We start from the raw sequence: 140,645 nt of genomic DNA, 5'->3' as shown, positions 1-140,645 counted from the left end.
TGGCTCTTGGTCTCTAGTGGCTCTTGGTTTCTAGCTGGGCCAGCGCATCCCCCAGCTCTCTCACTGAGCGCTCACAACCCCGGGGCTCTCAGCAGGACCGGCTCTAGGCACCAGCAAAGCAGCGTGGCAGGTTTCCAGGGGCGGCGTTCCGGCCACCCTTTTCTGGGGGTCAGTTGCGCTCTCGGAGCTGCGCCATTTAGACGGGGCGAGGGCGCTGCACCCCCGGCCGCAGCGGGAAGGGGAAGCCCCAGCCCCGGGATGCTGAGCTGCCAGGGCCCCGCCGCTACCTGGCAGGTCCTGCCGGGGAGCCGGGGCTGCGCTGCCTTGTGCCACCCCTTATATCGGGGCTTCTCTGTGCGGCCGGGCGGGGGAGGGAGGAAAGCCCCTGCTGCCGCTGGGAGAAGGTGACGTCGCTCCCTCCACTTCCCGCACCGCCTGCGAGCCCCAGGCCCACCTGAGCTTGGGGCGGCAAAACCTAGAGCCGGCCCTGGCTCTCAGTAGCTGCTGTGGGCACTGGGCAGCCCGTGGGCCCTGGAGGGACGGGGGTGGGAGGAGAGACTGCCCTGTCCACAGCAGGTCCCCCTGACAGGGTGCTGGTCTGTGTCCCCGCAGTGCCCCCCTCCAGCCCCGAGTGCTCCAGCGAGGGGAGTGGGGAGGAAGGGGGGGACATCCGCCTGTCCTGTGCTGTGCGGGAAGGCGTGCCTGCCCCCACCTTCAGCTGGGAGAAGATCCCCCCCGACAAGCAGCCCCTGGTGATGAGCTACACAGGTACTGGGAACAGTGTGGTGTGGGGGAGGGGTGCAGCATGGAGTGGGGCCTGGGTCTTATTATCAGGGACCCACCCCGAGTGTGCGAGCCGCACCTGTACCCGTGCCATGGGTCGCGTGCCACACTGCCTACGTCGTGCACACAGGGCAAAGTGGCATGCACCGTGTAGCACCTGCCACAAGACAGGCAGAGTGTGCCAGATGCCATGTGACCGGCATCCTATGGCAGAAGAAGCCAGTGGGGAGTGGGAGGGGGGTGTCTAGTGGCTGGACCCACAGAGAGGAGGAGTCTTGTCCCGCCACCGGCTGGGCAGCCATCCCCTTTAGCCCATGTCCTTGGCCCCCCAAGAAGCTGGGTTCTATCCCCGGCTCCCCGGCTGACGCTCTCTCGTTTGCCCCCTCGCTCTCCGGCTGGCGGGGCAGAGGCGCGCCGGGCCCTGCTGACCCTGCAGAACCTGACGGCCGCCACCACGGGCCTGTACCGCTGCACGGCCTCCAACGCGCTGGGCTCCAGCTCCTGCACCCTCCAGCTGCGCGTGCGCCTGGGTGAGTCAAGGCCGGCGGGGCGGGGACTGGATCCCACTCATCAAACGCTGGGCACTGATTGGACACTCAGCAGTGCCGGGGCCCAGTTGGAGAGCTTGATCCAAATGAGCCCTCTGATTGGCTACCCGGACACCAAACTGGTCCCAGCTGTGAATCCAGCCCAAGTGCTCCGGCCATGGCCTGCTGGAGACAGCTGCCCGCCGTCCCTGGCGTAGGGCCCCCCGTCCCTGGCGTAGGGCCCCCCGTCCCTGGCGTAAGGCCCACCGTCCCTGGCGTAGGGCCCCCCGTCCCTGGCGTAGGGCCCCGCGTCCCTGGCGTAGGGCCCTTCCCTGGTTCACTAAACCTGGATCAGATCGGAGCAGCTTGCATTTGAGGCTGAAGCTCCAAGAGGGGAGATGCTTGCACCCAAAGCCAGCATCTCTGTGCCTCTAAATCCCTGTGGCTAACGGCCAGGCCTGGTGGGAAAGGATCCGTGGGAAGGTTTCTCTGTCGGAAAGGGCTGATCTGTTGACAGAAAAATGCGTCAATTTTGATTCTATTTCATTCTGGGAAATGAAATGATGCAAATGTGGAGACGGCCAAGGCGCTCCAAGTTGGCCCTTTCTGGACGGGAACATCTTGACTTTTCATTTCGAAGCCACATTCCGTTTCAGGATTTCTTTCCTTGTACAGTAGTGGGGGGAAAGGAAACCTTTTTAAGTAACAAAATTGTTAGGAAACATTTTGATCAACCCAATGGCGTCTTTATTCCGGAATTTTATTGCCTGGGAAATGTTGAAATTGTTCATTTTCGTTCTGCGCTGGAAATTTTTTTCCAAACTTGCGGAAAATCCGATTCCCACCCATCTCTGCTGACAAATCCAGCACTGGGGCTGTCTGCTTTGGCCGGTCCAGCTCCTCTGCACCCCCTGCTACCACGATCCGCCTTCCCTGCCACCTGACCATCGGGGCAGCAATTGGCCGCCGAGCCGCTGGTGACCTCTTGTTGGTGTATTTCAGTCCCACAGGGCACTCTGGGCATCGCGGCAGGCATCACCATCACCCTGACCATGGGGCTGGTGCTGCTGGCTCTCCTAGCCCTGGTGCTCTGGTTGCACCACCAGAGTGTGCGGAAGTGGCCGGAGGAGGAAGTGGAGGATTCGTACAATGAGATCAGGTGAGCTCAGAGGATGGGTGGGGGGAATGAGAATGAGAGGAGGGGTGAAAAGAAGGAAAGAGGAAAGCAGAGCAAAGCGGGGGGGAGGGGGAGGTGTGCGCTCCACTCCAACAGGGGCACGTCGCTGCTTGATCTCCAGGGGTTCAGAGGTCTTGGAAAAGGGCGGGGGCAATATGGATGCTCTTCGAGAGACGAGGGATTAGACTGAGCCCCGCTACGGCTCCTCTTCAGCACCAGCCGGGTTCGGGGTACTTCCCCTTGCGCCTCATCTATTACAATGGCTGCTGTGCACTGCTCCAGAGGTGGCTGCGTTTCAGTGCTGGGTAAAGTGATTCTCGATGTAGGGCCTAAGTCACATTTACACTAGGGCCCCTACACCCCACTCTAGCATCATAAAAAGGCCCCCGTTACCCCGAGTAAATGAGAATTGGGCCCCTAGGGGGACAGTCTCAGAAGAGCTCAGAAACGTGGGGGGCTGAGCTCTTGAAAGTCTGGCTCCACTGTGGTCGTAACATCCTTTAGCGCCGTGCAGGAGGCAGTGGCAATAGGTTCGGGGTGCTGGAGCCGTATCGGCTACCCAGAGGGATCGAAATTCACACGTCAAGCTCCAAAAATCCCAAGATTGTCTGAAAAAAACATGCGCTTTTATAACAAATGTGTGGTTCTTTTCCTCCTGATTCCTGAGCCATTAGAGGGCACATTTCCCAGCTTTTCCTTGAAACCAGCCCTTTTTGTAAAACAAAAGCCCAGAGTGTCCCGACCACAGGACTTCCCGGGAAACACCAAAGAGCTGAGAGTCCTTTCCACGCTCAGTCTGTGTATTACCATGGACAGCGAAAAAGAAATCGCACCAGAGCCTCTGTACTGCCCATCCCTGCTGGGAGTGCCTGGGAGAGTCAGTCATCTGGATTTTCATTTAAACAACAGCCTGGCAGCTAGGCAGGAGTCCAGGAAGGAGCCTGCTCTGGGGAGCCAGGACTCCTGGGTTCCCACCGGCTAGTGCAGGGGTTCTCACAACGCACTTTTTGGTGGCTTCAGAGTGTGGCCACCAACGCTTGCTGGTGACTGCTCTGACAAACCATCTCTCTGTCCCTGCCTCCCACGGCCCTTCAGCGAGAGCCGGCCCCGGGGAAGATGAGTCCCAGGCTTTCCATGCCCCGGCCAGACGGGAGCGGGGGAGCTTCCCAGGGGAACGCCCTGGCGACTGAAGGCCGCAGCCGCCTCCGCTGCCAAGGGCTGCCTCCAGCACCGCGCACGCTGGTCCCACCTGTCTCCGGAGGCGCTGCCTGGAGCCCCCCAGGAGCTGTGTGGTGCACGGTGCCAGTCCCTGCCACCTGCCCTTGGCAACGGCTCTTCCGGAGCAACCGCTGGGGGCTGCAGGGGAGGGCTTTGCTCCCCGTCAATCTCCACCCATGCTTTGGAGGCTGTCGTGGCTGCAAAAACCTCCACTGGTGGCCGCATTTGAGAAACGCTGAGCTAGTGACTCTCGGCAAGTCAGTTTCCCCACCTTTTGCCTCAGTTTCCCCTTCAGTACAACGGGTGTGACAATCCTGTCCCAGTGGCCTGTCCTGCTATGGTGTGTGTCTGTGAAGGGCTGTGTGCATGCTTGTGAATACACGCACACACACACTGTGATTACACCTCACGGTGGGAGAGCTCCCCAGGTGGAATCTCTGGGGCAAAAGCAGCTTTTATCCAGTGTTTAAAGTCTTTGCTTTCCCCTTCTGTGGAAGGCTGGCCAGGATCAGCCTGGATCTGGGATTTCAGTGTGTTGCCTGACTTTGTGCTGAACTGTTTGCAAAGTGGCTTGGCTGAGACATGCACTTGGGACAGGAATAGCAAATAACAAACAGGGGTAAAGCAAACGATATGGGCCGGATGCAGGATTCCGGGAGGCGGGGGAGCGTGTCTCCAGCCTGTACCATGCAGGAGGTCAGACAAGATGGTCAGAGTTGGGCCTTCTCTGGCCTTAACATCTATGGCTCAGTTACCTCCCTGCTGCTGTTTGCAGCCTCTGCCCTGTGTTGCCAAGTGAGGCTCATGACGTGTTTTTCTTAAAGCCCCAGCAGCCGGAGTCCTGTGATTTTTAGGGAACACTGCTCAGCTTTCATTGGGGCAAAAAAGTAAATTTCTGGCATGGAGAAAAGCTGGAAAATGTGACCCCGAATGGCTCAAAATCTATGAACAAAACCTGATGCAGATGATTTAAAAAAAATTGTATTATTATCATTACTTATTAGGTGTATTCCGGTAGCACCTGGGATCCCCAGTCCTGGACCAGGCCCCTTCGGTGTCAGGTGCTGAACAAACACAGAACAAAAATACGGCCCCCTTCCCCAAGGAGCTTCTAATCTCCCTGCAGATTGGGGTGTTAATTGGGGGTGTGAACCGGGCAGGAGGGGAGTGAGCACAAAGGGGCTTGCTTGAGAAATCTCACCGGTTTGAAGCAGCTGTGATTTTTTTGGGGGAAGAGGGGATGTGATTTTGGCACACGTGGGGGGTGCCAACGCTGCTGATTCAGGGATCGCTGCGGGAGGTGCTCTGGTTGGTGTGAGCCAGGACTCGGATGGCGTCACGCTGGGGCTGTCTAGCCTTGGCAGCATGACTCTGAAGCGAAGGAGGGGCAAGGTGCTGCACAGGGCGCTGGCGGGTGGCGGGCGATTCTCATCCACGCGCCTCCAGGAGCTTACCCCCAGCAAGTCCCTGACTTGCTCCTTGAAAGACGTGATAGAGCTGGGGGAGGGACGTCCAGGGATGAGAGCCTATCCTGGGTGGGGGTGATGGTCAGTCCAGGTTTGATTAGCAGGGGTCCTAGGGCGGATGGCGTTTAACAGGCCACAACACTGCACAGCTGTTTAGGCCAGGAAGTGAGGCAGATGTGTCCAGGCCGCTGAAAAGCAGGGGGAATTCGGGCACAGTGCCCACACTGAACCCCTTACAGCACAGCACCTGCACCCTCAGCACAGCGCCCCCTACTGAGCCCCACCTGCCCCCTGCAGCACAGCACCCCTCACCCTGCCCCCTACAGCACAGCGCCCCTACTGCCCCCTGCCCCCCTCCAGTCCCTTGTTTTCCCTTCCCAGTCACTGGGCCCCGCTGGTTATAGGCTGCCGTCATGCCCAGGGCAGAGGCTGATGCTGCTGAGCACAATGTCTCCCCAGAGTCGACAGCCTCTCACCGAGGCATCTGCTTGTGGCCAAGACCCTCTCCAGCGACATCCCCATGGCCAACCAGGCTGCAAAGCCCCTCTGGATCTTCACCAGCTCCACCCCCAGCACCACCTATGCTAACTGCCAGCGTGGGCTGGGCGAGGGGAGTCAGACAGCGCCGCCCAGGGGGCTGCGACAGCCAGCATGGGCAGTGCCCCACGGCAGGAGGAGGAGCAGTCACTCCGAGGAGTCCCTGCCAGACAGCCAGTCGGAGGAGCCCGCCTGGCACCCTTCGTGCCACCGAGAGCCAGCTCCAGCCAAGGCGTTTCCCCCCAAGCACCCTGGATTCCTGGTCTAGGGGCAGCAGGTCCAATGAGCACAGAAATTGCTGGAGGGAGGAGGCAATTCCAGCAGCCAGGTCTCCCTGGGCAGGCACATGCCTTTGTGCACATGCAGCAGCCTTGGGCCAAGCTGCTCCCACCTGCCTGGCTCCAGTGGGTGCTCTGGACAGCCCCACCCTGCCATCAACCCCCCCCCCCCCCAAGCCAGTCCCGTGTCTCTCGGCACTCAGCCCCCAGGCCCTTTCCCTTGGGCAAAGCCCCCACGCTGGATAGCCCCACTCTGGGGAGGCAGCCGGCCAGCCCCGCAGCCCAGGGGCCAGTCAGGTGGCAGCCCTGGAGGCCTCTGCCTAGCACCCAGGTCACATAGAGGCTGGGCAGAGGCAGGATTAGCTTCCCTGTGCTGCTCCCCGCACAGCTTCAGGAGCCCTCCCCAATCTGGCCAGGCTGGTGCCCCTCCGCAAAGCCTGCTGCCGATGCCAGATCGGATGGGAGCAGTGACCTCGCCTGGCCTGCACCGTGGCATCCTTGCCAGGCCCCTGGGTCAGTGCCCTGGCCACAGCTCAGCCCCCCAGTCTGCCGAGCAGCATCCCCTACTGCTGAGGGGCCCTGTGGACAGGCTTGAATGCCCCAAGGCCTGGCGGGCTAGGGAAGGGGACGAGCTGTTTGGGTTCGGAGCATCCCCTGCCTCGGGCTCGCAGTTATTCATGGGTAAAGGCTGGAGATGCTCAGGTGATTCAGGGCTGAACTAAGCCCCTTAGAGGGGACAGATTCTGCCAGGGCCAGGGTCAGCACCACCTGGAAACCTGCCCCTTTGAGGGGGCTCAAGCTGGGCCCCTTACATCACAGGTCATTTCTGAAGATCTTACCCTGAGCATCCCCACTTCCAGTGTAGCCCCCATGCCTGGGCCCTAGGCAGGGGGCAGGAAGCATGAAACCACAGAAGAAGAAAAAGAGAGGTGTCTGCTCATGGGGCAAGGGAGAGAACAGAGGCAGCTGGGGAAAGGGCAGGGGATCCCTAACATTCAGGGGGGTTGAGGGTCTGAAGGATGTTTTTTATTCCCCTCCCCACCCCGCCGCCCCAAGGATGAGCCAGGACCGGACACTGGCTACTGTTGCATCCTTGGCTGCTGCATGGCTCCCATGCAGGGGCTGGGGAGATCTGTCCACACTAAGAGCCCGAGTGTTTCCGTAGTTAAAGGGCCCAGCCCACTTCTGGTACCCAAGTCAGCAACGCACGGAGCCTGCCTGCACGGCAACTACCCCCCCCCTTGGCGGTTGGGTGGCAGAGACAGGCGCCTCACTGTGCACTGACGCCGTCACTCCCCCCGCGCCTACCCCGGCGTCACAGGCACGGGTAAGGTCCCATCTAACCGTAAACCAGAACTGGGCATTAACCTCACCACAGCAGCAGCAGGCCCCAAGCTTGCCAACCCATGGGCACATGCCCAGAGCCACCAGCTGCCTGCAGGACAGCCCATGGCCCCCAAGGCAGATTCAACAAGCAACATTGAGCCCACTCCTCCCCCTCAGAAGGGCTGTGGGAAAGTCACACCTCCAGAACTCCAGTGTAAACGGGCCACTCTGCACCCTTCCCCTTGGACGCTCCGGGGATTAGCGACTCCACCAATGCTCAGGGGATCCAGCCCAGCCCCCTGGTGTTTTTCATTCTAGCCCCTGCAACCCAAATGTCACCCCCCAAAAGAGGGGCTCTTCCCCCTCCCCTCACACTGCATAGCTCATATCCAGCACCCCCTCTTCAGGAGTTATGGGACATCCTCTTGTGAGCCTTTAGGTGGCAGGAGGGAATCAGGTCCTACAGGGGGAACCCTGCTAGGGGCAGTTCTGGGGCTTGTGCACTGCAGATTAGTGATCACAGTGACCTTCTCCCCCCCCCCCCCAGGTGAGCTGGCCCTGTGTTTCAGTAGCCCAGCCCTGGGGGCTGGAGAGGGTAGCAGCAGGGTTCCCTGCCCCCTCTCCCGCCCACCCCTTCCAGAGCTGGATTGGGGGGTCCCTGCCAGTGAAATAAAAGCAGCATCACATGGAAAAACAAATCACTATTTTTATTTATTCTGCTTTTTAAATTCAGAGAATTAAAAAAAGTCAGAGGCCAGCAGAGCCAGGCAGTGCCAGCCATGGAAGGGGGGTGGAGGGGCAGGGCAGAGCCCTGCTGGGGTAGGTGCTGCCCATGGTACAACGCCATCCGCCTCCCCCACAGTGAAAGGGCCAGTGGCTTGGCTGACAGTGCCCGCAGGGAAGGCCAGCTGGAGACAGGCTACCGCGCTCCAGGCAGGAGGGCCAGGGCACGCCAGAGGAAGAGCAGTGTTTCCCCAGTGCTGGGAGCTGCCCTCCATGGCACATGCTCGGACAGGCCAGGCTGGGGGTGGTGAGGGCGCCAGGGAGGAGCACGTGGGTGGGGGCGGGGCTCCGGGAGAAGCGGCCCTCTCCCTGTAGGAGCAGGCGGGGGAGCTGAGCGGGGCTGGGGAGAGGAAAGGGTGAAATGGGACAAAGAGCGTATGTCAGTGTCAGCTCCAGGGGTGACGAGGACGTGACAGCACACGGGAGGGGCTGATGGGTGGACGTGCTACCGTGCAAGCCTGAGACGGTGTGCACATGCGCGGGAGGGCTACCAAGGGGAGACGTAGCAGGGGGCGAACACAAGCATGCGTGGCATCGTGCCTGGGCGCAAGCCCTGCCTGGCTGCCCACAAGCGGGGGCCACGCCGAGAGCAGAACACCAGTTCGTTCCACTACAGCAATGAAAATACTTTTACAGAGACAGCATCAGCTTCTTTATTCAAACCAGCTCCGCCGGGGAGGGAGGCAGCAGGCCGAGTCTCTGGCCCAGGCTGGGTGGGAGCTCTAGGGGGAGGCAGGGCAGGCTGAGGCTCTGGGCCAGGCTCCAGGGGAGCTCTGAGGGGAGGCACGAGCGCTGGTTTCGGCCCCAGGACGCTGACGCTGCTGCTTTCGGGTCTGTACAGCAAGAGTGAGGCGCTGTAGGTCAGGAGCATCAGCAGGCGAGAGCTGCTTCCTGCGGGCAGTCGTGACTGGGGGGGTCCCTCCTCGCCTTGTGCCTTGGCAGACCCCGAGGCCTGGGGTTCAGCCGCTCCCCCCACGCCCCTCGCCAGTCAGTGGGTGTCATTCTTGATGATGATCTCCACCCCGTGCTGACGCAGCTGCGCCCGCAGGATCAGGTTCTTGTTCTTGAGATCTTCCACCTGGAAGGGGAGAGGAGGTCAGGCTGGGGATCTGCCCTGGGGTGGGCGCTGCCTCCTCAAACAGGGCTGGAAGTGCCTTCCCCAACCCACCCCCTACAGCTGTCCCGGGCGCATGGGGTACAGGAACAATGCTGGGCTGGCTAGCCTGGCACAGCCTCTTCCTCTGCTGTCCTGGGCCTCAGGCTGAACATACCCTGCCGCTGGGCAGTCTGGGCTGCAGGTGGAGTCCAGTCCCTGTGGCCCATTCAAGTCCTTGGAGCTGCCAGGCAAGGAGGCCAATGACCAGCAGATTCAACAGGATCAGGGCAAAGTCACCTGCTCCTTGGCCATGATACACCAGGCAGGTGGCCGCTGCTCCCAGCCCCCCTCCAGCTGGGCTGCATTGGATCCGTGGCCGAAAGGGGATGGCTGCCCACAGCACCGGCGGGGCAGCGACCAGCAGCACCCCGTGCTCACCTGCTGCCGCAGGACGTCATTGTCCATCTGCAGCTGGTCGAGGCCCTGCAGCTCCTCGGAAAGGCGGTGGTTGCTCTGCCGCAGCTCCTGGATGTAGTCACAGGCTTTGGAGAGGATCCCTCCCTTACTCTGCAGAACAGAGACACAGCTGGGAAGGGACGTGGGCCAGACCAGCAGGACACCGTCACCGGGGCTGGCCTTGGCCCCTGCTAAGCTGGGGTTTCCTCACCCCTTTAACCAGTGCAAGGCCCTGTGTGGATGCTCCCATTCTCCCCTTGCAGCTTTGCTTAATCCAATCAGCAAGGGGTTTAAACTAAACTGAGATAAGCGTTTACACTGGAGCATGCACCGGTTCAGCTAAAGTGGCGCAAGTCTGTGTGCGCGCGGCCTCAGAAACCTCCTCGCTGCATCTGCCCCTTGCCAGCCCCACTGGCCAGGAGCCCAGCTCTCAGTGACAATCACCCCACACAGGGATTTGCTTCGGTCCAAACTCAGGAGCAGACAGGAGGGTTTCTGCACAATTCACCCTTTGGAGGAGGCTTCTTCACAAGTTCTAAGCACGCAGGAAGGGGGCTGCACTCGAGCAGGACCATGGCCACGCTAGGCTGCAGGCTTGGCAGGGGACGGGGCTGCACAGAAACGTTTGCCTCCCAGCTACAGTTAGGTTGTAAACTGGTTTCATCACAGCAACGCAGCCCCATGTGGATGCAATGAATATGATTTACCCCGCACCCCAAGTGAGCTAGCGCTGCTAGGAATCAAGTGACACTAGACTGACAGGAGCCGGGCTGGACTGAATCCAGAGTGTCAGGGGAGGGATCTGCACCTGTTGAAGTCTATTAGCTTCTCAGCCCTTAGTTAATCTGCTACAGCGGGTGCGTAGGCCGGGCTGGATTCATTGATCCCGATTCCCTGTCACCTGGTCCCTTGTGCAGTCGCTTACAACAGCGCAAAGTGAGTGTTGCACACAAGGGGCAAGGGCCTGTCCCTACGCGGGAGGCGCTGAGGGCAGAGCTACACACCAGCCTTTGGCGCACTTCGTGAGCACAAAGGAGCCCCTTGAGCACACAAACCACCACCTGGGAAGGGGGAGTGGTGGAGGTGGGGCGATGCTGTGGGAGGGGCATGAAATGGTCTTGCTAGGTAGCCCCGAGCCCAGCACTGTGGTGGGGGAGGGGAGTTACTTCCATACACTGGGACCCAGAATCCTCCTCCCTCCATCACTCCAGAGCCATCTGGGGCTTAGAGCAATTCTCCTTGCTCTTCAGCTGCGCGTCTCTCTCTCGCTCGCCCTTTCCGCCCAGCCACATGCTCGGCATGAACATCACCCTCTGCAAAGCACTGCCCAGCCGTCTGCGAATGCCACTGGGCATGGACCTTCCTGCCCTTGTGCAGGGAGAGCGAGGCAGCGACGTTGCGTTTCCTGGCCCAGGGCCATGTCTGCCTACTTCAGGGACAAGAGTCAGTTGCTGCTTCTTACCCCAGCCAGCCTGGCGAAGGGGGAGGGAGCTGGAGGGGTTGGGGGGCTGACCCCTCCCTGTAAGCCCAGCAGGGGCCAGCCTGGCCATGGGGGAGGGAGCTGGAGGGGCAATCCCCGCCCTGTCAGCCCAGCAGAGGCAGCCTGGTGAAGGGGAGGGAGTTGGAGGGGTTTCTGCTGACAGCAGTGAAACAGTGACTGTGACCTTCATAGCCGACATCATTAGGGTTCAGTGTTAACATCCCATAGGGATGAACAGGGCAGTTGATGGCCCTGGCACCAGCAGTTCCCTCTAAGAAAAGCTTCTTTGCAAGCTTGAGGACTCGAGATTTCAGAGCTGTTTTTCAATGAATCAGGCTCCAGAGCACAATTCTGCGCCATCAGCACAGAAAATTGGAGGGACATGAGCATCTGCATAACATCTGAGAGCACCGGGGTTTGTCAGTCTGAGGCAGATTTCAGCCAATGACCTACCGGTAAAAGACCTCTTCATAGCATCCCCCAACCACCTGCTCAGGTCAGGGGAACTATTGGAAGCACCTGGTTCTAAAGAGAGGGGCTGAATTCGACACTGGCATAGGGAAATGCAGGCAATGCAGTTTGGCCCCCTTATGCCGGCCCCTGGACTGTGACCAATTCTTCCGGGGGGGGCTCCCTTACCTGCCCTGACTTGGTGTTCTCCATGGAGCAGTCTGGGATGATCTTGGAGAGCTGCACAATCCAGTTGTTGATCTTGTCCCTTCGTCGGCGCTCCACTGGGGTGGGGAAAGAGGGGATGGAATTTCAGGAAGGTTCCCGGTCTCTGGGACTGCAGATAGCTACCCTAATCTAAGCCCAGGTTTTCCTAGAGAGAGCTGTGCCCTGAGGGCTGAACGCGACCCTCCTTGACAGATATCTCTACACCCACCCTTGTCATGGCTGGAGGTGGGATCCTGCGAGGAGAGAGAAAATGGAAATGGGAGTACGGGGGAGAAAAGGGTCTGGTGGGGGCTGGATTGCAGAGGGGAAGGGTGGAGAAGGTAGGATGGGGGCTGGAGATGGGACCCCAGGCTCGTTGGGGTGACACTGCTAATTAGGCTCATTAGGACAAAGAGCCCAGTGAGTGGGGCAGGAACCCTTTCCCTTGCTGGGATCTTTCCATGTCTGGTGCAGTGGGAACAAAGCCCCCTGCCTGGGGAGCAGGCACAGCTGCTTTGTGGTGCTGGGAGAACACGGTCATTGGAAACCCGGAGCTGAGGTTAAGCTTAAGGACCCAACCCTTTGACAAACGCGCAACGCACAGGCCAGGCACCCAAATCACCTTAACTCTGCTCCTGATGCCCTTAGGCTGGGGGAGGAACCTGATGCACCATGTCTGTCTAGAAGAGTGGTTCTCAACCTATTTACCATGTGTTATGTGAGCCGAACCCAATACTACCTGAGGATGTCACGTGGGCCGCAGCTGCGTGCTGATGGGCCACACGCGGCCCACGGGCTGCAGGTTGAGAACCACTGGTCTAGAACATGCCGTGCCACGTCCCTGAAGGCAGACATTGGAGTCCTTTACCTGGGATCGCAAACGCTGCCCTTCGTACAGCCTTACGCTGTGTCCGGAGAGCCAAGGGAGAGGCTGATGAGACCTGAAGGGCCCCAGCCCCTGCTCTTCGCTAGAATGTCCTGCGCTGCCAGTTACAAGCCCCCTGGGCCCATCTTGGGGCAGGAAGGCACTACCTCGGGAAGGGACGCCAGCACGACAGCAGAGAGCCTTCTTTATTGCTGTAGTACCCACAAGGGCAGCGGCTCATCCAGATGTCCTCCGAAAGGCCTTACGCTGAAAGGTGCTAGGGATGGGACGAGGACAGAAGCGTGGCCACATTTAAGATGCCCACAGCTGTAGCCTGAGCATCTTCAAACCCTTGCTCCCAAAGTACCATCTTACAGGGAGCCTGCAGAGGTGGAGAACATACAGGGTTTTCAGGGTCAGCCCTACATCGGAGGGGAACTACAAAGGGATGGCTGGAGGCAGAGTTAAGGCCTGTTTGGGTGCCCTACCTGTGCACTTCCAGATTTCCTGGGCTGATAACTACAGCGCTCCCACTGATAGGTGCTTTCCATCTTAACAGAGCTTTTCCATCTGGGTGGGAACAGATAAAGAGTTAACCAAGGGAAACCGCTCCTTACATCTACTTCTAAAGGCAAGGTTCCCCTCAGATCTAAAGCTGCCATCAATGGAGGATGCCCCAAACCTTCCCACCCCCCAGGGCCTCTGCCCCTACCTTCATTGTGTTGTGCTCGGCGTTTCTCATCCCGAGTCGTCCGAGGAGCTTCCGACTTCCTGAAAAGCAAGCAACCCCACCAGACAGTGTAACGCAGAGGCTCAGCACTGAACAACGAGCCCCATGTCACATCTCAAAGCGCCTTCCTCAGGGCGGAGGCAACATCAGCCCTGTTTTACAGGGTGGGAAACTGAGCCAGGGAGTAGTGTAACAATACACAAACAGTAAGTCAGCGGGACAGCCAGGAACAGAACTGGGAAATCCCGACTCCCAGCCCCATGGAACAGCCCACAGCTGCTCCCTATAGCTGGGGATCAGAACAAAGACTCCCACTCTCCCCACAAATGGGAGACATAAGAAAGAAGGCTACTAGGGAAGGGGGAGGAAAGCGGGGTCAGAAGCCGCGCATGGGGCTGGACAAACACTCACGGAGAGTAGGGGTGATTCCTGGGTGCGATAGATCTCTGAGCTCCGCCCTGCAGAACTTCCTGGGGTGACATCATCACAAAGAACTGCCCTGAACAATTGGAAACACAAGAGATGGGATCACAAGGGGAACGTTCCCACAAGATAAGAGAAAAATCCGCATGCATGGGGCGAGGGAGCGCCGCTGACCCATCTCTGGGGTGACCACACTGGCTTCATGCGCTGCCAGCATATCTGGACACAGGAGGGAAATGCATCTGCAGCACTTGCTCTGGATGCAACAAACAGGGCTTGAACCTCTGGGTTTAGGGGACGCTCAATTTGTGGCCTGCTTTTGGGAGGTATCAAGCAGCCACAGCTCCCAGAAGTCAGTGGGAGCCAGCAATCCTCAGTACCTCTGAGGCTACAGATTTGTAAGGGGCAGGATTTAGGTCTAGGAACAACAGGGGACGAACGGAGCCAAATCGAATCAGCATTGAGGTGTCTTCTCTGAATTTAAACAGCCCCATTACTGGGAACAGCTTTGGGGAGAAGCAGACAGTGAAACTGAGAGGAAGCAAAAGGCAAACTGACCAGTTTACAATCAACATCCCAGCATAAAGCAAGCGAAGCCCTACTGGGGCAGAGTGACCCCGCTCTGGTGTTCTCTGTGCTGGTGTTAAGGGGAGGAGGTCCCAGCTCTTCAAGGCAGCCTCTAAGGCTGAGCAGCCCTGCAAGCTGGGGAGTCAAAGTTCACGCCACGCCAAGGAAGCCCATCGGCGTGGTCAGGGCAAAAGTCCGCACCGCCAGCATCAAGAACCCCACAGCTAACCCACGCCGGAGCAGGCTGCACAAGTCACGGGAGACAGGCCCCAAGAACGCAGGCTGGGTGTCCCAGCCCCGAAGTCATCCAACCTGTACCAGTGGGTGTGGCCTGCCCCAGGAGGGCCTCTGAGTTCTGGGTGGTCACCACCGCGGTGGCTGTGGTCCCCGCACCAGAGGAGGTGCTGGTGTCTGCCACGGCTGTCGTGGGGAAGTACGTGTAGTGGGTCTCCGTGGCTGTAGCTTCTGTCTCAACAGCATCTTCGCTGGTAAATGCACCCTGGATAACAGCCTGCAGCAGAGAGGAGCAAAGGAGAGCGAGATCTAGAGCAGAGGTTCCCAAACTGTAGGGAGTGGGTCCCCAGGGGGCATGATGGGGTTATCAGGTAGGTGCAGGACCCAATGGGATCACACTACAGGGCTGGTGTAAGGTGGGGGCTCTGTCTGGCCGGGGAAGCAGGCATGGCTCTGTGTGGGCGATCTGAGCTGTCCAGTTAGGCTCCCTGCCTGTCTCACTGCCACAGCCCCCAATAGGCAGTTCCCTTCCTCTACCGGGGAGGCCGGTGGGGACTCTGAGTGGGGAGCAGAAGTCTGCACCCCAGAAGTACTGACCCCCAAGCCAGACACAACCTCCTCCCGACCCCAGCCCTTCAGCACAGCCCTAGGTACAGAGCCCTGCGTGCTGCCCCTGCCAACAGAGCCCCGCCATCCCTCCTTCACTGTGGCCCCAGGGCACAGAGCCCCACGCGCTGCCCCTGCTGACAGATCCTCTCCCCTGCCAGTCCCAGGGCTTCCTGCGCCCCCGACTCCTCCCACTGGACGCAAACAGGGTCGTGCTGAAGGACTGGGGTCTGGAGGGGAGCAGTTCCCACTGTGAGCAGCCTTCAACTTCCCCTCCTGAGCCCAGCCCTTCAGCACGACCCCTCCGCTTCCCCTGCGTAGTGGGGAAGTGAGATGGGTAGAAAGCTGGGTCCTGGCAGCTGAGACCCCCCTGACCACTGCAGGGAGTGGGCGGCTGTGAGGGGTGCGCACATGGGACATGAATTTCCAAAAAGGGAAATTCAGAAACAAACCATTGGGAACTTCTAATGTAGAGCGACCCCTCCACCAGAACCCGTTTCGCACAGCTCAGTGGACAGACAGCGCTGCGGACCGTAGTCATCTATACGCTTGCAGAACGGATAAGGCTGGGGCAGGGCCAGGGCTGGTGTCCTGGCCCCCAAGGGATCCTCCTGCCCTGGAGGGATTCCTGCTGGAAGGGAGAGTTTGGGCTATATGGCCCAATCGGTGCCACAAAGAGCTGGGCCAAGAGCCGGGCCAAGAGCCACAAATGGGATTGTGACCACTCCCTCCGAGAATGACTTGGGGTAACACTGACCTGGGCCAGACTGGAGCTGGGAGCTGCGGAGTGAAAGGCTCCATGTCCCATGCCCTGCCCCCCAAACCACCCCAGCCCCCAACACTGGTTAGCCATCTGCTGCCAGGGTCTCTGGCCTGAACAGGGGAGTTATCAAGGCCTGGGATAGACGTGATGAGCCCCGAGCGAGCTGCTGTACAGGCCTCGGTGCATTGGCACCTCCCCAGCCTGCCAGGCACCTGCGACGCTATCTCCTCCTGTCGCCACGGCGGCTCCTTCCCAGTGCCACTCACCTGGGCCATGGACTGTGCTGCAGGATAGCCGCTAATGGCGCCGGTGCCCTCCGTCTGCCCATCCAGCTGCCCCTCAGCCACCTGTATCACCCTGTACATCACCTAGGGGAGAAAGCCAAGAGGCTGTTCGCGGCCTGGGTCTCACTGTCCGGGATGGAGAAAAGGCAGCCCTAGGACCTCCCCCGTCTCCCCCGCCCTGCAGCGACACAGACAAGAGAGCAGGGCAAAGGGAAAGCCCTGATTACCGCATGTGTGCGCACACTGGCCAGAACACGCCTGTGCCCCGCTCACCCTGGCTGCGCTATGAACACGCAAGCGGCCACCTACTGCTGAACCTGTCCGCTGGCCTCAAAGCCCTCCTGCCCCGGGGTCTCAGGTCCCTTTGTAAGGCAATGGGAACAGAGAACAAGGATGGCAGGCTGGGGGCGACGGCCAAAGCCCCAGAGCCCTGCAGCAGCATTACAGCACTTAACCAGAACACACCCCCTGCCCGCAGGGATGGTCCCTACTCAATCCCACTGCTGCCCAGCCCGAGTCTCTGCCAATACACTCCATGCCCAGTGCCAATCCGGCCATCAGTCTATCCCGGGGTTCGACCCAGCAACTCCAGTGCCACGCGAGGCTGTTCACAGCCCAACCTCGCAGATGGTGGTAGAAGCCTAGATGCCACTAAGCCAGCATGGGCAGCTGTCCCCATCCTCATCTTGGGACGGGGTTTGTTTCTACGCCTGGCCATGACCAGTTGGTGGCTACCTCGTTTGCACAGATCATTAACCAGGTCACCCCGGGCCCATAGTAGGTGCTTGTAGACTGCAGCCAGACTCCCTAGTGACCTCAGACAGGGCCTCAGACTTCCTTACAGTGCCAACCAGGTCTGGCCAGGGAGACAGTCTCACGCATACCTGCCCTCCCATTCATGGCCATGCAGAGCCACTCCCTGCCCCTAACACCAGGGGCAATGCACGACATGGCAGGGTGTATCATGCTCTTTTATCTGCCTTTCATGCAGAGGTGGGGAGCGCTCACAGCTCCTGACAACGTCCAGAGGAACGGCAGAGGCTCAGCACAGAGCATCAGGCCAGGGACATTTAGCTTTTCTGGAACTCTGCATTGTAGCCCTCGCTGCTCCTCTCTTTCCCCTGCCCATGCGTCTATTGCCTGGTCCCCTCTTCCCACCCCCTAACTGCACTGGTGGTTACCCAGGCACCTTGGACATCCCAGAATCAGGAGGCACAATTCCCCCCACTTGGTGCACTGTCCCTCCTAGAGGTGCAGCAATCTGGCCCAGAGCAGATGCAAACAAGCCTGGCCTAGCTAGACTGGAGACTAGGTTCTTGTGTACTTGGGTTTGCTCACAGAGCTGCAAGCTTTCCATGCCGGCTGGCATACACCAGCATAGGGCCAAGGAGTAAACATGAGGATCCCAAAGTCCGTGTTTCATTTCCTCATCCTGCACCCGCCCCAGCAGGGCATTTCCAGGTCTAGGAAGAGTCACCCCCACCCAGCCTGAGCGTGTCTCCCCCCAGGAGATAAAGGAGGGGGAGCTATTCGCAAGAAGGAGGCTGGAGACAGCTGCTGCTGCAGGGAGACCGTGCAGGCGTACCTGAGTCCCGCCATTCTCTGTGCGAAAGACATACTTGATGTTGGGGTCGGAGAAAGTGGCCGCCGACTGGATGCTGGCAATGGCAACGCTGGTGGGGTCTTCGCCTGTCGCCACTGCACCTTCAGGAAAGAAAACAGAGGTGCACATGCCAGGGAAGAAATCGTCAGGCAGCAGCCACGGAAGGTTCCCCACCCCCAATGCCCTGTCCTCGCCAGAGAGTTCCCAGCTTCTATGACAGGTCCTGATCTGCTGAGGTCAACAGCTTAGCAAGATACAAGCAGGACCAGCCATTTCTCCGGAGATCAAGAGTGAGCAGCATTTATGCTAACAACAATTCTGGAAGGACATTAAACCTCATGCTTCAGTCTCTATTAGAGACCTAATGTGGGGGGCAGATTATCCCACCTCTGCTACAGCCAGGTTCCTACATCTGAAGCAGCTGGTACTGGTCTCTGTCACAGACCAGGCTGGCACTCCTAGGGGACCGATGGGTTCTAGCTGTGAGAGTAATTCCACCAGGATCTGCAACCTCCCCTCCCCAGCCATCTGAAATCACTTCACCCAGCCCGCCAGACAGCTGTCAGATGGCAGGGAGATCCCAGCACCTCCAACCTGAGCTGCACTGGAAATGGTGACACAGCATCACCAATTCCCTGGGAACCCCACCCTGGGCCTCGACAGTGAGAACAACAGTGCCGAACTGTGGCATTTTCCTAGGCAGAGCTTTGGCTGCAGAATGCCATGGGGAAAATCTCCCAAGGCTGGGGATGGAGGTCGCCCCTCACCTTCCTGGATCTGCACAGTGCCCTCTTCAGTCTCAGCCGCTTTCTGCTGTCTGCAAAGGGAACAAGCCACCAGTGAGGACAGAACACAACAAGGCTTCCACGGTGGCAGCTGGTGACATGGGGTCAGTAACACAGGGCGCTCTGAAAAGCGGAGCCCCAAGTGCAACGTGATTAGCCGGAGGGGGAATAGACTTGGGGAAGAAGTCAATGACCATCTTTTCTGTTCCACATCTGGGTCAGCTACAGTGAAAGTTACTTTTTTTTTACTGTTTGTGTTTTTACATCAAAAATTCAGGTCTCGTCTGCCCAGAAGACTTTCTTGGATGTGTCTACACCGCAATCAGGAGGCGTGACTGCAGCATCTTAACCACGCTAGCACTGGAGCTGCATGACTAGTGGCTACGCTGTTGTCTGTAGCCAGTTTGCTGGATCCAAGCAACCTCAGGTATGTCTACACATGCTGTCCCGATTGCAATGCAGACATACCCTCACAGAGAGCTCACCAACTGAGCCAAAAGAGTGAAAGTTGAGCCATTGAGAGGGGAAGGGATCTGGAGACCACCTGTTCACAGCTCTGTAGTTGTTATTGCTTATTGCAGGTCCGTGGCAGAGTAACGTCTGGATAAAGACACATCTGTCTCTCCAGTACTTACCCCTTCATCTCTTTGCTCTGTTATGCATCAGAAGAGCAGGTCTTGGAGTCTCCCTTGTGCCTCTCACTTCACAGCCTCGTTTTCCAAACCCTGGGGGAAGGAGGAACACAGATTCTCAAAGGCAGGGGCCACACAGTGAGGACTGACAGAACTCCCTCTCTACCCCACACTCCTCCTCCAGTCAAGAGCCTTTAGCTGCCTGGCAATCTCTACTCTTGGGTGCCCCACACAGAACTGCTCGCCTTTCCTTTTTAGCCTTCTCGCTGCCTCCTCTGAGTGGAGATATTGAACAATCCTTCGACTGCTCAGCCTCACAAGCTGGCACCATTTTAGACTCTCATCTCCTTCTCCCCGGGTATGTCCACACTGCAAAGTTGTCGACAAAACTTGTGTCTTTCAGGGGTACTTAAAAAAGCCCCCTCACGAAAGACAAAAGACGCAAATGGCAGTGTCAACGCGGCTTTATTGACAGGAGCACTCTCCTGCCGACACAGCTAACGCCGCTCGCGGGGCTGGAGGTATTTTGTCAGCAAAAGTACTGACAAAGAGCGTTTACACATGCTGACTTTTAGCAACAAGGCTGTGTTGATACATCCTTGTCGCTAAAAGCTGCGTGGTGTAGACAAGCCTCCTACCCATATCCAGCTTCTTACTGCACCCAGTCACTTCTCCCTTGACACTGCTGCAGTCTCTCCCAGTCTGGCTTAAAGTAACCTCCTCTCCTCCGCCAGCCTATTCATAGATTTAAGGGTCATTATCATCATTTTGTCTGGCATCCTGTATAACTCCAGCCAGAGAACGTCACATGGCGCTTTCTGCATCCAGCCCAGTATCTTGGCTTTCCTTAGAAAGACATCCAGTCTTGACTTTCAGATGATGGAAAACCCATCACATCCCCAGGACGTTGTTCAAAAGGTTAATTCCCCTCACTGGTAAAAACATGCACCTTATTTCTAGTCTGAATGGGTCTAGCTTAAACTTCCAGCCATTGGCACCTGGTTCTGCCTTTGCCTGCTAAATCCAAGAGCTCTCTACTCTCAGATCTCTTCTTCCTGCATAGATACATATAGACCAGTGGTTCCCAAACATTTTCATGCCACAGCCCTCTTTGGGATCACCTCTAGCAATGCGATCTCCAGGCTGGGCCCAGGGGTTGACAGCGAGCCTACCAGGGGTGCCCCCCAGAAGTTTCTCTCATAATACACTGATGGGGGAGGCAGGAAGAAGGCCAAGTCTTAACCGCAAGAGGGGGAGACCCTAAGGGGGGTTGGGTGCTGGAGTGGCTAGCTGAGCTGAAAGAGGCATTAGGGGTGTTTGGGAGTGTAGGGAAAAGGACTTGTTGGGGTCAGGGAGAAGGGGGTAGTTGCCTGTATTGGCCAGGCTCGGGGAGAGGCACTGATACCAGGTGCAGGCAGCGCTGAGGTGGACGGAGCGTGCATACTCATGCCACAGGCAGCTGCTCAGCCTGTCCCAGTACCAGAGGCGCCTGCCTGGCCCAGACAGTGCCAGGTACCAGTAGCTGCTGGGGGAGAAGGCACAGGGGATCTATGCATTGTCCCTGTCACATGGTGCTGATTCTCCTAGCCCGGCCCTCTACTCCTGCCCCATGCTGGAACACTGGGATGGGTTCCCCCTGCCAGAGGATCTCACCAAAATGACTTCGAGGAGTTACCCGTTGAGCCTCCCCCAAGGGCATTGGTGCCTCTCCCCAAGCATGGCCAACACAATGGTACCCACCACGCGTGATGCGTGTACGGATGTGGGCACCACACAACGCCACGAAGGTCTGGCACAGCCACCCCTCCGTAGATTTTCAGTGTCTCACCACCACCCCTGGTATCCTTTGGGTCACAACCCACAGTTTGGGAACCCCTAAGAGACTAATCAAGTAGCCACTCAACCTTCTCTTTGATAATCTGAATAGATGGAGCTGCTTAACTTTCACTGTAAAGCAGGTTTGCCAGGCCTTGGATTATTCTTGTAACTCATTTCCGACCTCCCATCAATTTTCAACCTCCAGGTCTGGTGTCCACACTTTAAAAAGAACCCACTATTCCTGAAATAGTCTCAATAATGCCACAGACAAAGTTACCACCACCTGCCCAATCCTTCCCAACATTCCCCTGCTTGTACAACCAAGAGGCACATTAGCGCTCTTTGCCACAGCATCATGCTGGAAGCTCATTTTTCTTGGTTTCCACCAGGATCCACAGGCCCTTTTCAGCGCCTCTGCTTTCCAGAATACATCCCCCAAATGTAGGTAAGCATGACCTGAGTTCTTTGTTCCTAGATGTAGGACCTTCCATTGGGCTGTGTTAAAATACATGATCTTTGCACTCAGTTTACCAAGCAATCCACGTGGCTCTGTGTACGTGACATGTTATTGATTGCCACTCCATCAACGTGTATGCCATCTGCAAACTTGATCAGCGATGATTTTATATTTCCTTCTAGAGTGTTGACAAAAATAAGAGGCTGTGCTGGGCTAAGACCCAATCCTGCAGGGTGCCACTAGGAACCAGCCTCATCTGATAATTCCCCATTAACAAGTACATTTTGAGATCTATCAGTTACAAGCTTTCACCCCCTTTACCACGCGCTACTTTTATCTTGTATGGAGCTCAGTACCAAATGATGTATGTGTCCAGTGCTCCATGGTAAAACCATCTTCTCCTCCTGCCTCCTCGAATCCCCTTGAATGGCTTTTACTGTGTCAGCCTTCTCCTCCACTCGGTGACCCTGCACCCTCTCACCCTCCACACACCTCCACTCGGTGACCCTGCACCCTCTCACCCTCCACACACCTCCACTCATTTCCTTCTGCTCTGCCTCCTTCTCCTCCTCTTGGTTTTACACCTTCTGTGCTGCCCCTTTGCTTAGGGCAGCTTTCCCTCTGCCATGACTCCTTCCTGCTCACATTGTCCCAGACCCAAAGTGTTCTTCCTGCCAGAGACAGGACCCTGTTGTGTGCTCTGAGCAACACCACAGACAATTAGAGCTATCTAGTAATAAGGTTTCTGTTACACCCGAAGGAGACACCTTTGGGGGCCTAGATCATTAGCAGTAACCCCATCACCTGCCTTACTTCTATTTTATCCTCATCACTCACTGTTCAGCCAAGGATCTTCAAGTGCCTTACAGACAAAAGTCTCCCTGCACCGCACAAAAGAAGCAGTTCCATTCTCTGCTACAGCTGCCTTCTGTTCTCACACCCGCCACCAGCCCCCCAATCAATCCAGGATCCTCCTCCTTGTTTTTAACACCCTCTGTGGACTTGCTCCATCTCACTTCCTGGACCATGTCTCTCCGCTGCCACTCCACTGTTGATCTGACTCGGGCCGCCTCTGCCACCAGGAGCGAGAGTGCCTTCCCCTCTGCAGCACCTGTCTCTCTCCACCTCACTGACTTCTCAGCTTGTTTCAAATCTCAGCTGAAACCATCTCAGCAGAGGCTTCCAAAGCTGCCTCAGGGATTTGGATGGCCCTTAGTCCCCACTAAAATTAACAGCACAACTTTGTCCCCTCTATGGCCCCCCACTATCTTTTTGTGCGACTATAATTATTCAGCAGAACCTGCTTCCACTGCACTCAGGGTAGGCCCTCTGGGGATCAGGCAGCCGAATAAAAGCCCCCGTTTGTTTCAGCACATACTGATTCTGGGATAGCCAATCTCGGCTTGAAGTGAACTGAAGTAACACCATAAGGAGATCTCACTGCATCTAGCTGTGAGAAAGCCCTTGGAATACACATAAATACACCTCGCCTCCCCACAGCCTTCACCTCGCCATGCTAACACACGCAGAAGCTACAAACGGCCTTGGCTTCATTAGGAAGCTACCACAAGTTAGGAACACACCTTATTTCCAAGTGAAGACATGCCCCAAATGCCCTGCTCTGAGCACCAGAGAATACTGCCTCCTTTTACAGTCTGCTCTCAATTCTGCAGGCTCCCCGTCTCCACAGAGAAATTGGAGCAGTAACTCAAGCGTCCCCTCTGCTCCTCATCCACCCAGCTCCCTGGCGCGTCTCTTTAGAGCTCTGTTTCTCTTCTCCTCCTATTCAAGTGTTTTAGTTGGCAGCTGCCTGGGCTGCTGTTTATTTTAGGCTTCTTGCTTCCATGTTGCATAACAGGGATCACCCTTGCTCAGTGTACTCTGCACATGAATCATTCATTAACATGCCACTAACCAGGGAAATGATTGATTTTACCCTCCAGCTGGCTGACTCCGGAGTCTCACGGTTTGTTGTAAGGGCTGTTGGGTTCCCAGCCCCAGCCTTGGAGAGAGGATTTTAATATTGAGGGGCGGGGTGCATGACCAGCTTTTGGACAGTGCTGGGGAAGGGAGATGAACCGACTCGCTGGATGCCAAACCCCTCTGGTTTAGCAGTAGGAAGGTGACAGCATGGACGGCAGTTGTTCCAGCTTCCTCTCCAAGTCCCTGGAAGAAGCAGCTGTAGTTGATTAAAGAGGGGCCATCTCCATGACACCATTCATTGCTTGGCCCTTCAGCTGAGATAGCCAACAGGGGGCCGATAACATCAAATGGGACAACGTCTGCGACGAGGACACGAATCCCACTCGAAAACAGGCTGAGACTCAGCATCCCCGTCAGCAGAGGTGCAGGGCTGACTGGTGACTAGAGCACCAGCCTAGGTCGTGGGAGAACTGGATTTAAGTCCCTGCTCTGCCACAGATTTGCTGTGACACCTTAGGAAAATCACTTAGCTGATCTGTGCTTCCGTTTCCCATTGGTACAACAAGGATAATAGCACTGCCCTGCCTCACTGGGGGATTGTGAGGATAAATTGTGAAATGCCCAGATACTAGAGTATTGGGGGCCAGATATGTCCCTTAGACAGAGGATGTGCCACACAGTCATTAGATGGAAAGAACTTAAGAGGGTAAAGATTGATTTAGCTTAAGTTGTCAAGGGGTTGATGCAAGCTAAAAATCAATCAAATCAAATTGAGAGCGTCCCCTCAGAGTTCTGTACCAGTTCACTACATCAATTCAAAACCAAGTACTAAGTGAAACCACGACGCTTTGTGTTTAATCCCTATCGTTGTGAGGTCAGAGTTTATCCCAACACCCTGAGCCAGTTTAGCGTCTTGAAGACAAGGATCAATTTGGCCCCTTATGTTACTGCTGCCCCTACCACAAGCAGCAAATGCTGGTTCCAAGGCTGTAACAGAAACCAGACAAAGAAATGTCCCTAAACCTCTCAAATAAGATCACTACAATGGGAATGCTCACCCCAGCATGCAGATGCTCACTCTAGGTTTACACTGTTCAACTGTCAGGGGACAGGGACAGGCCATATTTTTTCCCCAAACTGAGGTACTGTAAAAATAAACTGTGAAGGATTTGGAGCTGCCCTGTGATAATTGATGAATACTGTATGTTGGTCCGGTTATTGGGGTGTTTACTTGACTTTGGGCTGGTCTACACTGGGAACTTACATCAGCATAGCTACGTCTCTCAGGAGTGTGAAAAATCCACAGACCCTGAAAGATGTAGGCCTGGTCTACACTACCTGGTTAGGTAGGCGTAAGCTGCCTTACGTCATCCTAGCTACGGAAGTGCCTTTACTTCAATTTGGCTCCTGCCGATGTAAATGCCTCTCTGTGCTGATTTAGTAACACCACATCCCCAAGCAGCGTGGAGTCATGGTCAATGTGTCAACACAGTATCAGTGTGGACATTGGACTGCTTCCAATCGACTGGTACTAGCTTTCAGGAGCCATTTCACAATGCCCTACACTGACAGTACAATCGATACAAGCGCTCTTGGTTAGGACACACACTGCTGACACAAGAAGCGAAGTGGGCACACACACAAGTGATCTAAAACCAGCGGTGGCTCGATGCTGATGTAAATTAGGTGGACAGAATTTTGTAGTGTAGACATATCAGTACTATGACGACCAAGCCACTGGTGCACAGTCCACTAGGTTGATGGAAGAATTCTTTTGTTGACCTAGCTACTGCATCTTAGAGAGGTGGATTAACTAGAGCGATGAGAGAATGCCTCTTGTCATTGTAGTGAGCACTGAAGTGCTGCAGCTGTGTCACCGTAGCGTTTTAAATGTAGACATACCCTTACCTTGCTGGCCTTAAAGAAAAAACACTAATATCCGGAGACGTGCTCAAGAGATGGCAACGCTGTTAGGAGGTCAGAGCAGATGACCTAGTGCTTCCTTATGACCTTAAATTACATGAAATGTTTCCAGGAAACATTTATAATAATCCCCTGAAAACATTTCATCCCACAACATCAATATGCCCCTGGGATGCTGGCAAGCCAAACCTTGAAAATGCAGTTAACTAGAATCAGAAATTAAACTGACTAGTTCAAGTGAATTGTCCAAGCTGGGTGGGAAAGGCAGTAAGTTAACTACAAGCAAAAGGGAATGGAAAGGCAATACTGCATTTTAAAAATTCCACTTTAATAATCTAAGGTGTTATCAGTGAGAAGTTTGCAGATAGAGGCAAAAGGCAGCTTCCCTTTAAGGAACGGATCTAACAAAACCATTGGCTTGTCCTGTTTCTGTGTTCTCTCTCTGGTGATATTTTGGAATGATCTTCCACAGCTGGAAGAAGGAAGTATGAGCAAGCGAACTAACGTATCTGACAAGAAGTTTTTTTCTTTAGCCAACTCACTGAACAGGAAATAAATGACCATTAAAGTGAAAAGCTGGAGCATATTTTGTAAATAGACATTTTACTGAAGAAGAGGACGCTCCTGTAGTGTTAAGCCTTATTTTTTTTCTAATGCTATTGAGGCAATTTAAGGGATAGACCCAGAAAAGAGACTGATGTGGCACTTTGTTTTAACTCTCAAAGATCCCTGATGAAAGGAGCCTCCTGGATCTCTAGCTACAAGACATCCATACTGTATATGGATTCCTGCTGAACATGGATTCCTTCCAGCTCTTACACCCATAATAAAGACAAGGCTTGAAAAAGGCACCAGTCATCTAGTAGTCCGAGAAAACCTACTAGCCCAGAGGCCAACATAAGAGAGGGGATGGCACTGGCAAGATCCACAGGTGATACCTGTGGATGGGTCCAGCACTTCTACCTACCATAGGCAATAGATAGGCCTGCGGGCGGGGCTGAACTCCGTGCTAGGCATTATAGGCCCAGCTTTCGCTCAGAGAACGTTCCCAGTTCTTTCAGACACAGGAAAAGATTGAAAACCTGACCAAAGCATAAGTGATGCCTGCCTGAGTCTGCAGACTCCCTGGAATAAGAGCCAAGAGGGGTGAACTGTCCCATTCATCTTAACTGCAAAACCCTTGACATCACAGAGAAAGACAGAGCCCCACGTGAAGCGTGCCTAGGGTCCCAGGCTGGGCAGCAGACAAAGTCAGGACCCCAGATTCTAGTGCCAGCTCTGCTATTCTCTGGCTGTGTGACCTTGGGACAGTTATTACATGAGAACGGCCAGACCGAGTCAGACCAAAGGCCCACCTACCCCAGTGTCCCGTCTTCCGACGGCGACCAATGCCAGGTGCCTCAGAGGGAATGAACGGAGCAGGTAATCACCAAGTGAGCCATCCTGTCACCCATTCCCAGCTTCTGGCAAACAGAGGCTGCTAGGAACACCTGGCTAATTGCCACTGATGGACCTATTCTCCAGAAACGTATCTAGTTCTTTTTATAACCTTGCCATAGCCTTGGCCTTCACAATAGCCTCTGGCTTCAGTGGCCCCATCTGTAAAATGGGGACGACTGCACTCACAGCTGTAAAGCCCCTTGGGATTTAGGAATGAAAAGCGCGGTATAAATCAAATGCTACGTGTGCTGGCATTGCTACCAGCTTTTTGTGCCACCTCCAGCTAGGACCACAATGTGTGATATACTTGCAGTCCTGCTTTCCAGGGGAAACAGAAGGAAGGTGCTCTCTTCTTCCCTCCTCCTGCCCCCGAGATTCATGACTATGTGGGGTAGCAGGAGAAGGTAGCTCTAGCCCTACCCCAGCCACTGCAAGAGGATGGAGGTCTCTGCTACAGTACCCCTACCCAGCATCTTTTTGGAGCCCCCCTTTCCTGTATGCCAGCTCTAGTGCTACTTCTGCTCATAACTTTTCCAAGCGGCAGATGTGACAACACAACTCTTGTCTGCGGCTACCACAGGGCTTGGCCAACTGCGTGAAGAGCGACCAGTCCCATTAATTTCGCTCCAATACTGCTTGGGCAGGCTACAAGCTGCGACAAGGACAAGCTGCAAACCCAGGCCAACACGACTGCTGAGGATTTCCTCTGCAGCCAGGACCAAAATCATTCAATAAATTAAACATAACAAAATCATGAGCTCAAGAATTCTACAGAAGTCGATGCCTTTAGCCTCTCTCACCACCCTGCTCTCCAGGGAAAGCTGCTAACTCACCACCAGCAAGCAGACTTTGCCAAGCCCCAGACACAGATTATCGTTATTAATTATTGTTTGTACTATTGTAGCACCACATTTTAATATACCGAGGTGTTATGAGTAGGAAGTTTGCAGTTAGAGGTTAATAAATGGTTTGGTAACTAGACACTATCATTTAAGGAAGAGACCAATCTATCAAACAATTGATAGCCCCTCAAATAAAGACTCTGCAGAAGATCCAACTCTCAAAACCGTATTCGCTCTGCAGCCTAACAGGAGTGAAAACTCATTGCTACCAAGCCAGTGGACATGGCTCAGCGATGCAGAGTGGTAGAGAAAGGGTGTGATCTTTTTTAAATTCACTTTTCCATCTTCCTTTCCTCATCTCTCTCTCCCCCCCTCACAAAGAAAAAAAAACCCCAACATTTAAAAAATAATCTTTACCTTATTTTGTTATTTACATTTTTTTAAACAAAGCTGAAGTTACAGAGTCAACTTCAAGGATCACACAGAAACATAAGTTTGTCAGCAAAATCATTTCAGAAGCGAAAACAAAATCTTAAACTTCTGACCCCTCACCTTCTGTTTCCTTCAATCATCTCTCCCCACTTGGACACTGGATGACAGCTTCACTTTCACATTCTTGATAGTGCAAGGCTTGGGGTTCAAACAGGACAGGGGAACATCTATTTACCTTTGAACAAATGTTTGCATTCGAACTTTTTTCAAAACACTTGAAGGCATTTCTCTTGGGCCCAGGCTTTTTTTTTTTAAAGTTATGGGCCAAGTTTAACATAGCAGCTGTTTTGTTCCAACAGCAACAACTTAAATGCATGCAGAAGCTAATCTCACCACAATATCTATGCACTAACAGTAGAAAGTTCCTCGGCAGAAGTCTGTCAATACTCTTGCTAAATAAAAACAACACAGCCAGTCGGGCACTCACTTTTGTGCACCTTGCGCGCGTGCGCACACACACACCCACGACTGATTTATTTTTAATGTATCAACAAGCAGCGCATGATTAGTTTAATAAATTAGGCCCTGATACTGCAAGGAGGCCCCTTACACCCAGGAGGAGCCGCAATGCCCACTGTAAGAGTCCACCCACGCAGGGCAGATTGCAGGATCAGGGCCTTAGATATTTGGAAGACTTTCCACTGGTGCTAGTACAAGGATATTTTAAATGAGCCTCTTGTTGATTCAGGGAAAGTCCATAGAGAGATTTGTTTGTAAAGCTCTCAAGTTTAGGAGTGTGCTTAGAAGGGTTAAGTATTATTCACCTCTTCCCTCTCCAGTCTAGAGCTACTGCTAAAATCATCACCAGCAATCTGCTGCTGTCAACACCTACCCCCACTTCACTGGATTCTCTCACCTGAGTCAAGTTCCACATCCTCACATTTAACACTCAACAGGAGTGTGACACTGGCTATATCTCTGCTCTTCCCCTGCCTCTGCATTTTCTCTCACCTGCTCCCTTTGTCACCTTCTCCCACCCCTGGCTTCACATATTTTCCATACCACTCCCTGTGCTTAGACCAGTTATACATGCAAAGCCCCTCACCTCTCCGCTTTCAAACCCAATTCCTGTGCAAAGCCTTCCAGTGCTGGTATCTTCACCACAACAACACTGCACAACATGGCCTGAAACTGTCAACTTGTGCATTATATTGGCCTAAGACCTGATCTACTAACAAAATTGCACTAAAGATATTTTTTAAAAAACTGATTTAGTTAAACAGGAGCAAAACTCTGCATAGACATTTTAAATTTGATTTAAACCTGGTTTATGTTGCTTTAGCTTGTGTCAGTAAGTTTATATGCACAAACTACACAGATACACTGGTTATAAGCATTACATGAGGGATTTACATCAGTTTAGCAGTGAAGATTGATTAAACCAGTGCAACTTCTGCAAAAGACTATAAGACCTTGTTTACACACAGAACCCACATCAGTTTAGAAGCCAATTTCAGTTAAACCAGTGTAAATCCTTTGGTGGACACTTCTATCACTTTAAAACTGGCTGCATGGTTTAGCTTGCATCTGGCTGTTTCCTAAGAAAAGCTAAACCAATATAAACCAGGTTTAAATCACTTTAAGAGCATCTACACAGGGTTTTGCATCAAATTTAAATCACACCTTTAGTTAAACCAGTGTTACTTTGTGTTTAGAGCAGCTGTAAGCTCTTTGTCTGTTTTGTGTTTGCAGCAATCTAAACATTAGAACAGAAAAGTAAACTGTATGGGAGGCCCACATAAAAGGGAAACATAAATGAAGCACAATCATAACAGATCGCCCCTGTGCAAACCTGGATGTCATGGCTGCAAGAGAGCGCAAGCAGCACCCTGTGTATTCCCTGCACGCACGCACTCCATCTCACCACAAAGACTCAGCACAGAAACGCAAACAGTTCTATTCCCCCAGCGGGGGTGGTGGTGAGCGATATGAGATAACAACAAAAGCCTTTATTATTGTGCATGGAGGAAACAGGCAGCTAAGCAGCTCCTGATAAGATGTGGCTGATGAATGACTGAGGATTACAGAGAAGGAGGGTTCAGGTTCATCAGGTTAGTGTTAACAGGGGCACTCAGGGGAAGGGATGGACCAATCACACCTGGCAGGGGAGGAGAGAAGAGGTTTGGTGTCTGACATGCACCAGACAGATTCCCCAATAAAAACTTCCCTCCAGCACATGTAGGAATTCAGCCAGGGGACAGAGACCAGGGAGGATGAGGCCAGGCCAGTAGCACTAAGGCAACAAGCTATGTCTATTGCTGGTGATGATACACTGGTTGTACAGGGACCTCCCCTGCTTCTCGCATTCAGATGTTCGGTTCTAGTCTATCCAGGGCCTTACACCCTGTTCATCACCGCGGCATCTGTTGTTGCGATGCCCAGAGCTCTTCAGAGCAGTGAATGGGCTCGCAGAGCACCTAGTACTGAGGGGGGGCAGGGGACCACCCCCATAATACCAGAAGGGAACTGAGGGGGCCCTATGGCCTCTCACAAAAGGGGGCAGTCAGGGGGGCTACAGCACACTTGGGGCAAAGGGGGCAACGTGCCCCAGCCAGGTGACAGGGGGCTGCGGGAGGAACGAGGGACTGCACCCCTCAGCCCCAAGGGGTCCCCAACGCACCGCAGTCCCGGGTGCAACCAGCACCCCCCCGAGACCCTAAGATAGGAGGGAGGGAGTAAAGCCAGGCCACCCCCTCCCCCAACCTAAGTCCACCCCCGGCTCGGCCTGTACCCCCACCCTCGGGCCACCCCCAGTCTGGGCATCTCCCAGCCAGCCGCCCCCCGGCCCATTCCCCACCAGCCGGGCCACAGGGGCCGAACCGCGCCAGCGGAGCCCCGCTCCCCACAGGCCCATTACCTGTTTTTTCCCTTTATCCCTCTTGCTCTCTCACCCCCTTTTCTCTCCATGGAGCTTTGCACATGCGCACTCGCCCAACGCCCCCTCCCCCTCCACCGCCGCGGCTGCCGCCATTACCGTGCGGGGCGGAAACAGGGCGGTAACCCGGTCCCGCCCCTCGCTGAGCCGCCGCTCGCCGCCATCTTAGTAAGGGGCGCTCTGCCCAGCTCATTTCCCCCATCCTCCTCCCCGCCGCCATCTTAGTGCCGGGCACCTTGCGTCAGGGCTCCCGAGCGGACGCCATCTTAGTACGTGCCGTTGTGTTCCGTTGCTTCCGGCGGGCGCCATCTTAGTTCAGTGCGCTCTCCAAGCCAACTTCCGGCGGGGGCTGGCTTAATGCCCCCCGACTTCCGGTGGCGGGGAATGCCTTGGGCCAAGAGGTGTCTGGCAGGCGCCATTTTGGTTGAGGGCAGAACACAGTTCCGGTCATCTTTGCTAGGGGCAAAGGGCATTCCGGCTCCCAGGCTGCCCCTTGGCTGTAGCGGGTTCCTGGGAGTGGGGTTCGGTTACTGCCCCCATATAAATGCCATAGATCGGTGGGGACTTGGGGGTGTTTTACTCCCCTCTTATATAGAGTTGGGAGGGTTTAACCCTCCCCCCATTAGGGTTTTACTCCTCTTTAGATTTGGGGGCTTTCACCCTTCACCCCCCTATTAGGGTTCCCCCTGCACCCGCGAGTGAGTTTTTTTAAACCTTCTCCCCCGTATTAGGGATTTTACCCCCTAGGGGGTTTTTAACCCTCCTCCCCCATTTGACGTGGCTTCTCCATATCTGGAGTTTTGCCCCCCGGCAGCCCGTTCTGTGCTCCTCTGCCAATCCCTTTGGGAGGGACCCCCCCGGGTACTACATCATGCACCCATGGTCGTTTTCTGCCTCGTGTCCTCCTGCCATCAGCTTTCCCTTCCCGTGCCCGTAGGCAGGCGGCGCCCACCCAGCCTCTTAATAGGGTTGCCGGGTGCCCGGTTTCCAACCGGAACACCCGGTCGAAAAGGGACCCTGGCGGCTCTCGTCACCAGTGCTGACCGGGCTGTTAAAAGTCCGGTCGGTGGCGCAGCGGGGCTAAAGCAGGCTCCCTGCCTGTCGTGGCTCTGCGCAGCTCCCGGAAGCAGCAGCGTGTCCCTCCTCCAGCTCCTAGGCGTAGGGGCAGCCAGGGGGCTCCGTGCGCTGCCCCCACTCCAAATGCCAGCTCCACAGCTCCCATTGGCTGGGAACCGCAGCCAACGGAGGCTGTGGGGGCAGCACCTGCGGATGGGACAGCAGCGCCCAGAGCTGCCTGGCCACGCCTCCAAGTAGGAGCCAGAGCGGAGATCATGCTTCCAGGAGCTGCCTGAGATAAGCGCCGCCCGGAGCCCTTGCCTGAGTCCTGATCCCTCTCCTGCCCTCCAAACCCCTCGGTCCCAGCCTTGAGCATCCTCCTGCACCCCAAACCCTCATCCCCAGTGCCCCCCGGAGCCCGCACTCCCAACCAGAGCCTCCCTGTGCCTCAACCCCCTGCCCCAGTCTGGAGCCCCCTACCACAGTCCGAACCCCTCAGCCCCAGCCTGGAGCCCCTTCCTGCACCCCAAATCCCTCATCCCCAGTCCCACACCAGAGCCCACACCTCCAGCTGGAGCCTGATAGTTTTAACACTCCTTGCCCATAGTAAAAGTTTGTTTTTTACTCCCCATAACATATAGGGGAGGGGGGTTACGAATCCCTGACAGGGGTAATTGTTTATTTCTCTGTGGATGTAGAGCATTTTTCACTCCCTTTATATATGGGGTTTTATTTACTCCTTGGAGGGTTTTACCCCCAGCCTGTAAAGTGTTGGTATTTTTTTTATATCCTTTACTAAAAGGATTTGCTTACTTCCCCTTTATATAGGCAGTGTTGCCTAGTGCTAGAGCATTGGACTGGGACTCAGGAGATCTGGGTTCAGTTCTGCCTTTGATGTGCTGGGTGACCATGGGCAGGTGACCATGCCTTCCTGTACCTCAGTTCCCCCATCTGTAAAATGGGGATAATGTTACTGACCTTGGCATAGGAGCTGGCCCCTGAGTGGGTGAGGCACCCAGCCTGTCTGTGACAGATTCCACTAAGGGGAATGAGCCAACCCAGATCTACCTGTGGAGAGTTAATAGCTCACTAGCTGGGCAGGCAGTTAATTAGATAAGAAGCTGTTGGGCTTATGAGGACTCCAGGAGGAATTTAGCCCCAGAGCAGAGAAAGGTCTGGAGGACAGAGACTATTCAGGGGAGCGGGTTCGGAAGTGACTCCCAGTGGCGTCTCACCTCACTGGAGAATAGAAGTTTAGGGAGAGAAGAATGGGTTTCCAGGCAAGGGACCAGAGCAGCCCAGGAGAACCAACTGGACATGGGACCTCCTGGGGGAGCTACCGGGGTCTGGCTCAGCAAGAAGAGGCTGGAATCTGGCTGAACACCCAGCAAAGGCCCAAGCTCAAGGCAGGGAATCCAGCCTGAGCGTGCTCTGGGGCTAGAGGGGTGAAACATAAGACTGATTGTCCCAGGGCGGTGAGGGTCCGGTGGAGTAGTTGCATGAAGCGTTCAGTTATGCCTTTGTGTTGTGCTTTTTCATTAAATAAGTGAGTCCCTCTGAAGAGGACACTCTTTAATAGTGGAAACCCTGCGTGGACTTGTTTATGCACCAGGTGAAGGGAAATTGAGGCAGGAGCTCACTTGTAACATTGTGCCTGACCACAGGGGGTGTGCCGGGGGACCACCCCCACCGCCCTGGGGCAATCAGTCTTATGTTTCTCCCCTCTAGCCCCATAATAGACCTGGTTTGGTTTGGCCCCGGACCAAAAAATAAAACAAAACCAAAGAACTGCTTGGCTTGAACCAAAATTGAATATTTTTATTTTTTCCTCACCAAAGCAAAACAAATTGTTGGTTTGGTTGGTTCGACCCGAAATAATTGTTGTCGGTATTTGGTGTTTCAGGTCATTTCAGGTTGTTTTCACCCCTTTTGTTGTTTTCGTTTTAGGAACTAGATCAGCTAAATGAAACCCTGCCTCGAAACAAAAAGTTGAAACGGTGCCTTTCCAAATGAACGGTTTCCACTTTTTTGACCCCTCCCACCTTTTGCCAAACCTCTTTGCCCAGTTCACCTGAATTCATTCATAGGTTTGGTGCCCTGAAAAATGCATTTTTCAGCAAATTTACTATTGCCTCCCCCCCTCCCCATATCCATCCTGCTCTAATAAGGACCCCATCCTAAAATCCAGACCCGAGTACCGAGGTAGGGTCTGATTCTCATTTATACTAATGTCCTTTTACTCCACTGTGGCAGGGCCTTAAAGTGGGTGTATGTTACACTGGAGCAGGGGTAGACAAGCTGCTCGTTGGTAGCTCTGTTTCTGTTTCTGGGCTGAATGCTCTTCCCTTCGGGTGTCCTCAGGGGAGGTTCTGCAGGGGTGCATTGTGTCTCCCCTCCTGTTCGGTAGGAATGTGGGGCCATGGGGAGGGCTAGGAAGGAGGGATGGGCTGCAGTGCCTTCAGGATGCTCATGATGCTCAGTATCTGATCTAGCCAGTGCTATTAGCTGTCTAGCCCAGGGTTTCAGGGAGATGAGAGCAAGCTGGCTGAAGCTCAATCTGGATCAGACTGAGGTGATGCAGGTAGGATGGTGAAAGCAACTAGATGGGAAGGTGAGTCTAATATCTCCCGCTCTGACCAGGGGCCTGTGCCCACCACCTGGGACCCAGGGTTCACAATCTTGGGGGTCATAGTGGATCTCCAGCTGATAGCAGCGAGGCCCAGGAATGGTTTTTCCCCTCTGCACCTGACCAGGAGATTGCAGCCGTTTCTTCCAGGTGCGGGGGCCACGCAGCGTAATCCACATTTTGGCCAGCTCGAGCCTGCGTTGATGCAGTGTGCTCTCCACGGGGCCACGCCTGGGGCCAATCTGGAGAGTCAAGCAGGTGTAGAATGCAGCAGCTAGCCCCCTAAGCAGTGCCGTTTGGGGGCAGCAAGTCACTGGTGCGACGTGATCTGCACTGATTGGTGTCCAGACTGAATCTGAGCTGCTGAGTTTGGTCGATAAGGCCTCAGTGGGGCTGGGACTTTGCTGCCAGAGAGACCATCCTTCCCCACCGGCCTGAAATAGCCCAGGTCTATTGACCTTCAGGGCCTGCTGCAGGACACATCTGTTTATACCAGCTGCTGCAGAGGTGGGTGGGAGAGGCATCAGGCGAGGGCGGCAGGGTGCTTGGCGGACAATCTCCTTTTGTTTTTCTCAATTATAGCAGGGGTGACTAGAGCCTAGGACAGGGCTGCTTTGAATTTTTTTTGTCTAAACCTAATAATCTTTTCCCTTCGCCTTAAGACTCCTGCGCACTGCCAGAGGAAGGGGGAACAGGCCTGGGTGGAAGGAAATGAGAATCAGGCCCATCGTTTTTAATACCTCACTCCTGCCCCACAGTCCTCACCTATTCCCGTGCCGGGCTTCACGTAATTCTGCTGCTGCTGAACCTTTGGTGAGCCTAGCTCTTGTCCAACCAGCTCAGGGGAAACACCTAATGCACGGCCTGCGTCACTCCTTGCTACTCCAGTCTGGCTATCCCATGAGCACTTTGGCCCAATGAGACCAGCATTGGCTCTGATCCTGCAATGGATCCAGGTGGGGAGGCCCCTGTGCCCGTGCAGAGCTCCATTAAGTCAAACAGGGCTCAGCACAGGGAGCTGGGCATGTGGAGCTCCTTGCAGGATCAGGCCCTGAGTGGTTTTGGTGAGGCGACCCAATGGGGATGAAGGCCCCAGCCCTTACTGGGTTGGGCATGGGGAGTCCAACCCCCCCCCCCCCCCAACGTGCACACATTTTCAAATCAGACAGGATTTGAACCCAGCTCTTCGCCTGCAGAAGGCCCAGCTGGCAGTGCCACTGGCCTCGCTTTTTGAACTCATGTCGTTTGCAGATGCTTTAAAGGGAAATGAGCCCTTTGTTCATTGTATCTCCAAGGCACGACATGGCACCGTTCAACCCAAGACCTGCGGTCTCTGGATTGCCCATTCAGGAGGACTCAGCAGCACAGGGCCAGATGATCTCGTTTTAAAAGCCACCACCACAACTGTGCGGATTTCTTCCAAACTATCTTTATTATCCCATGAGGGTACAGGAGCTACGAATCATTGTCAAACCCAAACCAGCTGCCGTCTCAGATTAACAAGAGTCTGGAGAACCCAAAGAGACCAATGAAATAAGATTACTAATGGAGCAACGCAGGGAGAAAAGTGAGTGGAAACCCAAGGACTCGGCTGCCCCTTTCATAGATGACAGCCAGCAGGAGGATGGACGTTAGAGGTGGACATGGACTGTACGTCCCACCTAGCCCATCAACCAGCTAATTCAGGCTCATTTCCTACTGTAGATTTTCTAGGGCTTTAGGCAGTGTCCTTGCACAGAAACCTGTCATGTGCCCAGAGAAGGGGGACAGGCTGGGCTGCAGAGGTGCAAATCCCCTACATATGTGCTGACCGTGCCCTGGAGGGAGCATCAGAGAGGAGTCCAGCCACCGACTGCTGGTTCATTTGGCCTCTCTGTTGAGCCTGGCGACCACAAATAAGAAGGCTGAGCAGGGCCAGTGGTTTCTCTGAAATTACAAGGAGCTGGCTATAAACAGCTGATTGTCCTACATTGTTTCAGGAACAACCAGCAGCTGTTGCCCTTACGTTACAACCCGCTTGGGCGGGCTGCAAGTTTAGCAATGAAAGGTTCTGTGACCTACCAGGCTGGTCCCTGCAGCTAAGGGTTGCAGACTAACAGGAGAGAGGAAACCTTCTTGACCTGTTTATTTCCTAAAAGCAAAAGAGGAGATGTCTGCAAAGGGGTGGGTGAGCTAGGAGCAAGATTGCTGTGGTTTCAGCCCAGTGCCGTCTCTGGAGAGACCCTCTGCTGCTCTTGTTTTAAAAGTCATGACCCCCATGTCTCCAGGGCTGGTGTTCCCTGCCCCGGGGATGGAGATAAGAGCTGGTGACCTTGCTCAAAGGTGCTGGCCCTCTGTAGCTCCCAGTGACCAGTGGGTTTTGTGAGTTCTCAGCACCTTGGAGAATCGAGCCTCCAATTATTCACAGGAGCACCAGCCTTGTGGCTTTCCCCACCCACCCAATGCCAAGCTGGGCCAGGTTCAGCCCTGGTGGAAGAGGATCTAGCTGACTGGAGCAGACATTGTTCTCTTCTGCGCTGAAGATGAACATCACTATTCTGGAGGAGACGCAGAGGGAATGGCTGGCTCAGTGATTGTGTCTGAACAGCGTTAGCTCTGGCTGAGGCCCCATCGCAGTTTGGAGGGGCTGTCTCGGAAAGCAGATCCTTTCCCCTGAACCACACGATGTTTCTTCCTGCTGCACAACCCAACCCTCCCAGCCCCGGTCGTCCGGTGCCAGCCACCCGGAGCAGGGCTGGACTCGGAGCAGCGGGTGCAGGACGGTGCGTTAAGGCAGTAACCCACCAGTCAATGAGCATGGAACCGTCCCCGCCGCTCCCTCACAACTCCTCCGACCCCCCGCAGTCCCTGATTTCAAAAGCCAGCGACCGCCGCTGCTGGGGGAGAGGCCCTGCTGCCTCTTCCGTGTCCGACGGTCGCTGGCCGAGCCTGGGCATGCTCAGCCTGCTCCTTGCTGCGGGCTCCTGGGCGAAGGACAGTGGCTCCTGGCCAGGCGCCAGGCACGGTTCGCAGGCCGTGTCAGGCAATGGCGGGTGCTTGCCCAGAGCCAGGGCATCTGGCGACAGTAGCACGCTGGTGCAGCTCAGCGGCCTCAAGGAGCGCTGGCCCACAGGCTTTAGGGCAGGCCTGGGGAACGGCGGGGGCTTCTCCACCTTGGGAGCGCCGTGCATCTCCCGCCCATCCCCCACGCAATAGGTCTGCATCCTCCGAACTGGGGCTTGGGCCAAGTGCCTCTCCTTCGCCAGGGCCACCGCCGTGTCGAAAGACATGCTGCCACCGTTACGCCAGCTGGTTCGCCTCTGCTTCTGGAGGGAGGTCTCGGCAGGCTCACGCCTCTCTGTGCTGCTGGGGCACTTCTCCAGGGCGCCGGGCAGGGGAGATTCCTCGTTCGACTCCATGCCCTCTGCGACTCGGCAGCACCCACCCAGGCTGACAGGGTGCGACTGCCTCTGGAAAGAGCCCCCTTTGCCCAGGCCAGTCTCCCCACCACTGGAGCTCTTCTCCGAAGCAGAGAGCTTGGGCCACGTGGACGCTTCACCTAGGTGCATATTCACGGTAGGAGGCATCCTGGCAAACTGGGGCTTGGGGGGCACTATGGGGACGGACTTCACCTGCTGGACTCGGACGGTGCTGGAAGTGACTCTCATGGGGGCGCTCCCGTCAGGGCGCACCCCGGCTGGCACGTCAGGCTCGGGGAGAGCGGGAAGGTCTGTGGGGTTCAGGGGCCCAGATTCCAGGGGAAGGCTTGTGGGGCCACTCCCCAGCGATGGGGAAGCGTCAGACCTGGACGCAAGATCCGAGCTAGTCTCAAGCAAGGGAGCAGCCTCAGGGCCACTCTCATACCCAGGGGTGGTGGAGGCTTCATGGCCTGTCCCTAGCAAGGAGATGGAGGCCTGGGGACCATTCTGATCCAGGGGGGCAGTAGTGGTCTCAAGGCCTGTCTCTAGAAAGGGGGCAGTGGACATGGGGCCACTCTCACATATGGGGACAGCAGGGGGCTCGGGCCCTGATCCTGGTGAGAGGGCAGGGGTGATCTTCATTGCAAGAGGCTGAGGTGGGGCCTTTCCATTCTCCGGCTGTTTGGTCTCTGGCATGGGAGGAGCAGAGCCCCCTTGGCCCTCCTGCACTCTCACTTCCTCTGGGGCACGTCCATTGGCCTCCTGGCCCTGAGCACATGGAGCCAGCTCTGCCTCCCGTTGCCTCGGGGCCTGCACCTGCTCATCTCCGGCATGGCTGGCTTGGGCGGCGTGGCCTTCGCTCTCCAGAGCCCATGTGCCCTGGTCCTCCCCAACTGGCGCTACATCAGTGGTGGGCTCAGTTCTGGGTGGGCCAGGGCCTGCTTCCAGACCATCGCCCCCTGTCACCTTTTTGTCTTCTTCTCGCTGGCTGGCTGGGCTGGGCTCCGTGGCCTCCTCAGCCCCCTCCCCTTCGAGCCCCTCTGGCTGGCGAAGGGCACCATGGGGATCTTCGGCGACCTCCTTGCTCCAACGTGGCCTGGCTAGTTCTGAAGCATGAGGGCCATCTGGCAGAGGCACCTTGGTGCTGCTGCCTTCTTTGGACGAAGAGGAGCCGTTGGTGTTGCTAGGTAATGGCCCCTCAGCAGGTTTTGGGGTCTGGCTGCTCAGCATCTCTTGAGCCATTTCGCCACCCAGCGCACTCTCTGGGACAGGCACGTCCCACCCATGCTGCGCCCCGAGCTGCTGCAGCTTCTCTAGGTCGGCAGCTAAGGGGCTCAGGTCATCATAGGCGCTCAGGAACGCGTCCTCAGAGTCCGTCTCCTTGGAGAGCTCCTCGGTGTCGGAGCAGCTGGTGGCCATGTAGTACTGCTCCTCGTTCATGCACTCCTCGATGGAGAGGTACTCCAGGGGTGGCTCCACTGAGAACTCCAGCTAGGGATTGAAAGCACGCAGAAGGCTGGTCACACCATGACTGCAGGCGCTGTCACTGGCATGAGCGTGGCCTTGATTTGGCAGATGGAGGTTTTAACAGCCTCCTGTTTCCCTGGGTGGGCACGGCTGGCACGGTGTTCTCAGCCGGGGCCCCTCCACTCTGCATTCACTTCCCCACTGGGCCTGTCGCAGCCAGAATTTGCCTTTCTGGTTTCCCAGGCTTTCCTGAGAGTGGGAAGGGGCAGCTGGGGGTCTTCAGGGCAGGGGTCTTGCCTCCTTCTGTAGCACCCTTTGGGTGCTACAGAGATGGCATGTAGTAATGAGGGGACAGCGTTCCTATGGGGCGGCTGAGACAATGGGCCAATTTGTACCAGGTATGTAACCTGTAATTAACGGGCCTACAGGAAGCAGTAGCTGCATAATACAATCTATCCCCTTCATCCGGAGTGTCTGTCTGTCCATCTATCTAATCTATCCATCCTCCTACTCACCCCTCTGTCTGTCTGTCCATCCCCACACAGTCCTTTAGCTGTCCATCCAGCCATGTCTTCCTTCTTCTCCAACACATTCCTCTATTTATCCATCCCCAGCCTCATCCCTCTAGCTATCCATCCAGCCATGCCTCTCTCCTCCCTTCCTCCCCATACATCTGCCTGTCTGCCCATCCTCACACCCACCCCTCTCTGTCTGTCTATCCTCATACACACCCCTCTAGCTTTCTGTCTGTCCACCCCCTTGCACACCCTTCTAGCTGTCTGTCTAGCCATCCCTTCCCCTCTTCCTACAAATCCTAGCTCACTGCTGCAGTTTCTAATACACGGCTGGTGCTAAAGCCAGGATCTAGATTTCAGCACGACCAGGAACTTACGTTCATGAACCTGCTCTCCATGAAGTCATCCATTCCTTGGAAGCCATCCAGCATGTCCCCAGCAAAATCGGAGGTGGTCTCTTCCAGCAAGCTCTTCTCTGGCTGGTCGCCTTCTGTGCTACAGTCCTGCCAGGTGTCCTGGTTGTCGAGAAATGAGAAAGAGTCCTGCACCTCCATGGACAGCCTGTTCTCCTCTGAGTCCAGAGCACTCGCCGGCTTTGTATCTGCTTCAACAATTAAACACAGAAGATGGATTCAGTGAGGAGTCCCCGCAGCCCTTCTAGCTGAAGGGGGTGACACGGGACGGATGTTCCTCACAGGGCTGGACTCCAGCCCTAGGCCCAGAAGAAGACTAGGCCTCCCTGCCCCAAGATTGTTCTACAGCAGCCAGGGAATCAGCCATCACAGCCAGTTACCATGGCAGGAGTGGTACCGAAGTTACTGTGCACTATGCCTATGCGGTGTGGCTTTCTGTCCCCCTCTAGCAGGGACTAGGCCAGTTTAAGATTGAGGAGCCTGCTGCAGGCTTGGCTAAGTCTTAGTTCATGATGAGCTTGGAGGTCCCAGATTCAATCCCCACGCTGACCAACCTGTGCAGGCACATCAAAGTTACGTTACCTAGCGTTTCCTTTCCAAACCAAAACCTGATACTAGGAACCACAGACAGAGATGGGAAAGCCCTCTCAGGTCCAATCCTGCTCCCCCGCCCCCAAAAGGGCTGCAGTAGGATTGTTGACCGGCTCTCAGCTGGGCCTAGCTTCTGCACAACACAGCAGACTTGGGGCGGCATCAGAGAAACAGTCCCGGCTCCCTGATTCTCGCCCGTGATACAAGCCAGAGCAGCTTGGAATCTGCTTTAACCCGTGCTAGCTGGGTATGGTTTAGTGCCCAGGAGATGATACACCAGGTGGGGATTGCTGGTGCTCTTCCCCCAGCAACACGCTTCCTCTCACCTCAATATGCCCCCTCTATGCCCATGGCTCTGGGGTGGGAGGTGTAGGAGCCAGCTGTGGCTGTTTGTACCTGCCGGCGACTCGGCCAGAGCAGGAGAGTCATGGGAGGTCTCCACTCCCTTTCCATTGCCTAAGCAGCTCACTGGGTGCAGATGAAGGCAGAGAATCACCCCAGCATGTTCTCTAGGGCTTTGTCCAGTCCAGGCGTAGCCCCAGAGGGATGGGGCTCCCACCACTTCCCCTCGGAGACTGTTCCACCGGCCAATAGACCCTCAGTTGGGAGTGACCAGGGCCGGGGGGGAGGGGGAATTCTTTCTTTGTGTAACTAGGTGAAGAAATGCTACTGCAGTCCATGGAGCTGCACCCCTTTACACCAGCAGATAACTTGGCCCAGCTGCAGATTTAACCTAAATTCCCCCTTTTTTAACTTCGTCAGGTTCACAGGCCAGCCCAGAATAATTCGTCTCTGTCTCCGCCGCACCCTCCGGACACTTGGGGAGTGTTGCGTTATCTCCAGGTCTCTGCGTGCTCGAGAACAAGCTAGCCCGAAATTCAGCGACAAGGTCCCTGGATTTGGGGAGGTGCTCCTGTGCAGCTGGCTCTGGCACCTGTAGCAGCTTCATTTAAATATCCAAAATCTGAGGGTTTTTTAATGAAATATGTAAATGACAAATCGACCAATGGTGCAGCAACTCACGCCCACTCCTGGGTTACGTATTGTGAAATGCAGCGGGATTTATTTTACGCCGTTCCCGACCCATTGGACGCAATGCAGATTTTGGTACCCACAGTGCCTAAATGCTTTGTTGCAGCTGCCGGGAGGAAGCTGGGGGTTTGAGCAACTGGGCTGGCAGGAAGGGAAGAAAAGGGAAGGCGTGTGAGACACAAAGGGGGAAGGGAAGTTTGTAGATGTTGAGGCCAGAATGGACCATTAGATCATCAAGTCTGATCTGTAGAGTTTCATCTCCTTCCTCCTGTATTGAGCCCAGTAACTTGTGTTTGGCTAAAGGATGTCTCCCAGAAGGCACCCGCTCTGGATCCGAAGACATCTCGAGCTGGAGAATCCATCACTTCCCTTGGGTGCTTGTTCCAGTGGTTACCCACCCTCACTGTTAGAAATTTGCCTTATTTCTAACTGGAACATGCGTGGTTTTAACTTCCAGCCACTGGGTCTTGTTCTGCCTTTGGTTGGGGATGGGGGGCAGGAGACCACTGGGACCTTCAACAGAACCGGGAGCCTTGGCTCTTGGAGGGCACACCCTTGGCCAGAGAAATCCAGTTCAATGTGGGCCCAGGGCATCAGGAGTTCTGTGCTGGAAGGAAGCTGACCAAGGGAGGGAGGGAAGGAAGGAAGGAGACACCCAGGAGAAGTGACTAGGTCCAGATCAATTGCCCTGAAGTTCTGCTCAGCTTCTCCTATGCCTGATTCTGGATCTGCACAGTTAGAAAATTGTTCCTATGAATCCAACTGAAATCTCCCTTGCTGCAATCTAAGACCATTCATTCTTGTCCTCCCCCTTGGTGAATGTAAGAATGGCCAGACTGGGTCAGACCAATGGTCCGTTGAGCCCAATATCCTGTCTTCCGACAGAGGCTGATGCCAGATGCTTCACCGGGAATGAACAGAACAGGCAACTATTGAGTGATCCATCCCCTGTCGACCAATCCCAGCTTCTGGCAGTTGGAGGTTTAGGGACACCCAGAACGTGGGTTGCTTCCCTGACCGTCTTGGCTAACAGCCATTGATGGTCCTATCCTCCAGGAACTTACCTAATTATTTTTGGCACCCAGTTATATTTTTGGCCTTCACTACGTCCCCTGGCAACAATTTCCACAAATTGATTGCAGTGTGTGAAGAAATACTTCCTTTTTTGTTTTAAACCTACTGCCTATTAATTTCATTGGCTGACCCCCGGGTCTTGTGTTATGTGAAGTGGTAAATCCTTATTCACGTTCTCTGCACCAGTCATGATTATATTGACCTCTATCATATCCCCCTTAGTCGTCTCTTTCCCAGACTGAACAGTCCCAGTCTTCTTAATCTCTCCTCATGCAGAAGCTGCTCCAGACCCCAATCATTTTTGTTGCTCTTCTCTGTACTTTTTCCAATTCAAAATATCTTTTATTGAGACGGGGCAACCAGAACTGCACGCAGTATTCAAGGTTGGGGCATACCATGGATTTATATAATGGTGTTATCATAGAATATCAAGGTTGGAAGGGACCTCAGGAGGTCATCCTGCTCAAAGCAGGACCAATCTCCCATTTTTGTCCCAGATCCCTAAATGGCCCCCTCAAGGATTGAACTCATAACCCTGGGTTTAGCAGGCCAATGCTCAAACCACTGAGCTATCCCTCCCCCCAAAGGGAGGGATAGATACGATATTATCTATCCCTTCCCTAATAGTTCCTAACGTTTTGTTAGTGTTTTTGACGGCTGCTGCACATTGTAACCTATCACTTAAATCATCCTCTGTACCAGATGATGGAGGGTAGCTAATGCAACATCTATTTTTAAAAAAGTCTCCAGAGGCTATCCCGGCCATTCCGGTCCAGTAAACCTAACGTCAGTACCTGGCAAATTATTTGACACTAGAGTAAAGAACAGAATTATCAGACATACAGATGAACACAATACACTGGGGAAGAATCAACATGGCTTTAGTAAAGGGAAATTGTGCCTCAATCTATCAGAATTCTCTGAGGATATCAACAAGCATGTGGACAAGGGTGATCCAGTGGATATAGTGTACTTGGACTTTCAGAACGCCTATGCCAATGTCCATCACCAAAGGCTCATAAGCAAAGTAAGCAGCCATGGGATAAGAGGGAAGATCCTCTGATGGATCAGTAACTGGTTAAAAGATAGGAAAGATAGGGTAGGAAATGGTCAGTTTTCACAGTGGAGAGAGGTGAATAGTGGTGTCCCCCAGGAGTCTGTACTGAGACCAGTACTTTCAACATATTCATAAATGATCTGGAAAAAGGGGTGAACAGAGAGATGGCAAAGTTTTCATATGATACAAAATTACTCAAGATAGTTAAGTCCAAAGCTGCCTGAAGAGTTACAAAGGGATTGCATAAAACTGGGTGACTAGGCAACAAAATGACAGATGAAATTCAATGTCAATAAATGCAAAATAATGCACACTGGAAAAAAATCATCTCAACTACACATACGAAATGATGGGATCTAAATTAGCTGTCACCACTCAAGAAAGATCTTGGAGTCATTGTGGATAGTTCCCTGAAAACATCATCTGCTCAATGCTCTGGGTGTCCCTAAACCTCCAAAAGCTAGGATTGGATACCAGGGATGGATCACTCGATAATTGCCCTGTTCTGTTCATTCCTTCTAGCATCTGGCATGGGCCACTCTCAGAGATATGATACTGGGCTAGCTGGACCAGTGGTCTGACCCAGTCTGGCCATTGTTATTTGAATGGTTTCAGAGTAACAGCCGTGTTAGTCTGTATTCGCAAAAAGAAAAGAGTACTTGTGGCACCTTAGAGACTAACCAATTTATTTGAGCATAAGCTTTCATGAGCTACAGCTCACTTGCATCCGATGAAGTGAGCTGTAGCTCACGAAAGCTTATGCTCAAATAAATTGGTTAGTCTCTAAGGTGCCACAAGTACTCTTTTCTTTTTGTTATTTGAATGCAATTGAGCAGGTGGGAACAAGGAGGCAGCTAAGCACCCCATCACCAGCCCCGACGTGTCATGACCCACAGGTCGCAAACCCAGGTCTGTAGGAGTCCTGGGAGGGTCATCAGGCTCCAAGCCTTCACCCAACCAGTTAGAGGCCTCACCTAGAACTGGGAATCCCTGAAGCCCAGCTCAGCTAGAAGGCTCTACTCCTGGGCCCCAATTGGTGGAACACCAGAGCTTCTGACTGGCTCACTGCCCCTACTTAAGCAAGAAGGCGAAACAGGAAGTTGCCTGTACACGTGGGCTCTGCCCCGCTTTGGATTGCTCACCTAGTGTTACCCGCTCTTGGTTTCCTCCTGCGGCCTGACTCTCCGTTCCTGACCGGGCCTCTTGATTCTGAGCCCTGGCTGCTGTGGGGACCCTGCCCCCCACCCTATGTTAATCATTAAGCCCAGCTGCCTATGTCCCAGCCCTGACACTAAGTGCTCTGTGGACACAGGTGGTTTGTGGACCACCGTTTGGGAACTGCTGGCCTAGTGGTTAAGGCTCAAATTAACAAAGCACTGCAATGCGTGCTTGAGTTTTGACTCCAGCGGACCTACTCACACATTTAAAGCGAAGCATATGCTCGAGTGCTGTCCTGAAATGGGGCCTGCCACACCCGCCTGGGATTCAGAAGACCTGGATTCTCTTTCCACCTCGGCCACAGATTAATGCTCTGTCTGCACTACGGAGACCATCCGGCAAAGCCCTCTAGCCCAGACGTCGCCCAGGCCGGCAGATGGGGTTTTTTCTGCTGGCGTAACGAGCACCACTAACGACACCAGCTACGTTCCCAGAAGCCCTCTTTCCCTGACCCCTTAATCTGGGAGGCTTGAGCTGCACCACACATTTTGCCGACATGGCGACGCTGGCTAGGAGCCTGACAAAAAATCACCCGCCCTAACTGGTGTAGCGGTGCCAACAAAATTCCTGGTGTAGCCGCACGTACACCAAGAGAAGAGTGCTTCTGGAGGTGGTGAGGCTGAGTGAAGAACTCTTTTTGCCATCTAGGGGGCTTTGCCGGCACGCCCGTAGCAGCCAAGGCTCTGTAGAGTAGCCATGCCCTCACTGCGTCCAGGTGGGCAGGTCATGCCTCTGTGCCCCTAAATGGGGATAGCAAAACCAACCCCCTTAGCCCAGAGGGCTGTTATCAGGCGTCACTCATGCGTGTCTGGGAAATGCTTGGAGCCCTCTGGCACAGGGAGGTGCAGAAAGACACAGCATTGTTATGCTTGACGGTCTCTGGGTCCAAATAAAGCCTCAAACTCTCTCTGCTGCCCCCCCCCCCCCCCCCCAGGACACTGTAGCTAGCTGTGATACTGCTCTGGCCCCCGGCACCGCTGCAGCTGAGGCAGGAGCAATGGAAGTGCCCGAATGTGGGAAGGCCACCGGCGCCCGAACCGTGGCCCTGCCCCCCCCACGCGGAGCCACCGCCCCTGGGCCCTGCCCCCACGCCGCCCCTTCTCTTCAAGCCTCTGCCCCCGTGCCCCCCGGGGCCCCGCCCCATGCCACCTCTTCCCCCCAAGACTCTGCCCCCCCGCTCACTCCTCTCCGCCCCCTCCCCCGTTACTCTCCCTTACGGCTGGTAAAAAGTGCGGTGGCCATGTCTCCCTGGTCCCCCCTGTTCCAGCACCCCTGGTCTAAGCCCCTCGCAATCTGTAGGGAATTGATCCTCGCCACTAGAGCCGAGTGGATAATTGATTGGTCAGGGTGGGGGCTGAATCTGAAATAAATTCCCGTTCCAACCCAACCTGAAATGCTTTGGGTTTTTCTCCTCCAAACAGAACAGCAGCGAGCAAAGGAGTTTGGGGGCCGAATGAACCACTTTGTTTGACCCGAAATGGCTTGGTTTGATTTTTGTTCTGGGGTGTCTTTCACCTTTTTTAATTTTTTTTCAATAACTAAAGCTAGCTTTCAAAATGAAATTGTTCGGTTTGACTCATTTGCATTTATTCAACCAAAACTTTTTGCTGACTGTGACCCCGATTTGCAGATTGTTTCGATGCCTGCCAAAGTATGCGTGTGAGGGGGGGTTGGGCACATTTACTCTTCTCTGCTCACAACCCCGCAGCGAGGTAGGACAGGGCTACTGCCTCCATTGCAAAGAGAGGCACAAAGTGACTTGCACAAAGTCACCCAGGCCAGGGAAAGGAATGTTGGCCTCAGAAGTCCCAGGCTGGCATGTTAATCACTGGTCGAGCCTGCCACTCTGCACAGCCGTGCCCTTGGAGGAGCTGCCGAGAAATGCAAACTCGCCAGGGCTGGGCAAACATCACGGTGGAGACTGGAAGCTTGGGGGGAGGGGGAGGGGGAGGGGGAAGGCCAAGTGAACCCCTAACCTACTCGGGCAGCGGTGGCAGAGGAGGAGAGCGGGAGAGAGGCACATTCAGAAACAACATGGGGTAGAGGAAGGGAAAGTTCCCTAAATACGCCCTGTGGATCTGAAGTCTGGCTGCCTCATCACTGACCTGCCTCGACTCAGAATGGGGAAGTGAGATGCAACGAACTGCTTCAGAGGGCACGTCACTTGCCTCTCCTTCCACCCGCGCCTGGGTGGCTGTTGATTCTGTTGTGTACTGTTTGGGCTGGACTATGAGCTCCCTAGGGCATGGGCTGGCTCCATGATTTGCATGTACAACACCTAGAACTATAGGGCCCTGATCCCTTTTTGAGGTCCTTAGACACTGCCACAGCAGAGCAGAACACAGCCTGCATGTCAACATAAAGACAATCTGACCCTGAACTGGACCCAAGTTTGGGTCCCAGTCATAGGTGTCAACTTCCCCTGTTTCCTGTGGGTGCTTGACCCTCCTCTGCCCCCTCCCCCACTCCACCCCTTCCATGAGGCCCCGCCCCTGCCCCGCCTCTTTCCTGCCCCCATTCCAACCCCTTCCCCAAGGTCCCCGCCCCAACTCTGCCCCCTCCCTGCCAACATTCCAACCCCTTCCCCAAATCCCCGCCGTGGCCCTGCCTTTTCCTCTCCTCCTCCCCTGAGCGTGCCACTTTCCCACTCCTCCCCCGCCTCCCGGAGCGTGCTAACACTGCCAAACAGCTGTTTGGTGGCGGCTGGGCGGGAAGCGCTGGGAGGTAGGCGGAGGAGCGGGGACGCGGCGCGCTAAGGGAGGAGGAGGAGGTGGGGTGGGGGGTGAGGGAAACTTGGCTGCAGAGCACCCACTAATTTTTCTCTTCCCCTATGGTCCCAGTGCCTTTCGCAAAGTCTAGGGTTCTAGATCCAGGGCGACCTCTAGTTCTTAACAATCTCAGATGTTCCTCCTCCTAACCGCGAGGTGAAACTTAAAACCACAAGTCCAGGTGAAACTTAAAAACACAACAACTGCTGGGGATAAAAGTCTAATTCAACGCCAGGAGCAGGAAAGTCCTGATTACCCATCCGATTCCCCTGCAAAATACAGCACAATAACACATGCAACCAATGAAACACAAGGCGGGAGCAATCCAGCATCAGAACCAATTCTCACTGGCTGAGAGCACCCCGTGGGCAGGGCACTTTACAGCTGATGAGAGCTGCTGCTTCTTACTTTTATAGCTGCCACCCTACATGTACAGCTGCTTCCCTGTCCGAACTTGAGCTCAAGTCCCTGTCGAAGCGGATGCTCTCACAATACTTACTGCACCAAGAGGCTCCCAGTTCTGCATTAGGATGCCTCAGGACGGTGCCAGAAATTAGTGCTAGACCATTTGTTGCAAAGAGGGTGGTGATCAATTGTTCTCTTGAGTTCAGGAGAAGGAGGATAGGCTTAAACTGCAGCAAGGGAGGTTTAGGTTAGATATTAGAAAAAGCTTTCTAACCCTAAGGCTAGTTAAGCTCTGGAACAGGTGACCCAGGGAGGCTGTGGAATCCCCAGCCCGGTGATTTTTAAGAAGAGGTTGGACACACCCTTGTCAGGGATCGGCAGGGTTTACACGATCTTGCCTCAGCACAGGGCGAAGGACGAGACGCCCTTCCAGCCCTCCAGTTCTCGGATTCTACAATGTCACAAGTACGCTCACAGCTCGAGCCCTGCACGGACACAAAATTTGTATCCGCATCTGATCCGTGATGTGCAAACATGGTCCACAGCTATAAAGCGGAGAGCTGCAGATTTGCAGGGCTCTACTCACCAGTGCATCAGCTGCTGCAAAGAGAAACGGAAACCTGAACTTGGCCCCGGGCAGGGGGAGAAGCTTGTCAGTTTATCCATAAAATCTATTTGCAATTTTCACATTGTTGCATATTTTGGACTGAGGAGATCTTAAAACTCAGGTCGATTTAGGCTCCAAAATGCAGGAGTTTGGTACAAAACACGATGTAAGAAAACCCCAAATCAGTAGCCACATTTCAATTAAATTTTTGGTTATTATCGTTTTTGTTTAAATTCCAATTTGAAAACAGTTTTTCATTTGTATTTCACCCCCCTGTGGAGTGTGCAACCCTGACACTGAGGCACTGTGCTAGCTCCGTGACACTCAGACTGACACTCAGGAGCAGCAAGTGGCTTGCTCATGTGGCTCCTGCAGCTCTTTGCAGCACCTGATATTAAAACACGGGGTGATTTAATTATTAACCCGTCTGAGTTATTACCCAAGCAGGATGTTTTTACTATGTTAGTTACCAATTGGAGAACACTTGGTCAGTCATTTTTCTGTGCGAATAATATATATATAGTAAATGAAACATGAATTCACACTCCCCTGGCTCTTTGGGGTAATGTTGATCACTAATTTGGCTCCTGAACCACTGAGGTCTGAGTATCACTGTGCTCACATAACCCACTGGCCAGCATGTATTACCAGCCTTCCTGGCTGTATGCCTGAGGATGCGAGTCTGTTACCAGCCCGTATAGGCTGCCCTAGGTCTTTCATTCAAGCTGTAGCCACTCCTGATGCCAGCTCTGGAGATCCCCAGTGCATCACACCAGAAAGTGAAACTGACGCATCTGTCTATTTCGCAGGAAGGAGTCAGTGGTGAAATATATTTTAGACTTCAGAAATTCTTTACATTTCTTTCTGCCCCTTGCACAAGGAACGGGGGTTTGTACGGCGCCTGATGCTACGGAGCACTATGGGAGCGGTTTTCAACCTGTGGTCCACAGACTTCTGGGGCTCTGCAGACTATGTCTAAGATTTCCAAAGGGCTCTGCACCAGTATTCAAAATATTTTAGGGGTCTACAAATGAAAAAAAGGTTGAAAACTACGTGAAGATGCACTACGGTAATAACAATAATTTATAAGAGGTGGGGAATTTTTCATCTTTAATTTGACAGCGTCCCTATTCGTTCTGTTATTTTTTGCTTTTTAGGTTATTAATATTCTAAGGACCATTCAATCCCGAGAATGATTTAAGAATTAGCAAACCTGCCTTGCAGTGATTGACTCCAGGAGCTCCATCTATTTAGCTTAACAAACAGAAGGTTAAGGGGTGACTTGATCACAGACTGTGATCACCTACACAGGGAACAAATATTTGATAACGGACTCATCAGTCTAGCAGAGAAAGGTCAAACACAATCCAATGTCTGGAAGTTGAAGCTAGACACGTTCAGACTGGAAATCAGGTGTGCATTTTTAACAGCGAGGGTAATTCACAGTTGGAACAATTTCCCGAGAGGGGTGGTGGATTCTCCGTCATGGACAACTTTGATCACGACTGCCTGTTTCTCTAAAAGAGTGGCTCTAGGGATTATTTTGGGGCAGTCCTTCCCAGGCCACAGGGGGTGTTTGGGTGCCTGCAGTTTATTAGCCCTCATCCCGAATTCTCTAGCACTTTTTCACCTATACACTTTACAAAGCTGGGTCAGCATCATTGTCCCCATTTCCCCAAGGAGGCGGCTGAGGTACGGATTGGGGCCACCCAAGGGGCCAATGGCTGAGCTGGGTATAGAAAGGAGGGATGAAATGCTGGTCCTCAGGGGAGTTGGGATTTCAATAGGGCCAGGACTGGGTCTCCTGACTCCCCATCTCACGCTGTGTCTACCTTTGGAAATTCAGCATCAAACATCAGTGGGTGTTAAGTACCTAAACACCTTTGAGGATCAGGAGTGACTGGGCCAAAGTCACCTAACAGGTGAGTGGCAGAGCTAGGGATGGTGGCGGGATGGGACACGACAGGACCCTCCCCTCAACATGGACCACGCCTGCAAAACAGATCCGAAATCAAACCAGCTGCTTACCCATGTGATCTTCCTTGGCGACGGGGATCTTAGCCCCCAGCCGCTCCTCTGCTTCTAGCTCCTTGGATGACCTCTCCAAAGCCTCCTTGTCTAAGGGGCTGTAGCTCAGGGCCGGGCACTCCAGCCCCCGGGTCAGGCGGGACAGAGAGATGTTGGAAGTGATGTGGAAGGGGACGGTGACCGAGAAGGGGACGGAGATATGGACCCCAGCGCACTTCTCTGCCCGGTTCTGCGCAGTCTTGGGCGAGCGGCCCTGCGGGGCGCTCCCCACCAGCGAGGCCCGGCCGGCCTTGGGGGTCGTGGGCTCTGATTTGGCACTGGCTTCGCCCTCGGACTCCAGCGTTTGCTGCCCCTCCTCGCCCTTGAATTTCCCATCAGGGTACTCGTCCGACTCCAGGAAGCTCTCCTCCCGGGAGGAGGGGCTGTCGAAACTCTCGCGGCGCTGAGGGGCCTGCTTCTGTGATCTCTTCCTGCCCAGCCTGGTGTTGTCTAGATGCAAACAGGGAGACAGATCAGAGACCCACCCCACATTCAGGAATAGGGCGGGTGCTCAAACCAAGGGGCACCAGGGCGAGAGACTGCAGCTGCCCTGCTCCGCGTTGCTAAGCCCCTGTGAAAATCGCGGTGTCCCAGACTGGGTGGGAATCGTGACATGAGCCCAAGACCGCCATTTCCCCACGATTCATTGCAGCAGGAGAAGCTGCACAGCAGCCGGAGCCGCCGGCACAAGGAATGCAAGTCACCCCATGGGGTGGCGGAAGCAGGCATTCGTGCACGCCTGTGTGACGTTATTGACTTGAACTGGGACTGTATTGTTGCAACCAAGGTCCTGTAGTGGCACCAAATCTTGTATAAAGGGGGTCAAATAAGGTGTCTAAGATGAGGTTATGGTTTGCTGGTAAGGATTGTACTATCTGTTTGCATGTATCATTTTTGCATTTAAAGATATAAGTATTGGCTCTATACTGTCTGTATTGCAAACTTATGCTCTGCTTCTGGGTGACACCCAAGCCAAGTTGGGGTCAGCTCTGCCTAGCCTGCTTGATGGCCCATTAAGGGCCATCCGCTATACAAGTGACTCACTGAGAGAAGGCAGACACGCCTCGTGACTCAGCAAGGTATGCAGGGACCTGCCTGTGGACAGAACTCTGAGGTTTTTCCAGGCCACGTGAGGGACAGCTTGTCCTTGGGACAAAGAAAGACCACATGGCAAGAGAGTATAAAGAGCTGCTGCAGATCCTCCATCTGGTCTTCAATCCTGCTTCTTACCTCTGGAGGAACTTTGCTACACTGAAGCTTTGAACCAAGGACTGAATGACCCATCCCAGCTAGGGATGTTCTCCAGAAACTTGATTTGAACATGCAGTCTATTCCATCACTGCTATAAGCCTGAACCAAGAACTTTGCCATTACTATGTGTAATTGATTCCATTGAACCGATTCCAGCCCTCATCTATATCTTTTTCCTTTTATGAATAAACCTTTAGATTCTAAAGGTTTGGCAACAGCGTGATTTGTGGGTAAGATCTAATTTGTATAATGACCTGGGTCTGGGGCTTGGTCCTTTGGGATTGAGAGAACGTATTTTCTGTTACTGGGGTGTTGTTTTCATAACCATCTGTCCCCACAACGAGTGGCACTGGTGGTGATACTGGGAAACTGGAGTGTCTAAGGGAATTGCTTGTGTGACTTGTGGTTAGCCAGTGGGGTAAAACCAAAGTCTTCTCTGTTTGGCTGGTTTGGTTTGCCTTGGTGGGCACAGAAACCCCAGCCTTGGGCCGTAACTGCCCTGTTTTAAGCAATTTGTCCTGAATTGGCACTCTCAGTTGGGTCCCGCCAGAACCAGCCTCGTTACAGTATCCTGCCGACTACGCCACTGTAATTCCCTTAGCAGCTCCACATGAAAGACTGCGGGGGAGGAAAGGGGGGATGGTCTTCATCTGGCCCCTGCCAGGCCAGGATGAGCCTGAGGAGCCTGTCAAGGCAGATCAGAGGGAAGTCCAGCAGCGATCGCTGAACTCAGGGGCGCTAGGAAGCCACTGGGCTGTCCTCCCACAAGGCCAGATTCAGACTCGGTGTGAGCAGCTGCAACACTGGGGGAAAGGAATGGATTTGCACCAGATTATGGTGGGGACCCGATTCTCAGTTACACTGCGGCCCCTTCGCATCACTCCAGCAGAGTCGAAGGGGCCTTCAAGGGAGTGTGACTGATTTACCCTCACTGGAAGGCAACTGTGTAAAGGGGCGTAATGCCAATGGGGATCAGGCCCCAGGTCTGAATTTGACCCCCCTCAAAAGGACTGAGCCAAAATGGGGAGAGAAGCAAAGGCTATAGCTAGGGTTGCCAACTCTCTAGGATTGTCCTGGAGTTATGTCACGTGATGAAACCTCCAGGAATACGTCCAACCAAAATTGGCAACCTTCGCTATAGCAGATCCCCAAGCATACAAGAACCAGTTGGTCTGCAGAAGGCAGGGCAATTTCCGTCAATATTTCGGACAAACTTCACTGAATGATATTCAACCTTATCAACTCACATTTTGGTGTCCTAGGAGCTGGTTGTATTAAATATGCACGTTTAGGTGTCAGTGGGATTATACGTAACTTGTCTAGGAGCTGGGGCTCTTGTTATGAGCTTCAAAGGACTCTTGAAACCAATGGGCTATGAGAGAAGCGAGCTGTTCGGTAAGTAGGTTTCCTAGGCGATACTTGGGAGGAAGGGAATGCAAATACCCACCTCTGGACCTGACCTTTGGAAATTTTGCCCTGGGGAGGGGAATTTTGTCTACAAAGGACCTATTCCCAGGATCAAAAAGCCCAAATGGCATAAAGGAGGAACTCAGATTCATGGGACTCTTGTTCTGAGCAAAAGGAGTGATGAACTTGTAGCCATGGGAAAACCCCTGGCTGGATATGATGAACTGTTCCAGCCAGAGCCCTTGCTGGAGTTGTGGGGGGATCTCTGGCTATTAGCATGTGGGTAGGTTCTCTGATTGTTTTTAATATGTTTCTTTGTAATGCTTTTCCCTTACGAATAAACATACTTGCTCTGTGGGAGTTTAACTGTGGCAATTACGTTGTTTACCGTCTCCGAGGAGAAAAGTAAAGAAGCCCGGCTTAGGCAGTCTGACTGGGCTGGGGAATTCACAGTATAGGCGGGGAGCCGTGCAGACTGGAAATACCCTGGCCAGGAGGAAGAGGAATGCGCCTCTCTGCCCAAGAGGGGTGACTCCAAGGGAGCCGGAAGTGAGACAGTGGGTGTCCTTGCTGGACCACAGAGGGGGATATAGACAAACACCCATAAGTAGGGGCCCTACCAAATTCACTGCCATGAAAAACGCGTCACGGACCGTGATATCTGGTCTCCCCCTGTGACATCTGGTCTTTTGTGGGCTTTTACCCTCTACTACACAGATGTCACGGGGGAGACCAGCATTTCTCAAACTGCGGGTTCTGACCCAAAAGGGGGTTGCAGGAGGGTCACAAGGTTATTTCAGGGGGGTCGTGGGATTGCCACCCTGACTTCTGTGTTGCTGCCTTCAGAGTGGGTGGCCGGAGAGCGGCGGCTGCTGACTGAGAGCCTGACTCTGCAGGCAGCAACGCAGAAGTCAGGGTGGCAATCCCATGCCCCGCCATCCTTCCTTCTGCTCTGCTGCTGGTGGCGGTGACTCTGCCTTCAGAGCTGGCCTCCCGGCAGGGCCGTCCCTAACCATTTCGGTGCCCCATGCAGCCCCCCCACAGGGGGGTGTGTGTGTGTGTGGTCCCAGGCTTCTGTTGTGTGGGGAGCTCATCCCAGGCCTCCACGGGGGGGGGGGGGGGGGCAGGAGCAGGCTTGGGGGGCATGGGGGAAACCGACCCCCAGCACTCACCGGCGGAGCGGAGAGGGTTGGGGCCGGGTCGATCCACTTCCTGCCGCCTGGTGAGTGCAGGGCAGGCCCGACCCCGCAGTCACGGGGCAGTGGGAAGTGGAGTGACCTGGCCCCAGCCCGCTCCGCTCTGCTCCCCTGGCTCCCAGCCTTGGGGGACAGGGGGAAACCGCCCCCCAGCACTCACTAGTGGTGCGGCTGGGAGCCAGCAGCATGGAGCAGGCTGTGGCCGGGTCACCGGTGAGTGCAGGTCGCCCAACCCCTGTTGCAGTCCTCAGGGGAGTGGGGGCCGGGCTGGGGTGGAGCAGTGTTGGGGCCCATGGGGAAGAGGCGGAGCAGGGGCTGGAGCAGCGTGCAGCTGCTTAGGGCACCAGGAAAATTGGGGCACCAATTCTCCTGGTGCCCTACGCAGCCGTATGGGTAAGGATGGCCCTGGCTCCCGGCCAGCAGCCGCTGCTCTCCAGCAATGAAGGCAGCGCATCTGCCAGCAGCAGTGCAGAAGGAAGGGTAGCAGTACCGCAACCCCCCCGACAAGAGCCTTGCAACCCCCCACTCCCACAACCCCTTTTTGGGTCAGGACCCCTGCAAATACAACACCGTGAAATTTCAGATTTAAATAGCTGAAATCATTAAATTTATGATTTAAAAAATCTTATGACTGTGAAATTTACCAAAATGGACGGTGAATTTGGTAGGGCCCTACCCATAAGAGGTGGTCGGGGGAAACTGAGTCATGCCTTAGCACCGGGGGATGGGCTCGACGGCCTCCCGAGGTTCCTTTCAGCCCCGCAGGTTTACAACTCCCCAGGATTTCTCCACTTACCATCGTTCGCATCTGGCACGGAGCTGAGGGAGTCCATGCTTTTGGCTGGCCGCAAGCTCATTTTAACGGATTTGTCGTCTGCAAAAGAAATACAGTACACAGCGGAACAGGAGTGACCGTCCATCAGTGGACGGAGAGACTCTCCGGGCAGGTCTACACTGCAGCCGCTACAGAGGCACAGCTACGGCGCTGCGGCTTTGCCGCCATGGTGCCATAGCGGGGATGCTTCCTACAGCGGAAGGGGGTTTCCGTCGCTGTAGTTAACCCAGCTCGTCGGGAGGCGGTAGCTAGGGCTACACCGGGGCTCAGGTCGACCTAACTCCGGTGCTCAGCGTGCAACATTTTTCATAGCCCTGAACAACGGAGCTGGGCCGATCTAGTTTGTAAGTGTAGAAGCGGCCAGCCAGTAGGAGCACCCCTTCCCACTGCACCTCACAGACCCAGAACTGTGCAGAGGAGACCCCCCTCCCCCATGCACACACAAACTCTGGGGACTGTATCGCTTTCCTCCAAGTGTTGTATGAAAAATTATCAAAATGTTTCCTTTAGACTTTATCCTTTTAATTGCATTGCATTGAATTCTATTGCACTGTATTGCTTTGCATTGTATTGCTTTGCACTGCATTCTACTGCTTTGCACTGCATTATTATAACACTGAAACAAGTGCATTCACCTTAGCAGAAAGAACCACTTGGATATTTCCAAACCAATTTTTTTCCAGACATTTTGGTTTGCGGGGAATTTTGAAATTTCAGCTTTTCCTTCAGACAGAAGGAGATTCTGAAACGTGGGGATTTCCCATGGGATGGACACTCCGAGTTCCAGGCAGGGCTATTCCTGTTAGCAGAGGCCAGTCATCAGGAGAAAGGCCCTTGTGGAAAGTCCAGCAGTTGCCTGGGGAGAGCGAACATAACCAGCAAGGAAGGGAAGAGCTCCCAGAATGCCAGATCCAATTAACCCCTCATTCTCCACTCCTCTAGCCTGCCATTTCCTCCCTCGGTTCTCTTCCTCCCCACCCCGTACCTTTCTCCTCTGCCTTGGCCAGCTTGCGTTTGGAGTCAGTGCTGGATCTGCCCAGGTTGAAGATTGACCTCCATTTCTTTACCTTCAAGGAGCCTTTTCTTCTGTGAAGAATGGCAGAGCTTAGAACTGCACCCACAGGCAGGGGGCTCCAGTGCAGAGGGAGCCCATGCCTGCGGGGTGTGGGTGTGTTTGCACCACTGGGCCCTGTTGGGTGGGACATGTCACAACTCTCCATCATGGCCTGTGCGGGTGGTCTGCGTGCGCTCCCTTGTGGGCTGTGTTAGGCCAGCTTCTGTGTATCTCTGACCCTTTCACGGTGTGTGCATGGGTATATTCACTGTCACCCTCTAGTGAATGGAGCCTGTCAGTGCTACTTGTCTACAGGCAGGGCTGGCGAATCGACCTGCTCTTTGCCCAGCAGGCACGGACCTGTGATTTCCATTTCTCCTCCCGTGTGCCCTAGTCTATACATGGTCAGGGACCATCCCCCTGGGGAATCAGGTGCATTAGCGCACAGAGGATGTGTGAAAGCATCTAGCGCTTGATGCATTTCCTCGTTCCAACCCCCCGCGTTCTCAGGGGCCGATCTGCATCTGGGGCACCAGGGATTAAACCCAGGCAGCTGGTAAAGCCCAGACAGAGAAGAGAGAGGAGAGGCGGGGCCCGTACTTGTGGTCGTTGAGCTCGATGATGGTGTGGTAGGGGCGGATCTGTGGCGGGCCGTCTCCCTGGTTCAGCATGGCGGGCAAGTTGTAGGACATGGCCTGGCAGTCGGGGTGGACTCCTGGCAACCCCAAGCCGGACAGGAGGAGGGATTTCCGGAGGCTCTCGCGGTCACTTCCTAGGACAGGGAAACAAACACCCGGATGATTCAGCTGGAGCTTGCGGGGCTGGGAGTGTGTGCCAGCAGCTGCCAGCAGGGAGTCTCGGATCCAAAGACAATCACAGACCTTGTTAAAGCCAGTGGGAGCCAAGCGCCTGCCTTCAGGCTCAGGGGAAGGAGCCGCCCAGCCCCTTAAGGGAGTAAAACCAGCTAGAGACAAAGAGAGCGACCAGCCAAGACACTAAGCCGCATGGCCAGGCCGGAGCTAATGCAGGTGGCTAGCGGGGCTGAGGATAACTGCTGCAGGTTGTGGGTGTTGGAGGCAAAAAAGCCAGGAGAGGCAGTTGTGAGTATGATACTGAGAGGAAGCGAGAGGCAGTGATTCCTGGGCACAGAGCAGCTGGAGGAGCAGACATGGGGATTTCTGAGCAAGGAAACTCCCTGCTGTTGGTTGTTTCTCCTGCGGCAGGAGTCTGTGAATGTGCTCTGTAAACAAACACGATTCCACTAAAGAATATCCCTGCCTCATAGCACGGATCTCTCCTCCTATCAGAAATAGCCCCATAAGGCCCCGAATATTAGCAACCCCCTCGGGCCAAGGGGCAACACCGCCATGAGGTCAGAGGCAGTGTGGTCCAGTGGCAAGAGCACTCAGCTGAGTCTCTAGGAGACCAGCGTTCTATTCCCAGCTCTGCCACTGATCTCACTGGGTGACCTTGGGCAAGTCACTGCCCTGCCCTGTACCTCAGTTTCCCCTCCCACTTTGACCTGTCTGTTCAGACAGCAAACTCTTTGGGGCAGGGACTGTCTCGCTGTGTGTCTATGCAGCGCCTGCCATGATGGGATCCTGATATCGTTGGGGGCCTCTAGGCAGCTAGTGTAATATTAGTAACATGTTACTGTTTCATACTTCAGTGGTTCTTCTGGGATCCCTCCAATTTGCTTCAAGAGGCTGAGGGGCCAGAACCAGAACAGATGAGGAGGCAGATACTTGCCATGCCCACCAGGGCAGAGGGGAGAAGATGAGAGATGGAAAGATATAGCCAGGCTCTGGTGGCTGAGTAAAATCGCCCAGGTCCCTGCCTCTGTGTCTGCATGGAAGGGGAGGGTTTCCCCACCCCCAAAGCTGGGGACCGATCAGGGTATCACTGGGCACATTAACAGCAGTCACCCTCTCTTGGCACCCAAGGTGGGGTGACGCCCATGGGTGCTTGCCCTGGCCATACTCAACTCCCTCTGCAGGTGCTGGGTGTTTCACCACTGACTGCGACAGGAGCATGGCCAGGCCAGGCCAAGCACTCTGAGACGCCGCTGTGTATGCTGATACCCTGAGACGCTGCCCGGGCCCAAGTAATCGTCCAGGTCCTTCTCGGCCCCAGGCGGGCGGCCTGTGCCAGCAGCATGGGGGTGGGGAGGGCAGAGACCCAAACCCTGATCTCTCCATGGGAGTGTGCTCACGGGGGAGTGTGCATGCTGAGTACCTCACTAAACCCATGTCCAGCTTTGGCGGCCAGGTACTGCACAGGGCAGGAATGCACAATGCCTCTGCCAGCCTGACCCTGGCTGGGAGAGGGAGCTTGGCATAGTGCTTAGGATACCGGCCTAGGGCGGCAGGAAACAGAGATTCAATTCCCCACTCTACTGCAGACGCCCCATGCCTCAGTTTTCCAGCTGTACAATGGCTATAATAGCCCTGCCTCCTAGGGGTGTGTGTGGATAACTCCATTAAAGACAGGGAGGGGCTCAACACTAAGGTGAAGGGGGTCACAGAAGTACCTTAGGGTATGTCTATATGACAATGTAAGGCCAGGGTTTGAGGTCCAGACTAGCCCTCCCGCCCCATCTGTCTACACACAAATTGCTGAGGACCGTGGAGGGTTCAAGCTCGATGGCTTTGCAGTGTAGATGCAGCCCCTCTGGGAGACAGCCCAATTTTCTTCCTCCTCAGGACAGTCAAGTGTTCCCACAACAGGCCACCTTTTGGGAGGGCACTCGGGAGTCTGGGATATGGGTGGTTCACTGGTCTAGGGCCCGCGTCATGCAGCGTAGACACAGGAGCCCCAAGTCGGGACCTAGGGTTCCCCCGACCCGTTCCTAACCTGGGGGTTACAAACGAGTGTAGCCACTCAAGCCCTAGGTTAACGAACCCAGGCTCTGTGAACTCGAGTTCTGCTAACCCAGGGCTTATGCTGCCGTGTAGACAGACCTTCGGCTAAAGAGTAGCTAAGGTCCAGATCCCCACAGCTTGAAATGCCTAACTCCCCTTCATTTCAAGGGGAGTTAAGCACCGACATCCCCAAGAAGAGCTGGGCCTGCATTCTCCGAATGGTGGCAGGATGGGCGCTCTGCACATGACTGCAGCCAGGACTCCAGCCCCAGCGGCCAGTCTTCCCAGGCCCCAGTGTCGAGAAAAGGGCTGGGCTGGTCCTGCAGCACAGAGCCAGATGCGGCAGGGCCTGCCAGTCACCTCCGCCCCAGGCAAGTGACCTGGGTGGCGTGAGGCCCCCAGAGCTATCGGGGCTCAGCGCCAGGGCAGGGCACCAAAGGACCTACCGCAGAGAGGGGCGTCTCTGAAGAGCTGCTCCACATGGGTGAGGATGAACTCCACGACGATGGACTGCACCCGCACCTCCATGAAGGCAGCCGTGCCGTTGAACCCAGAGGCCTCAATGTCCTTAGACCTGGAGGGGAGGGACGGGGAGGTGTGGCTGAGCAGGTGAATGCTGCTGGAATCCGGCCCGCCTCTTCCCCTCGCACTCTGCCCGTTCCCTGCCATGGGGCAGAGATTCCAGGCAGGGGGCACCCTTTGGCTTTGGGTTGGGGCTAGCGTTCTGCTAGAGGAGACCCGGTGCGTGTGGGGAGAGGAGCGCAAAGAAACAGGTGCAACTTGCCTGGGCGTTTGGAGGTCACGGGTTGGTGTCTCGGGGGAACGTGGCAAGAGGGGGATGTCCTGTTAAAATGGTTTCCTCTCCCCTTCCCTCGCCAGCTCCCCCACACACCCATCTCCTGTCCCTATCTGCTCTCCCCGGCCTCACTTCCTCCCCATCTCACCGTCTCTCCAGGCTGGTGTCACACTCCATCCACGTCCCTCCCAGCTCCAGGATCTATGGCACCGAGGCTGGTCCCCTTCCCCCAGGAACCCTCCTCCCTGCCTCTGACACTGCCTCAGCGTGCACAACGTGACCAAAGCAACAGGCGTCTCTGGCGCCCCCTGGCTCTCACCTGAGCAGGTTGGGGGCCCAGACGATGGCCAGGTTCCTGGCATGCATGTTGGTTTGGGAGCTGTAAGAAGCCATGTGAACCAGATGTCTCATCAGAAACTCCAGGGTCCTACGGCAGCCAAGGCAAGAGAAGGAGATGCTCACATGAAGACAGCACGGCACGGGGCGGGGGGGGGATTCAAAATTCTGGGCTGGAGACCGGTGGCACACAGGGATGCCAGGCAGGATCAGGCCCATCTAGCCCAGTGTCCTGTCTCTGACAGCGGCCAGCACCAGGTGCAGCCGGGGCAGCTGTCACCACCACACAGCAGCAGCTGTGGGACAATCTGCCCCCATGGTCCCACCCTGGGCTCCAACAGTCGGAGATCAGTGATCGCTCTGGATCAGCGTTGCTCAAACTGGGGTCCTTGGACCCCTGGGGGTTCCTGAGGGTATTCCAGGGGGTCCGCGGGTACTGCTGATCAACTCCTCCCCCGCCGTCCCTCAACTCCTCCCCCTCCCTCTATTTCCCAGAGGCTACTGAAGCCAAACCAGGAGATTTTAGGCATTAAAAGTCCAATGGCCAGTGGGGCTAAGGCAGGCTCCGTGCCGCTCCCAGAAATGGCTGGCACGTCCCTGCAGCCCCTGTGTGGGGTGAGGGGGGGCATGGGGTCTCTGCACACAGCTCGCCAGGAACTGCGGCCAATGGGAGCTGCAAGGGCGGTGCCTGCGAGCAGGTCGCAGAGACTGCTGGCTCCCTGCCTAGGAGCCACTGCTAGAGCCCACACCCCCTCCCAGAGCCCGCACCCCCTCCCGCACCCAAACTCCCTCCCAGAGCCCGCACCCTGCACCCCCCGCCCCAGCCTGGTGAAAGTGAGTGAGGGTGGGGGAGAGCAAGCGACGGAGGCATGGGGGATGGAGTGAGCAGGAAGAGGTGGGGCAGGGGCAGGGCCTGGGGCTGAGCAGGGGGTCTTGGGGGTCTCCGAAAAATGTTAAGTCAAAATGGGGGTCCTCAGGTTGCTAAAGTTTGAGAACCGCTGCTCTGGATAGTCCTGTTGCCCAGATCCTGTCCAATCCCCCTGGGAATCTTGTTGAGTTCTGGGCATCAGTGACATCTTGTGGCAGTGAATTCCATAGGCCGATAACATGATGCATGAAAATGTATTTCCTTTTATCAGTTTGGGATTTCCCATCTTCCTGTGTCATTGCCTATCCCTTGTTCTTGTGTTATGAGACTGGGCGAATGGAAGCCCCCAGTCTCCCTTCTCTAGACTATTCAGTCCCCTCTCATTCATCCCCTCTCTAAACTAACAGGGTTGACCTCATCACCACTTTTCATAGCAGAGTGTCTCCAGGTCCTGGATCATCCCATCGCCTTTGTCTGACCCCTCTAGTTCTGCACTGTCCTGTCTATGGCGGTGAGTCCAGGCCTGCATGGTACTGGACTGGTGGCGCTGAAGATGGCATGCCCTGTTTATCCACAGGACACACAGCCCCTGGTTTTCACCCGAGCCCCTCAGCTGGATCCTGGCCAATGGCAAATCCCCCTGGCAGAAGTTGTGGAGTGGCTCTTAAGGGACCACATACCAGTGGCAAAAGTTAAAGCAGCCCCTAGGCTGCTCTAATTTGCGTCAGGGCTGGTGAAGACCAGCACGCTGACCATGGGGCCAGACCCGCTCTGCAGCCTGGTGCTGAGCGAAGGTCTGACACAGGAGAGACTCTGGCCCACAGAGAGTAGCAGCCGCGGAGCCAGGTTCCCTCCCATTGCCCTGCCAATAGCTATCAATCCAGGCCTCGGCCCCATGGGCTGGCTCCACCTTGGTGATGTCTCTGCCTGAGCCAGCTGAGGGCGAAGGGGGCCATGGTCTCAGACACAAGACCCTGGCGGGGGAGACCCAGCCTCAGCTCCTGGAACATCTGCAGGCTCCTTTCCAGGGGCCAGCAGGAGGGGCGAGGCCTGGCTGGAGAAAGGCTGTGCTTGACATTGTCCTAGCTCCACTCCAGGGATCAAACTCCCGCTCACCCCGATGGAGGTGGACGCTGAGCGCAACAGACAATGGTGCCGAAGTGTGGGGAGCCCCCCAGCCTGCCGATCAGCAGCCGTGCTGCAGGGGCTGGCCACAGAGAGGAGAAGCCGGCCTCTCCACTCCCTGCTTGGCCAGAGAGCTCCTGGGCAACCCCGCTGCAAGCTCTCCTCTGACTGGATGGCCAAGGGGCGACACGGGCTGCAGGAGAGGACAGGTGTTGCTGCCGGGGCGCTGCAGGCCGAGAGCCTCAGCTCCCCGCTGGGTGACGTGCCCCCCCGTACGATCTGCAGCACACGGGGGGATCAGCCAGAGCTCTCGGGCAGAGGGAGGGCCAGAGAGTAAGGGGCTAAGGCTGGGGCAGTGTGTGGTTGACCCAGGTGACTGCTGCTGATTGTTGTGACTGATATTGGGGTTGGGGTAAATTAGTCTGGGACCAACAGCCAGCGGGGAGCCCACACCATAGCTGGTGAAAGGCACCCGACCGGCAGCCTGGAGAGCGCAGGATAAGGGCAGACCAGGCAAGCGTGTTCCATCCCAGAATGCCCCAGCCCTGACCTGGAGGGGCCAGCCTGGGAGCAGAAGGGGAACTGGGTCCCCCATGGCCTGTGCCCTTCCATCTTCAAAACTCAAGGGTTTTTTGTATGGCTGAGCCCAAGTAGCCCTGCCCTGGCCACCCCCGAGGCTTTTGCTCACACATCACGCTCACTCTGAGGGGCCTTGGGGTGGGCGGTGGGGTGGGGGGGTGACCCTGTACCTGTAGTGTGGGGATGGAAGCTCCTTCAGCACCTCTTTGATTTTCACCAGCCGTCCCTCCTCCATCTGTATGGCCACAGCATCCTGAGAGAAAAGCAAGAGTCATAAGAACATAAGAACAGCCAGACTGGGTCTGGACCAGCTAGCCCCATATTGTGTCTTCCGACAGTGGCCAATGCCAGGTGCCCCAGAGGGTATGAACAGAACAGGCAATTATCAAGTGATCCATTCCCTGTCGCACATTTCCAGCTTCTGGCAAACAGAGGCTAGGGACACCATCCCTGCCCATCCTGGCTAATAGCCATTAATGGACCTACCCTCCAGGCACTTATCTAGTTCTTTATTGAACCCTATTATAGTCTTGGCCTTCACAACATCCCCTGGCAAGGAGTTCCACAGATTGACTGTGCATTGTGTGAAGAAATACTTCCTTTTGCTTGTCTTAAACCCTCTGCCTATTAATTTCATTTGGTGACCCCTAGTTCTTGTGTTATGAGAAGGAGTAAACAACACTTCCTTATTTACTTTCTCCACCCCAGTCATGATTTTATAGAATCATAAAATCATATCTATCATATCCCCCCTTAGTCGTCTCTTTTCCAAACTGAACAGTCCCAGGCTTATTAATCTCTCCTCATACAGAAGCCGTTCCATACCCCTAATCATTTTTGTTGCCCTTTTCTGAATCTTTTCCAATTCCAATATATCTTTTTTGAGATGGGGCGACCACATCTGCACGCAGTATTCAAATGTGGGCGTACCAGGGGTTTAGATCGAGGCAATATGATATATAGAGAGGAATCCAGACTTTTCTCTCACTCCCCCTTCTCGGCCATCTCTCGCCAGCGTCCTCACAGCACGTCCCAGGGTGGGGTTGGGGAGGCTGCAGGGTCCCACCAAGCCCAGCTCAGCCCTGGACCAAGGACAGAACCTAAGGCCGCCATGACTTTAGAGCAAGGCCATACAGAGCCTCACACCCGCTGCCCTGGAGCTCTGGGATCTTTCCTGTTTTCTGCTGACCCATCTCTATCCACTGCTCTCTGATCCAGAGACATGACTCGGGCCCCCCTGTTCCCCTCCATGGCTCACACCAGCCCGCCCCAGCCCAAGGGGAACCCAGCTGAGCTCAGCAAGTCACTCCTATGGATAAGTCTACACTGGAGCTGGGGCTGTAAAACTGCCAGAATATACTCCAGCCCGGGACTCCAGCCAGGTACCTGGACAGCTAGCCCCTCCTTTCGTCCGTGCTGTTGCAGCCACGCTGCTATTTTTAGTACGCTAGCTTGTTCAGAGCTAGCTTGCGTACGTCTGCCCAGCTGGAAATGACACCAGCAGGTCCAGTGTAGACACACCCTTAGTCACAGGGGAGCCCATTTTGGCTTGGGTTGAGAACAAGCCTAAACAACCCAGCCTCCAACTGCCTCCTCTGGCTACGTCTGTTCCTCCCAGACGGGATCCAGGTGATTCTTGAGGGTCAGGGGCAGCTGAAAACGGAGGAAATTGGGGGTCCAGGTTTGGCAATGGAGCAGCAAGTTCTGTGGCTTTGACTGCAGCCTCCACCACCTCCAACCCCCTTCCAGCAGCCAGGGCTCTCCGGAGCCGGCCAGGCCTCTCCGCCTCACATGGGAAATGGCACCCTGCTGTTTGTGCAACGGTGTGACAGCAAATGCCCTGCCCCAGGTCCCAGGAGATGCTCCATCCACTCCCAGCCCCGGCAGGCCCAGCCCCGCTTCTCTAGAGAGGACACGAGCACCGTTATTTTCGTTTGTATTATGGGGCATCCAGAGGCCCCAGTCAGTCTCGTCCTACTGAAATCCTTGCTATTAATCATTCATAGAATCATAGACTATCAGGGTTGGGAGGGACCTCAGGAGGTCATCTAGTCCAACCCCCTGCTCAAAGCAGGACCAATCCGCAACATTTATTGACCAGCGATCATTTCTATGGCACCCTCGGGAGCAGCCTGCACAGAGATACCAGCAGGGATTGAACTCACAAACGTTAGCCCCAAAACCGAGAGAGTCAGTAACAGATGGTTACAGTCCCTAGCACTGGCCATTAGAGGGCGACATGATCACACACCCAGGGCACCAGCGACACATGGCCCTCTGCAGTGGTTTGAACAGGCCAATGTGCAGACTCCCTGCACCACAGCGTCCATTTCCTCTGCACTCCACGGCAGAGAGCAGCGCCCCTAGGGCAGGAGTGGGCAAACTACGGCCCGCGGGCTGAATCCCGCCCACCAGCATTTTAATCCAGCCCTCGAGCTCCTGCTGGGGAGCGGGGTCTGGGGCTTGTCCCGCTCCGGCTGGGGAGCAAGGTTGGGGGCCGCTCCACGCAGCTCCCGGAAGCAGCGGCATGGCCCCCCTCCGGCTCCTACGTGTAGGGGCAGCCAGGGGCCTCCGCTGTGCACGCTGCCCTGCCCCAAGCGCTGCCCCTATAGCTCCCATTGGACAGGAACCGCGGCCAATGGGAGCTGCAGGGCTGGTGCCTGAGGAAGGGGCAGCGCACAGAGCCCCCTGGCTGTGTCTCCACGTAGGAGCCAGAGAAGGGACATGCCGCTGCTTCCGGGAGCCTCTTGAGGTAAGCACCTTCCGGAGCCTGCACCCCTGAGCCTCTCCCCATGCCCCAATCCCAACCCCCCACCCCAGAGCCCACACCCCTAGCCGGTGTCCTCACCACCCCACTCCCCCACCCCAGCCCGGAGCCCCCTTCTGCACTCTGAACTCCTCATATCTGGTCCCACCCCGGAGCCCGCATACCCAACCAGAGCCTTCATCCCCTCCCCAACCCCAACCCCAATTTTGTGAGCATTCATGGCCCGCCATACAATTTCTATTCCCAGATGTGGCCCTTGGGCCAAAAAGTTTGCCCACCCCTGCCCTAGGATAACAAAGGCTGTGATGGGTGGTAGTTCTAACGGCCCAAGCATACCAAGGGCAGAAGCAGAATTACATCGAGCAGATGAGCTTCCCAGCATTAATGCCATCAACACAGTGAGACATACCATCAAGGTGCCCTCAGAGCCCTGGAGTCATGACATAGAAACCTTCCTTCAAGCAGGAGGTCGATATATTGGGGAGGGTTCGGAGAAGAGCCACGAGAACGATTATAGGATAAGAAAACCTGCCTTACCGTGAGAGACACAAGGAGCTCAATCTATTTAGCTTTAACAAAGAGAAAATTAAGGGGCAACTTGATCACAGTCTGTGAGTACCTACTTGGGGAACAAATATTTGATAACGTGCTCTTCAGTCTAGCAGAAAAAGATCAAACACGATCCAATGGCTGGAAGTTGAAGCTAGACCAATTCAGACTGGAAACAAAGCACACGATTTTAACCGTGAGAGTAATTATCCACTGGAACAATTTACCAAGGGTGGGAGATTCTTCATCACTGACCTTGTTTAAACCAAGACTGGATGTTTTTCTAAAAGCTCTGCTCTAGGAATTATTTGGGGGGAGCTCTCTGGCCTGTGTTACACAAAGAGTCAGACCAGATGATCACAATGGTCCCTTCTGGTTTTGGAATCTATGAATCCCTCCTTATTATAACCAGTTTTGCAAAGGGAATATTCTCTGATTATTTTCTCCATGTTTTAGGATTTTACAATGGCCTTAGAGAGCTCATTGCCGGTTAAAAAACAAACGTTCTTTCCTGCGTTATGCCTAAGGCCTACATGATACACAGCATCAGTAACTCACAAAGTGCTTTACAGAGGCACTCAGGATCATTAGCCCCCATTTTAACAGAAGGGGAAACTGACTTACCACAGTTTAGCCCTTAGCAGAGCCAGGACTAGACCCCCAGTTTGCCGAGACTCATATTGATTTCCTAGCCACTAGGCCAGCCCTTGCTTTGTGCTAGCTGCACTCTCTGTCTACTTCCTGCATTTCCCTTAGATTTTAAGCTTTTGGGAGCAGGGCTTGCCTCTTTGTTAGATGTGCGTGAAATCTGGAGAACACTCATAGAATCATAGACTATCAGGATTGGAACGGACCTCAGGAGATCATCTAGTCCAACCCTGGGCTGATCCCCAATTTTTGCCCCAGACTCCTAAATGGCCCCCTCCAGGATTGAACTTACAACCCTAGGTTTAGCAGGCCAATGCTCAAACCACTGAGCTATCCCTCCCTCCCTGCCTCTGGCCTGCTGGGTAACCCTGGGCACTGTTCCGTGCCTCGGTTTCCCCATGTGTAAAATGGGGATACTGATCCTGACCCTCCTTTGTAAAGCGTTTTGGGATCTACAAATGAAAAGCACCAAATAAGAACCAAAGATGATGAGAATGAAGATTAATATCAGGGAAATAACATTAAACATAGCAAAATAATTTCCATTACTGCAGGGTCTAACTGCCTGTGGTTATTAGAATGGAAAGAATGTTAAAGATCACATGGACTATCACTGTTCATGCCGGGCCGTGGCTTTTTGCGTTTCTCTAGCTCAGTTCACTGAGTTTCACTTTGGGGTCTAGGCAGTTTCAGTTTCCAGATCACTCGCCCAATGAGCGTCCAACTGTTCCACATGGCAGGTCACATTTGAATAGAGTCAGAAATTCTAGATTCATAGGTTCCAAAGTCAGAAGGAACCACTATAATCATCTATTCTGACCTCCTACGGGCCATGGGATTCCCCGAACTAATTCCTGTTTGAATTATAGCTACGGCCTACCAAAGTCATGGTCAATTTCACGGTCATAGGATTTTAAAAATCGTAAATTTCATGATTTCAGCTATTTAAATCTGAAATCTCAGGGCGTTGTAATTGTAGGGATCCTGACCCAAAAAGGAGTTGAGGGGCGGGGGTCGCAAGGTTATTGTAGGGGGAGGGGGATTCTGGTGCTACTGCTACCCTTACTTCTGCGCTGCTGCTGGCAGGCCACTGTCAGCAGCTGCTGCTCTCCAGCTGCCCAGCTCTGAAGGCAGTGCAGAAGTAAAGGTGGCAATACTGCGATCCCCCTAAAATAAGCTTGTGACCCCCCCTGCTAAATGCTTTTGGACCCCCAATTTAAGAAACGCTGGTCTCCCCCATGAAATCTGTATAGTATAGGGTAAAATCACACACAAGACCAGATTTCATGGCCCATGATGCGTTTTTCATGGCCATGAATTTGGTAGGGCCCTAATTATAGCCGATCTTCTAGAAAAACCTCTAATCCTAGTTTTAAAATTGCCGGTGATGGAGAATCCACCACAACCCTTAGGAAATTGATTCAATGGTTAATTCCTCGCACTGTTAAAAATTTACACCTTATTTCCAGTCTGCATTTGTCTCATTTCAACACGGAGCCCCTGCCATCTGATTAGCACAGCCACAGCTGTGCCTCAACCTTTGGGGTTTTTCTTTCCCCCCTACATGAACATTTCAGCAAAACCAACACGAATTCGAGAAAACTTTCAGTGGCACAGAATCTGCATAAAATTTCTCCCAGTTCTAAGCCTAGCCCCTGCATAAGAACATAAGAACGTCCACAATGGGTCAGACCAATGGTCCATCTAGCCCAGTATCCTGTCTTCCAACAGTGGCCAGTGCCAGGTGCTTCAGAGGGAATGAGCAGAACATCCTCTGTGTGATCCAAGTGATCTGTCCCCTCATCTATTCCCAGCTTCTGGCAAACAGAGGCTAGGGACACTTCAGAGCATGGGTTTGTATCTCTGCCCATCCCGGCTAATAGCCACTGATGGACTTATTCTCCATGAACTTATCTACAGTAGAACCTCAGAGTTACGGACACCTCGGGAATGGAGGCACAAGCCATAACGGGATGCTCCTCAGGGCGGACTGCTCGGAGCGGGGGCTCTGGATCCGAGGCTCCCCTCATAGCAATTGCTGGGCCCTTTCAGCAGGACCTAACTCAATCTGATTCTGTCCAAGAAGAGGACGCCCCAGCTATTGTGAGGCATTTCACTGGGAAGAAAACTTACCCACAATCTCATCTGTCCCACAGTGGCAAGGGCTGCCCTTTCTCTGCTAAGGCTCACATCTGCTAAAGCACGGGTACTGAATGGAGCATGCACCTCTGCCCACACATGGGCCCCAGGGGAAACACGGAAACACCCTGATTTGCACACGCAAGTCAGAGCACACGCGGCTTCACCCACACCCTGCTAGGAATTTGCCTGTCAGAGTGCTGCGGGGACGGGCAGGATGCCAGCTGCCGATGATTTAATTCCCAGTGCTTCACCGCTGTGAGGACCAAGGCGGACGTGAAATTGCCACAGCTGGTGGCCAAGACTGCTGGGTTCTGTCTTCACTGCACTACAGAGGCTGTTGCTCCCATCCACACACAAACCCTCTCACCCCCAGTTTGGTGGTACATTAAACTTAGGCTAGCTGGCCCAGCTGGGGTACAGACTAAAGGCTGAGTGAGCTTTTCACTGGGGTTAGTAACCTGCCCACTTTGGAGCGTGGACGCTGATAGCCCTCCTGCGTAGGATGACCAGACAGCAAATGTGAAAAATTGGGACAGGGTCGGGGGTAATAGAAGCCCATAAAAGAAAAAGACTCCAAAATTGGGACTGTCCCTATAAAATGGGGACACCTGGTCACCCTACTCCTGCATCTTCCCACAATTCCCCGTGTGCCCAGAAGGACAGACAAGTTCTCCCACAATGCACCGGGAGCAAACCACTGCACTTAGTACTCACTGCCATGCTAAGACCCATGGGGTTCCCCCCCAGGCAGCCCCCCAGTGGGGGTGACACACACACAGGGGAGTACAGAACAGGGCAGACACGGGCACTCGGGTCGGGCTCTGCAGTGCGGCTGCTCGCTCCGGCACTAGGCCGAGACCAGGGCTCAGCCCCGGGTGCCGATCACTGGAGCTCGCATTGTGGCGGAGACATCCCCGGCAGGCAGATTGCAGGGCCAGACTCACAGCAAACTTGTCGTAGAGCTGGTAGGTGAGCAGGGGGTTGGGGAGCTCCCGGAAGTAGGCTTTGCAGAGGGAGCTGACGCAGTGGATGTCCTGCAGATACACATCTTTGTTGAGATCGGGGCAGCGGTCGCTGTCAAACTCCTGCCTGCGAACCAAGAGAGGGAGGAGAGTGATTGCACTGGCGGGCCTGGGGGAGATGAGACTGGGGAGGAGCTAGGGTTGCCAGCTGAGGTTGGACGTATTTCTGGAGGTTTCATCACATGACATCATCTTTAATGAAAGATCAGTCTTTGATTCCTGGAGACTCCAGGACAGGAGTGGCAGAAAAGTGTGTGTGTGGGGGGGGAGGACTGGTGCCCAAACCGTGGCCCTGCTACTTCCCCCGAGGCCCCGCTCCCACACCGCCTCTTCCCCCCGAAGACCTTACCCCCTGCTCGTTCTTCTCCATCCCCTCCCCACGACCCTTGCTCACCCTTATGACCGGTAAAATGTAGGAGGGTCATGGTCCCCTGTCCCTGTCCCAGTGCTCCTGCTCCAGGACAGCCCTGGAGGGTTGGCAAACCTAGGAGCATGTGTTCACATCAGGGCTCCATGGGCCACATGTACAATCCACACACAGGCAAGGACACCCAGACCCAGTCCCCGCACGCCACTGGCTGGGGCCAGCCAAGTTCCCCCTGAGCCCTAAGACCTCGGTCCCTGTTTCTCTTTGTGCGCATCACACTGGAGCTGGCGGCGGGCGGGGGTCATATCTAGCTTGGGGAGACATACCTGCTCTAATGCTGTTGGAGCGAGTGCGCGAAAACTTGCAGTGGAGCCGTGGTGGGATGGGTTCCCTGCCCTACATACCAGCTCACCTGAAGCCCTAGGTACTCGTCCCGCTGCTCGTTTTAGTGTGCTCGCTCAACCCGAGCTGGAAATGACACCGCCAGCCCCCCTCCAGAGGCCCTCTTTGCCCTGTAGCACTAGTCCCCAAGCCAAGGCGTGACCGTCTCCTGGGACGCCAGAAGCCACGTGAGTGAGTGCAGAATGCAGCTGCCCACCGTGGTGTGAGTCCCCAGGGTCATGTAGCACCAACTGCCCCAAGACTGCCCAGGCTCCCTGTCTGCTCTGGGGGCAATTCCAGGTGATGACGAGGGGTCTGTCTAGCTTTAATGTAGCTAGCTCGGGCCTCAGAGCAGTGAAACCGCAGCAGCACGGTCTGTACAAGCCCACCTGAAACTCTGGGTAATTGCCCCGAGGTAGCTACGTCAAAGCTAGCTTGGGGCCATCTACATATGACACAAAGGCCCGGTGGTGCCAATGAGCAAAGGCTTCACTGTTCTTTTCAAAAAACTCCTGTCTCCGACCTGACAAACTCACTACACCTCAGACACCACTCTCATGGTATTTATCCACCAAGGGTAGCATGTGAGGTCTCTACTGAAAGCTTGTAATGTAACGATACTCCTAATCATTTCGAGATGTGCGTACGACTGATCATTAAGGAATAACGGAACTATATTGAAAACTACGCCTCGGAGGGAAATGGAGTTACCAGGGAATCATATGTCTTGGTGCGGGCCCGTTCCAGTCAGAGGAAGATGTTGCCCCTCCCTGGCTAGGCCATGACACAATGTATCGCTCCATTGTCCGCCATCCTAACAACCCAGAGAAGTCAATGGAAAACCATCAAAGGTAAACTATACACACTAAAGCCACGTGGAGGTGAAAAGGAGCGTGATACTGCCAGGAGGTCGCTCCATTTGGAAGTGAAGGCAAAAGACTGGTTAAGACACTCTGCAGCCATTCACTGAGGAGACGTTTTGTTGGGTGGGGATGTTTCAGGAAGGATTGGACCCCAGTTCCTGGGAAGCCACCCAGTTCTGCAACCATCTGAATTTTGCAGGGGGAAACCTATTTTATTGGCTAGGAAAGGGAACTATTAATAAGGGTGGGATCCAGGTCCCGTTTTATGATGTTTTGTATTGTAACCATCTGCTTCCAACACTCTCTCTTCTTTCTAGTGAAACCTCTGTTCTTTCTTAAATAAACCGTCTTTCGGTTTATTACAAGTGGGCACAAATGCTGTGTGTTATACAGGAGCGATGATTTAAGGTAAAACTGGTAAAACTGGGTGCACTGCTTCTTTGGGGGTAGAGGATCTGGGATTTCTGTGAGTATCCACTGTCGAGGGCTGGACATCACAGGGGGACCCGTCAAGCTGCCGATGCTTTAAGGGGATTAAGGGATTGGGGTGCACTTCTTGTTAAGCTGCATAGCCTGAAGGACAGCGCTTGAGTGTCTGATGGCTGGTGGTGGTTAGAAGCTTACCCCCAGCTATCACTAGAGGCAGGGCATAAGAAGGTGACTCACAGACTGGGGTACCCCGAGAACCGTCACAGTACCGGTCACATCCTGGGCCTAGAGCTGGGTGAAAATTTTTCAGCGGAGTAGTTGTCTGTCAGAAATTGTAGTTTCATCAAAATCTAAACATTGTGTGGGAATGTGTCAATTTCAAGGACATTTTCAATGGGAAAAAGTCAAAACAAACCATGTCAGCATCCTTGTTTCAGTAGGGAAAAAGTGTTTCATTTCAACATTCCCATTTCACTTTGATTTTTACTTTATACCAATATATTACTTTGAATCTATATGATACTCCATAACTAATATTATATTACCGGGCAGAGGTTTTCAAACTTTTTTCATTTGCGGACCCCTACAAGATTTCAAATGAAGATGCGGACCCCTATGGAAATCTTAGACACAGTCTGCGGACCCCCAGGTATCCACAGGCCACAGGTTGAAAACCACTGTTATAGGGTTTTGACGTTATCCAAAAGAAAAAATGTTACCTGACTGAAACTCAACATTTCAACAGTAGCAACACGAAATGTTTCGCTGGCTCCAGATTGGGGTTTTTTTTTTAGACTTTTCATCTTAGGAAATTTTCAAAATTTCAGCTTTTCATTCCAATTCGGAGCAAAAACCAATTTTGAAATGTCAGAATTTCCTGTGGAACAGAAACCCCAGTTCCCAGCCAGCTCTAATGATCTCTAAGGCCCTGCAATGTCTGGGACCCAGTTCTAACTGTGCTTCGTCCCCACAGTTCAGATCAGCTGGGACTCAAATAACAGGCCCTAGATTTGCATTCTCAGAGGGGCTGTCTTAGCTTTGCAATCTGCTTCCTCCACAGCTCTGCAGGAGTCTGAGTCTGTTTGACATTCAGAGCACAGGGTAAAGGTTTGGCTCTTCCCCCAGTCTTTTATCCTTCGGGGCAAATTTGAGGCTGATCTGTATTTTACTGCTGGATGTGAGTTTTCCAAGGTTGAGACGACCAGCAAGTGAGGTGTGTTATTTTATGAAATACTATTCAGGTCCTAGAGGTGTGTTATGGGAGATTTCAGGGAATAAAGAAAGAAAGAAAGAGCTCAGCACCTTTAAAAATTCCTAGATCATAGAGTTTAAGGCCACTAGAGCATCTTGTCTGACCCCCTGTATTACAAAGACCAGAGCATTTCACCCAGTAACCTGTATATTGGGCCCAATACGTTGTGTCTGACTATGGTGTATCCCCCAGAAAGGCAGCCTGGCTGGATTTGAAGACAACAAGAGATGGGGAATCCCCCACTTCACTCGGGAGTTTCAAACTGGCCCTTTTAGGCAGGTCCCTAGATGTGCATGTAGGAGCCTTGGGCACCCAGCTTTGAAAAGTTCACCCACAGCTTTTAATGAGGGGCCCCTCAGAGCCACGTGTTGTGTCACAGATGCCACGAGTGTATCAGACACATGGGAAGCCCCCCCACTTGTCCCACACACATGCACAAGTGTCCCCTCCAATCAGAGGCATTTTCAGCCCCTGTCCTTACCTCAGCTTCTGGATGTTTGAGGAGACCCCGGAGAGCCTGTATATCCCATCCACAATGCCATGCTGCTCGACAAACTCGGTGCAGCTCCTCAGCACCTGGGGGACTGGGGGGAGAGAGGAGAGTCAGCCGGAGCTCAGCAGCAAATCTGGGGGGGCAGACTAGAGCCACGAAATGGCCAGAGCCCCGAGCTCTTCTCTTCTGGAGCGGGGCAAGTCTGCTGCGATGTCCCCCTTTCACTCCTCCTCCCCAGCAGAGATGCGTGATGTCTTGCTCTCAAGTGGGCAGCTGGGAAGGAGTTTCCACCCCTCCGGGCCTCGGGGCCCAGCCACAGCTGTCAGACCCACGCTGATCTCCCAAGGGAGGTTGGATTCTCTAGAGGGGTGCAGTAGCAGCAGGCAACCACCAGGAGGAGACCACTAATGTGGGGCTGTGGAGTTAATGAGGAACAGCTAATCTACTTTAAATTGACACCTGACCTTACTCCAGATTAATTTTCCTGTGTAGACAAATTCCTGGCTGCAGGAGCTCTAAAAGGCAGCTGCCCAGGGCATCACAGCAAAAAGGCCCTGGCTGGGAGAGCCCCAGGGGCAGTCACCACAGAGCCAGTGCTGAGCCGGGGCTGGGGAGTTTCTGCCCCCGGGCTCCCCGAAAGGCAGACTCTGCTCCAATTCAGAGGACAGTCAGAGAGTGGGTGGCCCCCCAGAATCCTTTGTTCTGACTGTCCTGAGCCCTCCTTGCAAAGAGTTCTGAGAAGCATTTGGAAAATAACCGCCCCTGCCTCACAGGAACCAGCAGACCTGGGGGGCACCCTGCCGGATGAGGGAAGGGGGCTGGGGGTGGGGTCTGGAGATGGCTAGCAGGGAGAGAGCAGCAAGTGTTCACGGTTCACCCCCGCACCCCAGTCCCTGCAGTCCTCGGAGGCGAGGCCTGGGAGCAGGGTTCCATGTGGACTGTAGCACCTGTCACACCTGAGCTCAGCCACCCTAGCGGGACCTGCCTGCCTCTGCCCGGGGCAGCCTCACAGTTCTCAGCCATGCACAGCTCCGCTCCCGCACAGCGTCTCCCTGCTCCAACACCAGGGCTGCTCCTGGGGGGTCTCATGGCCTCACTGGAAACCCGCTGCTCCCCGCCTTCTGCGTCCTGCGCTGCATGGGTTGAAGGCTGTGTGTGTGTGTGAGAGAGAGACCATCGCCCCCTGTTGGCTGGGATTAGAATGGCATGTCCAGGCTTTACAAGGCTAAGGGATGACATTAGCTACTCTGTGTGCGTGAGCGTGACCAGTCACTTACTTGACCCTGTGCCTCAGTTTCCCATCTGTGTAATGTCCATTTAGATTCTTTCGGGAGCTGTCACTTATATGTATGTGAAGCTCCTAGCGCCGCAATTCAGTTGGGGCCTCTACCATAAAATAACTAACAAACTGTGACAATGTACTCATTGCAATTACCATGGAAATGCATGGATTCTGTCTTGCGCTCTGCATCACATGCATGGCTGTACCTAGGGTGCAGACCCCTCCCTACCCCCCCCCAGATCCTGCTTATGGGGACCTTTCAGTACAGTGGATGGGCATTAAGTGAAAAAGGAACAAATCTGCGTCAGCTGACTTGGTCTCTGGTTGGGGAGATTTGACTGGGTGGAGTCACCGGCCGATTTCATTTCTTCACCACACACAGGAAATGAAATGCACTCCCAGTGTGCGGCGTGAAATCGCTGTGCTCAGCCAGCGTGCGCGCACGCGTGTGTGTGCTGGCAAAGGGGCTAGAGACACAAAAAGGGTGAGACACCCATTACCTTTATTCAGAAGTTGCATTGACTCAGCTTAATCCAGTTTCAAAACCCTTTCTAGTTAAACTGGTGCAAATTCGTGTGTGGATGGATGTTCTTGTATCAGTTTAAACCTGCTCACAGCGGTGTTGTGACTGTACATTTACCAGCCCAAGGTACCCCAATATGTCAGGTTTAAATCAATCTACAAGCAACCACACACAACTATGCACGAATTCCCAGTCTCGCGATATTTGGTGTCTTAAAGCTCCAGCGGCTGGAGACAGGGGATTGCATGAAGATCTCAGCTTTGAGGCAAAAATTCCTAGGTTCTTTAGGCCTCACAGTTGCAGAGACAAGCTGGAAAATGTGACCCCTGAAGTCGGCAAAGAAAGAGACCCCACAATGTATTCTTTTTAAAACCACTGCCTGATTTTGAAGCCGATCTCAAGTTGTTTTAGTGGCCAGGCTCCTGATTTTTCAACGCTTGGGGTAGGTGATCCTGGAGCTCAGCACTTGTCTACACTCAGACTGGAAGCAAAAGAACTAGAGCAGGTGTCATCCCCGCTTCTGGCTGTCTCAGACCCAGCCCGCATGTGGACACTCCCGGTTTGATTCTGAACATCTTAATTCCATTCATTTGGGGCTGATTTTTTACCGATTTCAGATGCCGGGGGCGGGGGGGGGGGGAGGAGCAGGGCCAGGCAACTGTAATCCAGGATCCTAGATCTAGCCTCCCTTGGGGGGTCCCCACGATCCCATCCATCCCCCAGTTTAGGGTGGCAGTTGCAGGGGCACCCATACAAGAGATGTCTACTGGAGGCCCAGCACTAGTTCTGATGCTCCCTGCCTTAGACGGCTTTGGTTTGTCCCTGAGGAGGGAGGGCTCTGCCCCCACCCACCCAAACTGAGGGATTTGTGGGGAACGACGACACATGAAGACCCCCCACCCTGTAGCAGAACCATGAAGGGGCTAACCCCACCCCCCAGTAGACACCCTAAATATCTCTCCCCCAGGGCTCATCCTAAATATCTCCTCCCCCCCTGCCCCGGTGCTCACCCTCCTGGTGCTCACCCTAAACTCCTCCTCCACCAGGTGCTCACCCTAAACCTCTGCCCCAGAACCCACCCCAAATATTTCCCTCCAGCACCCAATTAAGGCAACCTGTGACCACAGCCTCTGCACTTCTGCCCTGTCCTGTTTGGTTTGCAGTATCAGGAGCTACCTACACAAGAGATGGATTTGTGGGAGCCCAGCCCCCTTTCCTCTCCGGGCACCCTTGGGCCTCCTGCCTCCACAGATCAATAGCCCCTGCCTTAAGCAGGTGGGGTCCTTCCTTAAAAAGGGAGGACACGGTGCCTTTACTCGCAGAGGACTTTGGGGTGGGGCAGGCTGGAGACGTGACCCCAGCAGAGCCAAATGGCTGCAGAGCGAATCCCTGCTGTGGTTGTGACATTAGGGGCCCCAAAGCAGCAGGTATCAGCATTAACCTGTTAAGCTGTGTGTGGCAGCACCCCCCCCCATAGCAATGGGCTTAGGCTCTCTGCAGACACAGGCTGCATCGCTGTAGCACTTACACCAGGTCACATGTTCAAGCTTTTCTTTGTGGCCATAAGGGTCCCCTTTGTGTCACCTTTTCAAAAGCAAGCACTCTAGTCTTATCACATGCCTTTGGGAGCTGGGGCCCTAAACCGGGGCCTGCAGTGACCATACCTTCATTAGGCCTTGGGCGAGAGGCTAGATCTGGTTGTTCTATGCCTGCAGCCAGCTAAAGGGGATCCCTCTTTGGTGCATGCAGCAAGGGCCTAGACCACAGAGTTCTGAGTGACCATCCCTGTGGCTGGCTGTTACCACATAGACAGAGTTTTACACCTGCCACCTTGCAGCCGCTGCCTCTGCAAATGCCCACCTACCACCAACTCTTCCGAGTGTGTCAGTGAGCTCGGAGGCCCTCCAGAGCGGGCGGGGCTAGAGCCCAGCACCCCGGGCGCTCCATCGCCCACAGCTGCGATTGCCACGCTGCGGCACGTCTGACCAGCCGCTGTGATGACTGAGCAGCTCAGGCATTCGCGGCCGCGTGAGCTGCGGATTGCTGGATGGGCTTCGCGCTAAGAACCAACGCAAGCTGATTTCACAAGGCGCATGCCAATGATCTAGACAATTAACAGATGCCATCTAATTACGGCCAGGACATGACTTTTTGCCTGCAACATTTCACTTCAGAAGTGGCACTGTAGGAACACCAAGCGATCGCCCGCTACCATCGTCTCTGCAACAAGAGACAATCAGGGCAGAGTGAGGCCTCTTATAACCTCTAGCGCCCTCCCCCCCCCACCCGATCTCCTCTCTCTGGGCTCATCAGCTACGTAGGGTTGACCTGGTTAATACACAAATAAGGGGAAACCCAAGGTACTACCGGAAGTGGTGGCTGTGACTTAGAGATGTATCCTTTTCTTGTTCTCATTACTGAACAACTCCCTGGCACGGTGCTAGGGGAACCATCCTCTGACTGAGGTCCTGGCCACTTCTGTAGGTTTGACATTCCATGGCCCTGGGCTGGTCACTTTTTATGCTCATGTCCTGCCCACATTTCAACTTGGGGAAAGAACATTCTGGTCCCCTACGTTTCCCCCCACTTTCAGTTGGGCACAATATTCCTCACCACCACCTTCTAATTCCAGACTGCCGTGCAAGCATTGCCGTGCAGCTGTTCAACCTTCCACCCCAGAGGTGGCTGCATTTCATCTTTGGGTGAAGTGCTACTTGTATAGATTTCAGAGTAACAGCCGTGTTAGTCTGTATTTGCAAAAAGAAAAGGAGTACTTGTGGCACCTTAGAGACTAACCAATTTATTTGAGCATGAGCTGTGAGCTGTAGTTCACGAAAGCTCATGCTCAAATAAATTGGTTAGTCTCTAAGGTGCCACAAGTACTCCTTTTCTTTTTACTTGTATAGAGTTAGGCCCAAATTGTCCAAAGTGCCCGCTGACACAGTTTGGGGGAGCCCACACAGAGGGTCTGGTTTCCAGAGGGGCTGCAAACCCACTGTCCCCATGTGGAGTTGTGGGTGCTCAGAGCCTCTGAAAATCACATCTCTCTGGTCTCACGTTGGATGGCCCAAAACAGACACCCCATCTCAGTGGCGGCTGCTGTAAACACTCGTCTTTGAGGTCACTTGGGGCATGACAGTCTCTCTCCTTAGCTGCTTCCCACTGAGGAGCATGGAGTCATTAGCATCCCAGCGAGGGGTTGTAATTCACAGTCCAGGACCTGCTTTGTCTACTGGAAAGCACTATCCACAGGATGACTGGCTCTGTGCAACCGGACCTTCGACGTTAATGGTCTGGACTTGCTAGTTCATGGGAAGTTGGGCCTGGAAGGAGCCCAGTTCCTGCTATCAGAGGCAGCCACCTCATAGCAACCCTTCAGGCTCCATCTCAGAGCTAGTTAGGTTGTTTGCCCCCTGCTCTTTCCACCGGGAGGCTGGTCCAGAACCTCCCCGCTCCGCCTGTTCTCATTTCGAGCCTAAATTAATTCCCGGAAAGTTTATCCCCATTTGTTCTTGTGCCAACTTTGTCCTGTGGCTTTAACAGCTTTTCTCCTTCCTTGGTGTTTTCCCCGCTGAGTATTTATAGACAGCAATCGCATCCCCTCTACTAAACCAGCCGAGCCGGTTGAGTCTCCTCTTGTAAGACAGGCCCTTTATATCTCTGATCAGCCTAGTTCCCTTCTCAGCACCTGGGATTTCCGAGGTCATCCGGGGACAGGAAACAGACATAGGTGGAGTATCAGGGGCGTCTGGGCACAGATGAGCACCTTGGAGTGACAGTAGACGGTGCCCTCCTAAGCTACCCCTGATCATATCACTGCAGGTCAGTGACTCCTGATGTAGCCGACCTGCCCATTCGAGAAGCGGTTTAGCAACAAGACCAGCCTGACATTAAGAGGCAGAAGCTCCCCTGCCTCCACCCCAGGCACGGGCGGCCGCTGACCATGCGTGTGGCGGGAGAAGAGGATAACGCTCGCTGAGCAAAGTTCCTGGTGCACCAGCCTCCTGCAAAATGTGTTTCCTGCCCGACCAGGTGATTTCAGCTCAGGCGGCCTTCCTGGAAAGTGACTAACAGCTGCGGGCTGTGCCCTTGTGGGGATGGGGAAAGAACTGGGAAGCCACTGCAGGGCGGACACGCGCTGATTCCCACACCTGCTCCCACTCAGGATCTCCGGCAGCCCGGGAAGCCTTGCTGGGTCTGTCACGGAGTCCAGGATCCTGCATCCACCCCCCTCAGTGCTGCCCAGCAACTCAGGAGCAGACCAGAGTTACTGCAACGTCAGAGCCTTTGCTGCAACCTGATGATCACATCTGTGACCTGACCAGTGTGTGACCAGGCACCTGGCTCTTAACCCCTGCCTCTTGCTGCTCACTTGCCAGGGGATGACGAGAGGCCAGAATAAGCAAATTGAGGAGCCTAAATCCAGATTTAGGAAGCCCACTATGACTAATTAACACCTGGAGGCTCCAACCTCGATCAGGGGCCCCCACACACTGAAAGACAGCCCCCTGCCCCAAAAAGCTCGCAGTTTGAATAGACAAAATGTGAGAGGGGAAACTGAGGCACAGAGAGGCCATGACTTGCCCAAGGTTGCACAGCTGGTCAGCGGCAGAGCCAGGACTAGACCCCCTGAGGTGTCTGAGTCTGGTGCTGCGTCCATTAGAGCACGCTGCCTTTGTGGAGCTAAATTGAAATCAAAATATCTTTGAGGATCTGGGCCAATACAGGGGGAGATGCTGCAGGCAACCAATCAGGAGAGGGAGCGATAGGTGAAGCAGTCTGGCTTCCAGAGGTGCTGGGTGTAACCCACTGCTCAGGGGGTGGCAGGAGACCTGTTGGATCCCTAGGGGCTTTGCGCAGGGGTTTCAACAGCACCCAGCGCCTCAGGAGAGCTGCTCGGGAATTTCTCAACAAACGCTTTTTTTCACCGAAAAATGCAGATTGGTCAAAACCAGAACTGGCTCATGGGCCAGGGTCAGATCCGCCAAGTCTCCCAAAGGGAAAAAACCTTGAGGAAAGCTGCCCTCAAACGGCCAGCAGGGTCTGACATTTTCAAAATGCACCAGGCCAGTTTTCTGTCTCAAAGGGACTTTTTGGTTTGAAATTTAAGCTAATATGACCAACAGAAAAAAAGGTTGAAAAGAAGGTTGAAATCCAAATGAAAAATGTTTCATCTGACCCGACAGGAACAAATTCACTTTTTTCACTCATGAGAATTTCCAAGATTTCGACTTTCCGTCCCAGTTTGAGAGGGGAAAACATTTCAAAATCACCAGAGTATTTGTGGGACGGAAAACTCGTTCCCACCCAGCTCTGCTAGGGAGCCCCAGTCCTCTGGCCTTTCCAGCTGCACAGACCCTCTCTGCCAGCTCTGGAGGGGCCAGGCGCAAGTCCCGCTGAGATGATGGCTATTAAAAGAGCTTTCACAGCTCCCAGCTTACAACGACAGCTTGGGGGAGGGATAGCTCAGTGGTTTGAACACTGGTCTGATAAAACCCAGGGTTGTGAGTTCAATCCTTGAGGGGGCCACTTTTAGGGATTGGGGGCAAAAATTGGGGATTGGTCCTGCTTTGAGCAGGGGGTTGGACTAGATGACCTCATTGGGTCCCTTCCAACCCTGGTATTCTATGATTCTAAATTGGATCCCTTACCTAGCTGCCTGTGGGCTCCTGGCTTTGCCAATGTCAGCCTTAGATGCTCTGTGCCTCAGTTTCCCCATCTGTAAAATGGACATAGCCCTAATCACCCCCTTTTAAATGGGTCTGAATTCCTCAGGCGATGGGCACTGGGATGTAACTGCAAGTTAGCATGGTTCTAGCACAGGTATGGCCGCTGGTGACAAGACATCCCAGCATGCAATGCTCTAGCCAGCTCGAAACAGCCCAGCCAAAGCAATGCATGTTGGGATACCTACCACTTGACCAGCTACACCTCAGCATTGGGTCTGCTCCACTTCTCATGAACACCTGTGGGTGTTGCTCTCAGGCTGTGGGACAGGGCCCTGTGGGGCACCCCCTGTGGTAGCCCCAGGTCCCTCAGCGTGTTTACTAAGCACTTCCACTAGGGCCTTGCTTGCATTTCCTTTGGCAGCTCCCGCTGTTGCTCAATCTGCAGTGATGCAAGTGCCCTTGTCAGCAAGAGCCCAGCAAATGCAAAACAATCAGCATGATTCATGCCTCCACCCCCCTCTTGCTGTGCATTGAGCTGCTGTTCTGCCCAGTGGCAGGGCCTGGCACCCGCTACACAGAGTCAACTTCCTGTGTGTAACATGCGGGCCTCCTCCCCATCACCACCCTGATGCCACCTCTGCCAGAACCGATCCTGAGAACCAAGGGGTGGGGCAAGGACATTGAAGTGAGGGCTACATCCCCGTGGGGTGCCAGGGGCCCTGTGCGGACGGCCCTATCCCCATGGGGTGCCAGGAGCACTGCTGTGTGGGCTCTCTGTGGGGTACCAGGGGCATTGCAGTGAGGGCTCTATCCCCATGGGGTGCTAGGGGCATTGCAATGAGGGCTCTATCCCTGTGGGGTGCCAGCTCTCCCAGGACTCTGCCCCTCACCCCTCCAGCTCTAACAGGGGAAGGGGAGCCGTGTTGCCCATGGCAGGCCCAGCCTCCAGCCCTGGCTCTGGCCACATCACCAGCTCTGAAAGCAGCAGCAAAGGTTCTGTCTGTTTTACCTTTGGACTCCAGACCGAGGGGCTCCCTGGGCACTGGAACCCCGTGGTTACCCCACAGAGCATGCCAGCCTCCCTGCCAACGGGCCCCAAGCTCTGACAGAGCCTAGGGAGGGCAGGGGTCCCCCGGGTCTGGGATGCTTTGCTTAGAGACATGGCCCATGGCATGTGTCTGTTCCCTGACTGCAGGAGCCTGATTCTGGGATCCAGGTTTCGAGTGGGATTGTGGGAACGCTGAGATTCTACATGCCAAGCTGGCTTGTACTGACTGCTCAGGGCCGGCCCCATACCCGGCACGACGGGGCCCTGTGACAGCTCAGGGCCGGCCCCATACCCGGCACGACGGAGCCCTGTGACTGCTCAGGGCCGGCCCCACACCCGGCACGACGGGCCCTATGAGGACTCAGGGCCGGCCCCATACCCGGTATGACGGGGCCCTGTGAGGGCTCAGGGCCGGCCCCATACCCGGCACGACGGGCCCTGTGAGGGCTCAGGGCCGGCCCCATACCCGGCACGACGGAGCCCTGTGACTGCTCAGGGTCGGCCCCATACCCGGCACGACGGGGCCCTGTGACTGCTCAGGGCCATCCCCATACCCGGCACGACGGGCCCTATGAGGGCTCAGGGACGGCCCCATACCCGGCACGACAGGACCCTGTGACGGCTCAGGGCCGGCCCCATACCCGGTGCAGCCTGGATTCAAATGATAAGTGAAACCAGGATTCTGCAATACTGGCTTAAAGCTGCACCTGGATGGCTCCTGCCCTGACCCCTGGCCCATCTGCCCAGGCTGCTCTCAGGCAGCAAAGCAGGAGGCTCAGGAACACACCCAGAGAGGCTCCGTGCAGAGGCAAGCGGATGTTCACAGAAAGCCGCTGCTGCACCAGCCCAGCCCCACTGCCGGCGGCGGGGATGGGTCTGTGCTGGAGACACCAGCCCAGCAGCACTGGGGGCTCCGGGAGGGTCCCCACCGAGCAATGGGTCAGCACCCAGAGCGGTGTCTCCCGGCCCATTCCCTGCCGCAGCCCCATGGAGAGCAGGGGCGGAGGGTCTGCCACCGGAGGAGCGCACCGCCCTTACCTTCCTGGCCAGAGTGCTGGAGGTGCTCCAGCAGGTCACACCCAAAGACCCGGTCCTTGGCTGCTCCTTTCCGTTTCACCTTCTGCCTGGCTTTCATGGCGAGAGACATGGGGATGGTTGGACCAGCCCGGGGGCTTCCAGGCTCTAACACACAAGCCCCAGCCCTTCCCGCTGCTGGGACCACCTGGCCCACATGGGGCGCGGCAGGCCAGTGAGGAAATCCTCAGCCCACGGCCCCTTTGATGGCTGCCATTCACCGAGCAGCCCTGGGGAGGTGTCTCTTCCTCAAATCCACCCCATGGTTGCCTCTACAGCATCAACCTCTGGCTGCCGAAATCTTCGCTTGGGCTGGATCCAAACAAGAAATCAGTCCAGAGAGAGTCTGTGGCCTGGGAACGAAGCCCCAAAAGCCCAGCCCCAGGGTGTGGGGAGCCCCCAGCCGGGCGGCTCAGCAGCGGAAGCAGCACCCAAGAGAGGAAGCTGCCGAGGCCCAGGCCTGACGTAAAACTCGTTGCACCGTTGCACTCCTGTTCGCTGTCAGGGCTGGGGATCGGCACCCGGCAGGAAGTGAGTTCTGCTGCCTCCAAGCTAACTTCCTGCCCAAGCATCTTCAAGAAACCACAGGGCGCAAAAGAGATACCGCACACACACAGACCCAGCCCCCCAGGGTCGCACACACGCCCATGGACGGGAATCCAAAGCTGGCACACATGGATTCACACCTACAACCTGTCAGCCTCGGACACACAGAGTCACTCACCCATGCATTGGCTCCCATGCACACATGGACTCACACAAACATGGACTCGCACACAGATTCACACCACCCACCCACCATGGAATGGGATCCAGATCCAACACACGCAGGGCCACATACAGAGAGTCACACATGCACACCTTGGAAAGGGATCCAAATCCAACACACACACACAGCACAAACACAAGGGATCCAAATCCAACACACACACAGTCACATACACACACCTTGGAGAGGGATCCAAATCTAGCACACCCCCACACAGATGTGAGTGGTGTCTTCTCATCTTCTTCTCCCTCGATACCAAATCTGTGGTCGTAGACTCCTGCCAACGCTTCGTTAGCTTGGGAGAGAGGGGTGTTACTGCAGGCCACCTCCTTGGATGGAGCCCCTGCCGCCCACCCCCCGGTTCACTTCCACATCGGGAGAATTGGGGATGGCGCAATCCCTGCATGTACCAATAGGGGCGCCCTTAGGAACCAGTCTTCTTGTGGGTCACCAGGCCGCGGCGCTGGGTGCTGTCAGCGTGGAGACCCCAAGGGTGGGCCCTTTGCACTCTCCACAGGCAGGAGAGCATCCCTCAGCCCAGGCAGGGTTCCTGCCCGGTGGGAGGGGAGTTTAAAGGCCAGCAAGGCCGGTGCTAGTGAGAGGCAGGTAGAAATGCATTGTAAAGGGCCTGCAGCTTTCTCATCGCTTTCGCTCTCATGCCAATTTCACAAACTCCCTTGGAGTGAGGGTGGGAACAGCAGGTTTCCACACACGCCCGCCTGCCCCCACCACTGCCGTCCCTGAGCTTCAACGCAGGAGCTGCTCTGCCTTTCCGGAAGCCGAGGGAGGCTGGCCCAGATCCCTGCTCTCAAGAGTTTCCTCAGTTCCCTTTATAGAGCTGAGGGGCTCCCACGGCTTGTGTCGCAGCTCAGTCCTCCAGCGCCAGCCTCCCCTCGGCCCCTAGCCACGCGTGCTGCACACCGGGAAGATGCTGCATGACGCAGGACACGGATTGGCTCTTCCAACAGCATCGACTTGGGCTTGGAAGGAAACATTTCCATTGGCCCTGAGACTTTGACGCACACTGATACACAGACACAGATACTCATATACAGGTACACACACACACGGATACACAGACACACACGGATACACACACACACGCTGATACACAGACACAGATACTCATATACAGGTACACACACACTGATACACACACACACACGGATACACACACACACGCTGATACACACACACACGCTGATACACACACACACACGGATACACACACACACACTGATACACAGACACACACGGATACACACACACACGCTGATACACAGACACAGATACTCATATACAGGTACACACACACGGATACACACACACACTGATACACAGACACACACGGATACACACACACACGCTGATACACAGACACACACTGATACACAGACACACACGGATACACACACACACGGATACACAGACACAGATACTCATATACAGGTACACACACACACGGATACACACACACACTGATACACAGACACACGGATACACACACACACACTGATACACACACACAAATACTCATATACAGGTACACACACACACTGATACACAGACACACTGATACACAGACACACACAGATACACACAGACACACTGATACACAGACACACACAGATACACACACACACATGGATACACACACACACACTGATACACAGACACACACGGATACACACACACACGCTGATACACAGACACAGATACTCATATACAGGTACACACACACACGGATACACACACACACTGATACACAAACACACGGATACACACACACACTGATACACAGACACAGATACTCATATACAGGTACACACACACACGGATACACACACACACTGATACACACACACACACTGATACACAGACACACACGGATACACACACACACGCTGATACACAGACACAGATACTCATATACAGGTACACACACACACGGATACACACACACACTGATACACAAACACACGGATACACACACACACTGATACACAGACACAGATACTCATATACAGGTACACACACACTGATACACACACACACACAGATACACACACGGATAAACACACACACACTGATACACACACACAGATACTCATATACAGATACACAGATACACACACACGGATACACATACACAGATCCTCATATGCTAATACACACACACTGATACACATATACAAATACACACACACAGGTACACACACTGATACACATACACAGATACTCATCACATATAGCTACATACACACACAGAAATAGTCTCATCTACAGACACACAGACATAGATACTCTTATACAGATACAGACACACACAGATACAGATACACACACACACAGATACACATCATATACAGATACACAAACATACTGATATGCACACAGATACACACACACACAGATACTCATCATATACAGATACACACACACTGATACACATATGCACACACTGATACACACATACACTGAAACACAGATACACACACAGATATTCATCATATATAGACACACACACTGATTCACACACACGCACATGGCTACATACACACACACACAGATACACACATGCCCATGGACACACACACACACACGCACACACACACGGATACACATATACAGATACACCCACATACTGATACATACACGCATATGAATACACACATAGATACACATACAAAGATACTCATATACAGATACACACATGTACTGATACACACACACACATGGATACATACACACATACTCATCATATACAGACACACACACAGATACACACAGGTACATAGATACATACACACACACTGATATACATGCACACAGATACACATACATAGACGCTCATCATATACAGATACACACACTGCTACACACAGATACACAGACACACTCATCATATACAGATACACACACTGCTACACACAGATACACAGACACACTCATCATATACAGATACACACACTGCTACACACAGATACACAGACACACTCATCATATACAGATACACACACTGCTACACACAGATACACAGACACACTCATCATATACAGATACACACACTGCTACACACAGATACACAGACACACTCATCATATACAGATACACACACACACAGACTTTGACACCTACCCACTCCTGCATCCACACTGCAGAGTGGTCGTGTTAGCAGCTGACAGGTTGGGCTCACTTGGGCTTTACCATCTAGCCCTGCAGGAGTGCCCAGCCTGAGTGCCCAGCACCACTACACCCAAGGGAGGGGCTCGTGTGTGTGGACGAAAGGCGATTTGCCAGACAAGCTGACTTTGCAGTGAAGCCAAGTGCACTCCCAGATGCAATCACACTAACAAAAACCACACACGTAAAACATAGAATCACACAAGTGTGCACACACAAACACACTCACATGCATGCAAACACACAAACTCACATGTGCATGCATACAATCATGTATGTAAACGCAATCACACACATGTAAACACACAATTACAAGTGCATGCATGTACAATCACATGCATATGTACACACGCACAAGTCACAGGTCTCTCTCGCTCCCTCTCTCTCTCACAGTCACACACGACCCTGCCATGGGCACCAAACCCAGTCACTGCCCATGTGGGTGAAAGCCAAGTGCTCATATTCATTCCTTTCCTCTTCTCCAGCTCCGGGCCGTTTGCTCTGAGGTTCTCTGAGCTCCCCCCGACCCACCGCCCATTTGGCTCCTTCAGCCAGGCCAGGAGCCCCCGAGGAGACAAGCAAAAGGGACTAACCCAGAAGTCCCAGGGTGCCAAATGGGGAATTTATTTACAAAACCAGCACTACATATAACAAAAAGAATAGGCATATACATCTATATACACATAGATAGGGAGCTCTATATACACACACATTTACAGAACATACACAGGACAGGGAATCCCCGCCACTAACTCCAGAGACTACCCCCAAACCCCTCGGAATCAAAAATGCAACACAATTGCCCCTCTGAAATCGACCTGGGCCTGGGCTTTCAAACCTGGTTTAATTTCCTTTCCCAAGACAATTTGAAGGTAAGAACCACTCTCACGCTTTGGGCGCCAGACGGCAGGGGTCTGGAGGCATGGCACAGCTGGCTACACGCACAAGGGCTTGTCTTTAGCTGAAGGATCAGGTATTGGCCATTGGTGGAGGTGGGATGTGGGGCATGGAATCTGCGCCAATAGTCCCAGAAGTCAATGGAAAATTGCCCAGTGACTTCGGTGGGCTTTGGATTGGGGCCTAGAAGAACCCGTGGTCTGATCCAATCTCACAGGGGGTGAGGAGATGGGATGAGACAGGCCAGGCGTCTGAGCCAAGGCAGCAAACCCTCTGTTTCTACACCATGGAAAAGCTTCATCCCTACTCCTCCACTTTCCCATCTCACTCAGATCCCGCAGGGCACAGCCCCGGCCCCTCTTCCCGCTGGCTAGGCGGATTGGGAGCATTACCTGCGTGCCAAGCAGGACTTTCTTGGAGCCCTAAATCCACCCCTGCGGGGGCTTTACTTTGGAGCCGGGTTAGGCCAACACTCATTGCTTTAGACCTCACCACTCTAGGTCTTTCTTGCCCTGAGAGTGGCCCATGGAGGGGCAGCAAAACATAGAAATAAACCATACATAAAAACGTTATAAATATCACCACCAGGGGGCAGCAGCATTCTGCACCAGGCCAGACTGGGCCTGGCGTATTCTTGATCTGATTCCGGGTACCCCCCGCCCACAGGGACCAGGAGCCAAATCCGTCCCCGGCACCCCTCCATGGATTTCACACTGCAGGAGGTTCCACCAGGCCTGACATGAAGCCCAGCCACTCCTCCAGGACAGATGTGCTCTCCTGCTGTCGGGGGGGAGGGGTGGTCTGCTCTGGAGGGGCCCTCCCCAAAATATCGGACATGGGGCAAAGAGGACACAGAGCCTGATCCAAAGCCCTAGGGGGCAAGGAGGGTGTCAATGGCAAGGCTCCGGTTGGTCCCTCTGTGGAGCCACGAGTTGCCCTCCTGTGCAGACCTGCAGCATCAGCGTCCCGTGGCGATGAACCAGCCTCTGGTTGCCAATGACCAAATGGGGGAGAGGGCTTGCAGCCCAGGAGAGGTTTGCAACTGACTCCGAGGGGAACAGGGTGCGGCCACCTTGGGGGAACCGTGGCCCAGCATCCGCTGAAGAGTCACCGGGCTGCCGTTCTGTTAAGGATTTAGACAAATGGCCCTACTCCTCCCTCCTGCCAAAACTTCACCCCCTGGTGAGTGTTGGGCCTGCAAACAGGCCCCCTACCCCAGCAGGAACGAGACCTTTCTGGGCAGGAACAGCCCTCGGGGTTCAACCCCAGCTGCTCTGCCAATGCTAACACCATGCATGGCCACAGAGGAGAGCGTGTCCGGGGGGCACGATGATCTGGCATGGGGTTGTGTGGACCGGGACTGGGAGAATGCGCTGGGCCCAGGTTCAACCCTGCTGGGGTCCCACTGGGGCTCAGCCTGTTTGTACTCTGCCAAGGAGAGAAACCCCAGGGAAAGAATCAAACCCAGCCCAGCTCTGTAACCCAGCGGGTGTCACCCACATCCAGCTGCTGGGCCCGTCCATGCAGCGCCTGATGCTGCTCAGGGGTCTTCTCCTTTTGGTTCACACTCGGCTTGTTAGCGCTGCAGATCCCCAGTTCAATCCCTGCTCCCGACCCCACGCTCAGCTGTGCGGGCTGGGGCTCCGGACATGGCTGCCCCTTTAACTAGAAACCCAAGGGTTTAAAATACTTGTGCATTACAACTGAGGTGGGGGAGAGGGAAGCCCCATGGCTTTAAACAACCAGGAAAAAAACCTTTGGTGAACTTCAACCCTCCCAAAGTATTTGGAGACCCTCAGAGCCCCACTCCCTGCACCAGGATCCCAGTCGCCCCAGGACTAGAGGAATTTTACCTCCATTAAACCACCCAGGGCGAGCACCCCTGAACCCCGGCTGGGCCCAGATTAGCTCCTGGGGCCGGGCCCTGTGGCGTTGGGGAGCCGGTGAGGCCAGGGGGGCAGTGCTCTCTTGTGTTCTGAGCAACCCCGTCTGTAGCTGTGGGACCCAGGCTGGGATCTAGAGAGCGGAGAGAACCACAGGGTCTGTCTGTGTCCCTCAGTCTTGGTCCAGACCTTCTCACACCCCAGTGTTCATTGCAGCCCGGCCACAGGGGTGCCGCACCCCTGCCTTACCAAGATGCCAAGCCCCATGGGGCGGGCTGTGTGCATGGGGCTGAGGCAGGCGCTTGGGTTCCTCTTGCCCAGCAGGTGGCGCCGATTCCCCCACCCCTAAGTGCCCCTGCTGGGGTGTCTCCGCGCTCACTTGCCCTTGACGCTAGTCCGCCCGCGGCCACTGGTGGGCACCACAGAGCACAGAGACATCCCAGGAATGGCACAGGAAGCCGGGGGCTCTCCAGGGAGGGCCTGTCCCTGGGGTCGCCCAGAGGACAGACTCAACAGAGGGCTGGGGTCCCACCCTTGCACCGTGCTGGGGGGCGTGGCTCCGAGCGCCACCTGGGCCAGATGCAGTGGCTGTGACAGTGCCCCCTACAGGAGGCAGCGTGACCCCACAGTTGTTACCCCCAGTCGGGATGTAGGCAGCTCCCTGAGTCGTCAGAGCCGCTTCCTGGCTAGTCCTGCCTCTGGGGATAGACAGGACAGGGTAGGCAGGTACCACATTCTCCAGCCCCACTGCGGCAGAGGGCAGAGGGAGGAGCATGCATGGGGCCCTCGGGGCCAGCCGGGCAGGAAACATCCCATGCAGAAAAGCTAGGCGGCTGTTGCAGGAAGCAAGGACCAATGCGGGGGCAGGGGACCCCCCAATTGGCCAAGGGCCCTTTTGCCCCACAGTGAACCAGATCTGCCCTCTCCAGAAATCCAGAGCCAGAGCAGGCTGTCTGTACAAGGGCTCAGTGGGTCAGTCCCAGCGGGAGGGGCTGGCAGGCTGCAGGGGACATCTGTGTGTCCAGGGCCCGGCCCTGATCGGCACCAGGCCAGTCCGTGCCCGTGGCCCCTGGCTCACACCAGGTGGCCCCGCCCATTGATGTAGATGCCGTTGGTGGTGGGCTTGGCCCGCAGTGTGCCGTTCTCCTGCACAAAGTGGGTCATGGCTGCCTTGATGGTGTTCTCCTCCCGCTCCTCCTCCTCCTCTTCCTCCTCCCTCTCTTTCTCCTTCTCCTCCTTCTCCTCCTCGGGGACCAGCGCTGGGGCCGGGGGCTGCTCCGTCTGTGTCTCAATCTCCCGCACCGTCGACAGGGTGGAGTAGCTGCGCCCCTCTGCCTCCTCGCTCTGAGCCAGGGGAGACAACAACTGAGCTGGGGGGCTGGGGGGCAGAGCAGGGAGTTCCCCTTCCCAGAACACGTCCTCCCACACACCCACCCTCTAGCTGCTAGCTAATCCCTGGGGAGATCCCGGGGCAGCCACTGGGTGGCGCTGTGGCTAGGGAGAGGGCAGTCTAGCCACTGGCTGAGCAGAGCAGGTCAGGACTCAGAGGAACAGCACTTCCCCCTGACGTACACACACACACCTGCTGGGAAACCTTCTCCCCTCCTGGGGAAAGCCATAGGAGCCTGAATATCCATTGTCAGTGTATGACTTGTGGTCCTCCCTGCCCAGGCCAGTAGGGGTCAGCGTAACCTCGGCCAGGAGACCTGCTCTCTGGGGGCTGGGTGCCCTGGCAGCTTCCCTTTGCTCTGCCGGGGTTCAGGGCCCGAGGCACGAGGGGTTTGCTCTGGGCTGAAATGCGATGATGGGGAGTACGCATGCACATGGGTCGGTGTGGGCGTAGGCTGGGCGGGTGTGCGGGCACCAGAGGGCGGCAGGCCTGTGAGTGTGAGATGCACAAAGGAGTCCCCAGGCGGAGGGCTATGTGTGCGTGAGCATGGGTGAGCTAGCGGGTGTGAAGACGTGTGTGAGGAGGGGTGCATGTGAGGGTGTCCAGGTGTGAGCTAGCAGGTGTGAGAATGCGTGAGCACATCCACACATGTGCCAGAGCAGGGAACCCCTCTCTGCAGGAGCCCACCCTCAGCAGCCTTGGCCAGGGGGAGCAGTGGGGGGGGTGCATCCTGGGGGCCTGGACCCTCGCTTTCCAAGGCAGCCTGGGCTGCAGTAGCTCAGGCCAAGCCACTGGCTGCAGGGGCTCCAAGGGGTGGGAGGGCCCCCCCCCGGATGCCAGTTCCCGTCCGACTGCTGACCCCACGGGACTCTGCAGGGGGCTCCCGCAGCCACCTCCCCGGGGCCGCGACTCCGAGCTCCAAGGGAATCAGCACAGGACAGGAGCAACGGGACCCGCCCTGCAGGGCGACCTGAGAGCCCCACCCCGCGCCTCACCAAGACGGAGCAGATGCTGGTGCCACGCAGGCTGTCTCCCCGCAGGCTTCCCTGCCGGCTGTCCCCCCGCAGGTGCAGGGTTTCCTCTGTCTGAAAAACAGAGAGCGAGGGCGGGTGACCAACGCCTGGTCCTGGCAGTCTCCCTCACGCCCCGCCAGGGCCAGCCAGGGCAGGATGAAAGGGGCAGTTTGCCCCAGCCCCATGTTCGAGAGGGCCCCCGAGCCTGTGGGACAGGAATCAGTGACGCTGCGGCACTGGGTGCCAGGGCACAAGGCTGCTCCGTGGGGCAGGGGCAGCCGGGCCAAAGCGGAGCAGGGCTGCGACCCCGCGTGCTGGGTCCCCATGCCCCACACAGGGAGCCAGGCCCAGGCCCGCAGGATGGGTGAGTCACCTCCCGCCAGTGTCTTTGCACCCACAGCCAGAATTCTTCTTTTGTCTCCAGGGTCATTTTTGGGGGGCGGGAGGAGCTCAGTTTCAGATTTTGCCCTAGGCACCCAAAAACCTTTGTGCAGCCCTGCCCCAGTTACCTTTATGGGGCTGAGTAGCTGCCCCCAGTGACCCTTATGGGCTCCGCATAGCCGCCCCCAGCTATCCCCCATGCAGCCTGGGCAGCTGCCTCCAGTTACCCGCCATGGGGTTGGGTTGCCCTGTCTACTGTCTCCTAACAAGCCCCAAACCTCACTCGTGTCTTTCCACACGTTCCCTGCAGGGGAGGCTGGGTTCTTCACTGAGCCAGCTCCCCTGCAAATCGGATGGGGAGAAAATTCAGCATAATCGTGGGAGGGGGAGGGGGAGAGGGAGAGGGCTGAACATCCCCACCAGGGCCCCACTCCCTCCCCATTGGGCTCCCCCCACTCTCCCGGCCCCCTCACCTGGTTCCGGGTGCTGGTGCTGTGGCTGGAGTACAGGCGCCGGATGGAATTCTCCCTCGTTATGGTCAGCTCCTCCTCGCTGCCAGGTAGAGAGACACCAGGGTGAGCAGTGAGATCCGCGTCCCGGTCAGCCCCGGGAGCCCCGTGGCCTGGCTGAGCTGTGTGCTCTCCTCAAACCCCATGGCTGGTCCTCCAAGGCTGCTCCTGAGACCCGCTCCCAGCCTCTTGTATCCTGGCTGGCAGAGGTTAGCGCAGTGATAAGGGAAGCCTGGGGCTCAATTCCCACCGGGAGCAGCCTGAGGCAGGATCCGGGTGCCAGAGTTTGGGTGGCTGCCTAGTCAGGGGCAAGGAGGGAGAGGAGTCTGTCTGCAGGGCCTGCATCAAGGTCTCTCTAAGCAGGGCCCAGGTCACAGTCAGTCAGCACCTTCTATATCTCCAGGCAGGGCGGAGGGGTTGTACGCCTGCAGGGGCTGAACCGACCCGGTAAAGCCGAGCGCTGGGTCGTCACTGAGGTGAAGGGCAGCATTTCAAACCACACAAGGCCCAGTCGGGGGCCGAAACGACTCCCAGGTGGCATCTGATGTGGTGCCAGAAACGCAGCACAACCCTCGCAGGCAGTTTTAATGTCACCTTGACCAGCTCGCAGGGGTTAAAACTACAAGTGCCTGGACCATGCTAGGACTTAGTGATGGGGGGAGCCCAGAGCTGCGATAGCAGGGGGCTGCGGGTTGGGATTGAGGGGCACCAGCAGAGCTGTAGGGAGAGCCCAGGGCTAGGATAAGAGGGGGCTACAGGTCGGGATTGAGGGGAGCTGGCAGAGAAGTGGGGGCAGGGCTGGGATAGCAGTGGGCTGTGGGTTGGGATTGAGGGGCACCGGCAGAGCCCAGGGCTGGGATAGCAGGGGGCTGCGGGTCAGGATTGAGGGGAATTGGCAGAGCTGTGGGGAGAGCCCAGAGCTGGGATAGCAGAGGGCTGTGGGTTGGGATTGAGGGGCACCGGCAGAGCCCAGGGCTGGGATAGCAGGGGGCTGCGGGTCAGGATTGAGGGGAATCGGCAGAGCTTGTGGGATGCGGAGGGGGGGCAGAAGCTTGCCCAGCCACTCTCTGCAGCAGACCCCGCTGTAGCCAGCACCATCCGTCCCACGCTGCCCACTCGGCCTCCCATCCTCTGCTGCTCGCTCAGCCCAGCCCAGCTTGGGAGCAGGGTCCCCAGGCCTGAGGCTCACCACCCAGCGAGCGACGGTGACGCTGGGGCAGGCTCCCTGCTGTAATGATTTGTGCAGGAGCTCAGCTCTTCTCTATGTGGGTCCCATGGATCCCATCAAGGGACCCTCTGGAGGCAAGACAGAGGGGCCAGGTGAGGGGGGTTGGTGTATCTCCGGGGCGGAGGGGGGGAGAGGGTGCGCCAGGGAGCTGCCCCTCCCCCCTTGCTCCGTCTCTTACTATTTCTCAGAGATGCGCCTGGTTTTCCGTCGGTGGTAGAGGGTCATGAACACAACAACCAGGACCAGCACGCAGAGCAGCACGGCCGCGATAACACCCACCGCCACCACCGAGGCCGAGACCACGTTCACCTTCTGCAGCTCACTCTCTGCTGGGAGGGACAGACAGGGAGAGGCTGAGACTGTGGCCGGGTGTGGGGGGGGTACGGCACAGCTGGTGTCCGAGCGACAAGGGTGGGCTTGCAGGAACCCGGACTCCAGGTCTAAAGGGGCATCAGACTGGACGGACAGAAGGATGGAGAGATGGACAGATGGATGGATGAGTCGACAGATGGACGGACGGATGGCTGGATGGGTGGGTGGATAGACAGATGAGTGGATGGATGGATGGATGGGTGGGTGGGTGTGTGGACAGATGAGTGGATGGGTGGACAGATGGATGCGTGGATGGATGGATGGGTGGGTGGATAGACAGATGAGTGGATGGATGGATGGGTGGGTGGACAGATGAGTGGATGGATGGGTGGGTGGATAGACAGATGGATGGATGGATGGATGAGCGGACAGATGGACGGACGGATGGATGGATGGATGGGTGGGTGGATACAGATGGATGGATGGATGGGCGGATGAGTGGACAGATGGATAGATGGATGGATGGGTGGGTGGGTGGGTGGACAGATGGATGGATGGATGGATGGATAGACAGATGAGTGGATGGATGGATGGATGGATGGATGGACAGATGGACGGAGGGACAGATGGATGGGTGGATGGATGGGTAGATGGATACAGATGGGTGGGTGGGTGGGTGGGTGGACAGATGAATGGATGGATGGATGGATGGATAGACAGATGCGTGGATGGATGGATGGATGGATGGATGAGTGGACAGATGGACGGACGGATGGATGGTTGGGTGGGTGGATGGATGGATGGATGGATGGGTGGGTGGACAGATGAGTGGATGGGTGGACAGATGGATGGGTGGACGGACGGACGGATGAATGGGCGGATGGATGAATGAGCGGATGAGTGGACAGATGGACGGAGGGACAGATGGATGGGTGGATGGGTGGGTGGACAGATAGACAGACAGATGGGTAGACAGATGGTCACCTGATGTTTAGTTATCAGCCCCTGTTGGTGCTAGCTCTGAAGATCCAATCTGCTTCTGTATGGCTAAGGATTCCCCACCCTGCTCCCTGCAGCACAGCCCCCCAGCACCACTTGGGCTCAGCACTCGGAGCGCTGCCTGCTGAATTGCCATCCCTGCCTCATGCGGTGCTGGGCTCTCCAGGGCGGGCTCCCTGCACAGGTGCTGATCCAGCCAAGCCCTGACGCTCTCCTGGACTCCGGAGCCCCCCTGATGCTGAGCGCCGCTAGGCCCTAGAGCAATTGCTGGGCAGAGGGGACAAGACGGGCAGATTCCCCCAGGAGAGCTCAGACCCTGGTGAGGGGTGGGTGCCTGAACCCAACAGGGCTGGATTTGAACCCACATGAAGAGGGCCCAGGGCGAGCCCAGAGCCAGCACTCTGACTGCACCACCACCCGGTGGGCAGGGTAACCCACAGCCCCCTCTCCAGCTGCTGGCTCCAGGACGGGACTGAGGGCGCCCCCATTTGATGACACTGGGCATCACAGGTGGGGAGCTGGAGAGCCCCAGGGAGTGTCTGCATCCAGCAGCCCTATTCTATCCATCAGAGAAACCCCCCCATTGCAAGGGGCCTTATCAACCCCACCACAAGGGGGTGCTGCCACCCCGCCTGCCCCAGACTCTACCTTTTATGCTGATGCTGGCCCGAACCTCCTTGGCTGCAAACCTGTTGGCAACCTGGCAGATGTAGACGCCAGTGTCGTCGGGGGTGAGGGGTCTCTGGAAGAGGAGGGTGGCCCCCTTGACCTTCACTCCTTCGGGCATGGGGCCATTGAGCCTGGGGAGCAGAGGAGCAGAGTCAGAGGGGGGAGTTAAGTGGGGAGGGCAAGGGGTTGAACAGACAGGGGGCAGCGATCCCACTCGCTTTAACCAGGGTGCTCTGCAGCAGCTGTTCCCAACTGCCATCACTGCCCTAGAGCAGGGGTCTGCACGGGGAGGGGGGGTCCAATGGAAGGAGGTGCTAAGGGGGGCCCTATGGGACAGGCTGGAACCCCTGGAATAGAGGGAGACATGGAGACACAGCGAGACACATGGATGGACAGGAGGGAGCCACACAGAGAATGTCTCACGGCTCCCCCCCACCCCCGGCCCTGTGCCCCATGGCTCTCCCTGCAGCCCCATGGCCGCCGGTTGCCTCCCCTGGCCGACGTGCCTGGACGGGCGGCTGCGGTGGGCGGGGCGAGCTGGGACACCGTGAACAATAGGTGCTGAAATCAAAGGGCTCCCTGCCTTTTCCCACGGTTCCTGCGCGGCTGATCCGCTGCCAGAGCCCAGTGCCGGGGCCTGCCCAGACACAGCCCGGAACGCTGCGCGGCTCCTTGCGTCACCGCACGGGGGCTGAGTCGGCATGACCCGGGCCACCGGTTCCATCCCACACGCCAACACACGGGGACACACACATGTCAACAGAGGGATGTGTGGACACACGCACACAACACGAACCCCTGCCCAAACACACACACGTAAGTGCCCCAACACATGCACAGGTACACAAACACACACACGTTCACATAGACACCCAAACACAAGTACATCTCCCCAAACCCGTCTACACAATGTACAGTGTCAAGGTGCACAGAAACACATGCCTATCCAGGCACCCACCCTCCAATTTACACACCCACGGGCACAAACACAAGGCAGTCACATGAGCACAAATACAAAAACACGTCCACACGGAGCCACACAACCAGACCCCAAAAACAAACGCACGTGTTTGTACACAATATCACATCCATAGACCCAGGCGTATACACACACACAAACAGGTACATATAAGAATGATCACCTTAGCGCAAACACGCCTGGGTACACACATACCCAGGTACACACACACACGAACCCAGGTACACCCAAGAATGATCAAATACACACACACACTAATTCTTGAGTAGGGACCTGCACATACTCCCAGGCCCAAACACATGGGCCCACACACTAAGACCCCGTGGGATGCCACCCAAATAGGACCCTTCCTTTTCCCCTCTGCAGAGCTCGCTGGCTCCATTAACCATCTGGCTGCCGCTTTGGCTAGGAAGCACGTCCCTTTGGCCCCTTTTCAGGCCCCACAAAGCAGGATCCAGGGGTTCAAATCATAGAGTCTCCAGGGGCTTGGCCCCTTGGCCCCTTCCTCGGCTCGGGAAATTCCCCGGGGATGGGAAAATATCTGTGGAGGGAAAAGAAAGGGAAAAGGAAAAGGGGGAGGGGTGTTCCCCAAAGCCCCACTGTGTTTCGTGCCTGGCTTTCGGGGGGGCAGCGTGGGGAGAAAGCTCCAACCATTGATTACGTAGCACGCCCAGTGCAGTAACACCTGGAGGCTGACCCAGGCCAGCGTCCCATGGGGCCAGGGGCTGGCACATGCCCTCCTTTTAATGGCAGCGGTGGCACTGTGCACAGGCCCTCCTTGCCAGCCTCTAGGCATCCCAGTCAAAGGCCCTCTCCCCGCAGGGCCTGGCCAGAGCCCCGAGGGAGCCTCGCTCGCCCCACGTTCCCTCATGCTGCCCCTTAGCCTCTCCTCCCTGCGGGTGCATGGGGCCCCGGCTGCCTCCAGCAACCTACAGCATGTCCCAGCCAGTCCCTGCCACCCCAGGGCTCCCAAGACAACAGAGATGGCTGGGCGATGACTCAAGTGTTTATGGAAGTTAAAGCTTCCCTTCGAATGGCTCCGTGGGAGCTGTGCACTCCATCCGCCTGGATTCCCAGTCTCTGGGATCACGAGCGTTGTTGGCTGGGAATGCAGCCGCAGGCCTGGGACCAGGCTAATGGGCACCCAGCCTGGGCTGGCAGGAAGAAGACGGAGGTAAATTGATTTTGTGGCCTGGAGTGGGAGGGCACTGCTCAGGGGAAGCTCGCAGCCTTGCAGTCCCAGCTGCCGGAGGCTTGCCCATGTGAAATCACAGCTGGTACAGGCAGCACCTGGCAAACCTCAAACTCAGCTGGGACTGACCGGCTGACATGCAGAGTATGCCACGCAGCTAGAGATTGTGAAGAGCAGGTTAGACAAACCCCTCTCAGGGATGGTCTCAGATCATACTTAGTCTTGCCATGAGTGCAGATGACCTCTTGAGGTCCCTTCCAGTCCTACGATTCTATGTACCAACTCACTGGCTTTGAGGTAGCCAGGAATGAAGACAGGCCTATGGCTTGGCCAGGGAGGGCAGCCATCGACCGGCACTTTGACCCAGAACACAGCCCTTCTTGGAGCTCCGCCCCACAGCGCGAGCTGGTTGTCACCAGGATTCGAACCCCGGACCTCCAGAGCTAAAACACCAGCTGCTGCCTCCTGCTGCAGGAGTAACTCCACTAACTGGCAGCTGTAGTAGGCTCTTGTGTGGGTCACACCAGCTCCTCGTGCCCATATTCTGGCTGGAGGCGGTGGGGAATGGGCACCCCCTTGGAGTCTGCAACCATGGCAAACTCCCCTATGAGACCCAGAGCCCGGTCTGGCTGACCCTCTGAGGCTGGGCAGCGAGTCCAAACCTGGGGGTGCTTCTCAAACCTGAGCCCCCGCAAGCCTCCAGCGCCAGCCCCCGATAGAGGCACAGGCCAGTCCTGACACCTCCTCTGCCCCCGGAGCTGTGCTGGGAAGGGGAACCCTGCCCGCAAACGGTGGGCTCACACTTACCGGGTCCAGTTGTAGGTGGGTGGGGGGTTGCCCTCGCCGAGGCACTTCAGCGAGACGCCCTCCTTGCCCGCCTGCCAGTCCTCCTCCTCCTCGTGCCCTCGCACTGAGGCGTCCGAGAGATCTGGGTGGGGGGAGGGCAACAACCGTGAGGAGGGGGAGAGAGAAATGCCCATCTGAGCCCCCTCTTCGCCCCCCAGCCTGTGCCCTTTCCATCACTGGTCCCATGCTCACCTTGGTCTGTGCAAACATGTCCCCTGCCCCAAGCCCCTCAACTAAACCCCTGGGGCCCCATCTGATCTGGGGTTCCCCTTCAGCCCTCCCCCACCAGGGGGTATATGCCTTCCCACTCCGATAGCTGCTCCCCTTGGGTGTCTCTGCTCCTCCCACTGCTCCACAGCACCCCCCAGTGCGTCTCTGCCCCCCATGACAACCCCCCAGGGGCCTTTGCCCTACCCCATGCCAGCCCTCCAGCACCTCCATGGCAGGCCCCTAAGGGTCTCCGCCCCACCCCCATGGCACCTTCTGGGGGGATCTCTGCCCCCATAGCAGCTTCCCAAGGGGTCTCTGTCCCTCCCCCATATCACCTCCTGGAGGGGATCTCTGCCCCCCATGGCAGCTTCGCTGTGGGTCTCTGCGCTTCCCGTGGCAGCCCCCCCCCCCCCGGGCTGTGCCCCCCATGCCACCCTCCGGGCTGGGACGTACAGGCGACACTCAGCACGTGGGTGATCCTCTTCTCGTGCGGCAGACCTGGGTGGCTGACGACGCAGGTGAGCGTCTGGCCATTCATGCTGCGCCCAGGCACCAGGAAGAACTCGCTGGTGACGGAGGCTGAGCGGGGGTGCGAGGAGTGGCGGGTGCTGTTGGTGCCGCGCACCTGCGTCTCCCAGGTCACTGTGGGCATGGGGTTGCCCTCAGCTGTGCAGGAGGCGGCCAGCGTCCTCCCCTGCCCCTCCTCCAGCGGGGGGCCGGGGTTCAGGGTCGGCAGCGGGGGCACTGCGGGGAGGATGCAGAGCGGTGAGGGGGATGTAAAAGGCAGCATCCCCCCGGGGACCCCATGCCGTCTGGAATTTGCACACACACCCCCAGGGCCCCATGCAGTCTAGCATTTGCACACCCCCATGGGACCCCATGCAGGCCAGCTACTGTTCCCCTCCACAGGGCCCCATGCAGGTCAGCTACTGCCCCCCACCCCCTTGGGGTCCCGCGCAGCCCACCCTCTACCCCCCCAGACCCCGCACAGCCCAGCTACTGCCCTGGGGATGAGCGGTTTGGGGTGCAGGAGGGAGCCCCAGACTAGGGCAGGGGTTTGGGGTGCAGGGGAGGGGAAGCTCTGGCTGGGAGTGCTGGCTCTGAGGTGGGGCTGGGGACGAGGGTTTTGGGGTGCAGAGGATAAGGGGTTTGGGGTGTGGGAGGGGGCTCCAGACTAGGGCAGGGGGTTGGGGTGCACGGGGGTGAGGGCTCCAGCTGGGGGTGTGGGCTCTGGGGTGAAGTTGGGAATGAGGGGTTTGGGGTGCAGGAGGGGGCTCCAGGATAGGGCAGGGGGTTGGGGTGCACGGGGGTGAGGGCTCCAGCTGGGGGTGTGGGCTCTGGGGTGAAGCTGGAGATGAGGGATTTGGGGTGTGATAGGGAACTCCGAGCTGGGGCAGAGGGTTGGTGTGGTGGGGGGGAAGGCTCGGGCTAGGGGTGGGGGGTCCCGGCGGCACTTACCACAGCTCCGAGGAAGCGGCCGCCAGGTCCCCGCGGCCTCTAGGCACATGGACAGGCAGGCGGCTCTCTGCACTGTGCATGTTGCCTTTGTGCCCGCAGGCACCGCCCCCCGGCAGCTCCCATTGGTCATGGTTCCTAGCCAATGGGAGCTGCGGAGCCGGCACTTGGGGCAGTGCACAGACCCTCGAAGTCCCTGGCTGCCCAGTGTCCCAGCGCCTAGGGGCTGCAGGGACCCGGTGGCCGCTTTTCCGGAAGCCGCACAGAGCCAGGGCAGGCAAGGAGCCTGCCTTAGCCCCAGGCCCCCGCTGTGCCGCCGACCGGTGCCAACCAGAGCCGCCAAGAGCCCTTTTCGACCAGGCGTTCCAGTCGAAAACCGGACACCTGGCAACCTTAGGCCCCATGCAGCCTGGCTACTGCCTCCACACAGGGCACCACGCAGCCCGGCTACGGCCCCCCCCACGGAACCCCACGCAGGCCCAACTCCTGTCTCGGGGCGCCCTGCCCAGGCCCTGCTCCTGCCCCGCGGGGGCCACTCAGGCCTGGCTCCTGGTCCCCAAGGGGCTCGCACTCCAGGGGGCCCCGAACAGGCTCAGCTCCTCCCCCAAAGGGCCTCATGCAGACACCCTGCCCACCCCTCCAGGGCCACCCCTGCATACCCAGCTCCCCCTACACTCACTGTATCGCCCCCACCCCTTCGGGGTCCCTTTCCCCCAACACAGGCCTGGCCCGGAGACCAAGCGTTCAGGTCCCCTGAAGGCTGGGGCTCAGGGCTGCTCCCATCCCAATGGCCGGGGCAGCCCTGCGTGCCCCCAATCTCTGCAGTGGCCTAGCTGGCTGGAGTGGGGAAGGCAGCTCTGCCCACAGCTGGCCCAGCAGAGCCAAGGGCACCTGTAGGGCAGAGCAAGGCAGCCCCGGTGCCCCGTGCCCGGACCCTCACCCAGCACGCTGAGCGTCATGCTGCCCTCGAAGTTGCCCGAGGGGAAGGTGATGAGTCGGCATTCGTAGGCGCCCTCGTCGGCCTGCACGGCGTTCTTCAGCACGATGGCGCCGTCCTCCAGCGGCCCCGGCGCCTGCCGCAGCACCCGCCCCAAGTAGGGCTCCTGGATGTGCTCCCCGTACTCCAAGTTCAGCACGGCGATCTCCACGTTCTGCCCCTCGGCGCCCTGCTTCAGCCACGTCACCTGCACCACCTTCTCGCCCTCCTGAGCCCGGTAGCGGCACGGCAGCACCACGTCCTTGCCCAGCACCGCCGTGACGCTGCGCTCCATTTCCAGCACCCCCGCCAGGGACCCTGTGGGCACGAGAAGGGGAAGGGTTAACCCACGGCCCCCAGGGCGGGAAGACCCCCCCCCCCCCCGGCCCCAGCCACTCAGAGCCGGCTGGGACTGTGTCAGGATCCATGAAGGTGAAGTCTTCTCTTTGCCCACAGAAGAGCACAGGCAAGCTCCCCCCGCACACACAAGCCCCCCGCCTGGAGGGGCCCTACACACAGTGGGGTCAGCTCCCATAATGCCATGGGCACACCCTAAAGCACTCATGATAGATGGACTTTCCAGGGATGCGGCCATCTGAGCTGGTCCAGAGGCAGAGCAGGGGCCAGTCTACCCAACCTCAGGGGATGGGGACCCTCTGGGGTCAGCCCAGGCTAGACCAAACTGGGCCAGGGGGTCCCGCTCCACAGACAGGATCCCAACCCCTTATGGGATCAGACGTGCCCCAGAAGGTCGGATCTTGCAGGACCGCAGCGGTACTGCCAGAAGCCCGCGGCTGCGAGTAGCAGGCCCCTGAGAGGAGAGGGCAGTCACTAGTTCCCCTTCCTGGCCACAGAGACAGTGGGGGGCCTCCTGGGACGTTCCCCCGTACTGGGAACAAAGCTCTCTCAGGCAGGCACAGACGGGACAGATAGTGCAGTGGACCAGGAGTCAGGACCCTGGGATCTATTCCTGGAGCTGCTACTGATTGGGTCCGAGACCTTGGGTAAGTCACATCGCCCCCCCTGTGCCTCAGTTTCCCCTTCTATGAAACGTGGATGCCTCAGCCTTGCCTCCCAGCACCCTTACAAGGGATGGATTCCTGCTCCGAGCCTGTCAGAGGGCAGGCGGGAGAGAAAGGGAGAGGACTGTCATCCTGGGGCGCTTCTGTCCGGGGGAGGCAGCTCTCTGAGGTCAGTATCATCATCCCCATTTGACAGTGGGGGAAACTGAGGCACAGGGCGGGGACATGCCTTGCCCAAGGTCACCCAGTGAGTCGGCAGCAGAACCAGGACTAGAACCCAGGAGTCCTGACCCACACCTATGCTATGCCCACAAAGCACTCCTTGCTCTTCCGACCCCCAGCACCATGAGCCCCTCAACACTAAGCAAACACACACCACTGAGCAGCTGTATTGCCAATAACACTACGTGGGCGTCTTCGCTGTTCCCTGGCACTGGGCTGAGTGGGTTCCCTGGGAGTTGCGCCAGCTACATGGTGGGTACTGTACCCCTGCGACCTGACTCCCCACTCCCCATCTCCTTCCCATCCTGGGCACCATGCCAGAGCTCAACAGGATGGGAAGGGAACGCAGGACGGGGCTCAGCGAGATCAAGAGGGTCCCAGCGAGGGTGGAAACATTTCCAAAGGACCCAGGACAGTCGCCTCTTCACCCAGGAATTGTTGCACCAGGTCAGAGCAGCAGTTCCTCCAGCCTGGCATCCATCAGCATCCAAGGCCAGAAGAGACTGTTGTGATCACTGTCTGGCCGCCTGCCTGGGACAGGCCCAGTGCAGTGGGGGACTTTTTACCATTTTCCGAAGCGCCAGCTGGAGGCAGGATAATTGGCTCCATGCACCAACCGGCCAGTCTGATCTGACAAAAGCTGCATTCCTATTACGTGCCCTAAGGCCATGTAGTCAGACAGTCTCCCAACTGGGACCGCTACTTGGGCCCCTCCTCTAATCACAGGATCTCCCTCCCCTACAGAGCTGGGAACAGAACCCAGGAGTCCTGACGCCCAGATCCCTGTGCGCTAACCACTAGCCCCCACACCATTCCAGAGCTTGGAACAGAACCCAGGAGTCCTGACGCCCAGTCCTGGTGCACTAACCATACTAGACCCCTGCAGCCATCTCAGAACAGACCAATGGGCCATTCAGCCCCCTATCTTTTCTCCAAGTTTCATTGACCTCCCCTCCTCTGTCTGTATCCAGCTGTTGTCTCTTGACTTACACTCAGATTGTCAGCTCTCGGGGCAGGGGCTGTATTTGTACAGCACCTAGCGCAATGTGGTCCTGGCCTGTGACTGGGGTGCCCAGGTGCTACTATAATACATCTAATAAATAACGCGCCTGCACCATGGGGCCTGGTCCACGGCTGCGGCTACGGTAATGCAAAGAATAAATAAATAATAAAGGATGGCAAAGAACCCTCAGTCCTTCCTGACCCCCAGCTGGTATCAGCCCCCTGCCCTGAAGTATGCTGGTGGAGCCCTGAAGTATGCTGGTGGATAGCCCATGCGACTGTGCGTCCTTGCCGACGAGTCTGATGGAATCAACTTCTGCGAGGAAGGCGCTGACTGCATTTCTGTGGGGCCAGCCCACAGCGCACCCCTCTGCAGATCGCTGCCTCGCGCAGCGGGAGGGCGTGCTGTGCTCAGACCTGGCCTCTCTCCAGCCAGAGCCACGGGCTGAGGAATGCTGCTCCCTCTGGGGAAGCGGACGGGCCAGCGAGTCCAGATAAACCGGCCTGCTCAGATACCAAGGGCCGTGCAGCAGCTTGTGCAGATTCCACTCCCGTCCTCTCCCCACATCCTCCCCTTCACCCCCACTCCAGGAGGGGCCGGCGCAGTTGCCTCAGAGCTGGGCAAAGGCAGGGAGAGCCCTGCCCCACTGAAGGGGGCTCAGGTACTCCCCACCTCCTTCGTGGTTTCCCCAGGAATTTCGGAATGGGGCTTGATGCATTTCCCCTGGTTCCCCAAGGGCTCTCAGGAGGAGACCACAGCCTGTCCGACTTCACAGCCACCTGCACTGGAGTCTTGCCCACCCCCACCATTCCCAGCTGAGCAAATGACACACACAAGGCGGAAAGGGACAGGTCCCATAGCTGGGCCAGTAGCTCGGGAGTGCTGGGGGCAGAGGAGTCAGAGCCCAGCGTCCCCCACGTGACCCTATGGCTGCTCGTGGGAGCTCTCTCCAGGCCAATGGGCCCCCAGGGAGGGGAGAAGTTGCTTTGTTACATTTAGAAGCCATTGAAAATAACTGATTGGAGAGTCACCTACTGGGAATCAGGGGCCAAGTCCCCAGCTGGTGTAAATTCAGCATCCCTAGCGCGATGCTCATTGACACCATTCGGGTCTGGCGTCCTGGCATCCGGATTTACCCACTGAACAGCAGGGATTCTACATGGAACCCTGGAAAACTTGCAGCTCTAGAATGATCCAGTCCACCAGCACGGGTTCTAGGTTTGCCATTTGAATACCAGGGGTTCTAGATTCAGAACAGCACACGAGCCTTTGGGGTTCCAAGACCCATTTGGCTTTGGAAAAACCTGCACTCTTAGCTGCTGCTGCTTTTATATTAATTATTGTTATTATTACACAGTGCTGACTTCCACTGAATTGGAAACTGGTGGGTTTTTAAATCTCCTGCAAAATAAGTTTTGATCAAGTGAAAAATGGCTCCAGAAAACTTCAACCAAACTTTTTTTTTTTTTTAAAGTACAGATTTGGTGAAACCCCAAAGGCCCATGCACCCTCCCATCACAACTCTGAAAGGCACTGTCATAGGAATGGGTCGGTCCCCTCGTCGGTAGCAGATGGTGGAATTCCCAGGTTGTAATTGTTATTCAGTGCGATGGAGGGATTCTGTCTCTGTACATTCTCTGTGTGGAGAAGGGTCACATGAATCTGATGATCGTAGATTTTGAAGCTAAGGGAAGGTTAGATCCTCTCGCCTGAAGCTCACAGGCCAGTAAATTCCATTTCCCCCTGGACTGAGCCCAATAACTTGAGTTTGGCTAAAGCATATCTTCCAGAAGGCATCCGCTCGGCATCTGAAGACATCACACGATGGAGAATCCACCACTTCTCTTGGGAGTTTGTTTCACAAATGTTTCATCCTCAATCTCAGACATTTGCCTGCCTTTAAGTTCCAGCCATTCGCCCTTGCCCTGCCTTCCTCCACTAACAAGCCAGTTCGTACTCAGGGTTTTCTTCCAGGCTGTTACACCACAATCAAGTCACAAGGAGCGTAAATCAAACACACAGTTTGCGCTGTATGAATTAGTTACATAAATCATCCAATCAGCTAACAGCAATGAGGCCATGTGACTTAGTGTAACCAGCTGACAGCACAAATTGCAGATCTCACGGGAATATAAAAGGGATCCTGATCAGCTACTCCCTGTGACATTCGCTTTCAGGAACTCTATGAGCGCGGGTGCTAAAAACGATTCGCCCTGCCAGCCCAGGGGCCCGGGAACGGCCCCAGGCGGGGAGCGTGGAGGGCTCACGCTTGCACGGCTGGATCAAAGGAATAGAGCGTTCCTGGGAGCCAGCCGCGTGGGGCGAAACTGAAAATCTCCAAGTTGGAGGCTTCGGAACTGTGGCTACCGACATTCTGCACAGCCTGGAGCTTCCCATGGGAGACCTTACCCCATCCTGGGGCTTGAGCATGGGGCAGCTGCTAGGGTGAAACCTGACCCCAGTGGCACCATTCCCCCTGACTCTGATGGGGCCAGGGTTTGACCCTAGCGGTGCCTTAGGGAGATGCCCTCCCTGGAGCCACTGGCCTGTGAAATTCACTCCTGGGCAGAGGGGGCTGCAGATCCTGAGGGGTTGGACTGCAGCCAGACTGGGGCCCAGCCAAGCCTTATACATTAGAAGAGATCGTCTGCAGCGCAGCCAGGGCCTCCAGCTGGCAGGTAACAGAGCCTAGGTAGCTACTACACTCGCTGGCAGCCCAGATCCCCAGCTCCTCCGTCAGGAGACAAAGAGGGAAATGTCCAGTGTTCCCATTGGCAGGCGGTGCCCCCTGCCCAGCTGTGACCAGGTGCCCAGTATGAGCCGCCCTGCTAGTCTGAACTCTTGCCAAGGGACCAACTCAGCTGGGCACAGGTCCCCACTGTCGCTGTGCCCGGGGGCGTCGCCTGCGTCCGTGGGTACATTCATCCCCAGGTGAAGGTGTGATGGAAGCAGGGGTAACAGCAGTAGTGTAGACACAGCAGTACGGGCTTCGGTGCCGGCTAGCTCCCGAGCATCCTGGCAGGCGTGTTCTGGGGCGGCTGACCCATGCTGCAGCCTGTGCGCCGTGGCTAGCTGTTACCTCAGCTAGACGAAAGCTAGGGCTTGCCGCGCAGATGTACCCCGTCTGCGGGCCTCTGTGCACGCCTGTGTGTGCCTCCTGGTGCATAGCACGTGGCTTTACCGTGCCAGCTGAGTGTGTGCATGAGTGAGTCCATGTGGGAATGTCTCTATGTCCCCTATGGACCCTGTGCCCAAATATATACACAGGGCCATACTCGGGGCAGCTCACCCATCCCCCCACCCCCACGCCAGGACTCTGGGGCTGATTTCCGTGGGAATTACCCCTCCAGCCGCAGCACAGACATACCCTATGTGTCTTCGTGTTTCTGTGTGCGTCTGTGACCATGTGACCGTGCGTGTCTGTGTGCGTCCATGTCTCCGCATGTGGGTGTCTGTCCATGTTTGTGTGTCCATCCATGTCCATATGTCCATGTTTCTGTGTGTGTCCATGTCCGTGTGTGTGCACGTATCCACATCTGTTTATGTCCATCCGTGTCCATGTGGGTGAACATGTGCAATCCCCCATCACACGCTGCAATCCCCCACGACCTACCCAATCACATACTGCAATCTCCCATGTCCCACCCAACCACATGCTGCAAACCCCCACATCCCTCCCAATCACATGCTACAATCCCCCCATCACATGCTGCAAACCCCCATGTCCCACCCAATCACACGCTGCAATCTGCCACATCCCACCCAATCACACACTGCAAACCCCCACGTCCCACCCAAGCATACGCAATCCCCTCATCACACTCTGCAGTCCTCCACATCCCACCCAATCACACGCTGCAAACCCCCACGTCCCACCCAATCACATGCTGCAATCCCCCATCACACGCTGCAATCTCCCCATCACACGCTGCAATCCACCACATCCCACCCAATCACACGCTGCAAACCCCCACGTCCCACCCAATCACATGCTGCAATCCCCCATCACACGCTGCAATCTCCCCATCACACGCTGCAATCCACCACATCCCACCCAATCACACGCTGCAAACCCCCACGTCCCACCCAATCACATGCTGCAATCCCCCCATCACACGCTGCAATCTCCCCATCACACGCTGCAATCCACCACATCCCACCCAATCACACGCTGCAATCTGCCACATCCCACCCAATCACACACTGCAAACCCCCACGTCCCACCCAAGCATACACAATCCCCTCATCACACTCTGCAGTCCTCCACATCCCACCCAATCACACGCTGCAAACCCCCACGTCCCACCCAATCACATGCTGCAATCCCCCCATCACACGCTGCAATCTCCCCATCACACGCTGCAATCCACCACATCCCACCCAATCACACACTGCAAACCCCCATGTCCCACCCAATCACACGCAATCCCCTCATCACACTCTGCAGTCCCCCACATCCCACCCAATCACACACTGCAATCTGCCACGTCCCACCCAATCACACACTGCAATCCCCCCATCACACGCTGCAGTCCCCCACATCCCACCCAATCACATGCTGCAAACCCAATCGACCATCCCACTCCGGCCTCGTGCCATACAATGCCTCTCTGCCCCTATACAGCCCCTGGCAATGCCATGCCAATTACCACCCCTGTGAGCTGGCTCAGGATTGTCCTCATTTTACAGAGGCAGGGCCATGCCCAGCGAGTCAGTGGCTGAGCCGGAATAGAACCCAGGCATCCTGCCTCCTCTGCGCTCTCCAGCGCAAGCCAACGTCAGCGCCCCGGCAACGCAGAGCCCGGAGCCGTGCAGCAAACATCCTGGGGCCAGCGTCAACAGCCCGTGTTTGTTCAGCTTCCAGGAAAGAAAACACCACTGTGAAGAAGCCTCCTGGACGACAGAGCCCCAGCCAAGCCAGCACCTCCGTCCTCCGCACTCTTGCGCCATGGGGACGGGCGCCCTCCCCAGCAACACCATGGAGGGAAACAACTGTCCAGCAACATTAGGACGCTGTCAGGAACCACAGACACTCACTGGCCTCAGGACATTTTGCACTGAGGGGGCCCTGTTCTTGGTTAGGGTCGGGGCAGCGCCGAGCACAACAGGGCCTGATCTCGGTCAAAGCCAGTGCAGAACCTCGCACAACGGAGCCCTGATCTCAGTTGGGGTCTGGGCAGCACCGGGCACAACGGAGCCCTGATCTCGGTCGGGGCCTGGGCAGAGCCTGGCACAACGGGACCCTGATCTCAGTTGGGATCTGGGCAGCACCGGGCACAACAGGCCCCTGATCTCAGTCAGGGTCTGGGCAGAGCCTGGGACAACGGGGCCCTGATCTCAGTTGGGATCTGGGCAGCGCCTTGTGTACAGGGCACCAACAATAAACAGGCGACACAATTTTGTAATAAGCCCTAACCGGTATCTAGCCCTTTTCAGGGTAGGTCTCGGAGCGCTTTACAAAGCCGGTGAGTGTAATTATTGCTATGTTACAGATGGGGAAACGGAGGCACAGGAGGGGAAGTGACTCACCCAGCAGGCCAAAGGCAGAGCCGGGAACAGAAACCTGTTTTCCTAGATCACAGTCTAGTGCTCTACCCACTAGACCCCGCTACTTCCCTGGGCACTCTGGAGACACTTTCTCAGGACCCCGGGGGCTCTGCTGCCACTGGAGGATTAGTAATAAATATGCACCATTCTTTGCCCTTCCCTGGCATCTCCCCTGCTGCCGCTTGACACACCTTCATTCATCAGCCCCAGTACTGTTCTGCCCCCCCAGGCATTCAGATGCGATTGGCTGGGAAAGGCGTGGCATGCCCAAGGATGGTGCAGCCACAGGGGGATGGGGAGTCGCCTGGCTGGTACCCTGCCCTGCACACGCACACACCCACACACGCACACCCCCCCTGCACTCTGGGAAGCAAGGTCTCTGAATCAGCTGAACGTGAGCTCCCAGTGCGATGCTGTGGCCAAATGAGCTAATATCCTGGGATGTATAAACAGGGGAATCGGGAGTAGGAGCAGAGAGGTGATTTTACCTCCGTATCTGGCGCTGGTGCAATCCTGGGTCCAGTTCTGGGGCCCACAGTTCAAGGATGTTGATAAATTGCAGAGGGGTCAGAGAAGACCCCCAAGGATGATTAAAGGGTTAGAAAACCTGCCTTAGAGTGACAGACTCCAGGCGGTGATTCTATTTAGCTTAACAAAGAGAACGCTAAGGGGTGACTTGATCACAGTCTATAAGTACCTAGATGGGGAACAAATATTTAATAACGAGCTCTTCAGTCTAGCCGAGAAAGGTCGAACATGATCCAACAGCTGGAAGGTGAAGCTAGACACATTCAGACTGGAAATAAGGTGTCAATTTTTAACCGTGAGAGTAATTAACCACTGGATCAATTTCCCAAGGTCGTGGTGGATTCTGTATCACTGACCATTTTTGGATCACGACTGGCTGTTTTCCTGACAGATCTGCTTCAGGATGTTCTCTGGCCTGTGTCAAGCAGGGGGTCAGAGCAGATGATCACAACGCCCTTGGGATCTGAGAATCTCTGACTCTCTCACACACAGACCCAACACCCCTCCCCCCCCCCCCCCGCTTCTGCTGCCCAAGACATGTTGTTGCAAACTTAGCACAGCCCCACACCCTGTTCCCACTGCCCCAGCCATTGGGGTCCTTCAAGCAGCACTGAAGCAGAGTCTCCTTCCCAGAGTGCTCCTGGCCGTGCTGCCTGACGGGGGTGGGATGGAGAGGGCTGCAGTTTTCTTGAGAACAAAAGGGACGTTGGGAAGGGGTATCGTCTGCTCGAGTGGCCTAACTTGCCCTGGGTGAGTCTGGGCAAGGGCCCTATGGATCCACTTCCAGCAGTGCCCAGAACTGCAGGGCGATGGGGAATCAGGCTATTCGTTTGGTAGAAAGGGACTCGGGACTTGCCAGACTGGGGGCCCATCTAGCCTGGCATCCAGTCTCCGACAGCATCCAGACCAGGGGACTAGAAACCCCCTAGTGGGGAATGGACGAATATCCTGCCCAGAGGGGAACCCCCGCCACAAACACATAGCTCCTGTCCCAGGCTCCCGAGCAGAGCACAGAGGGATCTGGGGCAGGGCAGGACCCCACCCCACAAGCTTCAGAGCATCAGCAATTCCCAATGACTTCCCCAGGTGCTTGGCACCTCTCAGGATCGGGCCCTTTGTACAGCCCTTCCCCACTGCCCCGCTGAACTGACCACCTGGCGAGCAAGTGACCTTGCCCCACTGACCCTGGAACATACCAGCCACCCCCAGCAGGGCAAAGGGGGCTCAGCCCAGAACACCTCCCTGCCACAGATGCCAGAGGCAAAGCCAACCCGCTGCGTCAGCCCCATATCACCAGGGCATTAACAGCTGTACTCAGCCCCCTAGTGGCTTCCGCAGGCTCAGCCAAAGGATCCGAGGCAGGACTCCGATCCCATCAGCATTTCTGCTGGCTCAGCACGTCCCCCCAGCTGAGGACGCGCCCTGGAACTAAATGCCCTATTGTAGCAGAGGATCGTGTGCGAAAATGGGTGCGAACACTTAGCTCCACACATTACCCTTAACTCTGACCCTGCATCCGTTGTGAATCTTCCTCACTGGCGCAGAATCCCCATCCCAGCGCCACAGATCTGGGCACCCCAATGTCCTCCGATGCAATCTGGAACTCCCCTCCCAATGCTTCCACAACCTGCTGGTACTCTTTAACCTCCCCACAGAGGAGCATGAATCCTTGCACTGAACACGAGATACTTCATTAGTGCAAGGACCCACGCTCAGCCGCAGAGCACGAGAAGAACCACGCACCATTACGCTAGGCTAAGGCCAAACCACAGAGCTTAGGGAGAACACCGGGCACATCAGAAATCTGCAGAGACAGGCCAGTGAACTGAGTGCAAAGAGGTGCACAGCGGCTCACCAGCTCTCCTGGGTCTGGCCCACGCACAAGGAACTGTGGAATCTGGCAGGTGTTTCTGTCACATTGGCCAGTGCTCAGCTGGCTTTCTGAGGCCTTGGGATTTTGTTTCCAGCTTTTCACATCTTTCTAGGATCAATCAATAACAACCAAACCCCAGCTCCCAAACCCTGATCACAGAATAGGCTCGATTCCACCAGGACCTAGGGCCAGATTTTTAAAGGTATTTCAGTGCCTGAAGATGCAGACAGATGCTTAGTGGGAGTTTCAAAGACACCTAAGTAAATCTGGCACCTGACACCCTTTGACTTACCATAGCAGTTAGGCACCCAACCTGAGGTGTTCCCCAGCCCCTGGGAGTTCCTTCAATGTGTGCATGGGGGGAGGAGACTTGCAAAGTGAAACCAGCACTCCCGTCACCCCAGGGCCCGCGGGCACCATCCCCCTGCCTACCCCTGTGGCTTCAATGCTGCATGGCGGGGTGGGACCTGAAAGGCACTTTTCCCAATTGAAGCTTCCACGGTGTTAGCTTAACATGACCAGACAACAGCCCCCTTTCGGCCTCAGAGGGAGATTTCCTAGCTGGGCCTAGTGCTGATGCTGATTGGGGCCCAAATGTCTTCAGCCAGCCTGTCGTCAGTTGCACCAGCAGCCACAAAAACTGTCAGGCAGCTAGGAGCAGGCGCAGGCTTCGGAGACAAGGGGCACAAGGGCCACCCGGTCATGCAAAGCTCCTGGCCCTGCGAGGGCCAGAACAAACAGCAATGGCCAAAGAGGTTTCTGGGAGATCAGCGCCGCCCTGGCCGAGCTGCCGGCTTCATGCGTCAGCAGCGCTGTATGACATCACTCAGCACCCGGGGCAGGAAGTGGCCTGCAGCGCCAAGCACTGGAGCGGGAACTGCGCCCCCCTGAACTCAGGTCCGGAATGAGTTCCAAACACTTGGCTTCTTCGGCACTTTTTATGCCCGAGACCAGATCCTGCCTCTGGTTTGAGATCTGGAGCAAGGAGCCCTTTGGGTGAGCCGGTGTTCCAATCAGCTGCGGAGCCAGCTCCCCTTGCAGCCTGTCCCCCCAGGGCGTCTCCACCAAAACTGGGTGAATCAAAAGGAATCACTCCCCAGTGCGTGAGAAAGGAGCTGCCAAACCAGAAGAACCAGATTTCCACCCGGGTCACTTTCCTTTAACCCTGTAATCCCCTGCAAGCTGCAATGCCGAGAAGCCTTCCACCCGGGTGGGGAGAGTCCAGAAGGGAATGGAAACTGGCCCAATCTTAGCCATTGTATCTGCTTCCTGGCGCTTTGGCTGCACCAGCAAAATCAGACCTGCGATTCCCTCCTGGTCCGGCCCCAGTCCCTGCAGCACCCCTGCTGGGAGAGGCTGGAACTGGAGCAACAGCGGAAGAGTTTAGACAGAGCTCAGGTACTTCCAGCATCTCCCAGCAGGGGGCGCTGTGGGGAGCTGGGTAGGAGCTCCCGGCTATTCCCTCCCGGCCTCCCCAGCTGGAGGCGCTGCAGGGAATGATGTCCCAGCTTCAGCACTCCCACTTTCCTGCAGCGGCGGGTCTGCAAGTGGGGATTGCAGCAGGCTGGGAGTGGCCGGAGTGGGGGTCGAGCCTCCATTTGTCCCTCGGGCCATTGACCCAGCCACATGCCCCACTCTGGGAATTGTAGACCAACGTGGCTCCTGAAGTCTGCCCTCGCCTTCCCATGGCAGGCGGCCCTCCCCGCCCAGCAGGGGAATGCGGGGCATGCCGCACACACGCCACACGCATGCATGTCAGCAGGCACCCGTGTAGGGGCAGACGGGAAGGCGACGACCAAGGAAGCTCCCCTGGGGGATCACCCCTCTCTCCCTCCCCCACCCCCCCATCACCTCTCTATGCCACATGAAATTTGATGAGGCCCTGACTGCTGTCTGCAGGGAGCCCAGCCGCATGCCAAGGGCTCGCCCAGCCCATTCGGCCCTGCCAATCTCCCTTGCCTCCCTCGCTGTTGGTGTAGCCAGGGCTGCTGTAAACAGAACTGCCCTAGCCTGGTAAATAAACAGGGGTAGGGCCAGGCGCCTGGGGATTCCTGGCTCTTCCTTGCCACCCCCGGGGAAGCCCGCAGCCAGCTGGGGCTCAACAGCCCCTGCACGTGGGAGTGGTGCTGCGGGCGTGACCCGAGTCCTCTCCCATCCCAGCAGCTAGGCATTAGGTTACGTCTAAGGGCTGTTCTTGGGCACAGGCGGCAGAGCTGGGATAGCCACAGGTCTGTGCTCCACGGGGAGGGCAAAGCAATGCCCCCTGCCAGCTTGGCAGAGAGCGGGCACCTTTGGACTGCTGGCTGCGCTGCCCACAGAAGCCCCCATTACACACCCCGTGGCCCCCTCTAGTTCCGCACCCCAATCAGTTCCATCTCCCGTAATGCGCCTGGCCGATTGTGCTGGGCGGCACAAAGGAGGCAGTGTGGCCTGGTGGTTAGCGTGGGAGACAAGTCAGCGAGACAGCTGGGTCCCGCCCTGCTCCCATTGGAACCTCCCACGCCACGGCCCTGGCTTCCCTCTCCCTTACACCACTCCTGATTTACCCCAGGGCATGCAAGAGGAGAGACTCAGACACACACACACCTCAAAGGCTTCACAGGGGGGCAGGTTGGAGCCCTGGGGTTCTGCTTCTAGCTCTGCCCCTGGCCATGCACAAGTCACTGCACCTCACTGTGCCTCAGTTTCCCCATCTGTAAAATGGGGACAACATTCCTGCTGCACCTCCTTCCCTAGCAAATGAACGTCTGTAAAGTATTTTGAGCACCTCACGATGGAACGTTCCGTAAAGAGTCTGGTATCACGTGAAGGGAATCCTTCCTGTCCCCTGGGATGCTGCCCTGAAGCATGACAGTGTTACTCCTCCCTCTGCAGAGATTCTCCTGCAGACCACAAGCACTGGTATCAGTTACACGCATTCTGGTAGCACCTAGGGGCTCCTACTGAGCTCGGGACCCCGCCGTGCCAGGCGCTGCACAGACCCCGACCGATCTCGGGGGCCCATTGTGCCAGGCGCTGCACACCATGCAACAGCATTGGCATCTGGGAAAAGGTGATGATGTAGAAAGACTCTCATTTTCATGCTGGACATTTTCACTCAAGCCCCGAGGCTCCCATGTCTCTATTCCCCACACCAGCTACCTGCAGCCCGTGGGATAACACCTAGAGTATTAATGTATTATTAATTATTATTATTATTTGTATTACAGTAGCACCTAGACGCTCCATTCATGGCTCAGAACCCCACTGTGCCAGGTGCTGTACATTTTAGTAGGTGTATTACAGTAGCGCATAGGCATCCCGGTCCTACACTGGGACCCCATTGTGCCAGATGCTGTACATTATTTATTAGGTGTATTACGGTAGCACCCAGGAGCCCCAGTCATGGCCCCCCTGGTGCCAGGTGCTGCACAAATCCAGAACAGACAGACTTTCCCTGCCCCAAAGAGCGTCCCAGCTAGTCAGGTTCCTTCCGATCCTCCCTGAGCTCTCACCTTGGTTCCCAGCCCTGCCCTGCCCTTTCCGCTCCGGCTGAATGAGAGCAATAAATAACCTCGGTAGCACGCTCAGCCCATCCGCATCCGCATAACAACATTGCCTTGCTCCTACCCAGCGCGATTCAAAACCTCTATGGTGTCTACATGGCTCACTGCGCCCAGGCTCGGACACAGGTTTGAGCCCAAGTCACCCTTCTGTCCGCATCCACATCAGCAACCTGGGTCAGCGAGCACTTGGGACCCGGGTTCTAGGACCTGCTGGGGGGTGGATCAGAGCCAAGTCCTGCTGAGGCTTGAGGCCAGCCCTGCCATCCTGCAGTGTGGACGCAGCTCAAGCCATAGGCTGGAGTCAGAAGGTCTGTGCGGTGCAGTGTGGACGAGATAGCACGCTGTGAGACCCGGGGCCAGCCGTGGAAGCCCGGGTTTACAATGCAGGGTGGGCGCTCAAGCACGGACTTGGAAACACCGAGTCCACTTACCTGGGTCCACTGCTGCTGGGACCGGTCTGGGCCCTGCACAGTCCCCGAATGTGGGTGGGAGGCCTGATTTGCCCACGTCCTGCCCCTGGTGCAGGGCGGCAGGGGAAGGGGGTGGGGGTTCTGTGTGATGCTGGTGCGGGAGGCGCTTGACAGAGACTGAAACATCAAGGGGCCTAAATCACCAAGCGGTACCATCCCAGTCCCAGGCTGCATGGAGCAGAACCAGGGAAACCTCTGGACAGGGGGGTTCCTGCCACGGCTTTTCCTTCTGCCTGTACCCCAGGGGGCAGGAGGGCTGCTTTAAATGCCTGCTCCTGGAACACCCCATCCAGCCTGGCACACCTGGGCAGCTCCTGGGCAGGTGTTGGCAGCCCTGTGGGAGTAGCCTTAGCAGCAGAAGGCCAGATGCTGGCACGGTGTCTCCCCACTCCTCCCCTCTCTGTTCCCTGAGCCCCTAGGCTGGGAGGTCACCAGATGGAGCCAGACTTGGTTTCCTTGCCCCGTTGCACGGGAGTCTGGGAGCAGCAGCTGTGTGTGTGTTGCATGCATGTCCCCACATCTGTGCTTCTGCACACACGTCCCAGGGTGTGCGCACAGGACTGCACGTGCATGTAACTGTGAAAATGTGTGAGTGTGAGCATACAAGTGTGCCCACGCAAGTGAGTGCACACATAGCCACACTCTCACCCATGTGCTTGCGTGAATGCACACAAAGCCCACCAGCGGGCGCACCTGCTTGGGCACACAGGTGTGCATGCAAGTGTGTGAGCACACAAGCCATGTGTACCTGAGTGTGCAAAGTCCATGCACGTGCAAATCTGCACTGGCGTGTCTGAGTGCGCCCAGCAGAGACCCAGAATACAGGTACGTTCAGGAGGGTGCGCTCAGAAGTTCTGCCATGCAGGTGTGCGAGAGGCACGTGCACGACGGAGGTTGTACTAATGAACGTGCGAGGGCACACAAGAGCACAGATGTGTACCCCTGTGAATCCATGCTCTGCGTGTGTGTGCAGATTGCCATGGAGGGGGGCCAATGCCACACAGCTGGGCTTAGCCCAGCCCTTGCCCGTGCCACTCTCTGCCCATGGACAAATGTGACCTGGTCCCATTCCATATGGAGGGGCATGAAGCCATCTTTGGCACTGAGGGCTCAGCATATCCGGCTCCTCCTACCGGGGGGAGGGGGCACTGCAGGCTCTAGACATCAAGATCCACCCCCCAGCCCTATGGGGCACAGCCAGCTCTTCACACCAGCTCCCACACACTGCGTGAGCCTGCCAAGCTCCCGGCTGAAATCCCCAGAGGCTGCATTCGCCATGGGGCGAGATGGGGGGTGGGGAGGCACGGAAACCACCTGCCATTGTCTGCAGCTCTCAGCCCCACGTCACCCTAATCCCCGCTCTCAGGCATGGCTCCCCACCCCGCCAGGCTCGCAGCTGCTGCTTGAATGGTTTAGCTGCTCCCGGACACCAAGCTGGGGCTCCGGGAATCCCCGAGGGCGGGGGTGCGGAGAGGTACCTGCCTCAGGGAGCCCTGAGCCACCGAGCAAGGAAGGGGGACGTCAGCCGGGGGTGTTATTTGCTCAGGAGCAAGGGGGGCAGTTACACCCTCCCCCCAAACTTGGTTCCCCCGACTTTTCACAAGTCTATATGCTCCACACCCTGCCCGTCCCCTCCCCGCAGGATGCAGTTTAACCCCACCCAACGTCCCCCCCAAAGCACTGACACCACTTTGCCCACCCCCAGAGCTGTTCAGCCCCAGGGGGCTGGATACACAGACCCTGGAGGGGCCCGATCAGAGCCCGGGGCTGGGCTTCCCTCCTGACCCCAGCTGGCACATAAGCCCTGCAGGCTGAAGGTGGCCAGGCCTTGAAGCCGGCCCCCCTCCCCTGCTAACCAGCGTAAGTGCAGACACTACTTCTGCCTCCCCCATGTTAGTTAGGACATGGTGCCCCCCACCCCCACCCCGCCACTGCTATCCTGCCCCCCAGGATACGGGCGAGGGAGCCAGGCCGTGGAGCCCTAGAGCGCTGGTTCTGCCCTGGCATGGAGCCTCTTGGGGTGGCTGGGGCAGCGGGCATGCAGAACGGGGCATGGAGGGCAATGGGATGGGGGAGGGACGGGGCACAATCACTGCCGACTCGCCAAGGGTTGGTCTACACTGGGAACCTGGCTGCGGCTCCGAGGGGGTGAGAAATCCTCTCCCCAGCCTAAGCCCAGTGCAGCCAGTGCTAGGTCAATGGAAGAATTTGTCTGTCCACCTTGAGGCCGGGAGACCGCCCCCGTCACTGTCGGGAGCGTCTACACTGAAGCATCGTGCTGCAGCGTTTCACGTGTAGAAAAGCCCGGAGGGTTTACACTGATTCGGAGTGCGGAGCCTCCCAAATCCCCTCTCGTGGAGCCAGGGGAGGGCCCCATGCTGGTGCTAGCATGGTGGGTGGGTGGTGTGGGGAGCCCCCAGCTCCCCTCAGCCCCGCCTCCTGCAGCAGAAGGAAAGTCACAGCGGCTCTAGACCCAGCAGGGGGTGCTGTGGTGAGTGGGGCCGGATCACTCCCAGCTACGCCAGCCCCAGCTCTCCCAGCAGGGGGAGCTGTGGGGATGGGAGTGGGGCAGGAGCACCAGCCTTGGGGGGAGCTGTGAGTGTGAGTACATCACTGTTTTACTTTCTCAGATCCTCTGACGGCTTACAGAGAGTGAAGCCAAAAGCCCTCCCAGCAGGGGGCGCTAGGCCGGGGCTTCCCCAAGGGCTCCTCCACGCTAGATCCCTCCTCTTCCCCCAAACAGCCGGTCCCTTTAATATCCGATGGGCTGATGGTGACAGGAAACAATGGGCGCCCCAGGCCCTACCTGCTGATTAACATCATGCCAGGTCTTAAGGGGAATTAGCTGCCAGCTCAGCTTATGTCAGTTTCCCATTGTTCGGGTCTCCGGATCCGGCCGGGACCTTCTGGAGCCCAGACCCTCTGCCTTTCACACCACAGAAGCATCTCACCTCCATGCACCCCTGCCCCCCAACTAGCCCTCCGGCTCCCCTCACCAGCCAGCAGGGCTGCCCCGCTCCAGTATGACTGCTGCCTTCTGAGCCTCCATCTCTGCTCTGGGATGGTCTGCACGGCCATGGGGAGCGGATGGAGTCCCGGATCGGCCACCGCTCCTGTCCCCGCTCGGTGCCTCAGTTTCCCCCCATGTAAGAGGGCTGATGCTGCCCTGCTGCACAAGGTTAATTTATCCAGGCCTGAGAGCCTCCCGGGGAGGGGCCTGGAGAAGGGCCAGGGCTCAACGGCTGCCAGCGTCAGACGCACCTGCAGGCTGCCAGCGCGGCCGTGGGGTAGCTCCCCGTCCAGATCCTACCCTGCCTCGTCCACTGTAACCCCCCAGCTCTGCCCACCACCGGCCGCCCTGGCCTGGCACTGAGGCGAGGGGCAGCCACAGCTCAGCTGGCGTATCCCCACCCCAGGGGCAGGCCGCAGCTCTCAGGGCTGGCAACCCGGCTGCTTGAGCCCTGAAACTGACGGGGAGCCAGAAAAGGAGAGAAACAGGTCCCTGATACTGATCCCATCCAATGCGGAGGGGTCTCCTTGCGTCGCATGCCCCATGGCACAGGGGCAGCATGCTGCTGGCACAAAGCAGCAGCCTCTTCCAGCAGCTGCAGCCTTTGCTCTGTTTGCACCAGTAAAGCCCAACCACTGGGGAACACGCACTTACGGCAAGGAGCCGCCCGGCAACCCACAGGAGGCAGGGTGGCTCTGAGGGCTGCGTGCGGCACAGACTCCGGGGCTCTGGGGGACTTGGCATGCCAGGGTGCCGTTCTCCTCACCCGTAGCAGCGTTCCGGGCAGGGAACACCACCGAGGAGTCCCTGAGACCCGCCAGGACGCCCCGTCCCTTCCAACCAGGTGTTCCCACAATGGGGCAGAGCCAAAAGCTGCTGTCGAGCCGTAGGGACGAGAGACACAAACCCCCTGGGAGATGGATTGCTCTCTGCCGACTACTTGCCAGTGCATTGATCTAGCTTGGAGCATCACAGGCTGGGCATCACTCCCTGCTCTTCCCGGCCGCTCTGCTATCCACTAGATCTTGGCAATCCGGGAACAGCTCCCAACACCAAGCAGCCAGCCCAGCTCCTGCTCACGGCCCTTGCTGCCTCCCTGGGACATGCAACCCGCACACAGCTCTCCCCAGCAAGCGTTCTAAGCAGCCCCTCCAGATCCAATCTTCCAGCCAGATTTCCAGGAAAAACAAGCAAGCAAAGGCCCCAGCAGGAAGATACAAGGGTGTAGGCAGACATCGCCCACAATTGCATGCACAGCGATTTACCGCACAGCAACTGCATGCATTGTTTCTCCACCTGCATTTCTGGGCTCCCCATCAGCCAGCCCCTTCCCCCCTGCCCTAGGAGCTGGCCCAGCTCCACAGAAGGGTTGGGCATAGTGGGCCCTGCGTCCCATCGCTGGCACACGTGCCGACGGGCACTGCTCTTCGCACTCTCTGCGCGCGGCCCGGAAACGCTCCTTCCCAGCTGAAAGACAGGGAACAAGCAGCCTCAAAGCCATAATGCTGCTTACGCGGAGGAGAGCCTCCCCTGCTGCTCCCGGGGCAGAGGCCTGTTGCTTTGGAGACAAAGATCCAGAGTTCTAGTCCCGGCTCCGCCAGGGTGTAAGCGTGTCTAGGGTCTGGCACACGTTACAGTACCCCTGGCACTCTCTAGTGCCTCTGCAACATGGCACCTGCATGTGTCTCCTTGCTGCCTACTGCTGCCCTAGTGAGGGGATGGCCTGGCCTCTGCAGGGGATGGAGGTCCCCAACGCCCTTTGAGGTGCTGGACTCTGAGAGCTCCTGGCCTAGGCCAGGCGGTGCCAGGGGTGCTGTGGCAACTATGCCCGGGCAGCTGGGTTGAAAGCGGCACAGTACCTGGGCGCCAGAGGACGGAGGGTAAAACAAAACTAAAGGATCCCCAAACTGGCTCCACCAGCTCCCAGCTCCTTTGGTTCGTCAGCGAAACGCAGGGCAATTAGCCCTATATTCCTGAACGCTTGTAACACCAAAGCCCACGGGGCTGCAATCAAGTTAATTGGCCAAATGATGGCTGCAGCCTGCTGGCTTCGCTGCCTCAGTGCTGGTTGCCCAACCCACAGAGGGGATGGTTGGGCCGGGTCCCCTCCCCGGCCCCCTCTCACCGCAGGGCCCTATAAACCTCTGCAAGGGCAGGGAATGAAAGGCACGGTAGCACCCATGGGAGAAGAGGGAGGAAAGTGGGCTAGGTCTAGACTCTGCAGAAGGGACTATGCTGGGGCTGGGGGGACCATGCTGCTGGCACCCGCTCCCTAGAACCCCTGGGGGCTTGGGGGATCTGACTGCTGGAATGAGAGATCAGACCCCCCCCACACATGCTGTGGGACACCCTCCGCCCCATTTTGGTTCATGGCCCCATTGCACAAGCACCTTTGTTTTGCTGCCATGGGGAGCCTGTCATAGGAAGAGAGGCAGCCTGCCAAGGCGCAAGCTGGCAAAGCCGCCGAGAGGGGAGGAATGCTGCAGGCAGGAGACACCTGCAGCTGACTGCAACTACATGCCCTTCACAGCCCCTAAATGCCCTTCACGTCACCCCCACCCCTTCACGCCCTCCCACCCCTGTCACACCCCCACCACCCCCATCACACCCCCACCACCTCCACTGCCCTTCACACCACCCTTGGTCTCTCTGCCACAGCTTTCCAGGAAGAGAGGAAGGTCAGATGCCAAGCACAAGAGATGGGCATCAGTGGGCAGCCAGAAGGGGGCAGGGCCTTGCTGACTAGGGGACAGAGACAGCTGCTCTGGGTTCCCTTGGGCAGAGCGTGCAGTTGGCGAATCTCACTGCACTGAAGGGTCACCTCAGCCTTCATGCTGCAGTGGTCTGCGCCCTGTCCAACAGATGGACAGACAGACAGACAACTGGGAGCCAGAACTCCTGGTTCTTTCCATCGTCCTGGCAAAGATTCACCGAGTGGCCCTGGGCAAGTCACTTTCCCAGCTCCGTGACTCAGTTTCCCCACCTGGGGTTAATGAGACAAACTCAGCTGTGGGGTGGGTGAGAGGACAGATTTCCCTGACATTCTGGGGTCCTGAGACGGCCGGGGTTACAGACCCGGCTCCTTCCTCCTTCTCTTGTTTGACTCCCAAGGTCAATGCACAAAACCCAGAAGTAAGCACCCCCCAGCCCCTGCAGTGAGAGTGGGGGAGAGTTTACAGGGCCCCTCCTGCTTTTCGCAACCCAGCCGGCCTGTCCCACCCCCAGTCCCTGCCTTGCAAGTCCCTCCCAGCTCATTATCTCATAAAGCTAACTGCACCCGCAGCCGAAGCCGGCGAAACACACCCACCCAACCAGAAAACCAGCCACCGCTTGCTCCTACCACCAGCCTGCTCCTCCCCAGCTCCATGCCCAGCACTCCTTGGGCCTGCAGGCAAAACGCAACACAAAGCTGCACGAAGCAGGGACCAGGAGTCGGTTGATTGTTGGCCTACATGAGCCCAGCCCCGGACTGCAATGGGCTGCCTCTTTCGGACAGGCTCAGCAGACAGGCCAGGCCGTGAATGAAGGCAGGACTTTCCCGGCTCTTCCAGCTCATGGAAGACGGGGAGCAACACGTCCGCAGCCTCTGTCCAACGGCCCCGACGAAGGGCTCCAACGGAACGGAGCAAACGGCTGTATCCACCCACGCTAGAGCAGGGTGAGACATTTATGACAGGCCGTTGGAAACTGCCCATGTCTCGTCGCAACCGACACGTTCCATGCGGAACGGAACGTCCAAACGAAACGCTTCCAAACGATTCACGCTGGAAATGGGGGCACCTGTTTCGCCTTCCGCCTTCTGTTTCATTTCACTTTGCGGGCCATGCACCGGTTGTTGGATCTACCGGTAACAACAGTGGTTGTGCTAATCGCATGGCAGGGCCCCCACTCTCGCCCAATCCTCCCTCCCTTCCTGCTTTCCAGGTTTCCCCCACACCAGTAGGGTTCCACCCACTGGTGCCTAGAACGTTCCCTGAAATTTTGGAATTGATCATCCGTGGCGTTGCAAAGTCGTCACCATGTGACAGAGAGACGAGGCAGGTGAGGTCATCTCTGTTATCGGACCAACTTCTGATGATGAAAGAGACAAGCTGTGGAACTATACAAAGAAGAGCTCTGTGTCGCTCGACAGCTTGTCTCCCTCCTCGAGGGAAGTTGGCTCGATAACAGGTATTCCCTCCCCCACCTTGTCTCTCTAACATCCTGGGACCGATACGGCTACAACCGCACTGCATACATGTCACAGACAGACTGACAGACACAGAGATGCCGTCAAGTGGAGGGTAAGACCTTCGCCAGCTCAGCCAATGAAATCGACTGTATGATACTTTTGCGATATTACCGGCTCGTTTCATTTCGATGATTCCGAACCGGAATGTTTCGTTCTGTCAAATATTTCGAGTTTTGGACTTTTCATCAAGAAAAACAAACTCGGGACTGTTGGACTGTCCCCAGGAGATAGAAATTCTCTTTTCCCGCCAGCTCTGGTGTGCCCAGAGCCCCGGCTCAGCACGCGGGCACCAAGGGGGAACGGATCCCCTTTAGACATACGCAGCATACATGGCTGCATAGGGCACCCAAAAATTATGGCACGATTATGGATCCAATTGATTCCTGAGGACAGGGGGCCGGCTGGCAGGCCTGGTGGTTATTTGAAATTCTGCAGGAACTTTTTGGCCCAAGTTTTCTCATTACGGGTGGGGCCTCAGCCCCTGTGCCATGCACGAGCTTTTTCTCTGGGAGCACAGTACTGATCTCTCAGGAGTAAAGCTACTCGGGGTGAGTTGAGGGAGCGGATTCATGGCCAGTGTGAACCTCTCTCAGACACACTGCAGCCAAGAACGACTTTCAAAGCTCAGGCTACCTTGGTCAGTCACATGAGAGATGTGGGACTGGTCCTTATTATTCCTGGTGTTACAGTCGCATCTGAAGGTTCAGCCGGGGGGAGCCTGCTGTCATGCAAGGCACTACACAGATGCATAATAAGAGACTCTGGCAGGTCCATTGAGCTCACAATCCAAGTCCCAAAGTCAGATTAGAAGTTGCCAAACCCTATAGCGACTGGCCCAATGGCTGTACCCAGACAGTCCCGGCCCTGGCAAGCTCACAGTCTGGGTAAACAAACCGCACCCAGGGTGATGAGCAGGAGATATTATTGCCCCATTTTACAGAGCAGGAAACTGAGGCGCAAAACTGGGACTTAAACCCAGGGCACCTGATGTCACCCCAGAGCCTTACCCCAAACCCATCCCCCTTCTCTTCCCTGCTCGGGCAGCTCTCACTGCAGCAGGTGTTTGTCAGGTGCGGGACTCAGCATGTCACCGTGGGAGGCGCTGGGCACTTTGGACAATCCCCCCACCCCACCCAGCACAGCCTGCTCGGACCCTGGGGAAGGTGAACTAAGTGGGCGGGGTGCAGAGTTGCCAATCCTGAGCGAGCCAGACCCCTAGAGAAGCACCACTGAGAAATTACTGCAGGCAGGGCAGCATCCCAGGTCCATGTCCCTGGAGCCTTCAGACACAGGTTGGAGCCCTCTGGCTTGGGTGGAAACTCCCTGGCTCATCCTGCTCTTCAGCTGGGAGCCCTGCGAAGGCTGGTGCCTGCTGGCATGCCATGCAGGAGTGGCTAGGCTTGGTCTCATCCCCTCGCCTGGTAGACTTAGTGCCCTGCTATGCTGGAGACTCACGCCCAGCCCTGGTCTCCTTCCTGCTCATCCCTCCCAGCACTACCAGCTGCTGTCTCCGCAGGGACCGCTTATGCCAGACCCTCTCCCCCTCCCACACACCGCCTGCATTCAGACCTGCCCCCAGGAAGCCAGTAGCCTGCAGCTCTCCCAGCGAAGTGGACAGGAGATTTCTCCCTGGGAGGACCAGGCCAGTGGGTGGGTTGGGGCCCATCCCTCGTCCGTGGGCTTTTGCTAGAGAAATTAGCCTGTTACCATATGCCCCTGGGCAAGGGGGAGAAGCGAAGGAATCCTGGGCCTCCGAGCTTCCCAGATCTTTCTCGGGACCAGCTGAGCTACCCGACAGGTGTAGGGGACGCAGGCCCAGCAGCCTCTTGCCCAGCACAATGCAACGGGGAAAGACATGGCTAATTGGCCTGCTCTGCGCAGTTACGGGCCTGGGGAGTCAGCGGCTCCGCAGTTTTATTGGTGGTGACAAACGACCAGCTCCAATGGCCGGGGTATGAGTGGTTTTGCCTCCTGCCCACTCTCTGGCCACACAGGTCCAGTTAGGCTGGGTTTGTGCAAAAGACTCCAGTCCCGGGGCTTCACATTTCCTCCTGCCCTGCAGGACGAATGCCACTGAATCACGCAGAGTCCTGAGTCCTGGGGAACTGCTGGAGGTTTCAGGCCCTGGGTCTCCCCAGCTAGCCGTTCAGGGAAGCCCCAGGCTCTGGCCCTGCGGCGGGATCCACCCCAATTGGGTGCAGGGTCTGTACTAGGGCAGCCAAAGCGGGATGGAGCCCCTTGCAGTGACAGAGAGCCCAGAGCTTTTCCTGCTGGACCACCCATTCCACGTGGCCAGGGAAATGGGATCCAAAGCCCCCATTCTTACGCAGAGCCACTACGACAGAGCTGAGCGAGCCCCTTGGGAGGGAGCCTTACAGCCACGCTCCTGAATTCACTGGGCCGAATCCCAGCCCCATTGAGGTCTGTGGGAGTTTTGCTGTTGATTAAAATGGAGCCAGTTCACCCTAAGCTCTCAAGGCCAGACGGACCCATGCTGACAATCTAGTCTGAGCGCCTGCATATTCCAGGCCAGAGACCCTCCCCCAGGGATTCCCACACCCCCATTGCTCTGGTGCGAGCCCGAGCGGCTCTGTCAGACAGAGATGCCCCAGCTGAATTTAAAGATTCCAGGTGACAGAGGCAGCATCCTGCAGGGCAGCTATTCCACTGGCTCCTTCCCACCCTGTAAGCACCTTCAATTAGTCTGAATCTCTCTAACCCACTGACCTCCTCTGTTCCCTAGAGAGGGTGGGGTGAGTCAGGCGGGGTGTAGGAGCCGGAGAGAGTAGGGCTGTACAGTGCCGAAGTTCAGGCTGGACTCCACCACAGCCATCGGGTTATGCCAGCAGACGAGGAAGTCTGAGCCAAGGGGACCTCCCTGGCATCGCTTCATAGACTCCAAGGCCAGGCAGGAACATTGTGATTGTCTTGTCTGACCTCCTGGTTAACCCAGGCCAAAGATCTACTCCCCAAATAATCCCTAGAGCCGATCTGTCAGAGAAATGTCCGATCTTAACCAAGGGATGCTAGACACACAGGAATGGAGACAGATGAGCCCCAAACAACAGGAAAGAGCTGAGCATCTTTATACCACAAATCAGGGAGAATTATTTTCTGTATTACATCAGGGTCTTGCACAGACACCCAGTGAGAGACGGTCCCTGCCCCCAACGAGCTCACAGTGTAATCAGACAAAAGGTGAGGGGGAAACTGAGGCACAGAGCAGGGATGGCACTTACCCAAGGTCTGTGGCAGAGCCAGTAACAGAACCCTGGTGTCTTGAATTATAATATAGTGCCCCTACCACTAGGCCACACTGCCCTTGGCAGTATAGTATAACAAACTCACTCCTCATCTTGAATCCCTCATGGAGCTGTAACCCCCACCATAGGGCACCAGCAGGATTTGAACAAGGACCTTCAGTAAAGAAATCAACCACTGAAGATAAAGGAGCAACTCCAATAGCTGGTAGCAGTAGCAGGTTGTTATCTGCTAGTGAAGTAGCCCCTGTTGTGGGAAGCAACACTCACCGCTGGCGCATAGTCCGGGGAGCTAAAAGGTAAGCATTGCCTCATTATGAACGGGGGAAGATCTGGCCGCAGAGTGATTCCCAGGGGTGCAGGGCGTTGTTGTGACACAGACTTGTCCATTGCACCGCACATGCTCCTGCCCACCTGTCCACCTGCACTCCCACAGCCAATCCGCTGCCTCAATGGGCATGCCACACGCACACACACACACACACACTCGTGTACACACACACCCCTATCCCAGCTGGCTGCTGACTCCCAGCAGGGGGAGTGACTGACTCCTTTAGTGCTTGGGATCGGGGCTCATGCTTCTGGGGCCTGATCCAATCCCCACCAGAGTCAAAGGAGAGATTTCCTTGGAGACTGGACAGAGCCCCAGGGCTGAAGGGCCCCCGGGGCAGGCCACTTGCACACCTGCCTGCCGCCTCTGTCTCACCCACACCCACAGACACGCCTCCCCCGCACTGTTTACAGCCAGACCCATGCCGATCCTCACCAAGCACTGATCATTAAACAACTAGCAGCCCTCTGGCTGCTGAGAGCTGATTACGGAGCATGGCTTTTGGAGGAGACGCCTGGCTTCCCCTACAGCAGGTATTGCGTGTGATCAGAGTGAGGATGTGCCCGGACACATACAATAGGCAGAGAAACCAAAAGAAAGGGAATAAGGGAGGGGAAGACAATGAGTTCTGGAGCCATCCCCACGCCCAAGAGTCACTAACACTGGGAGAGACAAGCAGAACATGGGGAGGTGTCAGGGAATCCTGGAGCTGGAAGGAGGAAGGAGATTATAACCTGGCATCTCCTGCCCCACCAGCTTCCCTCAGCCCCTGCCAGGATCTCCAGGGAGAGTTGGGCTGGAACATTTGGATCCAGATCCAAACTGGTTCCTGGAAGCCGGGGTTTGGATTCAAAACACGCAGCTGGATTTAGGTTCTAAAGCATCTCCTGTGCTGGGCTAGTGGCTAGTGTCAGGCTGGCCCGGTCTGGGTTCCAGAACCTTCCTCCCTGGCACAGTCACGCCAAGTGAGCGAGTCACAAATTCTGCCCCAAATCTAGTTGGTTTTAACCGCCCCCCCCCCACACACACACACACACTGAGATGGAACGAAACACACCCAGGATGGCAGGTTTCATACGTGTCAAGTGGGAACAGGTGGCTCCAGGTGTCCCCCTCAGGCTCAAGCTTTGCAGTGCAGGGGCTTGCACATGAGAACCAGGAAGTGAAACTAACTAGGAAAGCATCTGTTTTCATCAGGCCAGCTGGTGGGGGAAAGGGTGAAAAGAAAACAGCAAAGAGGACCCGTGATTTGGGGGGGGAAGGATAGCTCAGTGGTTTGAGCATTGGCCTGCTAAACCCAGGGTTGTGAGTTCAATCCTTGAGGGGGCCATTTAGGGATTTGGGGCAAAAATTGGGGATTGGTCCTGCTTTGAGCAGGGGGTTGGACTGGATGACCTCCTGAGGTCCCTTCCAACCCTGATATTCTATGATTCATCCCATTCTTTCAGCTCAGAAGGGGACGAGGGGGGACAATCATCAAATCATAGACACGTAGGGCTGAAAGGGACAGGGAGAGGTCATCTGATCCATCCCCCGCACTGAGGCAGGATCAAGTATACCCCCAATAGCCGGGTCCACACCTAAACACCAGATCCAGACAGCCTCCAGCCTAGAACCCAGATCTGAACTTGGAGGATCAGGCCCATCTCTAAATGAAAACAAGCAACGTCTCTTGACACAGTCTGCAAAAGCGCAGAATCTCCCATCCCCTGTCTGGAAAGCAGCTAATGACTGGGCCGTGATGAAATGGACGAGATTCTCGTCATGGGGCAGGAATGTACAGGCAGAGCTGGCTTATAACTCCAGCCTCCCACTAAAAAGCAACAATATAGGAAGACAGCCTTGAAACTGATGAGGAAAACACCTGCTCCGCCCCAAGAGCTGATGGAATGAAAGTGCTCAGAGATTGTTATCAGCACAGCCCCTGCCTCCCATCCTACCTGGGGTGAACAGCGAACCAGGTTAAACACCTCCAACATTCTTCTGCTGATAAACAGAGGAAACCGGAAGCCTTCCCCCATAATTAATAAAGGATCATCATCATTATTATTAATCTGTATCAATTAGAGTGCATTATGGAAGCAATGATTGAAAAAAGTGGGTGTCAAATAAACATGCAAATTAGCACTTCGTGGGCATCCGGGGCAGGGCTGTGAGCCCCAGAGAGTCGCAGATCGAAAGTTGAAGCTGGAGGCTCTTGGGGACAGCTCAGCAGCCCACAGGCAAGAGGCCGGGGTCATCCCCCCCGCCCACTTTGCCCTGGTAGGGTCAGGGTTGGAGGTTGTTTCTAGCTGCGGAGCAACCCTGAGCCTGGTGCCCAGTGGCAGAGACACCCTGTTTAATAAGAGCCTGGTTGGCCAGGACCACACCCTGCCAACTTGCCACCTAAGAATCAGTCACCAGCCACCGGGCCAGCCCTGGAGACAGGCAGCAACTGCATCCCGGTCACACAGCAGCTTCCACTCAGCTATGCGAGACAGGGAAGGCCCGAAGCCTGCCCTAAGCACACGCAGGGGGCCTGGTGCCCCAGCCAGGGCATTCTCTGGGCTCCCTCTCCCATATCAGCTAGCTCTTCCCCATCCCTGCCTTTGCCTACTGCAACAGCTGCTCTCATTGCTCCTGCTCTGCGGTCACAGATCCTGGGGGGCACGTTTTGGCGCATCCACTCTCAGCACACTCAGCGAAGCCAGACAAGCTGCCTGATCCGCCCTGCGCCACGTGCCCTTGTTCACACCACTGCAAAACGGGCATTGCATGCTACTCAATGGGCCGTGGGCACCCGCGAGGCCCAGCTGTGAATGACTGCATGGGCACAAGTGAAGGAGGCCTGGGCCCATTCTCGGGCCAGATCCTCAGCCGGTGTAAAGCGGAGTCGCCCTCCTGGCTTCAGTAGAGTTATGGGGACTGACACCAGCTGAGCTTCTGACCCATTTCCTGCACCAAGAACTGAGACATCAGGGCATCAGCTTTTCCCATCTGAACCGCCATGGGGTGCAGAGACTCCGCAGCAGGTCGGGGCCCCATTGTGCCGGGCGCTATACAGGCACAGAGGACCTGCTCCCCTGCCCGGCCCTGCCCAGCTCGGCTTGTTATAATCCTGCTGTGCTCTGAGTCACGCGGGTGGTTCGGAGCCACCACCGAAGGGCTAAAGCCTGAGTCAGCAGCTCAGCTGACAGGGAGCAGGGCTGGGAAGTGGCAGCTTTTGTCGAGTCACTGCGAGGCTGCCAGGGAGGGCGTGGGATGGGTGCCAAGCACGTAGTAATGGGGGTGGAGGGGGGCAGCAAAGCCCTGCTAGGGTGAGCCTGTGGAGCAGCTTGCTCTATGTGGCCCATCTCTGGGGGGGTCACACGCACTCACCCCCCCTCGGAAGGCAGCACCAAGGAGTCCATGCCTAAAGACCCCTCTGCAAGGGGACAAGTTTCTTACCCCTTGGAAGTCCCTGTAGCCAATGGCACACTGCCTGCACCCCACCCCAGAGCCAGCCACCCACGACCCCCATGCGGACACCCAACAGCTCTGCGGCCAACAGCCCCACAAGGCGCTCCCTTCGCTTGGGGTTCCCCCGAGTTCCAGGGGTGCACGAGCCGGTCAGGGGAGGGAGGAGGGGGATCAGAACCTTGACCCAGTGGGAAGGCAAAGGCAGGGACTTGATGCTAGTGGGCGGAGGAATGGCGGTGCCTGGTGCTTAGTTTGAGGGGGTTGCAATGGGGTGGGGGGGCCTTGTAGGGGGAAAGTGGGGGGGAGGGCGACTCTCCATGCAGGACAATGTTTGAAAACACCTGACAACCAAAGGGCACAACAATATCACGTTGCACACGCACACAGGGCCCGATCCTGCCCAGGGGCCCGATCCTGCCCAGGTTCCCCCCTCTCCCTGCACTGGGTTTCTTGCAGGATCTGAGCCACAGGATGAACTGCAATCAAGGGGCGACACAAAGGAACCCCCCCCAAAACCCGAAGGGGCTTCTCGGGTAGAGATCCGGGACCCCACATCGCTGCAGGGGGCGGGGGCGGGGGTGCATGGAGGGCAGAAGGCAGGAGCCCGGCAGGCAGCTCTGGATCCAAACCCGGATCGGTGTTTGGGGGGGGCTGGGAGGGCGCCGGGGAACCCCCGGGTCTGGCCCGCGCGCTGAGGCAGGACCAAGGCAACCTCGCCCAAAGTGGCCCAGGAGCCTGCCCCGGCTCTTTGGCCCGGGAGCCCCGAGCCGGGCGACGGGACGAGGCGACTCACCGGAGGCTGCGAGGCAGAGCAGCAGGAGTTTCCAAGCCGCGGGGGCCGGGGCCGGGGCGAAGGACCCGCTCATCACGTCGCTGTCACGACACGCGTGGGGAACTCACAGCGGCCCCCCCGGGCCGGGATCTTCCTCCGTGAGCGAGCGGGTGCCGGGGGGGGGGGGGGGGGTCTCCGGGGGGGGGAGTCTCCTGGGGGGTGTCCCCGGAACCTGGGCGCGCGGATCCCCCGGGGGCCGGGCCTCGTGCGCTCAGGGCCCGCTGGGTCGCTGGCTCATGCCCGGCCGCTGGTTGCGCTCCCCGCTCGGCCGCGCTGCGCTTCGAGGCATCGCCGGGGCGCGGGGGGGGGAGGAACCTGTCTGGCAGGTCGGAACAGGTGTTTCTCCAAAAAGGGGCGCGGCCTCGGCCCGGGGAAACCAGCCCGAGCCCTCCCCGCTTCGCTAGGCAGACGTGAGAGGCTCCGGCTCCGGGCCCGACCCGTGGGATCGGGGCGCCGGGTCTCCCAGGAGGAGGGGGTGGGGGGCGTGAGCTGGCTGACTGCCCAGCCTGGCCCGGCGGGCTCAGTGGCGGCTGCAGGACCCCCAAGAACTGTGTGTGTGGGGGGGGGTGAGGCCAACAGAGAGTGGGGTGGGAATACAGAGGAGGGGGTGAGTCCACAATGAAAGGGAGCGGGGTCCTGCACAACTGAAGACCCTGGGCCCGTGTCCTCGGTGTGCCAGGTCTGCCCAGAATTAATACCCACCTCTTGGCATCCAGAGCTCATAAAGGGCTTTCCTGAGGAAGTGTCACTGTCACCGTTTTACGGACATGGGGAAACTGAGGCACAAGTGCGGGGCGGGGTTTGCCCTACATCCCCCAGCAGCAGAGGCAGGAATATGGCCTAGCTCTCCTGGTTTTCTAGGCCAGACTGCCTCCATGTGAGCTAGGGGAGGGCGGATTTCCCCCCACGGTACACAAGGCACAGGGTGGGCTATGTGATAAGCCCAAGGTCACCGGCAATGGAGGAGGGGCTTGCGCTCGGGTCCCATGAGTGCTACTAGCTGCCCCTCCACCCCTCCTGGGCCGTCTCCCGTGAGCTGGGCCTGGCCCCATCCAGCTGCTTCTTAGGAGGATGGTTTCTAAAGAGTCTGTCTGTTTCCCTGCTGTATCTCAGGGAGGTGGGGGAAGGGGTGAGGGTCGCCGAGCCCAGCCCGGACCCACATGCAGAGTCCAGCTCCAGACTAGGTCCCAGCGCATCAGCCTGGCATGTCCCACCCAGACACCAGGGCAGGGATCCTGCCAGGCAGAAGGCAGCCTGGGAGAGGCATCGTGTGGGGAAGCGTGTGCTGTGGGGCATGGAGCCCTGATTCCAGCCCCTGCTCTAGTATGGGCTCGCTGCGGGTTTGGACATGAGACATGGCCCCTCTGCCTCACCCTCCTCCTCTGGCTGGGATCCTGGTTGCCCCCCGGGCTGCCACCAGGGTTCATCCCATAGCCATGAAGGTAGGCCCGGGGATTAGGGTGTGAGTTAAGAGCTGTGATTCAATTCCCTGTCCCACCACAGACTCTCAGTGGGACTTCAGGGCTAGCTTCATATGGGCTCAGTGGGATGTGCCAAACTTCAGCGCCTGCCACCCACCATGGTCCTCAGCCCCATGTCCAGCACCCAGCCCGGGCTCCCTGTACCATGCACAGGGGGAGCTTGGTGCCTGAGAATGGGCTGCACAGAAGCCAGAAATAGGAGCAGGAAATGCCAAGGAGAGGGATCTGGCCTGAACCCTGCCCCTCAAAGGGCTTTAGGCACCTCTGTCTGCTCTAGAGCCTCAGCCGTGAGCCCTCTCCCCGTGCCGAAGTCGGGACAGCCTTTGCTCACGGAAAACCATTGGGCTGTGGGGTACGCGGGGGAGCCTCTCTCACGTGAAGCTGGTTCACGTTGTAGGCAGTAGTTCAGTGACAGGCGGCTGCCCCCTGGGCTGGAAGGGAGCCCAGAGACTTTCAAACACCGGCTGCAAGGTAAGTTCGGCTGGTGTAAAAGAGCCAGTCCATCGCACATTCAAACCAAGGTCTAGCAAAACCAATGTCATGAAAACAACAAAAGCAGAATTAGTATCTTCCCGAGGGCCCAGCAGGCGGGAAGTAGCCTGTTCACCAGCCTGCCCTGGATTTGATTCACAGGATGGGAAATCTCTCGCCTTGGCCAGCTGCCAGGGCTGCTCTTGGGTGGCTGGTGGGCTGGGGTTGGAGTTTGGATCTCGGGGAGGTAATGTGGCGAAACCAGCAGTTATTGGGTCTTGCAACAGGAATGTTGTGATTCCAGTCAGGACTGCACAGCTCAGTGCGATGTTGGAAACTCCTGTGATATTTTGTGTGGGTTTTTTTTTAAGGTCTCAGCTCCGGGAGTCCCGTGATGATGGGGCAATGTCTGCTTCACTTAAATGAAAAAGTCAGGTCCCTATCTCTTGTGGTGCTAGAGAAATGCTTGAAAATGTGATTCCCCAACAGCTCAAACCACAGAAGGCAAATGTTGGGGTTCTGTTAATAAATTTAGTCATGCAAAAATCTCCTGATTTTGAAGCTGCTCTCAGGATTTTGAGGGCACTTGCTGATTCTGAGACAGACAAGATGATTGTAACTGTCCCGTCTGGCCTTGGAATCTAGGAATCTCGGCAAATGTCTGAATTACAGCCGCTCGACCCCAATTCTCCTCTCAGCCTCACCGGTGTAAATCAGGAAGAATTTCTCTGGCACAAATGGAGCAAGGCATGTGTGTGTGGGAAGAGAATCTAGAGCTGATTCCTTCTCTTGGCAATTCCAGGCCCAACAGGGCCAGTAGAAACTTTATCAGGAAAACAGCAGCTCCCAGGGAGATAAACAGTGGCTCCAGTCCTTGTGTGTGACCACTGCTCACCTCACCTATGACAACTGAACTGAGCGGATCCCAAACAGAGCTGGGGAAAATGTCTCCTTGAAACAAGCAAGGCAAAAGGCTCCATCTGCAGAGGCAGTTTCTGATGCACAGAACATGCCTGGTGTGTCGCAGTGGGACTTTTCTGTAATATTTTTAGGAACCCTATGTGTGCCTCATTTTCCCTTATATTTTGCATGGCTACCCGGTGTGGGGAAAAGGCCTAGTTTGCTCTCAGGGCAGGCTGAGAGAGACAAACATGCTCGTTGTCTAGCTGTCTGAGCCTCATTAAAAAGGACTGGCCGAGGCCACCGCCATATCAAAGGAGAATCCGAGCCGACAATGGCAAAGCCAATCACCAGGCATTGACACCCAGCAAGCAGTGCCCCAAAGGGAGATGGATTTCCCCACCTCACAGCAGGGAGGCTGACACAGACCCCCCGCAAAGGACTTGGAAGGTGTGAGGTGGGGGAGGGGGGTAAGAGTTGGCTACTGGAGGGAGTGGGGGGCTCTCACTGGGGAATTGAGGGGGTCAGACAGAGATAGAGCCTGAACATGGGGTTCACTGCAGCATGGCTGGGCTCTGGGCCAAGCAGACTGGTCTGTGCTGCAGCCATCTGTGCTAATCTAAGGACTTCTGCTGCTGGGTTCCCGGTGACTAATACCGCACACTGCGAATGCCGGGCGAGGTCCGCTGATCCCTGCGGAGTGGACGTGTCTGTCCCGGGGGTCTGTCTCAGCTGGACTCGCTGACCAGAGCTCACGGGATGAATGAAGCTGGAGGGCTGGAGCCCCAGAGGTTCAGTCAAGGAGGTGGTGAGGCCCCTGGAGGAAGAGTGAGACCCGTTGGGGTCTGGCCCACTGAAGGGTTCCTCCAAGAGACAGTTCCAAAGCTGGGGGGCGTAGCACTGACCCTATGGATCTGTGGCACCCAACCTGCTGCATTCCAGACCAGTGTTAGCTCCTGGCTCCCTGCTGTAGCTCCCAGGCCCAGCAAACCCTGCCCGGGCCCTGCTAACTCAAGGAATAAATCAAGGAACTTGGATTTAAACTTGGAGAGTGGTCAGTTTGGATGAGCTATTACCAGCAGGAGAGTGAGTTTGTGTGTGTATGGGGGTGGGTTTTTGGAGGGGGGTGAGGGAGTGAGAGAACCTGGATTTGTGCAGGAAATGGCCCACCTTGATTATCATGCACATTGTATAAAGAGTTGTCACTTTGGATGGGCTATCACCAGCAGGAGAGTGAATTTGTGTGGGGGGGTGGAGGGTGAGAAAACCTGGATTTGTGCTGGAAATGGCCTAACCTGATGATCACTTTAGATAAGCTATTACCAGCAGGACAGTGGGGTGGGAGGAGGTATTGTTTCATATTCTCTGTGTATATATAAAGTCTGCTGCAGTTTCCACGGTATGCATCCGATGAAGTGAGCTGTAGCTCACGAAAGCTCATGCTCAAATAAATTGGTTAGTCTCTAAGGTGCCACAAGTACTCCTTTTCTTCAAGGAATACAGTAGCTGCAGTATTAGGAGGATATTTGGCACCTCTGTTTCTTTAAAAAGTTGTTTATTTTGCTGCCAGACTGGAAGATCCATAACCTGCGTCTCACTTACTCACGGTGAGCGTGAGCCAAGGTCAACAACACCCGCAGCAGCAAGAGGCGTGGCTGGGGGTGGGGGTGGGGGGTGCAGGGGAGTTGTGGAACACACAAAAGGTGAAATTCCCCCCAGCAGGGGCCCAGCAAACAGCCTCTGTGGAATCCAGACAGCCGTTAGCCTTCATCCTCTCCTTGCTAGAGAATCCAATAGCATAGTTCTAAAAACCTAGAGGATGGGTCTGAGCCCCTGGGAGTTTCTGCAGGCTCTAGGAGTAGCTTGTATAGTGTCAGTAGCACTGTTGTGGCCGGCGTCACCAGGTGGTGCTGCACCGCAGCCTTCCAAGTGTTTGCTCTTAGCGTGTGAGCACCTTTGGGCTCTTGGGAGACGTGATGTGATGGAGTTACTGTATGGGTGACGCAGGGTTTGGTGCAAGCAGCAGGAGTGGTCGGAGTCAATAACTGAGGCAGTTCCACTCCCTGGGACCCCAACGGGTCTCACTCTTCCTCTGGCAAAATTTTTGACACAGTCTCCCACGGATTTCTTGCCAGCAAGTTAAAGAAATATGGGCTGGATGAATAGATTATAAGGTGGATAGAAAGCTGGCTAGATTGTCTGGCTCAACAGGTAGTGATCAATGGCTCCATGTCTAGTTGGCAGCCGGTATCTAGTGGAGTGCCCCGGTCCTCGGGTTGGTTTTGTTCAATATCTTCATCAATGATCTGGAGGATGGTGTGGATTGCACCCTCAGCAAGTTTGCAGATGACACTAAACTGGGAGGAGAGGTAGATATGCTGGAGGGTAGGGATAGGATACAGAGGGACCTAGACAAGTTAGAGAATTGGGCCAAAAGAAATCTGAGGAGGTTCAACAAGGACAAGTGCAGAGTCCTGCACTTAGGATGGAAAAATCCCATACACCGCTACAGACTAGGGACCGAGTAGCTAGGCAGCAGTTCTGCAGAAAAGGACTTAGGGGTTACGAGAAACTGGATATTAGTCAACAGTGTGCCCTTATTGCCAAGAAGGCCAATGGGATTTTGGGATGTATAAGTAGGGGCATTGCCAGCAGATCGAGGGATGTGATCATTCCCCTCTATTCGATATTGGTGAGGCCTCATCTGGAGTACTGTGTCCAGTTTTGGGCCCCACACTACAAGAAGGATGTGGAAAAATTGGAAAGAGTCCCGCGGAGGGCAACAAAAATGATTCAGGGACTGGAACACATGACTTATGAGGAGAGGCTGAGGGAACTGGGATTGTTTAGTCTGCGGAAGAGAAGAACGAGGGGGGATTTGATAGCGTCTTTCAACTATCTGAAAGGGGGTTCCAAAGAGGATGGATCTAGACTGTTCTCAGTGGTAGCAGATGACAGAACAAAGAGTAATGGTCTCAAGTTGCAGTTGGGGAGATTTAGGTTGGATATTAGGAAAATCTTTTTCAGTAGGAGAGTGGTGAAGCACTGGAATGTGTTACCTAGGGAGGTGGTGGAATCTCCTTCCTTAGAGGTTTTTAAGGTCAGGCTTGACAAAACCCTGGCTGGTATGATTTAGTTGGGGATTGGTCCTGCTTTGAGCAGGGGGTTGGACTAGTTGACCTCCTGAGGTCCCTTCCAACCCTGAGATTCTAAGATTCTATGAGGTGTGAGCACTGGGCAGAGATTCCTGGGAGATGCCTCATGTGCTGTTTGTGGCCATCCGTGCTCTAGAACTGGTGCCTGTGTGTAAACCAACAAGTTACACTTAGAATAGCCCTGGACTTCACGTCACTAATTTCTCCTCCACTGGCCAGGCTGAACTGCAAGGCCCCAGACACCGGCTACTGCCCAGCAGAGGGGTGACCATGGTGTCAGAGCGGCATGCTGGTGACAGAATGGGTTCTTTGGTGTAGGCTTGGCTCCTGCAACGAAGCCCGCTCCTCACTGGCCTGAACCTCACTTTGGCATTTCCTGCCTTTGTTTGTATCACATCTCTTAGCTCCTGCTTTCCTTTGACCTTGTCAATTGCATTACCGTGCTATTCGCCCCATCCTCTGACCATTGACTGGAATCATAAGGATGATTTCTGTTGTACGATTGAGTAGGGGCCCAACCAGAGATCAGGGACCCATTGTGTCGGGTGTTGCACAGACTCTGACCTCAGATCGGGTGTACATTTTAAGGCTGAGAATAATTAACCACTGGAACAATTTATCAAGGGCTGTGGTGGATTCTCCGTCAAGTCAAGATGGAATGTTTTCAAGTCAAGATGGAATGTTTTGCTAACAGAGCGGGTCTGGGAATTATTTTGGGGCAGTTCTCTGGCCGGTGTTGTCCAGGAGGTCAGACCAATGATCACAGAGGTCCCTGCTGGCCTTGGAATCCAAGAACATGTAAATCTTTTGGCCGGACATAGTAACAGGTGTGGTGCACTGCACTGGCCTCACACTTTTGTTGTTCAGCAGAACAGTTTCAGTTGTTGGGTTTACTGTGTGGGGCTGGGTTGTGTTGGTGGCCTGTGGAAGACGGGATCAGACTACATGAGGGGGTGGTCTTTTCTGGCCTTAAACTCTCTGACTTTATGACTGAGATCATGGTCTGATTGAGCCGTGGCATAGACCTCAACCAAGATCAGGGCCCCGTTGTGCCAGGTGCTGTACAAAACTAATGCTTACCCTCCGTTCTTCTACAGCACTTTTCATCCAAAGATCTCAACCCAGGGCCTGACGCTGGTCCCTGCCCTGCCCTGGACCCTCCTCCCCAGACATGATACAGTGCTATTTGCCATTTCCTTCCCATCGGCCAGGTGGGAACCTGTGCATCAGCACCTGGGACTGTCTGCATGAGATAGATGCAGCGCTCTGATTCCAGGTGTGGTTAAACTGGTGCAGAGCCCTGCGTGGAGGTGCCCGTTTCTGTTTCAGGAGGGTTATTTCGGTTGAGTTATTTCTTGACTCAGTCAGGAATCGACTTCACCTAAACCACAAGGAGTCGCTGTTAACTGTCAAGAGTAACAAGAAGGGTTTCTTCAGGTATATTGGCAACAAGAAGAAAGCCAAGGAAAGTGTGGGCCCCTTACTGAATGAGGGAGGCAACCTAGTGACAGAGGATGTGGAAAAAGCTAATGTACTCAATGCTTTTTTTGCCCCTGTCTTCACTAACAAGGTCAGCTCCCAGACTGCTGCGCTGGGCGTCACAACATGGGGAGTAGATGGCCAGCCCTCTGTGGAGAAAGAGGTGGTTAGGGACTATTTAGAAAAGCTGGACGTGCACAAGTCCATGGGGCCGGACAAGTTGCATCCGAGAGTGCTAAAGAATTGGCGGCTGTGATTGCAGAGCCATTGGCCATTATCTTTGAAAACTCGTGGCAAATCGGGGAAGTCCCAGATGACTGGAAAAAGGCTAATGTAGTGCCAATCTTTAAAAAAGGGAAGAAGGAGAATCCTGGGAACTACAGGCCAGTCAGCCTCACCTCAGTCCCTGGAAAAATCATGGAGCAGGTCCTCAAAGAATCAATCCTGAAGCACTTACATGAGAGGAAAGTGATCAGGAACAGTGAGCATGGATTCACCAAGGGAAGGTCATGCCTGACTAATCTAATCGCCTTCTGTGATGAGATTACTGGTTCTGTGGATGAAGGGAAAGCAGTGGATGTATTGTTTCTTGACTTTAGCAAAGCTTTTGACACGGTCTCCCACAGTATTCTTGTCAGCAAGTGAGAGAAGTGTGGGCTGGATGAATGCACTATAAGGTGGGTAGAAAGTTGGCTAGATTGTCGGGCTCAACGGGTAGTGATCAATGGCTCCATGTCTAGTTGGCAGCCAGTGTCAAGTGGAGTGCCCCAGGGGTTGGTCCTGGGGCCGGTTTTGTTCA

The 140,645-nt window shown here is 56.0% G+C and overlaps 4 protein-coding genes across 11 annotated transcripts in view; 1 reads left to right on the top strand and 3 right to left on the bottom strand.

The window, feature by feature from the left end:
- The window catches only part of LOC144279923 (immunoglobulin superfamily member 11-like), a 13,260-nt gene extending 7,284 nt beyond the window's left edge, over positions 1-5,976 (top strand). Inside the window, exons 4-7 of the mRNA XM_077841626.1 lie at positions 613-768; positions 1,191-1,313; positions 2,313-2,469; positions 5,631-5,976. Of these exons, the coding sequence (XP_077697752.1) occupies positions 613-768; positions 1,191-1,313; positions 2,313-2,469; positions 5,631-5,976 (782 nt within the window). The remainder of the gene's footprint in view (positions 1-612; positions 769-1,190; positions 1,314-2,312; positions 2,470-5,630) is intronic.
- A 2,022-nt stretch (positions 5,977-7,998) lies between these two features.
- On the bottom strand, positions 7,999-31,214 carry USF1 (upstream transcription factor 1). 6 transcript variants are annotated; one of them, XM_077841112.1, is made up of 12 exons: positions 31,029-31,142; positions 28,232-28,309; positions 19,280-19,369; positions 18,627-18,676; positions 17,842-17,960; positions 16,239-16,340; positions 14,682-14,880; positions 13,791-13,878; positions 13,362-13,420; positions 11,767-11,861; positions 9,630-9,758; positions 7,999-9,173 (listed from the first exon to the last, which is right to left on the bottom strand). In XM_077841112.1, exons 3-12 carry the CDS (start codon positions 19,285-19,287, stop codon positions 9,084-9,086), a joined length of 939 nt encoding a protein of 312 aa, XP_077697238.1. In that variant the 5' UTR covers positions 19,288-19,369; positions 28,232-28,309; positions 31,029-31,142; the 3' UTR covers positions 7,999-9,083. The 6 variants fall into 6 exon arrangements, with proteins under 6 accessions (XP_077697238.1, XP_077697239.1, XP_077697236.1 ...); XM_077841113.1 differs by lacking the exons at positions 28,232-28,309; positions 31,029-31,142 and adding an exon at positions 31,146-31,214; XM_077841110.1 differs by lacking the exon at positions 28,232-28,309 and having other exon boundaries at positions 31,029-31,152.
- Positions 31,215-36,162: 4,948 nt separating this feature from the next.
- Positions 36,163-84,486, bottom strand: ARHGAP30 (Rho GTPase activating protein 30). 3 transcript variants are annotated; one of them, XM_077841351.1, is made up of 12 exons: positions 84,122-84,486; positions 74,550-74,652; positions 70,699-70,843; positions 63,819-63,901; positions 61,060-61,167; positions 60,391-60,518; positions 57,684-57,855; positions 57,015-57,115; positions 55,991-56,068; positions 51,302-51,790; positions 40,486-40,712; positions 36,163-39,617 (listed from the first exon to the last, which is right to left on the bottom strand). In XM_077841351.1, the coding sequence occupies exons 1-12, from the start codon at positions 84,228-84,230 to the stop codon at positions 37,548-37,550; spliced, it is 3,813 nt and encodes a 1,270-aa protein (XP_077697477.1). In that variant the 5' UTR covers positions 84,231-84,486; the 3' UTR covers positions 36,163-37,547. The 3 variants fall into 3 exon arrangements, with proteins under 3 accessions (XP_077697477.1, XP_077697479.1, XP_077697478.1); XM_077841353.1 differs by having other exon boundaries at positions 40,486-40,709; XM_077841352.1 differs by having other exon boundaries at positions 57,015-57,112.
- Positions 84,487-91,963: 7,477 nt separating this feature from the next.
- Positions 91,964-132,394, bottom strand: NECTIN4 (nectin cell adhesion molecule 4). The gene is made up of 9 exons (XM_077841625.1): positions 132,322-132,394; positions 103,013-103,366; positions 101,071-101,361; positions 100,369-100,489; positions 97,370-97,521; positions 95,589-95,739; positions 94,147-94,225; positions 93,275-93,364; positions 91,964-92,233 (listed from the first exon to the last, which is right to left on the bottom strand). Exons 1-9 carry the CDS (start codon positions 132,392-132,394, stop codon positions 91,964-91,966), a joined length of 1,581 nt encoding a protein of 526 aa, XP_077697751.1.
- Between the last annotated feature and the right edge of the window lie 8,251 nt (positions 132,395-140,645).

This window comes from Eretmochelys imbricata, chromosome 24, assembly GCF_965152235.1.
Source record: "Eretmochelys imbricata isolate rEreImb1 chromosome 24, rEreImb1.hap1, whole genome shotgun sequence".
Classification (NCBI taxonomy): domain Eukaryota; kingdom Metazoa; phylum Chordata; order Testudines; family Cheloniidae; genus Eretmochelys; species Eretmochelys imbricata.
This window is presented reverse-complemented; position numbering and strand designations above follow the sequence as displayed.

Excerpts from the sequence above, each read along its gene's own strand:
- NECTIN4 (XM_077841625.1), bottom strand. The coding sequence starts at position 132,394 with ATGAGCGGGTCCTTCGCCCCGGCCCCGGCCCCCGCGGCTTGGAAACTC. Across the intron at positions 100,490-101,070 it reads CCACGTGCTGAGTGTCGCCT|ATCTCTCGGACGCCTCAGTG; the intron begins GTACGTCCCAGC and ends CCCCCCACCCAG. Across the intron at positions 94,226-95,588 it reads AGGCGCATCTCTGAGAAATA|CGAGGAGGAGCTGACCATAA; the intron begins GTAAGAGACGGA and ends TCTACCTGGCAG.
- ARHGAP30 (XM_077841351.1), bottom strand. The coding sequence starts at position 84,230 with ATGTCTCTCGCCATGAAAGCCAGGCAGAAGGTGAAACGGAAAGGAGCA. Across the intron at positions 70,844-74,549 it reads TCAAACATCCAGAAGCTGAG|GCAGGAGTTTGACAGCGACC; the intron begins GTAAGGACAGGG and ends CTTGGTTCGCAG. Across the intron at positions 63,902-70,698 it reads AGCTCTACGACAAGTTTGCT|GATGCTGTGGCCATACAGAT; the intron begins GTGAGTCTGGCC and ends CTTTTCTCTCAG.
- USF1 (XM_077841113.1), bottom strand. Across the intron at positions 14,881-16,238 it reads CAGCACAGTCCATGGCCCAG|GCTGTTATCCAGGGTGCATT; the intron begins GTGAGTGGCACT and ends TCTCTGCTGCAG. Across the intron at positions 13,421-13,790 it reads AGGAATCACCCCTACTCTCC|GAAGTCGGAAGCTCCTCGGA; the intron begins GTGAGTGTTTGT and ends CTTGCTTTTCAG.